This window comes from Cricetulus griseus, chromosome 2, assembly GCF_003668045.3.
Source record: "Cricetulus griseus strain 17A/GY chromosome 2, alternate assembly CriGri-PICRH-1.0, whole genome shotgun sequence".
In the NCBI taxonomy this organism is placed as follows: domain Eukaryota; kingdom Metazoa; phylum Chordata; class Mammalia; order Rodentia; family Cricetidae; genus Cricetulus; species Cricetulus griseus.
In genome coordinates this window covers 242369676-242513854 of record NC_048595.1, presented here as the reverse complement: position 1 = coordinate 242513854, position 144179 = coordinate 242369676, and the positions used below count along the sequence as shown (strand labels likewise).

At 38.4% G+C, this 144179-nt stretch overlaps 1 protein-coding gene across 2 annotated transcripts; it reads left to right on the top strand.

Moving 5' to 3' along the window:
* The first annotated feature begins 34467 nt into the window (after positions 1-34467).
* On the top strand, positions 34468-99119 carry Eya4 (EYA transcriptional coactivator and phosphatase 4). 2 transcript variants are annotated; one of them, XM_035439078.1, is made up of 16 exons: positions 34468-34588; positions 44368-44445; positions 48836-48902; positions 50324-50466; positions 50613-50756; positions 51764-51843; positions 55756-55939; positions 67967-68100; positions 69819-69902; positions 82929-83018; positions 89302-89360; positions 89468-89628; positions 92072-92186; positions 93837-93958; positions 95770-95870; positions 99039-99119. In XM_035439078.1, the coding sequence occupies exons 1-16, from the start codon at positions 34468-34470 to the stop codon at positions 99117-99119; spliced, it is 1764 nt and encodes a 587-aa protein (XP_035294969.1). The 2 variants fall into 2 exon arrangements, with proteins under 2 accessions (XP_035294969.1, XP_035294968.1); XM_035439077.1 differs by having other exon boundaries at positions 50300-50466; positions 50634-50756.
* The last annotated feature ends 45060 nt before the right edge of the window (positions 99120-144179 follow it).

The window sequence follows — 144179 nt, the reverse complement described above, 5'->3', positions numbered from 1 at the left end:
AAATACTGTGAGGGAGCAGTTAGAGGCTGACACCAGCATTTCTACTAGGTTTTACTTCTACACGGTGCAGGCACTCACACCAAACCGGTATTTCTGCTCATTAATTGAACAAGCAGATGTTCAACACACAGCATGGCCCCAAGTTCTGTCTTAGCTATTGAAGGTACTTTAAAACCCTTTAGACATAGCTTTTGCCTCAAAGAGGTTTCAGAGTAATAGGAAATGTAACACACATACACAAGAAGTAACAGATAATGGAACAAAAGAAAAATGACTACTAGCTGACCGAGAATGACACTGGGACTTCCTGGAAGAAGTGGCATCTGTAGAGGTAGTCAGTGTAAACAAAACCATCTGTGATGATAAAGGTGTGAGAAAAGCTGTAATCCTATGTCTGTGAAAACAGGATTGGCCAGTAAGACTAGGTTAGAATGTCTTAGTCAAGGTTAGAAAAAGTTTGAATGAGTACAACACAAATTCTGAGATTCTATTCACCAAAAATGTTCCAAGACATATCACACATTTGGTGTCACAGTCCCCAAATGCCTTTTGCTTTCAGCTAAATGGTAATATACATCAATGAGATTGCATAGCATATATAGGTATTCAAATGTACAGGGTTAACTGGCTATATATCTTAACTAAACCTATGATTCACAGGTCTCCGAACAACTGTTGATAAGTTGATGGAGGCTGGGGGAAGGACAGTCACTTTCTTTAATGGTGTAGTCACTGGTATAATGCCCACCCATGCTGCCATAAATAACGCAATACCCATGTTGATACAAACAATCCTAATTAAACTCATTGAGCTGTAAAACCCAAAAGACATGAAAACAGGTGGAGAGTGAGCTGGGATGAGGAATGGCTCAGCACGAGTAGGAATGTGCTATGAGACTGCAACAGGGCTGACCATGACCACAAATGCATTATTTACACACATAAAATTATCAAAATGTTAACTTTTATTAAAAATTGAAATTATTAAACTATTTCTTAATTCTTGATATTGTCCATAAAAATAAAATATATGAAATTATCATTTCAATACTAGTGTTTTTCTGAGTACAATAAAGAACACAGTACAGAAATGGGAAATTAAGATGTAGTTAGGAGAAATACTAGAGAAATACTGTGATCATTTAACTTGCAGTAGGCCCATTTCTCTTGAGTAGAATTTATACACAGATGTCGTTATGTTATGTGTATATACGACAGTGGGAGATAGTTGAATTTAGAAAGAAAACGGATGTAATAATCCTGTTGATAATCAGGAGATGGATTAATTCTACCTCTGATATTGAACTACCTAAATTCATCATTGAAATACAAATTCAGTTTTCTCAACCATGTTATCGAATGTTTTTTGTTTTGTTTTTTATTTGAACTTTTATTTAGATGACATTTTTTATGTATTTCACATACCAACCAGTTTCTCCTCCCTTCTGTCCTCCTCCCTCCTCTTTCCCATTTACCCCGTCCCCATCCACTCCGACTCTACCTCCATTCAGAAAGGGACAGGTGTCACATGGGTTTGCCCAAAGCATGGCACATCAAATTGCGGCATGAATACAAGGTTTCTCTGTGAAATAGTCCTGGCTGTCCTGGAATTTGCTCTGTACACCAGGCTGGTCTCAAACTCACAGAAATGTGCTTGTCTCTGCCTCCTGAGTGCTGGGATTAAAGACCACCTGGCTGTTAACACATTTTAATGAGGCTGCAGTGCTAAGTGATCTGGGCAGACAGTGTAGGCATCTTGTCTGTGAACCTATAACGGTGGCCACACCCCTTTGGGCTTAGCTTCTGTTTTCACACTCTTTCTGGTGGGCCAGCCTGTCCAATAGGAAGGGCAGAGAAACACTACCAAGGTTCTTCGTATTTTTTCTGTATAACTGTTCCCCAATAAACACCCACTTATCATTTATCTTGGGTCTAGTGAAGTCATTACATCCTTGCCTTCAGAACTTATTATAGATTCAGAAAATCTAGCGTTTGGATTTTGGTGTTTGTTTTTTTTTTTTTTTCCCCAGAAAAAAAAAGGTGATCCAGGCAGTGGTGGCACACACCTTAAATCCTAGCACTCAGGAGGTGGAGACAGACACATCTCTGTGGGTTTGAGACAAACCTGGTCTAAAAAGAGTTAGTTCCAGAACGGGCTCAAAAGCTACACAGGGAAACCCTGTCTCCAAAAGCAAAACAAAGCAAACAAATAAAAGGGTGGAAATTTAGCTGATGTCTTCCTTCCTTCCTTCCTTCCTTCCTTCCTTCCTTCCTTCCTTCCTCCTTCCTCCCTCCCTCCCTCCCTCCCTCCCTCCTTCCCTCTCTTCCTTGCTTCCTTCCTTCTTTCTTGTTTGCTTATTTTGTTTTTTGTTTTTTTCTTTTGTTTCCAGCTTCCCTGAGAAGGTATTTCTGATTGAAATCAAACTCATGTTTCTTACATTCCTAGACCACTGTCTGTAGTGCAGTTCAAGTCTGCGTTCCATAGGGTAGAGTGCCAGATGATCAAAAGCTGCTTGCTTTGGTTGCCCGGTTTTCTCTCACATTCTTTGGAGGATTTGAAGCACAGGTAGACATAGGAAGTAGCTGACCTATGTGAAGAACTAAACATGAAAAAGATATTAAGACAAGCTTTTACTTACTAGTGACACAAATCTCCCAGCATTAGCATTTATAGCTTTCTAGCGTAACTTTCAATGGTTTTGGTAGTTTGGATCATGCTAATGAGCATTTATGACACAAACTAGGAATTTACTACTAAATAACACAATATGCTAGCAATTGGTCTCTGTGTAGAGGTTAGATTACCCCTGACTTTTGTGAGAAAATGTCCTCCTGGACACTTCAGTCGTAAAGTAGGGGAGACAACTTCTCCTCCCAGGGTGACTTCTTGGCAGATCCCATAGACACTTTAGATGATGGGTTGGATTTGTTGGGAATTCCTTCATGTGGTTACATGGCAGGCTGGACTATCTTTACAGTCTTAGCCTCCTGCATGATTTGTGTGAGGGTTACAAAGCACTTCTGTGTGGTTTTTAGAATCTATACATAAGACTGAATCTTAGCAGGATTTTAGTTACAGACAAAGTAGGAAAAGTTGCAGTAACAGAGCCACGCAATAACAAAGGCTGGGAATCAAAGTGATCAAGTTGGAGCATGGATTTTCCACACAGGCTAGACTCTTGAGAAAGATACTTCACTTTTTGAACATTTATAGCCCATTCTGAAATGATGAGAAATCAACATTATAAGTCTCCTTTGTTCCAAGGAGGTTTCTATCACTTTACATAACCAAAACCTTTGTTACAGAGCCTAGCACCTACTAATCCCTTATGTTAGTCATGACAGGACAATTAGTCACAGCCTTCATCAGAGCAGAGCTCATATTCTGAAAGTGTGTGTGTGTGTGTGTGTGTGTGTGTGTGTGTGTGTGTGACTTAGGGTTGATTTGGGTTCAGCTGGCAAGCAATTTAATGCTGGTTTTGATCCTGTGCTTGGAGGTTTGTGTTTTTATCAGTAAAGAGCAACTTTAATTTCTTGGTAAGTAGTTAAAAAAAAGAAAAGTTCACCTTCACCAGCTTGACTTTGATCTTGTGAAATCCCCTTCCAATCTGGGTTTAATTGTAAGTGAAATAGAATTGGTGGCTCCATGGTTCTTAGATCTCTCTGTGTTGCTGTCAGGTTATATATAAGGAACTTAGCTCCTGCTGGCACAGAAGACAGTGGAGGCTGGATCACTCTCCAAGGGATGAAATCAGCACTGTGTGGAGGAATCTGCAGTCCCCCATTCACTGAGGCATTATCCACAACTGCCAAGATGGTGAAATAACCAAATTAGCCGTTAATGGATAAATGAAGAAATCATTGTACATAAATTATCATCATTTAATATAGTATGTTGTTATAATTAGCTTCAGTTGTCACCTTTACACACCTGGGAAGAAAGAACCTCAATTGAGTAATTGTCTCCATGAGATTAGTCTGTGCACATGTTGGGCATCTTTTGATTCTTAATTGGTCTAGGAGGGGGCCTGGCCCCCTGAGGTCAGCTGGCTACCTAGGCAGGTGAGCAAACCAAGAGGAGCAAGCCAATGAAGCAGTATTCCTGTTGTCTTAGCTTCAGACCCTGCCTCCAGATTCATGCCTTGAGCTTCCTTCTGTGGGCCATGCACTGGAACTTGAAGGAACTTGAAGGCTGAAATAAACCTCTGGAGTTGCTCTTGGTCACAGTAACAGAAGACACACCTGGGGCTGGAGAGGAGGCACACCAGGTACTGGCTGCACACTTGTAAGCCGCAGCCTCAGGGGGCAGTGGCAGAAGCAGAGCACAACCCCAAGCTCCAGGCCTGCCTGGTCTACACAGTGAGCTCAAGGTCATCCAAGCCTACCAATACTGCGTATTGGTACATGTTTCATATAGAAGAATTTACTTCTATTTTAATGTGACTAGCATCCTAAAATATTAGAACAGTATTAAGGAAATGAAATAAACACTAATAGCACATACTAGAACATTGCATTTTAGAGATGTGTTGTTTATTTTACTTGAACCATATTCAATGGGAAGCTCTTAGAGGTACAGATTTATTGAATACTTAGTCAAGCATTACTGTGTACTGCTATGATCTCAGTGAATTGGTTATTGAAATTGAATCAACAGAGGTGAGTAGCACTGAAGACATTTGGGTGATGTCTAATGTCACACCACTATGCCACTATTCTTTCCCAGAGCTAGTTTTTTTCAGCATGGTTCTGGAATTGAGTTCAAAGCCTTGTAAATCCTCCACAAGAATTCTACCACTGAGACATCTATAGCCTCCTCATTTTCAAATATTAGCAATATCCTAAGTCACAGTTGTGTTTGAAGTGTTTCACAAACCTAAGCTCCCTGCATCTTTTATTAGCTATTCAAATGACCAAGAAGGAAACAGAACTATTATATATATTATACAAGAATATGTTCAATATTCTTGTATAATATATAAAAATATATTATATTCTTGTATACATATTAAACATGATGTGATTTTTAAATGTACATAGAAAATGATATGCTATACTTGAGGCAACTAATATGTTCTTCATTTTGTTTAAGTGCCTTTTTGTTGTTTGGCTTGGTTGGTGGATTGACCACTTAGAATTTATGATCTTAGCAATTCTTAGTATGATACAGTATTATTAACTATAGTGTTCATGGTGTACATTAGATCTTTGGAGTTATTGATCCTTTATAGCTGCAACTTTATCCTTTGACCCATGTCACCTCATCTGTTTCCTGCTCATCATCTCTGGTTGCCATCTTTCTATTCTATTTCCAGTTAACATTTTAAACATGTTAGGGAGGTTATATAGTCATTTTTCTTTCTGCATCCATTTCATTTAGCATCATGCCTTCTGCATTCATGAACATTGTTTTAAATGGCAGGATCTCCTTATATTTTAAGGTTCAATAACATTTTAATATGTATTAGAATCATATATAGTATCAAAATAAATATTAAAACGTTCTTCAACCTTAAAAAACATCATATTCTAATATTTGAATCTTCTGTTATATAAAGCTTGTAGTAGTCTTCTGCCTCTGCCTCCTGAGGACTGGGATTACAGGTGGAAACCACTGTTCCCAGATAGATGTTTCTTAAACATAAATTGCACCCAGTGTTTATGCAATTTGGTTTAAACTTTAGAAGGAGTTCCATTGCATCAAGGGGATAAGGAGAAAACACACTATTTTAACAAAGTGTTACTGAAGGCATATAGATTTACCTAATCAAAGAACCTTAGCTAATTCTCAATAAGCAAGTTTTAAAGAGAATGTCACTTTACATGAATATTAACAATATTTTCCAAAGGAAAAGGCCCAGCTGGACTCTGAAGGCATACCCCCTGCATTTCCCCACCAAAGTATGAAGATGTTAATTCATTCTATCCATCATGTGAATCCCCACACCTATAAAGGCTCCCTACATTGCCAGTGTGGCCACAGCCCTCTGCTGGCTAGGCTCCTTTCCTCAATGTGCTCCCCTGCAGTCCACTTCAAAGTGGACCTTAGTTCCCCAATAAGGTGCTTAGATTATTATGCCGGGTAGTGATTCCCCTTTCTCCTTGTTGGAGCTTACCTCCTTCAGCTTTAAATCCTGAGGGAAAGAAAAGGCTGTTGGAAGAAGATCAAAGTATGAGGGCTGGAGTTGGAGTCTTAGACACAGAGCTGAGCCCCAAACCCTGTCTTCTGCCTCTCTCCCTTCACCTGGTCCCCCAACCCCCACTCTCTGACCTTCTGCCCTCCTCAGCCAACTAGAAGACAGAGTGGGTCCTGTGGTTAGGCCATATGCTGTGCAGTTAGACATGCTTTATTTTTACTTTTATATACAAGCAGCCAAATACTGTTTGATGTTGGTTTCATTTTTATAGCGTAATTATAGAAGACAGATGATTTTTGGTGCAGTACTTTTGAACACCTACTTTTGTTCTGTGGAAGGCATTGTGGGTGAATATTCTGAAGACTGAGAGGCTCCTTATCCCGAGGCAGCAGGTCTCCTGTAGAGGACACAGCTGTTATTTGTGGAAGAAATAATGTAAAACTTCATAAAATACAGCAAAAATGCAACAGCAGGATGCATTTTTGAATCAGTTGTCAATAAAGTATTTCATTCTTTCTAGAAAATATGCACTTGGTTAAACTAAAGCAGAATCACTCTGCCCAAAGATAAACATACTTTGGCCCATTACTTTGAAATAATACGGAATATATTGGAATTTTGATATGTCTGCAATTTCAGGTTACTGAATATTAACTTTCTATCCAGAGTTTTTATACTTTACACTATGCTACAAATAATTTACTATAAAATTGATAGTTACTTGCATAATATCATATTACATGGCACTTACTAGTTTATGTAATTATTTCCTCCTTTAGGGGCATTTCTGTTCCTTTCAGGGTCTCCCATGAAAAAAAATAGTCCATTAAACATATATGTGCATATATCTGCTACTATTCCTTATGTTTGTAGAGTGAACTTCTAGAAATGTAACTCAGGTCCATGTTTTTGCCCTCTTGAAAGCAGGAAGCTTTTTGCCCACTTTGCATTCTTTTAAAATCAAGACAAAACACAGAAGTTCTTGTTTCATGTGCCTCAGCATTGAAATTTACCTCTTGAATATACTTTTTATTCTTTGATAATTTCATACAGAGGCAACACTAGGTATGTTTGAAAAGCCATGTTTTTACTTAAAAAACATAACAAACTCTTGTTTGGGAATATAAACATATTAGGTCATTGAAGTGTAATAATACACAGTAAAGTGTACGTATCGTAAGTGTGAAGCTTTATGACTTATCAAAAAATCTGCACACACCCATTTAATGACTTCAAACAAGACCAGTTCCAGGATTTGCCCTTCATGCTTCTTTCTCAGTCTCAAAGAATCCTGAATTTTAAAAGAAGGACGCAGCCTTCTCAGTTTGGATAAAGGGCGTTTTGTGTAGTGTTAATGGTGTTTGTGTCTGGAATCTTTGGCATGCATTTGTACACATTACTATGCAGGTTGTGTGTTTGTCCTCATCTCCACTGACTTCTGCTCACTAGCTCTGCCGCTGAAGGAAGCCTCACTGAGGTGTTGTAGCAGCATATTGTCTCTAAAGATCTTCCCAGCCCCCTGTCAGCTTATATCTGATGACTCCCTTTACAACCTCTGGTTTGATGATAGTCTTAACTCCTGCCTGTTTTTTTTTTTTGTTTGTTTGTTTGTTTTGTTTGTTTTTTCATCATGCTAGTTAGGTGCAACTGAGCTCCTTGCTTGACATATGTTTTAGGGCCCAAGAGGTGGTCCTGTGTCTCCCAATACCAGAAGCTGGAGTAAGATGATGATGGGAAGGACAACTTAAGTGCACATAGCACCCAGCAGCTTACTGTCCTGGGCTTTGTCATCAGTTCACATGTCTCTGACCCTCTTTTCTGAAAAGTCACCTGAGACTTTCCAGAAGAATTATGGACACCTCCTGGATTTTCTCTTTAGCTCTCAGGCACCATTTGCCCTACACTGCCTGATAGTCAGTGTTTTGAGAACTACTATTATCTATTCTACTCGATTAGCTCTTATTAGTTGTTTGGGGTAAAAATATCACCATGTGTGTAGCTATTAGAGACAGTGGGTATTGTACATCAGTTTTAGTGGGTGTTTCTTAATTTATAAAGCACCTCAGAAATGAAGGGAAACCTACATTTCTTGATCATTTTCATTTTCATTTTCTCTATATAAGAACTTATTTCATTCTGTTTGAAAGATCTTATTTACTAATGTTCAGATGGACAAACAAGCTCAGAAAAGCGATGTACCTGATGAAAGGCCACAAAGCTAATAACATCCTATTTCAAGCTAAAGCTTGTGTGCTCTGAAAGCTACTTCCTCACTAGCAACCCTGGGTTAGTAAATGTCAGACTTCTGTCATATGGATACTAATTCCATGACTATGTTGATAGTAGAACTCCAGAGTAAATCAGTGTCTTAGTCATATCTTTCCTATCTATTTCCTGTTTGAAAGCTGAAGATGAAAGTTTCTGCTGACCTGGTCCCACAGCTGCTTTGCCCCAAATAAACACACATAGATGATATATTAATTATAAAACTCTTGGCCGATAGCTAGGGCTTCTTATTGTCTAGCTCTGTCTTAATTATTAACCCATAACTACTAATCTATGTATTTCTACCTGGCCTTATCTTACCAGAAAACACCTATCTTCCCACCTATCTACATGGCGTCTCCTCGAGGTCTCTCTCTGCCTCTCTCCCCAGCATTCTTCTCGTCTCCTAGCCCCACCTGTCTTACTGCCTCTACTGGCCAATCAATGTTTTATTCATTAACCATTAAGAGAAATGTATTTACAGAAGGGCATCCCCCATCAGAAAGCTGTGTAGTAGGTCTTTATATCTCCAAGAGTAAATGCCTAACAGCTTACAATAGTTTGAATGCAAGGCCCTAGATGGGCCTCACCATGTCTTGGACCCTTTTCTCACTCTTCTTACTATTGGTCTTTTCAAGTTCTTTGGCCTCCTGACTTTTTCTTGAACTTGCCACATGTATACACTTCTTTTCAAGGCCTCCTCATAGGTTATGCTTTCTTAATAGAATTCTTTCCCCTCTGATCTTCTCATAGTCCTATACCAGACTGAAGGTCAAGGTCCATGAGAAATATGAGATATGTGTTGAATAGGCAATGTTAATCTTGGATGCAGTTCTTTTTTCCATAAAAATTTGCCATTCTGACAAAATAAATAATTCCCTAATCTGTTACATACATATGCCTCTGAAGGATGGCATGTTCTCCTTTTTGTATACTGCTATCTCCCTTTAACTCAGAATGGTGACTGGGACATTGTAGTTGATCAATTAATATTTCTCATTGGTTAACTAATTAACATTCCAGGCCCTAAGAAATATAAGGCATCTCCAGAAACATATAATCAAAGAAGAAGGTGCAGACTTTCACATAAGATGGTTTGGCCAGGCAACAGTAGTGCCTATAGAGGAAGTCAACACCCTTTCCTAACTTCTCAAGTTGACTCTCGAAATGCTCCATTTAGTAAAAGGTTGTGTTGTCTCATCACACAGAAAAAGAGAAAGCCTTGTGTGTACCTTAGAGTGATGACAGAAAAGAAAAACTACACATCTATGAAAATGTATGTCTATGTTTTTTCATTGCTAATAGTTATACCAAACCTTATTATTATAATTTTCAGTACAAACACACTTAAGATGGAACTGCATGTTTTAAAAATATCCCTCTACTTTTCAAAAAAAAAATTGGCATGCACATAAATGGGGGGATATGGTAAAATGCCATCTCATTCTGGGGTTCAAATGGAACTTCCTGGAGTTTATGAATGGAGATGTCTGAGGCCAGCTGTGCACTGTAGTTATGTCACTGTGGGTGTAAGGATGGATTTGGGCACATGCTTGACAGCTGTTCATGTGGAAAACTGTAGAGCAATGTGCTAATAATGCAGTCTGTTGTCATTGTTCCTGCTCTGATCCTTATATCATTTGTGATTATTGTCTTCAGTTGACTTTTGCAGTGTCACTTGAACATTAAATATAAAAACCAGTACATGTTTATTAACATGCTATGAGTTATGTACACATAGACAATGTTAGTGTGCGTATATTCTTATGTATTTTATATACAGCAACTGATTGCTGTATGGATTGCACAATATTTGAGGGCATTGCAAAGATCCAAGACCATACTTCAACTCCTTGTTTCACACTTGGGTTGTTGGGTTCTTTTTTTCACTTGAGCTCTCTCTCCCTCTCCCTCCTTCCCCCTCTCTCCCCCTCCCCCTCTCTCTGAGCTATGTGATACCTAAAGAGAGGAAAGAAAGCCATGTTTCACAGTGAGTCAATTTGCAGCTCAATAATCAAATGATCAAAAGCAAGGCTCAGAGACATTAGCTATTTGCCTAAAATCACAAACAAGTACGAAGAGCTAAGCTAGGACATGAAAATAAGCTTCATACATTAAATTGGGATCTTTTCACAGAGTGGCTTTTTAATCTTACTGCACATTTATATATGGGGCTTTTCCAAGTTCTGTGCTCTAAACTGTGAGACTTAATACATCCATCTATATTGTAGGATGATACTCTCATCAAAAAAAAGTACCCCTTATAGTCCTCTGTTGGTTTCCAGGTTAAGTTGGATGATATCTACTGCTTCTGCTTCCCTGTACTTTGTATTTGCCAGTTAACATGGTGGTGCTGTAGCACATCCTGGCATTAGTGTTGCTTGTGAGCTTTCCTTAGCTTTTCATCCTTAGCAGCTGGTGTGGGTTATTGTACATTCTGAACCTACACACTACCTATCAGAATTCTGCCAAGCCAAGCCTCCCTTCCATGGCAGACTGGAATGCATGGTGGGGGTGTGTTACAAAGAGCCTGTCCTTACAGTGTGGGTCTGAGCGCCAGCTCACATTTTTTTTTTTTTTTTTTTAACCAGGGGAATGCGACAGCTGTGGCTGATCCTTCAGCTTTGTTATGCACATGCTTAGACTGTTAGACGTCACACAAATCTCTTGTCCCCACAGTGCCCACCACAGTACCACACATACACTAATTGCTCAAAACTATGCATGCTTAATGGAAGTTATTTTTGGCATTACACTGTGGTATTTTTTTCCTATAACATTCAACATATGTTACACTGGCAAAAATGAACAGGAGCTAACACATTTTCTGCAACTACCCTTTTGTAGTTTTTAATCTTGATCTCATCTTTACTCGGATGTTTATCAACATGCTATGAGTTATGTACACATAGACAATGTTAGTGTGCGCATATTCTTATGTATTTTATATACAGCAACTGAAGGTCCAGTATACCTATAAATTATTTGAAACCTAAAACATAAACATGAAGATTTTCAGCATGAGCACTTTCTATTTTGGATAGATCACCCAGGGAAATAGTGCTACAGAAACCAAACACAGTTGTATAAACAAAGGAACCAAATAGATATAATGAGGAATTAAAAGATAAATTATGGAGGGCAGAGCAGATGGCTCAGTCAATAAAGTGTTTGCAGCATAAGAATGAAGATCTGAGTTCAAATCCCCAGCACACAATTAAAAATTTGCCAGTGTGGCAAATTGTACAAGCGTACAATTTGCTTGTACGCTCATCTTTGGGTGAGTAGGGACAGCAAGGGAAGTGGAGCTGGCTGGGCAGCTCGTCCTCTTGAACCGATGAGCTCCAGGGTCACTGAAATAACCTCTCATAAAACAAGATGGAGAGCAAGAGAGGGAGGTGCCCAAAGTCAGTGTGAACCTCCCCTTCACGTGCACACCCACACATGCACCCCTACAGTAAACACACAAAACATGTACACATTCACACACCCCACATACAGACCAGGAAAGAAAGACAAAGTATGATATGTGGATGTATCCCAGTGGTGGAAAGTTACGAAGTTTATAATTTTGCCATTCACTGGTTAGAATAATATACATATATATTTGAAATATACTTCAAAATGGCTAAAACAGTTCATCGGAGAGCAATAATTTCTGTAGAAAGGAGAATTTGCTGGCATGACTTTCTAATCATTTTGTTCATGGTGAATAGAGCAGTAGGACACTGGCTTGACCTTCTTGTCTCTGGGCTGTTCACTGTTACTGTCTGCTTATAGCCACAAAGAGAATATTCTTTTTCTCTTTAAAAGAGTACAATTATACACAAGTGTTCTAATTTTTCTTTCATTAATTTCTTAAATTGTGAAATTCTGGGTGTGGTTCCAGAAATCCCAGCCTCTACAGACTCACAGTAACTGAGAAGAAGGGTGAAGTCCGTTGGTGCCATTTCACCTGTGTGTAATCCATTTTTGCCCTCTGTGACAGGGAGGCACATAGCCCCCAAAAAGTTCTCCTTTGAAAAAGAAACTTACTTTCCATGTTGATAATCTCCCACTGCAGTGTATCTGTAATTTTGCTTCACACTCTCCTTTGTCATTCCTCCTTCTCCTCATGATTTTATTGATGATTTTATCTCTTAGTGTCCACAGGACGCATCTTGTCTGCTCATCTCTACTCAGCCTCTATGATACGGGGTCCAGTGTCACCTTTCATTTGTGATGATTTGATTGATCTTCCTAGTCAAACTGTGAACTCTCTTGTTAGGACGGATTCTTGCTTCTAAAAGTTGATACTCCTCAGTGTGCACTTTCAACTTTTGTGAAAATCATAAAATGTAAGACAATTTGAAGAAAAAACGTAACAACTGTCATCTCTTCATGTACTCCTCTTCGGGATAGAGGAGAATTGACTGAAAACATTGTAGACTCTCCAAACCAAGAGGACCTTTGTCTTTTAGAAAGCAAGGAAGGGTAGCCCAGGAATATAGGCAGCCATGGCAACATAGGTAGTTTCAATGTCGTATATGACACACATATAGAGTTCTTCATTTTATATCTCTGGCACTTAACCTGGCATAGAGAGGGCGGTAATGAATGAATGATGCCCTTCATTGAAAACTCGGAACATAGTTTTTTATTGCATTCTGGATTAGGGACACATTCTGTTGCCTTTTGGAAGTGCAAAAAGATGAGAACAGTGTCCCTATGCACTATGAAGATTGTGTTTTCAAGGTGATTTGTTGCATCGCAGAAGCTGCAAGGATGTAGCCGGGCAAATAACTCTACATTATAAATCACTAAACAGGGCTTTAGAACATCGTCAAAAGAAAAAAATTCAAAACTTTTACTTCCCAGGCATAATTGCAGGAACATGTAATCTGAGCACCTGGAAGACAGAAGCAGGTGGAGCTCTGTGAGGCCAAAGCCAGCTTGTTCTACATTGCAAGTTGAGGTCAGCCAGGGCTACCTAGTAAGAACCTGTCAAGAAAAAAAAAACATAATTTATCAGGCAATATCTTTCCATAATTTAAGACGTGTTCTCATCCACTCATCTCCATGGGAAGGAGAGTAAACATCCATTCACCATCGTTGCAGAAAGAGTTGATCAAGCACATGAAAAAGCAACCGAGTGAAGACTGAAAGCTGTAGAAGACGGACTGCCTTCTAGAGAGAATGTTTTCGGATAAGATTATTGCTTTTGCCCTTATCAAAAATATTATAAGTAGCAATATTTTGCATTCACCTTACACTTTAGTACTGTCTTCCTAAATATACATCTGTCTTCATTCTATCTTCCCTGTTAGGCAACACAAGAACTATTTTCTTGGTTTTATATACAGAAGAGAGTTGAAGTGCAGAGGAGGCCAAGTCATGTATCCATTTAAGAAAGTGTTTAGCTGAGGAGCAGCACCAGATCCTCCAGACATGCTGCTTTTTCTGCACGCCCAGGGAGACTTTAAAAACGTATTCAATTTTTCACTGGGTGTGTGTGTACAGACTTAAATGTCTGTACACATGTAAGCAGGTGTCTGGAAAGGCCAGAAGAGGGTGTGAGATTCATCAGAGCTCAAATTATAGGTAGTTGTGAGTTACCTGACATGGGTGTTAGGAACCAGACTCTGGTCCACCCAAAGGGCAGCAGACACTCCTAACTGATGCCTTACCAGCCATCTCTCCAGCCTCAAGACTAGACTCTGATAGTAGATTCTTGAATTTTCTTTTTACTTTAATAGTTTTAAAAGAAGAGATGATATGGGTGGCCTTGAACAACTTGAGCACTTATGTAAACTCCCTGTCTCCAGCCCAGTCAATATTCTAAACTAGTGGTAGTCTTGAAGATGACTGAAGCTAAAAAGGTTTCTCTAGGGTTTGGCTGCCTTGGGATGACACACAGACCATTAGAGGTACTATTAGTCCTGGAAGGAGTCTCAGGGACTATGACTTTCTCATTACACTCAGTTTAGTAAAGAAGCATGGGTTCTGCCACAGTTTGAAAGCTGAACTTGGTCCACAGAGTCAGCCACAATTTAACAGCTTTATCTGGCTCACATACTATCATTACAGCTTGCCCTCCATGTCAGGTTTCCTGAATGAAGAAGATGGACAAACACTTCTTTCTTCTGTTTGGTTTGTCCTTAGACTGTGCATCTTTCCAGAGAAGACAAGTGAAAACATGACATCATACCAGAATAAACCAATAGGTTAGGGTGACACCTCTTGCCTTTTCTCCCTGCTTGCCTGGGGATGTGCTAAGTGGCAGTGCCATGTAAAAGGATTATTGATGTTCCCTCCACACACCGGTTATAATTGCACCTGGAATCATTTATCCAGTAGAAACATCATTCAAACTGGCTTAGCTCTTCTATCCAAAGATTACATAGGATTCAGGAAGAGGTGATGAGATGGCCAGCATGTTAATCCAAACATGCCAGGGAATCTAAATAAATCAAGCAATATCACATTCAGGATAAGGTTTAATACACAGAGCTTGTGGCAAGCCACAATGTTTTGAATTTGTTCCATTTGCCTAAAATTGGGTTACAGCATGTTTTATTTAACATGGATTCTCAAAAGCAGACATGCTATTCATCATTTTAGTATCCTCATATTTGGGTGACCCTTCCTAGTTTCTAAGTGACATTGAAAGTAAAGGAATTGGAGAATTCAGACTTTTCTGAAATGTGGGAATCATATTATGGGATGGGATGGAGCCATGTTTATTGATTCTTTTGCTAAGAGCTAACTGTGAACGAGAAAAGATCAGCTTTAAAAGATGTGTGGCCTGGGGGGAGGCAGCAAAGAGCTGAACTGTGGCTATGATAGCTTAAACAGGATAAAGCTATGAACAGCCACATGACCTCCCAGTGTTCAAAGCATCACAGATGAGGAATTAAATTAGGATGGGAAATACAGCCAGCCTGTGTTACCTATGTGACAAATGAGCAGCTCCCTAGTTTTCAGTATAGTGAAGTTTAAAACTACTGTGTGTCTGCAGGACTAACATTTTCTTATCTTTGTTTTTGCATGAAAATATCAAGTCATTTCAGTAATAATGACTTTTGCTTTGTACAGGGTAATATCTGTGTTTCTAAACTATACCCATTTCTTTTTCTTTATGTCATCTCAGATAAGTACTATCCATTTTCTACATACACGTCATGTTTTCTATGTTCCGTTCAGATCTTAACTGTAACTAAGATAGAGTCTGTGTATCCTGAGATATCTATGCCCCTTCTCTTTTGGAAAAATATTATCTTGAACTTAGAAGTTAACATAAATTAGCTTATTTTATCATTAACTTAGTTTATTATTGTTAACATATTTTAGGGTATATTTATTAACTTATTCTATTTAACTTATTAAATAGAATAGGGTATATTCTATTAACTTAAAATACAACTTATATTGTATTCTTATCAAATATACTTCTGATGATTTTCAAATCCACAGATTTATAAAATGGTATGTATAATTCTGCTTTCTGTTTGCTCTAACACTACTTTCTTCACTTTTATTTGTATGAAGTCATGTAAACCTCCCCAATTGTTAGAGCCATAGTATAAGATTCCATTGTGTTTATGAATTCTTTTCTAGGTGAATATTTAATTTTTCTAAATTTCTACTTTTACAAATAAACAATGTTAATAGACTAATTTTTCTGTTTAAACAGAAGAGAGACATCTGAGCATTTAGTGCATGGAATCTATTCAACGTTTATTGTGTAACACTAGATTTAGTAAGCATTTTAAGTACCAGAACATGTGTGTTTAATAAAAAGTATTTTATGAACTAAATATTCCAAACATTGAAATGACACAACAACAATGAATAGAAAGTATACACTTATAAAATATTCATCTGAGATGAGCAAGTGTTCTCTTCTCCTGGTCTTTTGGTCCCTCTGTCCAGAAGGCCTTGAAATTCCCTGTTTTCTGTCTGACTTGCCTGGCCCTTGGCCTTCAAATCTTCCACAGTGATTATGTTGCTGGAGTGGAGTTTGCAAGTTTGCCACCTCTCTATGCCCACTATCAGACTGCTCCTGATTCCAGAGGCGACCTGGATCAACAGAAAGACAAATCTTAGCCTTTTTATGGGAGCAGGTGGGTAGAAAAGGACTAAGAAAGACAAAGAGACACAATGGGGCTTCATGAGTGACTATATAAAATGATTAGAGGTCTTGCAACAGTAAGGAGAAGAAATGAGCAGAAACCTAGGATGGTGGAGCAATCCATTGAAGTCTGAAACCTCAGTATTATCCAAATATATAACTGTGTGCCTATATTTTTAAATGTACTAACGGAAAATTGAAAACTGCTATTGTAATCGTTAGTAATATAAACACATTTTCAACTTTACTGGGTACCGCATCATTGCCTTCCAAATGGGCTGCACTGTTTTACATTCTCAACACATGTGTGAGAACTACCTCCTTCACCACACTCCAGCTCACACTGACCACTTAGTTTTGAGTGGTTTGAAAGCTTAATAGACTTGATCCAATGTCTCATCCTTTTTCAGAGACACTGACCTAGAATAGTGTCTGCCAATTATGTTGATATTTTAATTGATTTTTTATATTTATAATGTTTAGTTATCAAAATAAATTTTTTGCATACATAATATAGTTTTATAGTATCACTGAAAAAACAAATGCACTAAAGGAGACAAAATTAATAACTCATTACAGAAGTAAGTTTAATGTTTAATTTTAAACACAACTTTATTGAGGTTCAGTAAACACATATAAAGAACCTAACACGACACATATTAAATCAGTGTAGTCATCAAAACAATCAGCTTACACCTCAGCTTCAGAGGTTTGCCTCTGCCTTTTAGTAGTTTATTCTTGTTTCCCTAACCACACATCTCTTTACATCATTCTCAGACTACTCCCTGTTGTAGACATGTGCCAATGGGTCATTCTTTTGTAGTTGCTATTATATCAGGTAACAGTACACACAGTTTCTCTATACATCCCACAAGTTAATGAACATTAATATATTATTTCCAGCTGTCTAATTAATTGGGCTCTTAATGTCTCTTAGAGGAAAATGCAATTATCTCCACACTTCTAAGCAAAACATTAAAGAGAGGTTAGTTGATTAATCTCTCCTTAATTAATTACTCAACACCCAGCATAGTGTCTGACATGCAAAGAGATCTAGTAACTGTGTGCTCAAGAATGCAAGTGTGTATTGTCGAAGATCTGAAAATCTAATTAGAAGCAGAGAGCAAGCACACTCAAGATGCCAAAGAGCACGAAGCAGTGAACAGAAGTGAAATCATTCATGCCCTTTCCCAAAGCCCCCAACTACCCACTGAGTCTCCCTTCCAAGAAACCCCCCCAGACCAAATCATTCTTCATTCACTGAAAAAGCTCTCTTCTTTTGTTTAATTCTTTCCTGTCTGCAATGTGAATTATTTCTGAATTGTCTTTGTTCATGTCTAATGAGTTTCCAAGTTCTGGCTGAACTGCTTCCTACATAGCTCCCAGTCCTCTGTCTCTGCCTCCAATTTCTTGTAGATTTTTGACCTTGTCTTCTGCAACACCCCAGAAAGCTCTTCTCTTGCTTCTTGACTCCTGTTTGCCCATGTTTATCCTACATGTGCTCAGCACATATTTTTCTTATATGCCATTTTGATCATTGTTCTTGCCTGCAGGCAGCTCTCTTTTGTTCCACTTTAAATTGTTTAAATAATTCTTTTTTTTCTTTTCTCCATTTTTAAATTTGAATTAGAAACAAGATTGTTTTACATGTCAATCCCAGGTCCCACTCCCTTCCCTCCTCCTCTGCCCCCCCCCCAACTAAAACCCTTCCTATCCCCATACCCTTTCTGCTCCCCAGAGAGGGTGAGGCCTTCCATAGGGGGTCTTCAGTCTGTCATATCCTTTTGGATAAGGCCTAGGCCCACCCCTGTGTGTCTGGCTCAGGGAGTCCTCTATGTGGAATGGGCTCCCAAAGTCCATTCCTATGCTAGGGATAGGTACTGATCTACTTCAAGAGGTCCCATAGATTTCTGAGGTCTCCTCACTGACACCCATGTTCATGGGGGCAGGATTAGTCCCATGCTGGTTTCCCAGTTGTCAGTCTGGAGACCAAGAACTCCCCCTTGTTCAGGTCAGCTGTTTCTGTGGGTTTCACCAGCCTGATCTGGACCCCTTTGCTCATCAGTCCTCTTTTTCTGCAACTGGATTCCGGTTCAGTTCAGTGTTTAGCTGTGGGTGTCTGCTTCTACTTCCACCAGCTAATTCTTACTGAGGTGTATTTAACACAGGCGCTGAAGACGCCAAGTTGATACATGTATATGCCTGTCAGCTTACACCGAGCTGAACTCATTGATTTTGTCACTAAACAAAATGAGTGCTCAAATTCTGTGATTCAGAAATACTTAGACTTGCAGGAACATTAATGAGTTATGCTTTTGCACACATCCTTGCCTTTGAAGATACCTGTATCTCCATCTCCTAAAATATCTCTGGCCACAAAACCAAAATAAATAAACAAAAAAACTAAACAAAACCTCAGAACTGTTTGGACTCTCTGTTACTAGCACACCTATGTTGACTCAAATCCCAATCAACTGCTTTTTCTCTCTGCTACAGTGACCACTCACTACCCTGGCTCTGTGGCATTCTGAATACCTTCTTTGATGTCCATGGCCACAGTAAGCATGGAGGGCAGGGCTCTTACTCTTGAATCTAGTGACAAATAATATATCAGTTTCTTACTAGGTACGTAATAAGCTTTATGTGCCCAATAAGTTCATATAACTCAAAGCAATGTGCTCAGTGAATATGAATAAGTTATGGGTGGTTTAAAGACTGGTCCTCTAGTCACAATATGGCTAATGCCTTCCATGTATTTTTACGTCTGTCATCACATTGTTCAAAAATCACTTAACTTCCTGCTTGAATTGTTGCACCAGTTTCCTACATCTTATGTCAGTGTTGTCTCCATTTTCAAAACAGCACTAGAATAGATTATCTAGATTAGTCTCCTACAAAGACTTACATTCATTACATTTCTCCCCTATCATATTTCATGGCCTGGCTTTCAAAACCTGTAGCTACACAATGTGCCATTGTTAATTATATTTACCCCACTGGGTCATGGAACTCCTCCACAGCTTACTCCTCTTTATCAAACAGCATTGCATCTGTTGATTGGTCTCCCCTCCCCCACCACTCTCCTCCATCTTCACTCTCCACTGTTATACTTTGGACTTCCATGACATCAGTCTTTAGACTCTACTGTAAGTAATGCCAACTTTACTCAGTTGACCATTACTTAACATGTATGCAAATTGCTAAATCACATTGTACTTTATAAATATGTGCTAATCAAAATGCTTTGTAAGCATTTGTTAAAGCTGTAACTGCTCTAGTAATCATTTTTTTTGTATTCTCAAACATGCATTTGAAATTCAAGTTAGCCTATTATTCCCATTTCTCTTCAAAGAACTACCATCACTCCAGCTAGTACTGTAGGGCTCACTTAACCTGTCATCTGAATACCAGCTCCTCTCTCCTTCTGTCTGAATTCTACTAATTATGCCTTGCTGAAGCTCTATGCACACCAAAAAGCCACATCTCCCATGAAATATTTGGGGAGGATTTCAATAGCACTCAGGTTAGATGTTTAATACAGAATAGCCCTTTAAGACTGGGGAGGAGAGAGATCTAGGGAGAAAGTGACATAGTTTGTGGGCGAATTTTAGGAAAGGAATTCCTAAGATAATCTGTGGGATGAGGTACAGAGAAGATAAAGGAAAAAACAGTAAGTGGTTTGTGCTTCCTGGAAATATGTTGACAGAGCAGCCATTGCAGGGTACATGGGCTTAGGGAAAAGTGACTAGTTAAAATTCTGTGTGATAGCGTATTCTCCTAAAATGGCTTATTAGTACAAATGTATGTTTACCGTGATTACGACAAAAGGTTTGGATACTTTGGAATTTATTTAGGCAGAGTCAGTAGTTGTGTAAATTAACTGAATAAAGATTGAGGGCTGAGGGGATCTTGACCCTTTTCCCATCTCCAGGGGACCAACTGGGATTGTCATGTAAAACAATCTTGTTTCTAATTCAAATAAAAAATGATTTAAAAAAAAGATTGAGGGCTGGAAGAAACACACAGGATTTTGATTTACTTATTCAATCTAATCATGCAATTAAATGTGGGGGGCAGTTAATGAGCTAAGGTGTAAATGTATGAAATTAGAAGAACCGGAAAAATCCCTGTGGATGACCAATATAAAATTGGAGGTATGCAAGGTATGGATTGGTGTTCAGAAAAGATAGATTTGAAATTGGTTAGGAAACAAACAAAAAGAACAAGAACAAGAACAACAAAAAACAGTTTATGAAAAACATAAATACATGTATAGTTTCCCTCAAAGGGTGTTGACTTTGAATGATATAAAATGAATGGCTTAGTCTGCAAGATAAGGACATAAAAAAGTTAAGAGAACTAGAATGTCTCTAAAGAAGACTGGAAATTGATGGCCAAACTTGACGTCAAGAAACCAAGAACAGTTAGTTGTATCACTTAAAATGTTTTCAAATGCAAGTAATGGAGAAACTGGCTCATCTAGCTTTGAACAATGAGTGATTGTTACATATTGCTCACATACCCAGAATTCCAGACATGAAGTGGCCTCCAATAGCTGACCCAGGAGCTCAGTGATCTCATCGTCTCCTTTTTCTGCATCTACCCTGCCCTCTACAGTTTCCATCTACCTTGTGCCTCTTGTTCCTTTCATGGGAGAATGGCTGGCTGACTGGAAGTAGAAATCTGGGCTATGTGCTCCTCATTCCCATATAGCCCAGGGATGGTTTGATATGGAAAGCTCTTTCAGAAGAATGAAGATGAACCCATCCCAGTATCCAGTGTACCCCTTAAGTTCCATTGACACAGACTAAGTTACTTGAAGATGTTTTCTGAAATAACCACTGGCTTTGAAGAAGAATTAGGTTTCCTTTTCCTAGAACCACCTTGGATCAATTTCACAGAAGCATTGATCTTTAGTCGTGAGAGATGAGTGCCTATCCAAACTCAAGCTTCTCCAGGTAAAAACAAATGGGAACTGGACAAGGGCATAACCAGTCAATAAAGCTCACTATCTAAAGATGACCTTCGGAGGGTACAGTCTGAGAAGTCACTGGCAAATGACAAAGTGAAGTTGGAGAAAGAATGGAAGGAACAAGACAAAATCAAATGAAATCCCATGTCAGATCAGTAATTAGGACGTAGCTACCCTGGAGTCCCTTTATGGTTTTTTTTGTTGTTGTTGTTGTTGTTTTGTTGTTTGTTTTTCAAAACAGGGTTTCTCTGTAGCCTATCCTGGCACTCGCTCTGGAGACCAGGCTGGCCTCAAACTCACAGAGATCTGCCTGCCTCTGCCTCCCAAATGCTGGGATTAAAGGTGTGCGCCACCAATGCCCGATCCCCTTAATGGGTTCTAATTGCAGTGTTTTTAATTGGGCTGTGATGGAGACTATACCAATGACCATTTGCATGAAATCTGTGAGCTTTTGAAACCCTAAGTTCCTAACAATTGGAGGGAGATACTTTTTATCTCCAAAAATCAATAGATTTTGTGTATGTGTGTGTGTGTGTGTTCCTGTGTGTGTGTGTGTTCCTGTGTGTGTGTGTGTGTGTGTGTTCCTGTGTGTGTGTTCCTGTGTGTGTGTGTGTGTGTGTGTGTCCTGTGTCCTGTGTGTGTGTGTGTTGTGTGTCCTGTGTGTGTGTTCCTGTGTGTGTGTGTGTGTGTGTGTGTGTGTGTTCCTGTGTGTGTGTTCCTATGTGTGTGTGTGTGTGTTCCTGTGTGTGTGTTCCTGTGTGTGTGTGTGTGTGTGTGTGTGTATGAGTTCATGTGTGTAAATGCCTGAGTAGTACAGATAGCAATAGAGGCCAGATGAAGTGGTGAGATCCTCTGGAGCTAGAGTTACAGCAGTTGTGAAGCACCAGATGTGGGTGCTGGGAATAGAACTTGGGTCTTCTAAAGAACATCAGCATTCTTAGCCACTGAACTATCTTTCCAGCCCTACAGAAAAAGTTTTAATATTGGGCGCGAAGAAATGGCTCAGCAGTTAAGAACACTTGATGTTGCTCTTGCAGAAAATCCAGACAAGGTCCCCAGCACATATAAGAAGCTTACAACCTTGTGTAACTCCAGTTCCAGGAGACCCATCCCTCTTGTCTCCTTCTGATGTACTTATTATAGGTGGTGAAAATATATACAAATATATAACAAAACACTAATACACATAAAAGTAAATCTTTTATAAAAACCTTGTAATATGGAGCAGTGTGATAAGATGAAATAAGTCTAGCTAAGTAGGTCCAATGTTGGTTCTGGAAATTTTGTTTGTTCATCCAGCAAATGTTAATTCAGCTCCAGCCCAATTCAATATTTTGGAAATAGAGCAATGAACAAGACCTCCCTGTCCTCATGGAGTACACATTCCAGAGAGAAGGATGTGGGGAGGGAAAGGGGAGACAGAATTAATAAATATAAAATACATCAGCGTGATATTTGCCATAAAGAAAATAAAAAAGAGTAAGGGGATGTTTGACATCTATTATGTGATACAATTATATATAATTGCTATTTTAAATAAAGATGTCAGAGAAGGAAATCTCTGGACAGGGTATCTGAGCATAAGAGAGGAAACCTGGGAAACCCATGTTTGAGGGAAAAGAAAGCATATTTCTGGTTTAATCTAGGGGTGCATTGGGTAGGTTTGGAGAAGTGCATGGATTTTGGGGAGAGTTGGAGAGGACTTGGAATTCTGGGAGTAGGAAAATCACTTAGATGAAGTCAAAGTACTAGAGCAACAGGTGTAATGTCATGAGTGAGGAAAAGGAATTTGTGAATGGCTCTAAGGGAGATGGAAAGAAGAGAGAACTTGTTTAGTTGAATTGTCCAGTGCTATAATTACCACAGTAAAACTGGTTCTTCTAAGAGAATGTGACTCTGGGAAATAAACTTAAGACATTGTAGTTTGTTCCTGTCTTGAGTAAACTAAAGCTAGATGGAAACAAGGCAGGAAATGGAAAGTTTGGAAGAAAAGCTTTACAATTTGAAAATAGATGGTCCCAATTTATAATGGTTTTACTAGAGATGATTATTTGGCTTTCTAATGGTGTAAAAGCATGCCACCTGTATAGCCACTGTTTCACTTTCAGCATAATAATAAATTAATTACTGGAGATATTCAACAGTTAAGATAAGCTTTGTGTCACCTGACTACCTATAGGCTCTAAAAGTATTCTCAGCACATTTAAGGTAATTTAATTCAATCTAGGATATTCATTAATTGTATGTATTCAATGCAGTTTTTACTTAAAGTATTTTAAAATATGCAATAAATTACTAGAATATAAACCTAGTTTGCAATAACACCTCCAAGTCAATTTTAATAAGACATAATTCTGGTTTGAAATTAGCACTGCTATTTGTGTGGCGATATTCTACCTCACTTTCTTTGACCATTCTTCACTCTTCTAGTTAGATAATTCCACTTTGTAGTTGATGAAATACAAGAACATTCTCCACTCTTGTCATTGACAAGTTGCCACAGATTGAGCTCCATGTCCTTAAAATGAATGGCAAGGTGGTCTTTTATTGTAAATAAAGATTCATGTGATACTTGTCTTGCTGTCAAGCTTTCAGACTATTAGAAGATTTAAACATAAAACACCATGTGTTCTCCTTAGATACTCATGCTTAGGACACATCTGAATGTCTACACTGTTCAAATGCTTTCTGGGGGCATAGGTGCATGAGACCATCATCCATAGTTTCTCTCGTCCTACATTTGGTGTGCTTATTTCAGATTTTGGAAGCTGCTATTTGTATTTTCCATGGAGAAGTTTCAGAGCCGTCTTGTTTTGGAAAATAATTAAAAATTAAAGCTTGAGTGGTAGGAGACCAGAAGTTCAAGGCTGTCCTCATGCACTTTGTGAGGTCAGGGCTCAACTCCTAAAGCGTGGGCTGCAAGATTTCTCACAAATCTAACAAATTGTTTATTTGCTTTGTTTGCTGTTACTATTTTTATTGCCAAGTCCTGCATCATGAGAACAGAGCCCAGCATCTTATTCCACACCCAGTGTTTGCAAACTGCCAATCATTTCCTAAGGGATCTTAACAAATGGAAGCGTTGAATACTCTACAGGCTAAGGTGCTTCCCACTTGGAAAGAGCCCACCCTGGAATGGAATCTTAGCACATGTGTTGTCTTCCCTTCTGCCCACCCCTACAATCACACAGCAAATTAAAAGGTCTCCCAGGCTCAGCCTACTTTCCAGCTGCCAGCCCCTGGTAGACATGAGGGAGCCAGAAGGGACCAGGTGAAGCCGTGTTGAGTTGCACTAAGCACACAGTACAAGCAGATTGGCCATAACTTCCCAATTGAATATTTATATCAGCCCCGTTTCTCATCTTGCTCTTTGGCACTGACCGCAGTGCTGAGCTACTGCGATTTCAAGGGCGCTGCATTGTGTTGGAGCTGCTCCCCGAACTATTACGCCAGATGAGAAATGGGCCACAGGGTCCTATTGCTGAGATGGCTTGCTGACCCTTTTTCCCCCATGGAGACTATCCTGTTACAGTGTCCTAAGGAAGGGCAATGGGGGTGGGGACATTTCCTGACATCATCAGGACTGCAGCTCTGTGAATTGTATACAATCCCCATCACTGCTTTTAGCAGGCTGGGACTTACCTGCAGTTACGTTAAAGACTACACAGCACACTGCGTTGGATATTGATGCATTTCCATCATTTACTCAGAGGTTTTATTTTTGTTTGCTAAGTTCAGACACTTATCACAGGGCTCTCTCATCACATTTCACATTCTGATTCCCTGTGGCAGGTGCTAACTTCCTAGCGCTCAAAATGAATGGGTTGAGTAACCTCATAAAGATACAAAATGTCTTGGCAGAGAGAGGGAGGGAGTAGAGAATGCCTGTCTCAGGGAGAGGCTGAGTGTTATTTAGTAAGCCTTGTAAACCTGAGAAGTTATTTCGAAAACCATCTACACACACCCATTAACTTTTTCAAGGTAGTGTCCATGAACTTTAACTTACGTTTCACTTTCCCAGTTAGTAGTTGGATGCCTTCCTAGTGTGTCTTTGACTTAAGAATAACTCATTATTGTTTTTTGATTTTCTAAAATTTAGGGTTTGAGAATTTTATATGCAAGTACATATAAAATACTATATTCACATCCTTCCATCCTTCATTGTCCCCAACTGCCGCTGTGCTCCCCTGTCTGAAATTCAAGACCTCGTCACTATTATTAGTACTATTGGTGCGTGTGTGTGTGTGTGTGTGTGTGTGTGTGTGTAGAACATAGGGATGTTCGTATATACATGTGTTTAGAGTGGACCATTTGGGATTGTAAACACTATCAAGGGAGCTTTCTTATAGAAAACTGATTCTCCCCCCTCTCAGCAGCCATTGGTTGCCTGTAGCTCTTCATCTAGAAATAGGGCTGTGTGAAATTCCTCCCATCTACATTGTCATTTTTGTTTCTCCACCATCGTATTTCTTGTGAATTGTTGACTCTGAAATTTAAATTCTTAAATGGTTTACCGTAAATCAACAGAGGGCAATTCTCATGAGACTGCCACCCAATTTCCCTAAACAGAGAGCATCATGGGATAGCTCACTAGTCTTTCATGATGGCTGTATCAAAAAGAAGGAGTAAAGGCAAGAATTCTAATACAGAATGTAACACTGTATGTGTTAATTCCACACTGTATGTGCGGAAGATTTTTGGTCTATTTAGGAGAAAACTCTAAGACACACAGACCAGATGTCAGAACTTGTGTTACTTTAGTGCCTTCTCTCCAGAGGAGAGAAATCTGGTGGTAAACATCTCATACTGCCTTCAAGAGGCATTCTGATGTTGGATTGCTCATTCCCTTTATATTGGGAGGGCATTGGTGTCACACTAAGCAAGATATGATGGTGTAGCACTGAACATAAGAACACTGAAGTAAAAAATTGGGATTCAGCAGGACAGAATGAAACACTGGGTTCAGTCCATGCCATAGCTTTTTTGAAGAAGACATTAAAGCTACCCTTTTAGGATGGGTAAGCCACAGAGCTCTGCAGCATCTGCCTGGACAGTGTGGGGACTTCCTGGGCTCTGTTACAGCAGAAGTTAAGACTGTCAGGTAGAAGAACCACTCAAGTAGATTCCAGATGACAGTCCAAAGGGAGAGCCACCAAAACTTTGTGATTTGGGGAATGTAATTGTACATCTATGTAAATTGTATATCCACAAATTACTAAGAATCCTGATACTTTCCTGTAAGATGACTTACAATGACCTAAGAATGAAGAAGTGCCCAGTCAGATAGGGAAAGGCACTTGATCATGACTTCTTGATAATAAAAGAGCTGTTTTAGGAAGGGAGATTTAGTTTGACTTGTATCAAAGGGAATATTTTCTTCCTTCCTTCCTTCCTTCCTTCCTTCCTTCTTTCCTTTATTTCTTTTTTGGTTTTGGTTTTTCAAGATGGGGCTTCTCTATGTAATAGCCCTGGCTGTCCTGAACTAACTTTGTAGACCAGGCTGGCCTCGGAATCACAGAGATCTGTCTGCCTCTGCCTCCTGAGTGCTGGGAATAAAGGTATGTGCCACCACCACCAGGCAAAGGGGATATTTTCTTATAGGCCTGAAATCCCAAGGAAAATATGGAAACAACACTTTCTAGTACTGTACTTTATCTGAAAATGAAATGGGCTTCTTATTAAATGAATGGCTTTCTTAAGTATAAGTTTTGAGAGAGAGCAGGTGTGTGCTGTCAACACTGAAGACTTGACTAAGAGAAAACACTTATTAAATAAGTACTCCACTAAACTAATTGTACCTTATGAGGGCAAGCTTTATCTCCAGTGGGTATTTAACCTCCACATTAAATTATATTTGATCGACTTATCAACTTCAGTTTGAGCCTAAGATCTCATGACTGGTAAATAGCAAAGGTGAGGTTCAACTCTCAGGTTGGAGTTGACAGTAACCAATCTTAATTCTACACTTAGCCTCAAGCAAAACCGATTGTCCCCTTAGAAAGAGAAATTCAATAATTTTAATAAGTAATCATCTTCATTTTGTGCATTACATTAATGCCTTATTTCTTGTTGGTTCAACACTCCAGTACTGAAAATGTTTATCCTATATAATGTTTGCTCCTCCCGGCAGACAGTCTCCTTAGAAAAAGAGTTGATGTATTTCTTGGTGGTAATTGATGACATTCAATGTTTTGATTGTGGCCTATGGCTTTACCCTACTACTTACTAGAGGAAAACAATTTCCTGCTTCATTAACCATGGTTTGTAACTGATCTTAAAGAAATTTGACTCCTGGGCCATTCAAATAACACTTGAAGGATCTGGGGAGTTTCATTCTTTTCTTTGTTTTCCAATGAAGGGAATCTTCTGAAAACCAAGATTTAGACATGCTCCTATTACTTTGAAGTATTTGCTCACAGTTATCAGAAGTGGAGGTGGAGAACTCATATTTTATTTGAATAATTTGTTAGAGTCAAAGATAAGGAAGAGGCAAGAAACAGGGGGGAGAGAGGAGAGAGAGAGAGAGAGAGAGAGAGAGAGAGAGAGAGAGAGAGAGAGAGAGAGAGAGAGAGAGAGAGAGAGAGAGAGAGAGAGGAGGGAGAGAGAGAGAGAGAGAGAGAGCTCCAGGCTTCAAGCAGAGAGTTGTGAGCACTGAAAAAATGGGGGCTGTAAAAGTATCCAGAGAAGAGTATGTTCCTTCCTTTATTTGCTTTGGCTACAGGGAGTGAGATCACTCTAACAAATGAGTCCCACATTGTATGTGTTCTTGTTGGCCTTGGGGACAGTTGTGAAGGTGCTGGAGAAAAGCACAACTCTACACAGTTTGCACAGCCCATTTCTCTGTTCCTTCTCACTAAAGAGCAGGAGGTCTCCCTCCCGGGGTTCTATGACAGCACAGCTCTCTCAGTTCTGACCATGTTTGGAGAGATGAGTAGGTGAAGGCCTCCTCCCAAGGCTGCCTGTCCACCAGTGCAGCAGCACAGGCACCAAGTGGTACAGAGGTGTCACATCAGCAAGCAGAGAACCTATCCCAGGGCCACAGCAGAGGCAAGAACTTCTAGATCCTATTCAGAAATATGTTGGCTTAGGGTGACCTGGTGGTTTTACTGATGTTTTCTTAGGCCTGTGCTTTTTTCAGAAAATGAGAGCCAATACTCAATGTGATGTGCTCCACTGTTTTCCCAGACATCAGGTGACCAAGTTGCTTTATTAGTTTGTTTTCATTTGCAATTTATTTTGTATCCATGTAGAAGCATTCTCTTCCCCCCTCCCTCCTTCCTTGTCTTCCTTCCTCTCCCTGCCCACCTTTTTCTCTCTAAAACGCACATATACACATACATGTTTGGGGAAATCTCAGAGTTTATAAGCACAAGGGCATGTGCGCACACACGTTTGTGTGTGTGTGTGTGTGTGTGTGTGTGTGTGTGTGTGTATTTGATCTACTTATCAACTTCAGTTTAATAATTACACACATACACACATATGTGTACACAAGAAAATTCAACACACATTCACAGCATAGAACTAATACCATCCATGTATTGGCAGCCTTAGAGCTCTTTGCTTTCTGAGAACTGCGCCGAGAGCAGAGATATTCAAGCAGATACTCAAGTTTGCTAAACTACACTGAATCTGACTTCAAGTAGCACCAGTCCCTTGATCTATTTGTTCTTTTCTATTGCTATGCTATTCTCAACACATTGCCATGGCTAGAGACTCTGTGTCATCATCACAGGTGTGGAGTGGGACAGAGCACAGAACAGAAAGCCTTGCACTACAGTTAGATGAGAAGAGTCTATTATGTTACTTATGTTTTTCAGCGAGGGAGAATAGAAGATTATGGTGTATAGTAAGTGACATGAGCAAACCAAATACCAAACCCATCTCGTCATATGCATTCATTTAGTGGTCAAAGTGCAGGTTTTTCTAGATAGACACTGAGAATTTTCCATCTTGAGCCTTGTCTCTATAATGTCCTTTTCATACAAATAGAGACAGCTGTTGTGACAGTGTTGTAGAGAGTTTAGGACACTTCTGCATTTCTTGGGTCCTGAACAGCTGATGGAGGAACTCTATAAATAAACAGGGCCCTGACTCATCACCAGGCTCTGCAAAGAGTGAATCACTGTGTCTGAGTTGGAAGAGAGTCCACAGTACACAAACTTAAGGCTTGCCCTTCCTTGGGTTTGAAGAGGACATATACTTCAGACCACTCAAATCAAATTCTGTCTGTGCTGCAAACAAAACCTGTAGGAAAGAATCAAGAAACTAATTCCTAGATCTTAGAATTGCCTCATTTCTTCCTTTTTAAATGACCACTTCAGGCTAACATTAAGTTCAGTTATTTAAACTGAATGGCAAGCTTCTAATGTTTAAAAGCCTGATGATGTAATGTTCATCAAAAGCGGATTGAAACAGGCATCCTAAGAGGAAGAGTGTCACCTTCAAATGTGTACCGAGCAGGGTTAGATGGGGCAAATAGATGTTTGCATTGACTTTGGTAACTTTTGAAAAAATATTCCATTACTATTGAACTTTCAAAGCATCTGGTTTGATGGTTAAATGCCTTACCAAAGAGACTACAGGAAGATACTTCTAAATCATGGTAATAATGTTACATATTTGTTTGTTAAAAGAGCCTTTTATTTGTAGGAAGTTTTAGTCCACTAAAGCAACATGGCCAAGTAACTACACTGTCAAGTACCAGATAGCTGCGTTTTCATTTCCTGTGGACTGGACAGCCACTCACCAGGGCTGTGTATATTTCAAGGGCTAATTTTCTGTTGTTTTGCAGAAGCACTATGTTTTGCTTCCTCTCTGCTTCTTTATGAGATGTATGATCCATTCTTTCATTCCTGACTGCTTTTCTGGGCTTACACATCTTGTACACAGTCCAACTTGGCGAGAAGCCCCCACATTGCTTTGAGCCTTTAGCAATACCACTGACTAGAAGCCTCCCTCGGGTTCCTTTATTTGAACCAATCAAAATCCAACTACCAATTTCAGAAAAAAAAACTTCCCTGACTCTTTAGGTTTGCATTACTGACTGTCCTGTCAGTAGATAGTTACTATTCTAAACTTTAAATTCCAAGGCAGAGTCTCTGCTTTCTCACAGAGAGAAGCATTTGCTTGTGCTGAGAACCAGTTAAAGCATCTAGTAGGAACTTGAGCAGGTGATGGTTGGGCTATAACTGGCATGATCCCGGTCTCCAGCCTCAGGCTCAGTGATTAGCTGAAGGACTCACGTCATCTGGATACGCTGACTGATTGATAGCTGTAGTTTATTACTGTGGAAGGAAACAAGCGAAAATCAGAAGATGATAAGAAGGCCCTATAAATACAGCATCTGTTTGCCTGATAGAGAAATGAGCTTCCGTTGCCCCTAAGATGTCTATTCCAAGCCTCCTTTAAGGTACCTCATGCAATTAGCCACGTATACACAAGCATTTGTCTGGGTAGTGTACATCCCTGCTTGGGGCAGAGCCCAAGAATTAATTTCTATTTATTTTCTGTCAGTAGAGTTGTACAGAAGGTGACAACATGAAACAAACAATATTGCCCTGGATGGACACCCCTTCTCTCCACCAGGGGACAGGCTTTCTGGATTCCTCATTGGATTCTGAACATTGCATAAAGAAGCTCAATGAACTCTACAGCATAGTGTTGGTTTTCCTTTGTTAATGTTTCCCCAGCCCTTTCTGTTCTATGGTGGCTAAGGCAAGGATTTGATCATTCAGAACCTTCTAGGGACAAGCTGAACACAGGCTGTTGTTACATGTGCAGCTCAACTTCCGGCTCCCTTGACAACCACCATCTTGACAGTTCAGTGTCTGAACCATGAACTGATTGATGATGCAGACAACTTCTGCTTTTACTTACTTCCAGCCAAGTTCTTGTACCTTTAGCTTTGGGAAATTTGCCCAGTAGATTTCAAAAATTTCCACAAAACAAACACAATATTGAGGCAGATATGAATTTTAAAGAAGATTGCCCCTTAAACTTCTGAACATCATTTAACTTTATTTTTTATTTCATTTTCCATTCCAACCACACTTCTCCCTCCCACCCCACCTTCCACTTCCCTCCTCACTCCCACTCACCTCCCCTTCCAGCCCACCCCCAGTCTACTCCTCCTCACGGGTAAGGGCTCCCATGAGGAGTCAACATAGTCTGACATGATTGGTTGGGCCAGGGCCAGGCCCCTCTCCCATGCATTAAGACTAAGTGTGGCATCCTGTCATGGGGAGTGTGCTCCAGCAAGCTAGCTCATGTACCTGGATTGCATCATGGTCCTACTGCCATTGAGCATGGTGTTCCACCCTAAGAAATGGACTCCAACAAGCTAGCTCATATACCAGGTTTGTATTGTTGTCCTGCCGCCAGGGATCCCTCCGATAGTCCAAGATTCTTAACTGTCTCCCACACATGGAGGGCCTAGTTCAGTCCCCTGGAGTCTCTACAGTTGTAGGTCTAGAGTTCATGAGTTTCCACAAGCTTGGTTCAGCTGTCTCTGTAGATTTCTCCATCATGATCTTGACCTCCCTTGCTCATATTTCTTCCTCCCTCTCTCAGACTGGATTCTCGGAGCTTGGCCTAGTTCTTGGTTGTGGATCTCAGCGTTTGGTTCCATCAATTACTGGATGAGGGCTCTATGATAATATTAACTTTCTATCTTTATTTCTTACTAGTACTTTATTTTCTGTTGCATGACTGTGACAGAGTGGAAAGCACACTCTAATTTTTTGCACTTAAAGAATTAAGTATTTCCTCATCAAGTGTGATGTAAGCTGCAAAGCTTTTCAGGAATGATTTTATTCAGATGAAGGAAAACTCCTTTATCTAGATTACCAAGAATGTATGCCATGAACAGATGGTGAATATTATCCAGTACATCTTTGCAACCATGGACATAGTGTTTGTTAATATATTGCATTCTCTGATCTCCAGATGTTAAGCCTACCTTGCATTTCCAGGATAAACCACATTGGTCCCAATATACTTCCATTTCCTTTCTTGTTTCTGTTGATAGTAGCCTAACTTCTTGGCTGTGTTGGTAATAAGTATGAATCCATGATGTTTTTCTTGAAATTACCTTTGTCTGGTTCTGGGTGGTTAATGACACTCTCCTACAACAGGAAAACAAGAATTCCCTCCTATTCTAAGCTGACAGAATCTGTATAATCTTATTTTCCCTCAGATGTTTGCTAGCATCCCTTAGTGGAATATCTCCAGAGTTTTCTTTTTGTTTCAACTTGTAAAACACACTTTTGTGTGTGTGACATGTGTCTGTGTGGTGTGTTTATATGTTCATATGGGAGGGTGTGTTCATGGGCACGGAGGGGGTCTGTTTATGTGAGTACATACACCCTGAATTTCAGAGGACGACTCTGGGTGCTTTGGGGATGATTCTTAACTTCATTTCCTGAAGCAGACACTCTTCCTGAACCTTGAGCTCCCTAATTTAGTTGCTGACCAGTGCCTTCAGGGATCACATATCTCCACTCCCAGTCTTTGGCATCGCAGCCATGGCCTTCCTAAATCAGCTTTTACATAGGTGCTGAGGATTTGAACACAGTTCCTTTTGCTTGCAGAGCAAGCATTTTCCTGTGTAAACCTTTTTTCAGCATCATCCCTAGAATTTTCTTCAATTGATAATTATTTTGGAGATTTTCTACATTTTTACTGGGTCATGTTTGACCTCTTTCAAGAAATTCTCCAGTTTTAGTCATCCTTGATTTCTTTTGACACAGTGTTGATGTTCTCCCATCTTTTGAAAACCAACATTTCTCTAGTGATATTCTGGAGTCGAAAATTATTTGATGTGATCACATAATTTTCTATTTCAATAATTTCTCCTCTTTAATGTTTCCTCCTACAGGTTTTTGCTTATTTTCCTGTTTTTAATGTCTTAGATGGAAATGTAGATCATAGATTGTTAAGCCCCTCCCTTTATCTCTCACTAAACACCACTATATTTGCATACCACATGTTTTGAATTGATGTATTTTCACTATTGATTTGTCCTATACATAGTTTTTGCATTTATTTTTGAATTTTCTCTGACTGACATTAGGAGATTACTTAGAAGCATAACATTTAATTTGCAAAGGTTAGGGTTTTAAATATCATACTATCAGTGTTTTCTGAATGACCTCATTATGGTTGGATATATCATATTCTGTAAGATTTGCATTTAAAGTCCTATTAGTATTTATCCTGTAGACCAGCATAGTCCTTTTAGCAGTCTTCCATGTATAACTGAAGACAACTTATTTCTATAGTTATCATTAGGTCCTTTAAGTCAAGTCACATTAGTGATAATATTTTTAAGGTGTTTATTTATTTGGGGGTCTTTTTAAAAATGTTAACCATTGTGAAATCACATCTAGGAGTTCTAACCATGTTCATGGAGTTACCTCTTTCTTCCTTTAATTTTGTCAGAAAATGTGCATCCTTTCAAAATCTCAGATTTATTGAGTTATATCAATTCTTGTATATTCTCAGTAGCAAAAATATGTCAAAGTCTCCACTTTCTGAATGGGTATTAGAAGTGTTACAAGTCTGGTTGTCAGCCTCAGGTTTGTTTTTAAGCCACTGAATCAAGAAGGTCACTAGAATTTTCTCTATGTTTGAGTTCAGTTTATTTATGGCTACTGGTTACTTCGTTGATGACAGGAGCTGCCAAGTTATGGGAGTAAAACATTTCCCTGTTCCTCTGTGTTGGTACCAGAGGTGATTATTTCAGGAAGGCATCCATGTCAGCATAGACTGTCATGATCAGAGTCTGCTCTTTTCTTTGCACCATTACATGGAAAATGCATGTAGGATTGCACAGCAGAACAAACCATGCAGTCTCACTGTGGAACCAAGTCCTATTTTCAGTGTATTGTCACTGACACACATGAACAATCAAAGCATTCAAGAAAAAAATGATTTGCTGAAATTTCAGTATAATCTCTGCTGCCTCCTATTCTCACAGGTCTATGGAAATGCAAGACCTAGCGAGTCCCCATGCCTTGGTTGGAGGCAGTGATACACCTGGGGGCTCCAAGCTGGATAAATCTAATCTCAACAGTACTTCAGTCACAACAAATGGTACAGGAGGTAAGTGCCACCCCAAAAATGCCCAGACTCACATCTAAGGTCTGCTTTAAGATTATATGTCAGAGGTTGTTAATAAATAGCTATCCTACTATTGATACCATAATCAGAATTATATCCAAGGAATATCCACCTTGTGTATTATTGTGTTGTACTTATCTTGAAAGTTGAATCCTTTATATCTGTGAGCGTTCATAAAGACTAGATAGTCCTGAGAAACATTTTGAGAAACTTTCAAAAGGTTACCTTCTTTGTATTTGTCTTCATGATTATTCCACAGAAGTTAAAAATTGTGGATAAAAGATATCACATATATGTGTACATAAATTTGCATATTAAATATTTTTGTTTTAGTTTAAATTTTAAATAAAAATGTTACCCTAACATTTTTCACTAAAATGGTGTTTCTTGAAATTGATTTAAAATGCAATAAAATACTTATATCTTCTTAAAAGAATAATAGTATGTTTAGCACTTACATGAAAGAGAAATTGATAATTCCAGATAATTTTCTTATTTTATCAAGTCATAATTATGCTACAACCTATGGCAACAGTAAGTAATTATTTCAAATAGTCTCTATTATTAATTTTAAGAAATGCATTCAGCTTGTCAGAACATATGATATAACTGTATAAAAATAGTGTATTTGGAGATTCTACAGCATATATACACACACAAGCAATATGAAATTTTTATTGTAAGTTGTTCACTATTATGTTGAATTTTATGTAGATTTAGCCTAGGTACCAAAGTCAAATTTCTGCACCATCAATTTTGCTTAGAAAACTACTCATATGGACAGATATCAGCATTTGCCACATCATATTTTCTTTTAAATTGTAAATAAATCTGTGAGATTGATACACCCTTCCCAATTAATCTGGAGTCCACTGTTTTCTTTGTCAAGTCGTGTGCATTGCAACCTACCCTGCATTTAATAATGTGTTACACCAGACCCTTTGTAGATTAACACTTCCCTTGTTTATTTGTCTCTAAACATGCATCTATAATTTCAGCTAATTAATGGACATGGGACTGCAAGTATATAGGGAAATTTAGTCATAACCACTGGAGCAAGAGCATTTACATTTAAAGTCAAAGCTGAGCACAGATAATAAGACTGAAAAATTCAAGCACTCTGAAGGAGGACTTGAGAGCTCATGACTCATACATTTATCCCAGTGCACCAATGCAGGCCTGATACACTAAAACAATGAAGAAGGCACACAGTGCAGTTATTCTTGCTAAAAGATCAGGAGGTGGTGCCAGCATTGCAGATTGCTCAAGTACACTCAGCAGACCTTCAGACAATGAACTCTTATACTGTTCCTGTTCTCAGGGGACAACATGACTGTTTTAAATACAGCAGACTGGCTGCTGAGTTGCAACACCCCCTCTTCCGCAACAAGTATGAGAGCCGATGGTACACTGCATGTGTTTGGGTGTGTGGATTTGACCTCTGGTTTGCTATCTGCTACTGCCTCTATGTTTGCCACTCTTTTCTACATTTTATATTTAGAAGCAAAAATGAAAAGTAAACAAGCCTTGTGGTTGTTCGTGGTTAACAGTTGGCTGCAGTTTCCTTGTCATTTATTAATCTTATATGCTTATATCAGTAGGGTTTTTCTTCTATCTTTCATAATTCTGCATCAATGGGGATTATATTGACTCATAGCTAATTACCAGTTTCTTATATAGTTCATTCGTTGTAATAAAATCATGTTACTCAAAGCAGTCAAAGCCAATGAGCATTCATAGAAACCTAATTACCTAATGACCCATTTATTTCCACATTTTAAGTTCTTAATACTGCAACAAGACTTCTTCTATTTTATATTCTTTGATAAATATTCCAATGAATCTAAAATAAAATTATTATTTACTATCCTACCATTTAGAAGTTACCAATAATAAAATCTGTGTAAATAGATTTTAAATGTTCTTAACATGTTCCAAACAATTGATATCAATGGCATTTATGCCTACTTGTAAGAATTCTCCTAGAACAGTGATTCTCAACACATGGGTCGTGACCCCTTTGGGGTCAAATCTCAGACATTCTGTGTATCAGATATTTACATTATAATTCATACAGTTGCACAATTACAGTTATGAAGTTGTAACAAAATACATTAGGAAAGTTGACAAATACTAATATGTAATCAAAAGTTCAAAGTTAAAACCATCACACTTCTGCGGAGCTTGACATCGTAGGATTTCAATGTGTAGAATTAGAATAGACATAATTTGGCTGCACATTGCTCTATTTCAGATTAAATTGAAATATATGACAAATAAATAATGAACACTATTATTTTGTTATTTATATTTTCATAGTTTGAATCACAAGTATTTTCGATTTTCATGCTAGAAATATGCTTTTCATGCTTAAAAAAATTGTCGCCAGATTGTAGTTATTCTTGGTTGTTTTTGGTAAAGAGCCAAATAGTAAATGCTATTCCATGATGGTAGGTCAGTCATTCATTTCATTCCAGAAACTCATCTCCTCAGTTTAGAAGCAATGGGCTGTATGAAAATGAACATGGTCCAGTTCCAACAAAACTGTATTTATAGACCATGAAGTTTAAATTTCACTTGCTTTCCTTGTATTACAAACATTTTGTGTTACAAAGTATTCTGATTTTTCTGTTTTTTTTAAAGCAGTACAATGTAAAATTCATGCATGGCCCACTGATACTTGCACTAAAATGATTATAATGTAATCACATGTTATGCACTGTTGGCAATGGTGAACCCCTGAAGTGAATGTTTCAGCATGTGCTCATCTTCTCATCCAGAAACATCTTTGTCAATGTAAAGCACCTTCCTGGTTCCTAATGATATGCTCAGGTGGCATCTGTAAGGACAAGATGTGTGTTAAGAACACATTGATACCATTGTTGAGTGCTATTAGCAATGACTAATGATATAAACTTGGTGGCATACTGATAGGTAAACTTTAACAAATTTTACTGACTTCTCAGCATTTCTTTATTCCCTGTTGTGATGTCTCTTGTTGAGGGTAAAATACTTTGTAAAGATTTGTCTTCATTATTATTTTTAGTTCTGCACACTTCTGTGTGTGCGCGCACGAGAGTGCCTGTGCATTTGCCCTTGGAGCAGGATTTACATGTGTTTGTGAGCCCCTAGATATGGGTGCTGGGAACTGAACTCCGGTCTCTGCATTGATCATTGGTTAGCCTTCCCTCTGGCCCCACATACTTTATTTTAATAATGGTTTTACTATTAGATTTAGCTCATTTGCGAAATTTATTATAACAAAAAAGAGAAGCTAAAATCCAATGACTTTCCCGTTTTCCCTTAACACTAAAACACGTTTTTAATTGTAGAATGTTATGTAAGCTGAAGTATCACCTTAAGACTCTGTCACCTTGTTAGTGTCACTTAAGTGTGTCACATGTTTCTTACAGTGATTTAAGAAGTTATGTGGCTTTAGTTCCTATTATATCAATCTATGCGGAGATTTATGTTGAAATTCACATTTTTGTCTCAAATTTTCATCATTTGTAAAAATCAATGAAATGTAAACTATAGGAGTCAGGTGTGGTACTGTGTGCCTATGATACTAACAACACTCAGGATACTAAGGAGGAGAGACAGGGGGAGGGGTGAGGATGAGCTTAGCAAAGAAATCAATGGTAAAGCATTGTGGTCTGTATGGACATGGGATTCTTTCAGCTCCACTGTTAGTACACAGATGTAGCCAAGAAAAATAACTAAATAATCGAACTTGACTGTGTTCAAATAAAGTTCACTTCAAAATGCTGCGATACAGATTTCACATAAAAAATATTCTTCCATAGCTTTATAATTATTCTCAGCCCATAAAAAAACAATCTGTGGGGGCAGATTTGGCACAAAGACTCATACAAGTCTATTGATATATTGTAGACTAAAAAAAATTTGTAGGCATCTGAGAACCTTCTCCCTGATTGAATTTTAGAAATAGTGCCAGGAGCCTTGACTCACTGCATGTCATATACTGAATTACTTAGAAATGTTGGGAGTGCTTAAGACAATGTCAAACACAGTGAATTTTTATCTCCTCACTTAATTGAATCATATCAAGGTTCAATTATAATCCTTGCTTGGTACTAGAAAATGAGAACCCAGTGCTCTAAACAATGTGCTACTGACCATTCAAGCACCAAAAAAACAAAAAACAAAACAAGGGGAAACAGACATGAAAATGACAAAGAATGGCATGGTGTATACAACCTGAGTGTGCAACCAGAGTTGTTGAAGATTTAATTCATCATGATGAAGCTTAAGAATTCTTGAAAGAAGAGGTTTGGAGAATCAAAAACAAGGCATTACTATTTGCTGTATTTTTTTTAATTTGCAATTGATATGTCCAGGAATCTTTGAGAGCTTTCTACATGTAGACAGCTAACTCACACAGAGTAAATTTGTTTCTGGATGTCATTTATTTGGGAAGGAGTCCCCTACTACTAATCTTTACTCTTTTCATGTTCTACAACTATACCCTTTTTATATATTCTTGTAGAATGTTAGTCTTAAATTGCTTCATTGAATTCTTACACAAAATTTACTATTAATTGTACAATTAGGAGGAGAGAGCACTAACAAGCCCTCGTAAGTTTTTGAGTGGATACATTGATCCAGACAAACATAGATGATGTGCTATTGTAGTTATTTAAAAAAAAAAAAAACATGGAAAGTGATGCCTGCTTCATCATGGTAGTGTTATAAATTGCATCATTCTTAATAGATCTCTTCTTCCTCCTCCTCCTCCTCCTCCTCCTCCTCCTCCTCCTCCTCCTCCTCCTCTTCTTCTTCTTCTTCTTCTTCTTCTTCTGTGAGCCTGGCCTTTAATGGCTGATCCATCTCTCCAGCCCTAGAGCACTTCTTGAGAAAGTTTGCAGAATCTGTCAAAAGTCAAGGAAAGAGAGAAAGAACATGAAGTCTGGAGGGAATGAAGGTGGTGGGGATGGGGAGGAGTTGGGAGAGGAGAAGAAAAGCATGATCAAGATGTTCTGTATGAAAAAGTCACCATGTGATTGCTGTGGTTGAGAAGGAAGTGTGTGGAGTTTCATACATACTAGTTTAAGCACCAATTTCTGAAAATGAAATGCAAACTGCACTTATTGGCCTATCTCCCAAGGATGTAAGTGGCAGTATGGCCAATGGGTATCAGCTTTGCGTTTTGATAACAAAATGAATTTCTTCCCAAAACAATACCACCTATTGTTGTTAAGTGTAAATTCTAAAGATAATCTAAGGGGACAAGATAAATCTTGCTTTAAAACATCAGATGGGAACAGCGATGAAGATAGAGGAGTGACATGAGAATTTAGAAGCTATAAATGATTGCTGACCCTAGTCACACATGATCTGGATATAGTCTGTAGATAGCAATTACTTTATAAAGCTAAAGTATTGAAAAGCTAGACAATATATATGTGTGTGTGTGTGTGTGTGTGTGTGTGTGTGTGTGTGTGTGTATGCAGAGAGATATATAGTTTTGTAAAAAAAACTAGTTGTATATATATGTACATATATGTAATTTTTTGATATATATGATACATATATTACTATTTATCTATTTGCTAAACACCCAGCTGTAGGTAGAAGAAATCTAGTGGCTAGACTGGTGTTACAGGTGTTCTTTAGCAAAATGATTCTGAATGTGGTGAGTTTTTATCCTATTTTTAGAGAAATGGGTTGCAGCTTTTTTATTTTGAGCATGAAGAAGAAGGAGCCGCAAAACTTTTCACACCAGGGCATTTGCACATGACTGTTGATTTTAATCCAAGGTATTCATTTCAGGTATTTGATTTTTTTCTACTATACAAGGTTTTTTATTTCCATTATGCATATGTAAATGATTTTGAATGTTATCCTGAAAATAAATGACAATCCAAATATATTTAGTTTACAAAATTAACACATGAATTATAATATATTTGAGCATTTCCATGAGTATGTACTAAATCTGGGTTTTTATAAGTTTTGGAAAAATAGTAAAAGGGCGAGATTTGTTAATGAGCATTTTGCTAATAGCACAGTGAACAGAATGTTAAAGAACAGTTTGTGCCTTGACTGCTTATGTTGTATCTCATTAAAAATGCAGAAACAAAAATAAGACGGACCAAACGTCAATATAACTCAAGCATATTTGAAAGCCCAGTGGACCTGACATCCATTTTCACAGAGTTTTTAAAATATAATTTTGGCGTAATGTATAGTTCATGCTACTTAACCTATTCTATAGTATCGAAAATATTCTAATATCTCTTTCTAGTGTTTTTGTAACAATTTTATTGATATAGAAAGTATTGATTTACCTGTTTGAGTTTTCTGTAATTGAGAAAAATCAGATTCATTCTTATTAACAAATAGTCTTTTCTTCGAGGAATAACAGCAAATAACAGCACCTTCCTAGGAACTCAACAATTTTCCAATGCCCATATAATGTAAAAACAAATTTATCTGCTGGGAAAAGATAATAGATTTTGTCCCCTTTTTTTCTATCCAAGAATTTACCAGGTTCAGCCCAGCTTAGTTGCCATGATTAGATAGATTTCATGTCACTGTGGTCATAGACATGCCCCTTTCTATTTTATATTACACTTTCCTTCAAAGGAAAAGCGATTGGAAAATAACGTCCATATTTTTCCTCCAAATATTAGTATCAATTTTGTTGACTTGTTACTTCAGCATCCATTCATTTTAAAGCACTGAACACCTATCGGTATTCCTGCATTCCTTCACGTTCTCTCCAGGGATGGCTTTTCTCAGTAAAATAAACCACTTTGTTCTGAATACAGACTTTTAAAATTAATGCGAGATGTTACCAGTGTTATAAATGAGGCCAAAGCTCCCTTTCTCATCTCCTTTCTCCTTTTGACTGACTGAAGCTTTCAAATTCAAGAAGTTATAATCAAAACCAATGCTGCGTAATGTTTAAATCAACTCTCAAAGTTAGCATCCAAGGTAACAAAACCAATGACCATCAACATGCCTGGTTTCTAGGCCAGTTTTTTCAGACTCAGCTCGCCTTCTGCCCCTCTCGTCTCACAAGTGAGACATCTCATAGAGGTATAATAAATCTCTTTTACAATATTGTTTATAGATATGGACATGTTTAAACACGAACATAGCCATATTAGAATGTGGAAACTCTAAGAGGCTGTCTCTCATCTTAATGTTGCAAAAGGCTTTGAATATGCTTTTTATCATAGGTGTCAGAATTAAAATGGGGACCTTGAATCATACAGAGTAGCCTTCACACCCGTATAGATCATTTCCTGGATTATCTTTATGCAGATGGAAGAAAGTCTCAATTATCTGGCAGTGCTTGAAGGCAGTACAATGTAAAGAGTGGATCCTGTGAGTTCACCAGCTAACTCAAGCTCTTACTAGCAATGTGATCAGAGCGAGTTATTTATTGTTTTGTGTCTCTGTCGTTTGAATAATAAAGATGGTGACAGTGTTCACTAACTACTGTGGGAGGAAATGAGTTCATCATTTATATGATTCACTCCCATTCATCTAGAGTGCCTAGAATGTGTTAGAGGTGCGTTTTCAGTATGTACTGTTGAATCTACTTTCAATCATGCTACTTCACATTGTTTTAAAATAGGCTGAGAGAGTATCCCTCTATGTGGAATGGACTCCCAAAGTCCATTTGTACACTAGGGATAAATACTGATCCACTACCAGAGGCTCCATAGGCTGCGCAGTCCTCCTGAAAAACACCCATGTTCAGGGGTCTGGGTTGGTCCAATGCTAGTTTGTAGTGGGTTTTAAAACTTACCAACAATGATTTCAATTCATTCTGTTAATAAAATGTGAAAACATAAAAAAGCAGTCCATGAGGAAAACATGCACAACATAGCCTGGTAGTCTAGCCCAGTATTTTACAGAATTTCATTGTAGTAACCTTTTTTTTGTTTGTTTTTTTTTTGTTTTTTTTTTTGTTTTTTCGAGACAGGGTTTCTCTGTGTATCTTTGGAGCCTATCCTGGCACTCACTCTGGAGACCAGGCTGGCCTCAAACTCACAGAGATCTGCCTGCATCTGCCTCCCAAGTGCTGGAATTAAAGGCGTGCGCCACCAACGCTGGCTGTAGTAAATTTTTTAATTACTCTAAAAGGAAATCAAATTTTTAATCATATTCTGAGCCACTGTCTAGATATGACAATTTCACATTGCCTATTGGTACACAGACTGTAAATATTAAGCATGAAGAGCCTTTGAAGTACCAGTCAAGCTTTGCTGAACATACACATTCTAAAACATAGTCAACTTTGAGTGCATAATAAATAATTTTGTAATAGTAGTTTTGCAGTGGTAAGTGTAGGTCAGCTATATTGTGAATGAAACTTACTGAATGTAGTAGCTACAGATTGATTTATTATTATTATACAAATAGCTAGACTAGACAGATTATTGTTACTGTTGAAAAAGAGCTAACCCCAAAATAAAGAATTCTTGTGTGTGTGTGTGTGTGTGTGTGTGTGTGTGTGTGTGTGTGTGTGTGTTTCACTTCCTGCATTCAACCTTTACAATTCTCTGAATGTCCTATCAATTCTCATTATTATTCCTTTGTGGGTGCTAAACCCAGACCTCAGTGAAGGTCTGACAAACGCTGCTGCAGAAGGGTGTAATGTCACTGCGTGCTTCCTATCAATCAGTTGCTTCTCTAACAGGGTCACATTGCTGGCTTGCTTGCTTGGTTGGTGCTATATGAATGTACTAGTCTTTTCTAGCATACTGACTCATGGTTGGCTAGTGTTCAACATTCATCTCTAGTATTCTGCTTGCTTCTGAGTTACTTAACTATACCAGACCACTTACAACCAGGATACATGTGAGGTGTTAAGTAGAAAATAACTTAGTTTATTCCCCGACTGCTGTGCTATACACATGTGGAAAGGTTTTGCCGACAAAGGGAAAATATGGTGTGACCAAATGAGTAGAGGCTTTGTCACTGCCACCCTCCACTGCATGTGATCAGATGACAGTGTGTGCCAGCCTGCTTCAGTGCCAAGAGAGGATTTTGCCAAAATTACATATGGCGAGCATTTTGTGAAAATACTTGTAATGCTGTAGACGTCAACTCTCATTCAATGCTTATCTTAATAACCTCAAAAACGGTATGCTGTTAAATAAAATTTTAAAAGCCCAACATTTTAAGAAACCTTCTTTTGGTGTTTTGCTTCAATCATTTGTTTGTTTGTCAGAATATTTATTGAATACATTGTTTTCACCCACCATGGGAATAGGCTTGGGTTTCATGGATTTGTGTATGCTTCCATTGGACTCGAATGCAATTTTCTCTTTAAGTAATTTCTTGGAAAGAATAAAAACAAAGGCTGTCAATATCTTTGTTACAACTTGGATTAGATGTGATGAGGACACTGATGGTTTCTCTTCTGTCCGTTGACCGTGTGAAAGTGTGCTTAAGAGTTTCTTTGTTTTTTTTTTTCCAAAAATGCAAATACAAGAGCTGCTGTTTTACTTTCAAAGGCTCACTGCCTTTAAAAGCCAGACTCTGAGAACCAGCCCAGGCAGAGGATTTTAGAATAAATCCTCTATAAATGCATGCCCATTTAGAAGCTAAATTAACAAAACTTTCCTCCTCCACTTCTCAAGTTTTCTCTTGCATGCCCGTGAGAGCTAGAAAGTATCTATACATATGTATCACTGGCAGTAAGGGTCGTGGAATTACCTATGGAATTAGAAGTAAAACTCACATGTATTTATTCTTCCACATAGTGTCTCTCCTTGCAGTCAAAACAGAGCCCTTGAACAGCAACGAAACCTCTACCACGACTGGAGATGGAGCGCTTGACACTTTTACTGGGTCAGGTAAAGCCTTTAGCTCGTGTTGCTGTGTCCACGTTGGGGTCCTTAAACATCCTCCTTCTTGAGAACAACACAGGATCAAAGCTGTAAGAGCTTTCACTTTTATAAAGTCAGCCAGAAACCCACTTTCCCGAAGAACAATTTAATTGTCTTAAGATGATGTGTTTTTACAAAAGGTGGTTGGAATCCTTTTGCCAAATTTTCAGCCTGCACTGGAGAAATCCCATGACTTTCTCATTAGCAGAGCCAACCTTCTTCATTATTTTACATACTGCTTGATCAATTTAATAATTAGGTCCATAATAGCTAACTTTGTTCCTTCAACTTGCCCGTTTAAATTACATTAAAACCTGCCTTCTGCCCAACCTTCTAGATGTAAAGCTATCCATTTGATCCCTTCTAAATAGCCTTGTTTCCTCTCTGGGTTTAAGAAAGTCCTCCTGTGTAGGCAGCTGAGTGACAAGTATTAAAGGTTAATGGGTTTCTGGAGAACACATGCTGGTTACATTAGAACCCAGCCTGGAAGACAAGTCCTGTGCTTCAAAGAGAACAATAGTACGTCTTTAGCCATCAACCCTTTTTAAATATAAATACCTGATAACTCCCATCTGGCCACAAAGGGTACAAACTGAATTGACTTAAAGACATTTTTATTTTACTATTTTGTATGGCTTATTATCTAATGAATAAAATTCTAGAAACCTGAGAAGGAATACATATATCACAAAGATAAACAAGAAACCCAGAAGAGTATTATGATAGTTAAATCTCAGTTCTGTAATTCTGGTTTTTTTTTATGTTTATCTGTGTTCCCATGTGCGTGGATTTTATGTGGGTGTGCTGTATGTGGAAAGAGTTGAGATACGCTTTTGAGTCTAAGGCAGTGGTACGGAATATATTTTATTTTTTATTGAGACACATGATCTGGTTCACACTAATTGGAATAGCTGTCATATGTGCACATAAATATTAGTACTCCAAATGGAAATAAATACTAGTGTACCAACTTGGTATAAAGACTCACCTGTCCTGATCTGCATTCTTTTCAGTAACCCCCTGCCTCACAGGAGAGGAAAAGGCACCATCGTAGTGCATTGCACTGTAGTGCTTGCTAACCATGACTACTATCAATTTTCTACAAAATAAGTGCATATGAGTCATCTGGGGGAAAAAGTATGGGATTATTAGGTAATTGCTATTGTGCTTCAAGAAGACACGAGTTCATTGAAAGATGAGTGGAAAAATCTATAGATTATAAGCTCCAGGTGTTCAGTTCTGTAATGTTAACTATACTACTCCATTGATTACTCATCTTTCGAAACTGAAAATCTATCACATGCAATAAGATATATATATATAATATATATATATATATATATATGTATATATATGCACCAAGTGTAATTTCAGAACTCTGCAATTCATTTTACAAATAAGAATACTAAAGTCCACAGAGGCATCTAGAGTGATTTGGCCACATATTCGAGCACAAATGAGTCTAGAACCATGAGCTGATAATAGGGCCCTAATTATGGTATTGTGGTGGGAAATATGAGGACAGCAAAAGAATTAAGTCTAAGCAATGATCTTATTTGTTAGTCACGCATACCTTCTCTAAATACACTTTGCTAATTTTCTGATAAGAACCCTTGAGGACTTCATGATCTAAGTAAAGTAGCCACTTCCAATATGTGATTATTTAATTTCAATAAATTAAAATTTAGTGAAATAAAGAGAAGTTGTTTCTGGTTAAACTAGCTACATTTCAATTATGTCGTTACTTCCCATGGTTGCTGGATACCTGAGTTAAATCAGATACATCACACACCACACACTATGAAAGCTTTACTGGACAGCAATGATCCAGAGTGAGCCTTCTCCACAACAACTGTTGATTCTTAGGTAGTTGCAGGCTGTGCTGTGAGATACGTAGCAGCAGCATTCTGCATCTAGTCCAAATATCAGTAGCACCCCAACTGTGATGCGTCAGAATTTCCCCTATCAGGCTAAATACCCCCACTCTGCTTCTCTTCCTTCTTAAAGGCTCTAAGTTATATATATATATATATATATATATATTATATATATATATATATAGTCATACATATGTGTATACATATATGATTTTTATACACACACATATATATTATATATATTATAATGATAACTGATCAAAAGCCTTAAAATTTTTATCCCATCTTCTGAGAAACTGGTAATAGGCATTACAAGCTCTAAAATCAATTCTCAAGATATTCCAAAGGTTCTGCTTCTTTATGTTTGTAGACATGATAAAATATAATGAGCCCAGTGCTTTGAAGACAATGTATGAGTCATTACATAGCAATGAGGCATGACACAAAGGCTTCCAGATTTTCACAGAGCATTCTGCAAATCTTTCCTGAGAGACAGCGTCTACAGTGATAAAAATAATCACAGCTCATTCTAACCAATTGTTTTGTTGCTTACATTTTCTAGAAATTTATCAATTTGAATGAAAATTATAACTTTTAATAAAGAAGTTTTATCCCTTTCATAATCACCTTAGTTTTCTGAGCTCAAGGTTTAGTCTTCTACATATTTTATACACATTAGTATAAAGTGTCAAAGGTCAATCAAGCCTTTGTAGTGTTTGGGGTCCATCATTCTCATAAGGTCTAGGCTCATTCATTGAAAGGAAAATATATTCTATATGTTCAGAATGGTGTTCATGTATATGGAATTTTTCTGAAATATAGAATTCTACTTTGTTTAATTTAATAAAAGATGTTATAAGTTACTATTTCTTGTTATTTTGTCTTATTTGAAAACCCTTCAGTTCTTCAATCTTGAGGCTAGCCTAAGAGTATGGACAGCTTGAGTTTTGATTGTACTGACATGGAGTCGCAGGAAAAGCAGAAAAAGCAACCTGGAATTAAGTCTTTCTTAACCCAATTTCTGTTATAATATTCAATATTGTGGAATTTTGAATAACATACATTTAGTGTCCATGAAATATAATACAAGAATCTCTTCTCATTAATCTGATTTCATGTTTTAAAAAACTCTCTTTAGTTTTGAAGAAATTAAGTGAAAAATAATGTTTTATTTCCAACTGTATATAGGAAATTCACTTAAACTCAGTTCCTACATTTAGAACTTAACACCTTTAAAGTTGTACTTGATGACATTCAAAACTGATTCATAGCACTGGAGAACACATACTACACTATTGCCATGAAAATTAAAATTTGATTTCCGTATTTGACACTTACCAATTAAACAGCATTTAAAGCACATTGCGTTCATGTCTGTGAAGCTCACATGAGTACTTGATAGCAGTTGGATGTAGGAATATATCATATTGCATGAACCAGTCAGCAACATAAGCCTATTTGTCACTTTTTGCCATTCTTAAAGTTTAGCTCCAACATTCATAGGAACAACTCAGAAAGGGTGTAGTTCTTTGAAGTTTAACTATGATTGATTAGGCAAAACTCATGCCAGCGCTGGGCTGTGTACTACTTTAATCTTTTTGAAATGTGAATGAGCAGCAGATGGTCTAATAAAGACACTCTGTGTGCTTGCCCAGTACGGACTGGCTCTGAGGGAACTGGCTCAACATATTAGAAACCATATACGTGCAGTACATCTGTCATAGTCAAGGCAGATGGCTAAAGGGGAGAAAGAGCTCCAAACTTTTGGATACATACCACTGTGGCACGAGTATTTAAATGAAATATTAAAATAACCTGACTTTCCCTCTTAAGGTCTTCTTAATGATGGTTCAAAGCAGGCTTGAAAATACAATGGCACAACATTTCCCACTGCTTAAAATGCAGTGGGTTATCTTCCATGCTCTTTATGCACATTCTTATTACTAGAACATTCTTGACCATGCATTTCTAAGTACCCGTTTGATTGATAGGACAGAAGGAAATTGGAAACAGTAGCATTTGACAATTGGGGTATGACAGTTTGAACCTCAAACATTTTAACGTCTATTTTAATTAGAACAAATATGGAGCCAGTATATCAGGATCATAGGTATTTGGAGCTAAAATGTCAAGTTTGCACATTTGAAACATTGACTTTGGTACCAGGAAAGTTTACTGTGTAACCAAATGATTCACCAACAAGCTATCAGTATAGAAAGAATAGCACAAACTGACCTGAGAAAATGGAAGAGTAACAGAGTGTTTATGGGAGGCATGGCACTGAATGCTCTTATAAGAAAACTTGAAACACTTTCAAACGAAGGTGGTGTCTAACCAATTGCTTCTTTGTGCAATGAATTTGAGAAAGTGAAAGAATTGCTATTTAGCCGGCAGTTTCCTTAAGTAGGTGATGTGCTCTCTAGTGAAGATGGGTTCATGAAGCCATGTTTTGTGCACTGTTGTTGTTTTGTGTCTTACAGTAATAACAAGCAGCGGCTACAGTCCCAGATCAGCGCATCAGTATTCCCCACAACTGTATCCTTCGAAGTAAGTGCCCAGTACATTTGGTTTGCTAGAGATATTTCAGAAATTACATGTGTTAATTTATATTTACATAATATGGCAACTTTAAATTGGAAACATTTATTCATATAACTATTGAAGCTGACATTGAAGTTAGACACGAAAGAATTTATCTTGCCTGAGTGAGAAATAGAAATATCCTATTTATCTGGATATTTCCTTTCATCTCTATGTTTTCATGCTCTGAGAAAAACAAGAAACATGTAGACAAAGCCTCAAAATTCTTCAAATCAGGACACTCGGATATTATTATCGTTTTAAATTTTGAAGCATTTGGTGCACAAGTTTGAATTTTGCTTAGGAATCTGGGGTTTTCCAATATACAAGGTTTTTGCTTCAAGTGTTTAGTGTGTAATGATCTTTGTATGCTATCTTGAAAATAAGTAACTATCCATGTTTGATGCTAATTGAAAGGATAATAGATATAACTTGAAATGCATTTGAGTTCTTAAATAAATATGCACTGAATCTGGGTTTTAAAATAAGTTTATACTCATTTTTAAGGAAAATTTAGCACAACAGCAATTAGCAATGTAAGAAAATGCATAGAAATCATATTTTACCCAAACATTAATATTTCACTGAAATATTTTCTTGGATTTCAAGTTACAATAAAAACACTTTTGAGAGTGTTATGTTGTTTTTATAACTGGTATAGTTGTCTGTTTTGAGGACAGGACAAATGGTCCAAAATTTCAAGTTGAGCTTCATTGGATACACAAATATGTGAATTCACTTGTTTATCAGTTATGCCAAAATTCCAGCTTTCCTAGGCATGCACATTAAAACACACTGTTATGTTACTCCACATCCAGGATGCCTTAAGTATAGGCCAAGGACTGGAGTTGGCAGAGGAAATGGCATTCCATTTCTTAACAGGAAGACAAGCCCTCTTTTCAAATTTCCAACTTTGAGTAGTGGATTCTTGGGAAACTTGTTAAATAGACTTCTATAATTAACATACAGAACTGGGCCTCTTGTGGCGAGTGTGACTATGCTATGGGTGCATTCATCAGCTGGCTTATGGTCATTCTTCCCAAAGGTGTACTGAATGGAGTCAGTGCTGGTGGCTAGTGCAGTCGTGAGTAAGAAGTGCACATCTAGAGGACACTAAATATGCCATCTAAACACAGTTGTTATTTTAGAGATGTGATCTAGTTCAAGTCTTTACTCCCTTTCTCGGGTCATGAAGGTTGGCTTGCATCAAAGCCTGGGCTCCTTTTTAAATTTTCATTCACTTTCTTTCAACTTTATTCATTTCTGACAAGTTGGGGATAAGGAAGGGGATTTACTTCCTGGGTGTTATGGGATTTCACTTAATCGAAGCTGTCTGATTTGATATGCAGTCTTTGTTGCCACAGTAATGCTATTTTTCTGATATTTAGGCCCTATCCACACATTCTTTCTACACCAGCAGCTCAAACAATGTCGGCCTATGCAAGCCAGACTCAGTATTCGGGAATGCAGCAGTCAGCCGTCTACACAGCCTACTCACAGACAGGACAACCCTACAGCCTGCCTGCTTATGGTAGGTAACATCTACTGTCTTCTCCTTTGGTAGTGACCGGGTAATCACTGTTGACTGGTAGGTAGCTGTACATACTAGTGGAAGTCCCAGCTCAGAAGGAGATTCTCTTACTAAACATGTGGTTTGCCTGTGTGTTTTCTGAACAGATCTTGGTGTGATGTTGCCAGCCATCAAGACAGAAGGTGGGCTTTCCCAAACTCAGTCTACATTACAGAGTGGCTGCCTCAGTTACAGCCCTGGGTTTTCTACCCCACAGCCCGGCCAGACACCTTATTCTTACCAAATGCCAGGTAAGTTGCCAGGCATAAAACATGTTCCTGGCAAGAAAAAAAAAAATGAAGTCCTTAAATGTGGCTCTGTGACTTCAGTCTTAGGAACAGTGAGTCACAGAGACAGTTCCCAGCCTCGCCAAGGCTCACACAATTTCCTAAGAAAAGACAGCTGGGCAGAACCCTGATGAAAATGGCTGGATCCAGGTGCAGGGACAGGAATCAACACAAACACTTCAGGTTAAGCTTGGGCAGGAAATGAAGGCCAAGCAAAGCCACCTGAGAGCTACTGGGCCAGGCAGCCAGAAGCCTTGCTGTCTTTCTAAGCGGATGTTGTGGAGTGATTCAGGGTGCCAGGCAGGGGAGGCAGCTCCTCAGGTTCCCTCAGTGACTTTGCCACCTGTCCGGAGGGGGCTGGAATTGAGTGCATCTTCTTTCAGATTTCTCAATTTCGAATCTCAGTAAAATCACAACAAGCTTGAGGAATGTATCTCTCACTAAATTCTACAAAGTGACATATTTTTAATTGTTTCACAAAATATTATTAAATAGATCATGTTCTAATTTACACTTAGAAATTGTACCTATTTTTTGAATAATGGGGTTATTTGACATATATTTTAATATAGTATATAATGTAGGGTGCGTGTGTGTGTGTTTTCAAACTTTCATAACTGATTTATGTTGAGGACATTCAAAATCCATTCTTGCTACCTATGTTACTCTCAGCCATTGTGCAATTGAACTTACTTGAGTTAGCTGGCAGACACTGACTGCCATCTCTATCTTACACCCTCTTCATGTAGACTGTGCTCACCATTATTGTTCTCTCAGCTTATCTGAGATCAGTTTACTTGATTCTACATAGTGAAGATTTATGAGTTATGTGTCTTTCTGTGCTTAGCTTACTTTACTTAGCACAGTATCCTCTGGTTCCATCCACACTGCCACAAGTGACTGAATTTCATTTCCTTTTACAGCTGAAGGAATATGGAAAGTGATGAAATGCATTTTATTTTTCCCTCTAGGCTCCAGTTTTGCATCATCATCTACTATTTATGCAAATAATTCCGTTACCAATTCAACAAATTTCAGTGGCTCACAACAGGTACTGTAGTTTTTGCATTTATACTTTTTGAAATTTCCATTGGTTGTTAGAATATTTTCTTTATTTATAATTTATAATTGTTTATAATTCCATCTCTGCCTTTCTAGAGTTCTTGGGAAGGGTCTTATTTTCATTAAAAAATTTAAATTTATAACTACTTCCCTTTTTATTTCTAGCCCCTCCCATAATGCCCCTTCTGTTGCCTCTCAAATTCATGGTCTCTTTTTCCTTAATTTTAGATATATAGCCCTACATATATAAATGCAACCTTCTCGGTGTGTATAATGTTATTATTTATTTCAAGGTTGACCACTTGGTATTGGATGCACAGTTAGAGAACTCTTCCCTGGGGAAGACTAAGGGAAGAGATTCTTTAAATACAATTTTGTTAATTCTTTTTTTTTTCAAGACAGGGTTTCTCTTTTAAAATAGTCCTGACTGTCCTGGAACTCACTCTGTAGACCAGGCTAGCCTTGAACTCACAGAGATCCACCTGCCTCTGCCTCCAAGTGCTGGGATAAAGTCATTCTCCACTAAAGTGAATTCTTTAAGAATGTCACATATGTAATTTGAACTCAAATAGTTAATTTAGGTTGCCTTGGAATTGTACATGATTTAAAAATTGGGTTCTTTACTTTAAACTAAGATGACTATTCAGTAGAGTAAAATAAATACCTATTCAGAATTTGGGGGGTATTTTTTATTCTCATTGACTTCGAATCACTGAATGTTAAAGGATTGTTCTTTCAACACTTGAACTATAGTCATTTTGATCATGTGTCATGTTGTCATGGAATGTCTGCATGTCTTTATCTCAAAGCTATAGCAAACAATTTTATCTCCCTTGATAGAAATTGCTTACTTGATGTAACATTATTTAATAAATTGCACTAGAATCAATTATTAGATTGTGGCATACATTCTAATACAGGATCCTTTCAAAACAGCAGCAGTGACTAAATAAAAAGCCTGCAAAAATACAGCTGGATTTTAGTTTTGTATTAATTAGATCTGTGTTTCTTTTAGTAAATGTTTGATTTCTCTGCCTTCCTAAGATCTTTATTTTGCTCTTTGATCACTGAGCATGCCTCTAGTAGGCCTGAACTCTTTTCCTCATTTTGTTTGTTAATGTTTTCATGAGTTTTGAAAACAAGGATGGTAGAATTACACACAGTCTGAGAGTAAATGTTCTTACATGAGCATCCTTGAACACAGAGGAATAGCAATTATACTGACACTTTGGGATTGTGCCCTTGTTTCCTGGTTCTCAACATTGTTCAGAATGACTGAGACTGAGAGGAAGCTGATTCCTAGACAGACAATATGTTCTCACTGCAAAATAATTTCTTTGCTTTATACATTTTAAAAATAAGTAATCTCACTGATGCTTTCTCTTCAGATTTCATAAAAAGAATTCTATTTTTGCCTTCTTGAAGTTTTAGTAGCATAACAAAAGGCTCAAAGGAAATTTTGTTAAAATGCTATGCATTAAACTATTAGATAGATATAACCAGTATAATTTGTCATTAATTTAAAAGTACCCTGTGGGGGGAACCCTGATGACTTCTGTTAGCAAAAATTTACTTGTTTATTGAAACTTCGGGCATTTATTGAGCACTTGACACAGATCATATTTTTGACTAGGCACTTAAAGTTCAAAAATCATTAAATCTTTGTTTTCTGTTCTCTCAAAGTGTGATAGTCCCTCTGAAGAAATAGATAAGATGCAACACAGAGAGAAGGTAGACTAGATGGCTGAGCCCTGAGATGCACACTTGACAAAAGGCATCATAAAGGAAACACTACTATCAGTGGGAAGACACAAGCACAAGGCACAAAGGAGAGAAAACTTTACAAACTTTCTCACAACAGATCCAATTTGTTTAAATACAAATATATAATTTTTAAAAATGCTGAGTATCTTATAAACATAGGAAAGCATGTACACTTAAGGACCAGGGGACTTTGGTGTGACTGGATAGGCTTCATTCCTGCCTCATGGAACTTTCAGTCTCCAGAGCAAAGTAGACAGCAAACTAGTTGTGAGCCGAAAGACCTTGCTAAAATGTTCATAGAAATCTAACATTGCACAGGAGAGTATTGTTCAAGACTTACCTATGGGAGCTGTGATTAGGTCAGGACTCATCAGAATGAAGTAACAAACAAGGACAAGAAATCACAGGGAGACAAGGCAGCAAGGGTCAATGTGTCTTTGAACTGGAGGAAACCTGGAGCTCATGTCACCCATGAGGGGAGTGGAGAGAAACACCACAGAAAATGGCAGACTAAGTCCAATTACATAAGGTCCTGTAAGCTTCATCATCCAGGGAGTAGACTACCGGTCACATCGGGCCTTGTAGTCTCTAGTAAGAGTTCTGATTGGAGTCAAGGAACACTGGGAAGATATTAGTTATTTTTAATATGAGAGTATCATATAATATGTGCTTTGGAGCAACCACTCTGAAGGAAGTAGAAATGGAAATGAGACAAATTAGAAAATGAGTGTAATAGCTTAAACAGGAAATGAAGAATGCTAGGATAAGTAGAAATAAGTAAGGGGGGAAATTTTGGAGATATATCTGAATGGAAAAAGAAATCACCTTCAAAGGCCACTGCCAGATTTCATGGTGTGTACCTCCCTTTTCTGGTGAAGACACACAGGTGCTGGAGCTGACTTCCCAGGCTCTAACTCCAGCCTAGAAACTCATGAGCTATGTGACCAGGATGAACGTCACTTCAGTTCTGTGCTTTAGGAGTTTTTGACGTAAAATGGCAATAATGATACCACAGACACAGGTTCTGATTGGTAAAGGGGCAAACCCTAAAAACAACGCCATGACCCAAAGCCAGCATTCATTGTTTGTCATCACTGTTTCACTCTGAGAAAGAAGTGTTGCTAAAAACTGTGTTCAAATATTGGCGTTTTCTACTTGTCTCACAGGATGGGATGAAGAGGCTAACAAAATTTCAGTTTTCTGCCATATTACTTAATGCTTCCTGGTAATACACGTGTTTATTATACAGAGAATTTTTCTTTTTTGGAAATGACATCAAATATGGATCTTTGTTCCCTTCAGAACTTATCATAACAGGAGATCTTCATCCTGACCAAGGATTTGTCATCACTGATAACATTTTTGGCTAAACCATGTTAGATATATTAAACACCATTTATCACAAGTCTTTGCTCATCATCTTAATATGTAAAAGGCTATTGGAGGATCATTTTTCATTACTTGAAGGTTCTTTCCTTAATGGAAAACAGGTCAGGGGACGTTGTTTCAATGCTTTCCTTTTTATGTGCAGCAAAGGAGAAAACTGAATGTTTTAAAAAAACTTCACTGAAGACTTTAAGTTAAGCCTCAGGTAGTAGGTTGCTTGTGGTGGCTAGGAAATGTGTTTATTTACTTTAGAATGCCTGCCAAGACCAAATCAAAAGCAATACCTAGAAGAGAAATAAAAGTTAAAAAAAATAACATATTGAGATCTGTGTAGAAGCCAGGACTGTATGCAACTCCTGCTGGCCGATGGTGTTAGACAATTTGTAAAAGTGGACTGAATGAATAGGAACTGACTACATTCCCTCTCCCCTTTCAGTGCACAATATTAACAGTATAAACCTCATATTAGTAATTATAGAGGGTGAAATGAAGCATAAGCAACAAGTCAGAGGCACATTCATGTATTAGACCTTGTTTGTAAACCTAATAGAGAAATTCATTACTGCTGCATTTGTGAGATACCCAGAAGACAGGCTCCACTCATTAGCATCAACTCCAAGCCAGGGACTGGGAAGTAAATGGAGCTGGACACTAATCATTTAGTTACCATAGTGATGCTGTTTTGCTGTCTTGGTCTGTACTAGATGGTAATTGCTCTTCTATACCCACATGCCTTGTTTGTTTGTTTCAGGAGTACACATCCTACACAGCCTTTGGCCAAAACCAATATGCTCAGTATTACCCAGCATCCACCTACGGGGCATATATGACATCAAGCAACACAGTTGATGGCACATCATCATCAACCTCAACTTACCAGCTGCAGGAATCTCTCCCAGGACTGACTAGCCAACCAGGTACAGATCTTCACCCAGGTGAAACATCTCAAAATGTCCTGTGCTCTCTAATAACATGGAAGAAAGTGAACATTGCAGAGACATGCCTGGAAACTGCCAGACAGTCAGGCTGATGATGAATGAGTTTTAGCTCACTGCATAAAATGAGGCTCCTAGCCATTTCAGAAATTCCCTTCTGAGATGTGAGACAGACAGGAGATTTTAACCTCAAAATGATTGCGGGTGTAAGAATATCAGTATGGGTATATGGATCTTTTGCCAGACCCATTCTTTATTCTATGCAAACCTGACAACAAAGAGCAGCTGCAATATTATCTCTCTGGGGTGTAGTTGGGGAGTGTTTCCTTTTTGCAGGAGGGACTCTATAACTCCTTTACCTCGTGAGTCATCAGTAACTCTAGCCAGTCAACAGTCCTACATTCCTAGGATTTGGAGGATCAGTGGTAGGAAGTTTAATATCTTTGCCTGATCAGTGAATAGTTAAAGTCTATTGCGTGTTTTTTTTTTAAATCTGAAGCCTGCTCTCCTCTTGTTAGAATTATATTTGCTACCCAGACTTTAAAGCTTTAAAGCCAGCTAAATCAGCATTCAGCATCTTCCCCATGAAAACTCTTAATTGAGTATCCTAGAGGAATTACCAAGATGTCTCTGAAATTATAAGAAAAAGTAAAAAATACTGTATATTCCACTCCCTTTACTAGGTTGGAAGAATGTCATGGCCTGATCGTAAGACTTGCTAAATGCAATAATCAATGCTCTACAGTGATAACCAAAGCACACATGCACAGAGCAGAAGAGAAAAGAGAATCCAGGAACAGACTCTCTCTCTCTCTCTCTCTCTCTCTCTCTCTCTCTCTCTCTCTCTCTCTCTCTCTCTCTCTTTCTCTCTCTCTCACACACACACACACACACACACACACATTGAGAAATGATTGGTGAAAGTTGTGTGGAGAATTTCTAGTGTTTTTCAACACATGATAAATGAAAAACTGAAGATCTATGTACACAAGAAGAATCACAATTTCTATTTTTATACAAAAATCAAAGTAAATATTAACCCTTTGGGTAAAAATCTCCTAGAAGAATTATATGTAGGATATCTTTGTGAGCCTGGGGAGACAAATATTTTCTTAGGTATTATAAACAATTCTTAAAATTATAACTAAATTTCCTAAAATTTAAACTAAACAATCCTAAAAATTATAAAATAAGGATAATAAAAACCCCTTAAAAGCAAAGGAATAATAAATTGTATTTAATAAAACTGTTTCTCTTTGAAAGACACTGTTAACATTACCAAAAGACGTGCTACAGTTGCAATTTTTTTGTAAAACACATGTCTGGTACAGGACTTATAGTATATATAAATGATTTTCAAAAATCAAAACATGAGACTGATTTTTTTTTTTAAGTTTTATTTTATGTGTGTGGCTGTTTTCCAAGTAATTATGTCTGTGTGCCGCATGCATGCAATACCTACAGAGACCAGAAGAGGGCATTTGGTTCCCTGGGACCTTTGTGAGCAGCCTTGTGGGTGCTGGGAATTGAACACAGATCCTCTGGATGAGGAGCTAATGCTCTTAAGTACAGAGCCATCGCTCCAGTCCCAGAATCTATTCTATTTTATAAATACTAGTGAGTTCAAAGTATATTTTTCTGACTTCAGGCTTTTATTTTTATTTTTATTTTCTGGTTTTTCGAGACAGGGTTTCTCTGTGCAGCTTTGGAGCCTATCCTGGCACTCGCTCTGGAGACCAGGCTGGCCTCGAACCCACAGTGATTCGCCTCCCAAGTGCTGGGATTAAAGGTGTTCGCCACCAACGCCTGGCCTATTTTTATTTTTTAATCAACTTCTTTTCTGTTGTCTTTTTTTATTCTGTTTGGGAGTGAAAACACAGAGATTGTGACCAAAATACTGTAGATTATTTCTAGATAGAACAGTAAGACGAAGACAATCCAATATCATCAATCAAGTAGTTAGAAATCAATCAAGTGCTAGAAAATGGTATTTCATCAGGGACTAAGGTCTCTGTGTAAAAATAGCTTGGGTTTGAATAAGAATGCATGTAAGCAATCAGCAATGAGTATGAGAAGGAGAAATCTTAGATACTTTGCAAGAGAGGTAAAACATTTTGGATATAATGAAGCAAGAATGAAGCACCCATCCTTCCAAGTAACAGTCAAGATACACTTATATCATGAATTGTGAGATGGCCACATTAATTTTACTTCTGTGTTTGAGATACTGTAGTAGTCTACCATCCATCACTGTTTTTTGCATCTCAGGTAAACATATTCAAGTAAAGTCCAAAAATATTAAATAGAAAAGTAACAAAAATTAAAAAGTTTTTAACATCTTTTAGTACAGACTATTAAATATTTTCCCTTTTATTTTTATTGATATCTCTCATTGTGCTTAATTTATAAATTAAATTTTTTTCATAGGTATGTATGTGTAGAAAAAACATAATATTATGGTGTTTGACATGTTTAATGTCTTCCAGAGTTTGTGTAGCATCATGGAAATGTATTCTCTGTGGCTGAAGGGAAATACTACATCATCTCTTTTTAAATTTTAATCATTAGAATTATTTCTATGTGTGTTTATGTGTGCAGGTATGCATGCAAGCACATGCAAATAGCCAGGCTCATGCACACAAGCACAGCATGCATGTTGAACTGGGAAGACAGTTTTATAGGAGTCAGTTCTCTCTTTCCACTGCACAGATTCAGAAAATCAAACTCAGGTCATCAGATTTGGTGAGAAGCCCCTTTGCCCACTGAGCTGTCTCACTGGTCCCCATTTATCATTTCTATCTTTAGACTCAGCAAAAGTATTATAGACAGTGCAGTTTCTCTTTGGTGACCCTAAATTACGGTTTACATCTTCTTTTTCCTCTTGCATTTTCCGTTTTATGAATACACAACTCATCTTGATTTCCTGGCCCATTTCTCTTTGATCTTCTGTTCAGGCTTTTCTCCATCCTCTGCCTCTCTGAGCACTGTACCAAAGGCAGAGCCAGTTCCAAGCAGAGGCCAGTGACGCAGCTGGGGTCCCAGATTAAGCAAATGTTCAACCTCAAGATATTTCAACTTTCTGCCCTGGGAGCCTCACTCCTTAGTCCCAGCCTTAGTCCCAGGTTTCAAATCTGCCTTTATCTTCTTTCATTTTAGCAACAATCTGGCCTTAACTGAAGGACCTATCAGAATCCATGTTTAGTAAGTAGGCAAAATAATGCTTGTGTCATCCTTCTTCAGCATCAAAGAGATTTCCCCACTGAGAATGCATGGGGACAAAATCTCAGAAGTGTTTCCCATCTGGGTTCAGAGACAGGAACAGACAGGATGAGGTGGGTGTGTCTGAACTGACCAGACTACAGCTATCAAGAATGAAAACCCTTTGCCCACTCAGTATGCTAAGTGAGGTGCGCACACTAGTTCACATTTGATTTCATTCACATTTCTATCTAATCACAACAAAGTTCCTCCCCCAGGGAGAATTTCCATTCCCAATACTAAGAATATCTCTTTTGTTAATAATGTTAAGAAAATACTGAATGCAGGCAAGTGCTGATGCTGTGTGGCAGGCTGTGAGGGGGACATATTCCGATGCAATATTGCTATATGCACTGTCAGAATGCATTTCTTCCTCTTCTATTGGTTGGTATTGTCAACAAATACAATTTGGCATCCTTTTCAAGTCCCGTTAGACTTTGTGCTGAATTTACAGAGAACTTATTTCCTCTAGTGACTATTATTCTCACACATGTTTGTTGAGGAATTCTATGATCTTCTTGGATCATCTCTCAAAGTGGTCTGATTTTAGCCTTTTCAGATCTGGTATGCATCTGAAAAGCAAATAAATCCATAACTATAAGCTTTTTCTTTATTGATGGTGAAACCTGATGAATTTAGTTTCAAGGCAGGAAAAGAATTCCCCATTAAATGATTGTGCATTTTGGGGATTAGAGACCAGACCTGACAATTAGGTCCACAATTTTTTATAGAACATTCACTGGTGACTTCCATGTCTAAAATAGAAACATACTTCCTCCTTATGTTCAATAAGCGACAGCTGCTTGCTCTGATTTACAGATAAACCTAATGAAATAAAGTTGGAGCTAAATATCCAAAATTTACAAAGGGCAGTTCTTCATTACTATACTGATTAAAGGATAATTATTCAATCGCCTAGAAAAGCCCAAGGCAGCTGGTAATGACTGATATTATTTAGAAATCGCAAATAGCATTTAGTTATTTATTTTACCTTATTAGGTAGTTTGACAATGGATTTAAAGACACACTACCATGCTGATTAAAAGCAGACATTCCTAGTTCATTATCCTTATGAAGATCTTTCTCTGCCTTTTACATAAAGTTTATCGAAGGTAAATTTATGGTTTTGATTTGCATTCTGAAAGTTGGCATTGAAGATGAAAGATAGTTTTACAGTTCCTCCTTACAAATATTTTAAGTATTTAAAAATTATGTGTGGTTAATAATGTGTAGCAATATTTTCCTTGTCTACGAGACCTTGACAAACACCTTAGGGCATTAGCTAACTAAGCTTAACAAGTGCTCAGGTTGAATGAAGGAGCTGGAAAAGCCCTTTGCTGTCAGAAAGGAAGGTAACTTCTTGGGAATGACTTAGCCTTTAAATGACTTCATGAAGCCGGGTGCAACATCTTCTCCATGACGGCGGCAAGTGGGTATACATGGAGAGGACCACTTGAACTACATTTACCACATATGTCCTGTTATTTTGCCTTGTGAAATTGGCAGAGACACCAGAATCAGCATTTCTAATCCAGTATCAACAATTGTTCAATGACCCTTATGTTCTTAGTCCTGGTTTCCCTCTTTAATGGGAGAGAGGACAATACCTTCAATACTTGTGAATGAATGTCCACTATCAGGGCCAAGGCCCTACCCAGGAAGGGCTGTTTCACTTATCCAAAGTGTTTTCAATGAATTTTTAGGGCTCTTCTCGCACATACAACAGTTAAAACCTGTGTGACTCCTTTGGAAGTTTTTAAATTGGAAATTAAATGTCTGTCCATATTTATCATGCGTGACATATTGTTTGGAAATTAGCATACATAGTTAAATGAAATAACTACATGTAGATAACTTGTATATGTAATACTTTGTGTGCTTTGCTTTTGTGGTGATAATAGATCACCTGAGCTAAAATTTGTTAGCTCAGAAATGTTCAAAGCTTAATACACTGTAATTAGTGGACTTCCGACTGTACAATAAATGTCTTCAACTTAGCCTACAAATATGGCATCCATTTTCTAACATTTCCCCCTTTCCCAGCCCATTACCACTCACTCTGGTAACTACCATTCTACACTCTATTTCTTTTTTGCTTTTTTGAAACAAGGTTTCAAAAAACAGAACATCCTTGGCTGTTTTGGAACTCGCTCTGTAGATCAGGATGGCCTCAAACTCTTGATCCTGGATTAAATGCATGTGCCACCACCACCCAGCCTACACTCTATTTCTATGGGAGAAATCTTTCATAGTCCATATATGAATGAGATCTTGTAATATTTGTCTTTATGTTCCTAACTTTTTTCACTTAATATAATGGCCTTTGGTGCCATGTGTGTTGTCACAAAAGGGAAAGATTTCTCTAATCTTTGAGGTTTAATACAGTGTGTGTGTGTGTGTGTGTGTGTGTGTGTGTGTGTGTATGTGTGTTTGTGTCTGTGTCTGTCTGCATCTCTCCCTCTCCCTCTCTCTCTCTCTCTCTCTCTCTCTCTCTCTCTCTCTCTCTCTCTCTCTGTGTGTGTGTGTCTCTGTGTGTGTGTGTGTCTGTCTGTCTGTCTTTCTGTCTGTCGTGTTTGTGTCACTTTCTTGATCCACACATCTTATGTCTTGATACTTATGTTGACTCCATTTCTTGAGGCAGGAGAATTCACTTCTCTCTGAGATGAGCTGCCTTATTGATCCCAACATAGAGAGGTCAGCTCTGACACTATCCGCACACACACAACAAAAATGGACCCAGAAAGCTGTATTTATATACTTTTGCATACATATACATGCATATATATATATATGTAGCAAAAATAAGAGAAAAAAGCTATCAATTTGAGAGTGGGCATGGGAAAAGATAGAGGGGGAGTGGGGGGAAGAAAGGAAAATAGGAATGTGATGTAATTCTCTTTTAATTAAAATGTATTTAAAATTATTTTTCAATAAACTTGGAGAGACAGATATGTCTTAGCAGAATAGCTAGGTCATTCAAACAATCTTTTTAATTTTTGAGGCACTCCTATGCTGTCCTCTTAATGCCACAATCACAGGTTTCTTTTTGTCTACATCAACTCCAACTCTATCTTTTCTCCTCTTTGATGATAGACACCCTAATAAGTGTGTATTTAAATATATAGTTTGAATTTGTATTTCTCTAATTGTTTATTTTTTCATATGTTGACTGGCCTTCTATATATCTACTTTTGAGAAATGTATACTCAGGGCACTTGTTTCTTATTTCAGTCAGGTTATTTTGTGGTCTTAGCACTGGGTGGTTTGGGTCCCTTATATGTTTTAGGTATGTCATGTGCATGGATTCCCAATACTTTCTTTCATTCTGTTGGGTTGTTAGAGGACTCTCTGGATCAGTAGAAACTGGTGCTATATGGAGGAGTAAGTATGAGCCTAGCAGTTAAAGCAAAACTTTGGAATCACATCAACACCACCAATTATCAGCAGCTGGCTAATTAAGTACAACATGCCACCCCCTTTTCCATAATTATAAGACAATAATGAGGACGTAAGTTCTGTGCTAGGTAAGGTTTAATTCTCTCTACCTGTCTCTCTGTATCTGTCTTTCTTTGTCTCAGTTTCTGTGTCTCTTTCTCTCACACTTACATGTATACACACATGACACACGTATGTTCACAATGACCAAATCAGTAAGAAAATAGCAGGTTTTAAATAATCGAAAACATTCCTAATTATTACTCATCAGTAAAATTCTATTTAAAATAATAACTTACTACTATGCATCCTCAAATTTTGAAATAAAGACTAAAAACACCAGGGGTTATCGAGGAAGAATGGGCTGCTGATGCTGGTGGGGCAGTGAGTTGTGAATTCCACTCTGAAGATCTGTGTCTACCCAAGATGAATGTATGTTTCCCCTGACCAAGCAATGCCAGTGCTGGGTGTAGATAGATACCCAATAGGGGAGAGAGTGCTCTTGCTCACAGACAGCATGTTCTATCAGCTTTACTTATAACCACCTAACAGTGTTGCTGACCTAAATGACAATCAGAAAAAAGGATAAAGTATGACATACATACTTGAGGGAATTCTAGACAAATTAAGGAAAGAACAATCACTCTGAGTTCTCGCCAACATAATGAGCTGGGCATGAAGCCAAACACATGTTTTTATACTTCTTTTTGAAAGGCAATGCATGCTTAGACCAAGTGTTTAATTAAAATGGGGTTATCCTTCAGTTTTTCTCCTGAAGGTCTGCCTTACTCTTGTGGAAGCACTATTTTGCCCATATTTCCTCTGTATTCCTCAAGTAATTTTAAGATTCTAACCTAACTGGCCAAGCATCAATGGAAATAGATTCTCCTGTGTCTAAAAACCCACACACTTCCTGTGACCCCATTTTTCCCTTCAACACTGTGACAGTTACTGAATATCAGGTTTAAATAGCTGACTTCTTCCTACTAAATTCCTTCAGTATGGACCCAGCCTGCCACCAGCTACCCTGCCTGCAACTTAAGACACTGACTGGAAGTTTGCAATTTTCTCTTCTTTCAATTCTTACACTGCTACCCAAAGTGAAAAAGCTACTTTTCTGTAGATAACACCTCAAAATTGATGCACAAAAAATTAGAAAGCCAAGGGTCATGTGTACACCTGTTATTCGAGCACTTGGGCAGAAAAAGCAAGAGGATCAGGGGTTCAGTGGTACCCTTAACTACACAGTGAGTTTAAGACCAGCATGAAATTATATCTCAAAAAACACAAAACATAAATTAACACAAATAAATAGATAGATAGACAGACAGACAGACAGACAGACAGACAGACAGATAGATAGATAGATAGATAGATAGATGGAACATGGAGGTGGGTAGGGAAAGAGAAAGGTTTTATAAATGCTATCCCAAAAGAGATTTGTTAAGCTACTTTAAATTAAGAGGTGGTATGGGACTGGAAAGATGGCTCAGTTAAGAGGACTTCCTGCTCCTGCAGAGGAACCAGTACCATGTCTGGTGGCTCACAAACAGCTGTTACTCACCCCAGGGCATCCTGGCTTTCATGGACACAAGTGTACATGTACACATACCCATACCCATATCCAGCCATACACATAAATAAAAATCAAATTTGGAAGTAAGAATTCATTTAAACCATGTTATTTAAAAGAGGGTATTTTGCTGCAAGATAAATCAATATTCATGCTTCAAAATTAAAATATTTCATTGTTGTTCTGTCTGCCCTGTCAGTGATGATAGTGGCAAAGGTACAGTGATCAATCAGTACTAGCAATATTTTAAGAGAAAAATGACCTTTATATTAAGATGTATATTTATGTTTTTAGTTTATTTCTTATTGAAAAGAGAATTTTTCTCATAAAATATATCCTGATTATGGTTTCCCTTCTCCCAACTCCTCCCAGATCCTCCTATCTCTCCACTCACCCAATTCCACAATGTTTCTTGTTCTCTCTCATTAGAAAACTAATAGCCACCCCCAAAATACTAAGAAACAAACCCAAATAGAACAAAGCAAACAGAAAAACAAAAACTCACCCCCCAAAAAACATAATAAACACATATAGATGTTGAGACACACAGTGGGTACACAAAAGTCTCCTAAAAACACATGACCATACTATATAAGCAAAAGAACTGTAGGATAAGACAAAAAAGAAAGAAAGAAAGAAAGAAAGAAAGAAGAAAGAGGGAGGGAGAGAGAGGGGGAAGGAGGGAGGGAGGAAGGGAGGGAGGAAGGGAGGGAGAAAGGGAGGGAGGGAGGGAGGGAGGGAGGGAGGGAGGAGGGAGGGAGGGAGGGAGGGAGGAAGGAAGGAAAGCCAAGACAAAACTTTATGAGAAAGAAAAAAAAACCTCTTCTAAAAGTACTATTCAGTTGGTTTTGTGCTGGCCATCTACTGCTGAGCATGGCATCTGCACTTATATGTGGTTTGTATACCTAATGAGACTCTGTTAGAGAAAACTAATTTTTCATTTTCGAGTAGTTTTCAATTGGAGATAGCTTATGTGTTGGAAGTGGGAGCTTGTGTCTACTTCCCGTCTCAGCTCTGGTTTCCATCAGGCCCAGACCTGTGCATGCTGCCACAATCTCTGTGAGGTCTAGAAAGCCTTGGGTTTTTTTGTTGGTTTGTTTTTGTTTTGTATCCTCTATCCCTTCTTGCCCTTTCACTCTTTCCACCTCCGCTTCAACAAGGGTCATGAGCCCTAATTGGAAGTATTTGATGGAGACATTCTGTTTTTGACTGGGTGTCCAAAGGTCTCCCACTCTCTGCACATTGTCCAGCTGTGGGTCTCTGTATTTATCCCTTCTACTGCAGGAGGAAGCTTCTCTGATGATGACTGAGAAAGATATTGATCTACGAGTATAGCAGAATGTTATTGGGAGTCATTTTTGTGCTAGGTTCCTTTAGTGTAACAGTAGTATTTGGTTGTCCCCTGGGTCCTTGACTATCTAGTCTCAGGTTCTTCACCACCCAGCAGTGTCAAGAATGGGTTCTGTGTCATGGACTGAGCCTTAAATCCAATCAGATATTGATTGGTTAGGCCCATAGGGATTGTGTCACTATTGCATTAGTGCATCTTGCATGAAGGTCCCCTTTGTAGATCAAAGAGTTTGTAGCTGGGTTGGTATTTACCTTTCTCCCTCAACAACATGTAGAATACCTTCCAGTATAATAAGCATTAGTCAGTAGGGGTGAAGGCTCTAGGTAGGTCTCAGCTCAGCTTCTCCATACTCAATGAATTGTGCAGATGTCTTCAGCACTGGGACCATCAATAGCCTCAGCCATAGCTTAAGTTGTTTTGGAGGGTTTCTATGGGCCCTCTTTGGCCAACAACTTGATTAGATGTACCCCACTCCTGGAACTAGAAGCTTCATTTGGTGATGAGAGATATCCATTTGGGGGTCTGTCTCCCCTGCTATTTTGACAACTTTATTAGATTATGTTTATATATGTATATATTTTAGGAAGTTTCTACTATATTAAGTTTTCATATGACCTCTCAAATGACCCTTAGTTTTAGCTGTCCCTCTTTGTAGTCCCTCTATCACTCCCCTCTTCCCCCATCTATTTATTGGGAAAGATAGCTAAGATATATTTTTGATGTTGTACCATACAGTATTTCTCAAATAAACTGTTGTTATCAAAAGAAATGGTAAGATGTTAACTTTATAATGATTACTGTTTCTCAGAAAAGCCATGTTCAATGTACATTTATCCAGAATTACTTAATGCCCTGTGATTTATTTTATTGAATTTTATTTTAAATTTAATGATAAATTAAGATCATCATATTTCTTTTGTTTATAAACACATCATTTAAATTTAATGTAGAGATTTTCTTAGAGACTTTCATTCTACACACATGGTTTAAATTAAATGCAAATCTGATTCATCTACAATAATTTTAAAAAGCTACTTATTCAGAATTCAATATATACTGAAACTGAGGTCCAGTGAAATTGAGTGAAATCCTCGAAGGACTATTATAAGTCTAGAAGAATCCATGGTCACTAACTGTACATGAGTCTGGATTTCAGGGACCTATAGACATACAGAAGCCAATCTACAACTTCAGATGCTGCCTGGAGGGTGGGAGTGATTGTTCTGGTCCTCATTAGCATATGAGATGCTTACACCATGCAGAATGTGTGAAGTAGGAAGACCAGAGCTACTTGATACCTGCCCTGAGCATAAGAGGACAAGAGTTTGTGACTAAGTAGAAAGGCATTTGAGAGAAAGGTTAGAACTCACAAGTCACAGGACATCAGCTGCCAAATCCTAACTCTGAGGGGCTGTGTTTAATAGGATCAAAGACATCACCTGCCTGGAAAGATAAGGACTGAGCCTGTATATTGAATTTGTCAATCTGATGTCAATCTGATGGGACTCTCTGTAAAATATGTGTATTCAAGTTTTGATGAACTGAAATTAGATTTTAGTAAGTTGGATAAAAGGCAGTAGAAGGAATTGTACCATACAGTTGTGTAACCTCTGTCCATTTATGGCTATCAAGCACTAACAACATAGATACTATACATTAAAATAACTATAATATGTGCAATATTTCAAAAAGTTGTTATAAAAATAATAAAGATAAAAGTTTTCTTGCTAATTTTATGTATTGATTACATGCTAAAATGATATTTCCTATATGTTGAATTAGCATATGTGTGTTCATTTTATATCTCTTTTTGCCTTTTGATGCAACTATTACAAACTTAAAAGTCTATGCTCAATTTTGGTGATTCAGTTTATTTCTGTTGAATAGCACTAGTGTGGATTTTTGTCTCAAGGAGTCTCATTTGAAAGAGGAGAGAGCAAGCAAAGAGTGGCTTGATAGAAATGCATGGCCAAGAAGAAGCTTTAAATTTGCCAGTGGCCCAGGGAAAGGGACGAGTAAGAAGGAAAGACCAGATGGCATGAAGTGATGAGGCACAGTCAAGTGCTGTGGGGCTGGGGAGTCAAGTTTTCAAGGGGAGCCTGGTGTTGATCAGTAGACATCTTGTTTTCTGAAGTGTGATGCCAATGGAGGTGAGGCTAGACCTAAACCCAGGGAAAAATGGAGAGGAAGTGCAGACAGGAAGCTGAAGGTATTTGGCATATAAAAGGCATTCAGGCTTCTGTGAGGAATTCATGTGACCCATAAAATGTTTTGACAGCTTTACATATCTGAAATACATTTTTCATAAAGAAGTCGTTAATTTATAGGCATTTGTGACATAATAATGAGGACTTGTAGTTGCTCTAAAACTAAACTGCTCTTCTTGTCACAATCATGTTGTTTATAGGAGAATTTGATACGGTGCAGAGCCCTTCCACACCCATCAAAGATCTTGATGACAGAACATGTAGAAGTTCTGGGTCAAAATCTCGAGGAAGAGGTCGGAAAAATAACCCCTCCCCACCGCCGGACAGTGACCTGGAGGTATGCCTGCTTATTATTTTTTTTATTTTTATTTATGTATTTTTTTTTTGGTTTTTCGAGGCAGGGTTTCTCTGTGGCTTTGGAGGCTGACCTAGAACTCACTGTGTAGACGAGGCGGGTCCCGAACTCACAGAGATCCTCTTGCCTCTGCCTCCCGAGTGCTGGGATTAAAGGCGTGCACCACCAATGCCCAGCTATGCCTGCTTATTATTAAGAAACAACAAATACTTGATTTTACTGGATGGCATAGTCCATAATTTACCAACTAGTAAATTTCCAAATTAAAATATATATCCTGAATTGAATGGACCTGCTTTGTTTTAGGTAATTTATCAGTTTGAATTTTGAGATTTTTGTTTATCATAATAGCAAAATTTAAAACAGTAACGTCAAAGGCAAGAGAACTTTGAATGTTGAAGACTAACATAATGTCATCTTTTGATCCAAACTGATTTAAAAAAAAATAAAAATAAAGAGGGATACTCACCTAGCCTAGACACAAGGGGGTGGGCCTAGGCCCTATCCCAAAGGAGATGACAGATTGTGAAGACCCCTTATGGAAGGCCTCATCCTCCCTGGGGAGCAGAAAGAGTGTGGGATAGGTAGGGTGTTAGTCGGAGATGGGCAGGGGAGGAGAGGAGGGAGGGGGACCTGGGATTGACATGTAAAACAATCTTATTTCTAATTTAAATTAAAAATGGAGAGAAAAAAATAACGCTACTATTTGTGGAATAATTCCCAAGAAAATAATCTTTTAAGAAGATAGGAGCAATCTTTGTGGAAAGGAAAATAGTAAAATCTTGTCGTTAAATATATATTGTATTTGTGGACTTTTATTCATTTTTCCATTTTTGAGCTCTTTTGAGACATAACGACATTAAGCAAGTTGTTTCTATTATAAGACACTGAATAGTTATAATGTGCTACACAATTACACAATCACATAACTGGAAAAAATTAATTTCAGTTGTACCTCAAATCAAGTAGCAGCCATTATGCCTCTTGCTAAGAAATTTGCATGACTATACTTCAGAGGTAAAATGCATTCTGGAGCCTGGTAGGTGACATGATGACTGAGAGCTAGAGAGCCCAATGGACGGGGGGGTGGGGCAGAGACATTGGCCCATGTCAGGGAACTCACCACCCTGTACTTTTGGAGTGTTATTCAGTGTGGTCCAAACTCCAGACTCTGTTGCAGAGTCAAAGCCCTGATGTTTGGGTGGAATCTCCTACATTTTCTGAGTCCTTTGAAATCTGTCATAAGTTCCTGCAGGCCAAACAACACATTTACAAACGTATGTGATACAAGGGTCAACATTTGACAAGTGCTATTTAGGGGCTACTTTAAACTGTTTTGAAAATATTTAATGTCTTCTATAAATTCTAAACCGTAATGGATCCATGAGGTCTAAAACTATAAAATATACCAACATTAGACTGCTTTTTATCATAAAGTCAGAATGTATCTTTTTCGTAGTCATTGTAATCAAATGTTGCCTGTATGCATTCAAGTCGGGATGCCTGATCACTATGCTCTTATATCACCCATATCACCAGCTTTTCCCAGAATCAGACTTGGCTAATGAAAAATGAATAAACAATGGAAGGGGGTGATTTTGCTCTAGGACAGTCAAGACTGCATATAACAAGACATTTCTAACTGTAAAGATCTGTGTTCTTAACCCATAACCATGTTGACACTGGCCATTTCTCCTCAGCGTGTGTTTGTCTGGGACTTGGACGAAACCATCATAGTCTTCCACTCTCTCCTCACTGGATCTTATGCACAGAAATATGGCAAGGTAAGGAATCCAGAGTTTATTCCAGGAAGCGTTCCGGATTTAACTGGTCAAAAAAAAAAAAAAAATCAAGGTCTGCTTTAAACTAGTTTGTTTTCACTGTAGTCTGTCAAGTCTTATGATAGTCATCCCTCTGTGGTACCTTACTGTGCCAGAATGTGTACTGGCAACTCGGCAGAGCTACTTAGGAGTTGGTTTACAGTCTTCTCAGGAATCTTGAGTTTTCTATCTCAAGACTGAAAATCTTACTGTCACATACTGGGGGACAACACTCCTTCACTTACAGAAAGGTTCATCACTCCTCTCTCTGCCTTTCGCTCTTGCTATTGCTTCTGTAATGAATTTCTTAGAACAAAATCATACCTGTGTGAGTTCTCTTCCCTGGACTGACACATTTTCAGAAGGCTGCTTTGATGGAAACATACGGGTGCCTAGGTCTTTAATGGCTTTGACTCTGTCAGTAAGATTTGACCTAAACAGAGTCAGGTGAGAACTTGTTGGCCCAATTTCCTCTACTGTATTAAAACACAGGTTTAGCTATGGTTCTTTTACATAGCACAATCACACCTACAGAAGTGCCTTGCTGTACCTTTACAGAATGACACATTAGTTAGTGGCTCTTTATGTCCTATCAATATGCTATTTTTAGCAACAGTTATATTTTTATCTCCTAGACAGTATATGATAGATTGCATTCAAGGGTGTCTTTTTTATTTCATTTTTTGTTTATATGTGTGTATTTGTATGTGCATTTGTACATGCATACTGGTGACCATGAAAGCCAGAAGAAGGTGTCAGATCCCAAAGCTAGGGTTACAGCTGTGATATGAGTGCTGGGAACCACACCCAGGTCCTCTGTGAGAGCAGGAAGTGCCCTTAACCACTGAGCCATCTCTCCAGCCCCAAGTGTGTCTTTGTGAATTTGTACTTTAGGTGAATCTATATTGTCATTTAATTTTACTCTCCAAGTAGATATAAAAGGTAGTTTTTTTAAATAAGAATTTACTAAAAAGTGTCAGCCCCATTATCAGTATAATCATCTGACATAGTTGTCTTGAAACTATACTTTCAGGGATTATTTCTGTAATTCTTAAAAGAGTTGTCTCAAAAGCAGGATATATACATAATCATGTTTGCTGGGATAAGGAAAGAATGTGTGGGATAACAAAACAAATATTTCCTGTTTCATGCTCCTCAGTATGATTTATAAATACATCAGTGAGCTCAGTCTCCTGTAGCAAAGCATCCACAGGCTGGGTGGTTTAAATATCTTTCTCAAAGTTCTCAAGTTTTTCTCCAAGAGCAAGGTACTAGTAGTTTAGATTCTGGCCATGGTGGTCCTCTTGCCATCCCAGACTGTGGGGAATACAGAGGAAGGCAGCAATTTCTTGTTGGAAGGTGACAGCTTTGTAACCTAAGTTTTCTCTTCCATGCTCCCGTATTGGAGGTTAGGATTTCAACATATAAATCTTTGAGATGTTCATTCAGTCCATAACATATCTGCATGAGATTGTAATTATAACATGACCACAATTTATGACTAAATTGTTGTCATAAATCTGGAGTGAAAAACCAAATTTCTGTTACTGGTGGGATATGTAATCTAATGCTTTTCAAATCATGATCTCAGGATTTTTGTGAAATAATTGACTTTTCAAAAACATTCCGGGAGCCCTGCTTAAATGTCGATGATAGCTTATACAGCTTCATTCCATGTTAAATAAAAGCTTAAAATAAACAGTCAGTCTTGATCATATATGGCCCTACTTAGAGGTCCCTCACCATTAGGGATTGTCCTGAGATGTGTCACTAGCTTGTGTCGGATCAGTGGTGGAACTCTCACCTTCTGGAGTTGCCTCTACACCTTTAACATGTTCCTTGACATCAGAGCTTCATCCCTTTCTAAGAATTCGGGTCTTTTAAATTATGGGGTCATAATTAAATTACAGAAACCCAAAATAGAATCTGAAGAATGTGGTAAACATGTCATTATGTGCATTTGTTGTCTTTTTGCTAAACCAGGGAAAGATGACAGCACTGTCTTCAGTGTGCTCACCCAGGGTGTGTGCCCTCAGTCTGTTCTGAGGAAATCCCCTACATGCAGGCTGAGGTTCTCTACAAAACTTCATGCCTGAAGCCTTTGCAATTGAACAGTAAAAGGCAGGAAATGTAGAAAATGAGGCAAAAGAGTAAAGGGAGTTTCAGAGAATCCCAAAAGCCTGAGGAGATGGGATTTGACTGTACCCACACAATGGGGAAAGAGAAAGTCCACAAAAGTTCCCCACAGGACATGCTCATTCTTTTCCACCCTGTGCTTTTCTACAAAAGCCATATTAGTATTGAACTTCTCTCTTATCCAAAAATGTTTAACCCCACAATTTAAAAAGGAAGGGGACAGTTCACATTTCTCCCACCAAATAAGGTGTCTGGATAAAGAGATCACAGTCTCATGAGTCCCGCCCCCTCCCAGTGAGTTCTGTGGTCATGGCTCCTTGTCTTCCCTTCTCACTTGTGCTTCTATTTTCTGCTGTGAGCTGAAACCACACAAGCACTCACCAGAGCATATTAATGCTAGCACCATCACCAGGCCTTGGACATGCAAAATCTCATAATCTTCAGTCAAAATTGACTTTTCTTCCTGAGTTACCCCATCTCTGTGTTCTGCTGCAGCAACAGAAAAAGCTATCACTCCGTTACCGTGTGGTGCAAACCAGTGATCCCCGGGGGCTCACATTCAGCATTCTTGTTCTCCCAGCTCCATTCTGATCAGCTATAGAAAGTTTAGGAGGAAGGGCATAACAATCAGAACTAGAACAGTAGGAGCAGGCCTTTGGGGGTTATAGCAAGCCTCTGGTTTCTCCTCTGTCCTTGGTGATAGGAAATGTCCCACCACAACACATTGTCCCACCACTGTTCTCATCCAGTGCAAGAAGCCAAGTGATTATGAACTGAAACCTTTGAAACTTTGAGCCAAAATACATCTTTCCTCTTTCCAGTGAAAATGCCAGGGAGCAGCAGGGAAGCTCAACTGACTTTCGTCAGGTGACTCACAAGCTGGCTAACTCTAAGAGCAAATCTAAAGCCAAGCTCTCAGGCCTCCTCGGAGGTTGCATCACTGAAAAATCTCTCCAGAGGCACTGGGAAATTTTCTAAATGTTTTGTCTTGGTAAAAAAAATAAATCTCATTCTTCACCCTGTTAATTAGTGGACTTTGGAAAGGGCCTGGTGAATCAATGTGAGGGATGCTTACATTTTCTGGTGATTCGGTGCAAGCTGTCATGTCAAAGTGGCTCTGAGAAAGTGTGGTGTAAACCATCTTCTCGTGAGAATGAATAATTAGCTGTCCAGTGACTTCGCAGGCTGATGGAAATGAAGCCATTCTAGCCATTACTTGACAAAATGTTTCACTGTGGTTGACAATAGTGACTAAGATGGGGCTGGAGAGGTGGCTCAGCTGTTGAAAACACTTAGTGCTCTTTCTGAGGACCTGGGTTCAGTTTCTAGTACCCGAGTGAAGGCTCACAACCATCTGTAACTCTAGTCCAAAGTATCTGATGCCTCTGCAAGCTGCTGCAGTACATAAACTCATGAGAGCACACGCATATCCGTATTTTTAAAGGTCACTGGTACCATTAGTTTCGGAGGGTGGGTGGAAGACCCACATCCTGTTAAGAGTTGTGTAGAGGTGAAACTGTTTGTGTGTATTCAGTCCGTTTCATGGCTTACATCACTCTTGTTTCTTCCATTCACATTAAAAACAATTTTATTTATTTATTTATTTACTTAAAAATAATTAATTTTTTACTTTGTGTGTCCATGTGTACATGTCCCATGGCACATATGTAGCAGTCAGAAGACTACTTTCACAAGTTCTCTCTCTCTTCCATGATCTGAGGCCCAGAGATCGATCAAACCCAGGCCATCAGGTTTTGCAGCAAGCTCCTTTACTCTTCACCATCTTTCGAGCCCCAGTGAGCATTTTCAATGCACAACTTGGTGTAATGGTGATGGTCCAGGTTTGCAATGGAGCATTCTTTATGCATGTGGTATATCTATCCTACAGAATGTCATTATACAAAAATACATAAGAATGTGTCTGCTCCAGCTGGAGGGAAGTGATGAGGATGGGAGAATCCTCGTGGTCCCCACAAAGCAAGGCCCCTCTCCTATTATCCTTCAGTTTGGTGCTGGACCTTTGCAAATAAAATACATAGTCTCCAATGTTCTAGGAGTGCTATTATCTCACAAATGCTTTCATGTAACAACTAATTTTATTTATTCACTTAAGAACACTTGTAGAAAACTCTATATCCACTTGTAAATAACACAAAATTTCTAAAGTTCTCCCTAATATGTTATCACTTTTTGGCTCTGCTCGACTGTCAACACTCCCTCTTCCCAAGCAGGACTATTTCTGGATCTTTCTGATGGTGGCAATTGCAGGCTCTGCTGCCGGGAGGCTGGTGATGGGTTCTGTGGCTGAGTACCAGTTGGCATGCACAGTTTCATCACTGCAAAAATCTAAAATAGAAGTTCACGAATTTGACAGGATGGCGCCCAGGCATCATCTACCACCTGGGAGTTTATGAAGACTGTTCTGATGCTCTGAGTAATTGTGTATATTATTTTGCCTAAATAACAGTAACTCCCTTTTTGGGTGATGGGATAAATATCAATAAATTTAGTTGTAGGAATTCAATTTATGTTGGAGCATTAATGACTTTTGTGCTTGGAAGCCATGGTTATCTAAAGCCATTATGCAGTAAGAAAACAAAAGAAATAAATAGCCCAAGCCAGAGGGGGAAAAAAAAAAACAAGGAAAGGTGAATAATTGCATGTCATTGTAACTCAAGCTCCCAAGGAGACTTGCCTATATGAAGCAGTGTAAATGGAAGAGCAGAGCTCATCAGAATAAACCATCCAATTGCTTTTGGGCATATCCATCTCCACACTCACATAAAACAAGACTTTGGGAGAAGCACTGACTGAATTTTCTATATAACTGTGAAGAAAGTAGACTTGCATGATTTTATGGGAAGTGGCTGGCATTGCTAAACAGTTAGAATTGTGTATCTGAAGTAGCACTTGAGACAGATAACACCATGGCCATTATCTCCTTTCTGAGTGTAAGGATTAAAGTTTGACTTTGGGGGGGAATATAGACCTGAGTTCAAATTCTATCCCTGCCTCTCAAGATCACGTGACCTTGGGATTTTTTTGTTGTTGTTGTTGTTATTGCTTTTGTTCTTTTTCTTTTTCTTTTCATGTGGTTCAAAGGGAATTTAAAATTTGGGCAACTGGATTCTTTCCAGGAAATGTGCTCCTTCCATTTGTATCTGTTCCTTTACCTTTCAGTATGAGACACTCAATTCAGTGATAAGAACTCAGCACTATTTATAGTCAGGGTGGCTAGAGTCAGGTTTGGGAGTACATAAAGTAAATGAAAACACAATTGAATTTCCAAGTGTCAAAAAGTGGACAGTATAAGTCATGTGTGGTCATGTAAACCTTAAACCAAGTACTCAGGAATCTAAGGCAGAATGATTCCTATGAGTTCAAGGCCAAATAAAATGGGTAGTATTTTTCATGGTTGCTCATAGAACCATGTCCCTGTACCTATGTGTGTAGTAATACACAAATAGAATGTACACACATAGAATAAAGCTGAATCCAGGTCAATGACATGTGTCAAAGTCTGCCTATGGGAGGTTGAGAGGCAATGGTAGCTACTACCTCCTTTTCAAAGCTTTATGTTCGATAAATATTTAGAGACTTTTCTGCTAGATTAAATAGTGCTAGGTGATGTTATAAAAATTCCAGGGCCAGTCAATTTAGGGCATCCTCCTCAACCACTCTCCAAGTTGTTTATTTTTTAATCAGCAAACTATTTTGAATATTAAATCAATTTTATTATTATTACTATTTTCAGTTTTTCGAGACAGGGTTTCTCTGTGTAGCTTTGGAGCCTATCCTGGCACTCGCTCTGGAGACCAGGCGGGCCTCGAACTCACAGAGACCTGTCTGCCTCTGCCTCCCGAGTGTGGGTATTAAAGGTGTGCACCACCAACTCCCGGCTTATTAAATCAATTTTAAATTGCCATATGTGGGTACAATATTTACATGACTTTTTCCTCCTTCCAACTCCTCCCAGGACCCCCAATACCTCTCAAATTCATTATTTCTTTTTTAACTACTATTGACATATATATATATATATATATATATATATATATATACGCATATATGCATAAATATGTAAGCACAACCTGCCGAGTCTGTTTATTTAGGGCTGACCACATGGTATTAGATAATCACTTAGGGGACTAATTCCTGGGGAAGAATAGTTCTTCTATCTGGAGTCATTAATTTCCTGTAGCCCTTTGTAAAGAGGTTGGGTCCTGTGAACCTTCCCCTATCCACAATGACAAATCAACTGGTGTTTTTATTGTTCAGGTCTTGTTTAGACAACTGTATAGCTGAAATTGCATGAGTTTAGCTTCCCAGTCATATGTAGAAGGGAAATTTCATAGGAGACATTTTGGCCTTCCCTTGTTCTTAGAGTGTTTCTGTCCCCTCTTCTGTGATATTCCTTGAGCCTCAGGTGCAGGAGTTGTGTTTTGCATGTATCAGTTACAGCTGAGCAACCCTGCAGTCTCTGCATGTGATCAGTTATGGCTATCTATAATGGTCTGATACAAAAGGAAGCTTCTTTTGATGAGGAGTGAAAGCTGCACTTACCTGTGGGTTAAAGGCCACAGATATCAATTTAGAATATAGTTAGAAATTGTACTGATTTAGGATAGTGGCAGTGGTAGGTACTCCTCTAAGATCTGTGGCCTTACTATCCACTGGCAGTTGGCTAGGTTTCCAGTATCAGGTGTGATTTCTGTCCTGTTGCTTGGTCCTTGGTTACAGCCAAGACTTAAGTGCCTCTACTGTACCTTTAGCAATATCTTTCTATGATCGTTATGGTGTGGTTCATAGGTATCACAGCTGGGTAGGATTACTGATTACTTTCCTCCTGTGGTAGTTTGCTTAGTGACTTCCAATATTATGAAAGCTAGTCTTCATCCAGGAGACTTTTAGGTCACACTCAGCTCCATTCCTCAGGGTTCAGTGTCTGATATATGTGGTGCCATCAGTAATAGGGACTTACCTTCAACCTCTGGAGACAACCAAGGGCAACAGCAATACTCCATGTTGTCTTTGGAGCCACTTGGCCTCCTTTGTCCAACAACAGAAAAGGAGTATTCTCATGCCTAGGAATAGGATTTTTATTAGGCAGTCTGTGGCTCTTGGGGAGAAGAGAACACCGTCACCTCAAATGGTACAACTTCATTTAAACTAAACTTCCATGCACATATACTTATATATTATATGTAATTTTCATTAAACATAATATGATTCCATATGGCTTTCCCAAGCATCCTTCTTCCTTAATGTTATTTATCTTTCCTTCCTCCCTTCCCTTCTGTGTGGACATCCCTGTGGTCTCCCAAATTCAAGCAATAGCCCCCTTTCCCCATTTCCGAGAGTCTCCTGAAAGCTGGAGCTCACTGACTCATCTACTGGCTGGCCAATGAACTCCTGGAGTCTTTTGGTCTCTGCCTCCCTAGCAATGAAATTATAATTGCAAGTCCAGCTTTTTATGTGGGTGCTGGGGATCTGAACTCAGGTTTCCCTGCTTCCTTAGCCAAGCGCTTTATCAACTGAGCCATCTCTCTGACCTTACTTTCATTTTGTTGGTTTTGTTTTACTACTCCCTTCCCAGAATTTGAGCATGTAGTGGGCACTCAAAACCATATGAACATATGAACGATAAGAAGGTGTTCCTAAAGACATTTTCTAATGTTTATAATGTTCCGAAAGACATTTCTTCTATGCCTTTTCCTCCTCCTCCACTTTCCTTTTTGGCAATACTAGCAATTGAACATAAGACCTCATGGATAATAAGCAAGCACTCAACCACTGACCCTTAGACCCAGGCTTCCCTTTAAGAACTCTGAAATTTACTGTCTATTCCTCAGATAAATAAGTCAAATACAGAGTTTCCCTTCTGGTTCATGACTGGGTTTCATTTCATCTTTTGTCTAATTAGAAGAGTCCTTGCATATAGGGAACCCAGGAACAAGTTCCACCTTGGCTCATGGAGCTCACTTATCTTCCTTTTAAGTGTTCAGGCATCTTCTGTCCCTTGTGTAAGAATCTACAAATGTGCTTTAGGTCCCATGGGAATAACTGATCCAAGATCCCAGGATCTTAAAAGAAAAACAGTCCTCCTCCAATTTTTTTTTTAAATACAAAATTGCTGCCTCTCCTGAGATATTTTTACAGTGTTTCCCTAGAGGAGGAATTGCAGCTGATGGCCCAATGCAGGGCAGAGACCCACAGACAGACAGTCTGGCTCCAATTTATGTTCTGTGCTAACATGGTTAATAGGCATTAGTATTTTGATTTAGAGAAGTGCTCCCCTTGCTCCTAACTTGGGTGTATACACTGGTAACATCTGGATTAGAGCACAGATTTCAGGGTCACGTGCTATTTATTTCATCTTCTTTTCCTTCCTCTTCCTCTCTCTCTCTTTCTCTCTCTCCCCTTTTTCCTTCCCTTTCACTCTTTCCAATGAAGTGTCTTGGGAATCATTTCAGTGTTTTGATAGAGCCGCGTTCAGCATAAATTGGCAGAAGTTCCAATTGCCCCATGTTGAACTCTGTTGGAGACACGCTCAAACTTTCAGAAGTCTTATATGTGTAATATGTATCAGAACTTTCCTACAACCCCATCTGTGTCTTTGTTTTTCTCTCCTTTTCACCCTGTCCAAGTTTTTGCCATCACTTTGTTTTCAATTCTAAACTCAACACTCATTACAGCTAAGTGGGAAAAAATGCAGCAGATCCAGATTCATAAGGAACCCTGTAAACATCTATGAAAATGAGTAAGCATTTTAATACAAAACTTGGGTTCGCTCCAGAAGTCTGTCTCACTCTCAAATGCTTGATAAAACAGTACAACTGCAACCGCCGTTGGCTCCTTCCCAGTCACGGGTGCCCACGATGGCCAGGCTCTGGGAAGGTTTTGCCCACCAGACGCACAGTCTTCCATTTTGGAATCTGCGATTTGTAAGTCATTCAATTGGAAAAATTGTGATGCTGTAACTGGTTTCTTTAAAATTTGCTGTCCCAGTGACTTACTTAGACTGAAGAGGGGGATAAAATTATATATTTGAGAAGAAGCTTTCCCCAGTTAAGATCACCACCTCTTAACTTGGTTTTCCTTGGCTTGTGGCATAGATGACCAAACAAACACTTCTCTTTCAATGGGCTTGTTCTCTGCAAACCTTTGTAAAAATTAACCAGTTCACACTCTGACAAAAGTCAAATCTAAACTTACCCAGTTAAGAAATGGGGATTTTTGTCAGAATGCTTATGGAGCGCTGACTGTGGTGGGGTATGTGATGTACAAAACACCACAGTTTGTAAAACAAGTGATTAGCCCTCCCAGAGCCATGGGGTTGCATTCCAATGGTGTACTCAAACACAGCTTTCATCTCACCATATGCTGTGCCTGCTTACTGGAAGAACCATGAGGGTTTGGTCTTTTTTTTTTTTTTTTTTTTTTGAGGGGGATTGTTTTGTTTTGTTTTGTTTTGTTGCATGTATTTGTTTGCATGCTTATCAGACGCACAGAAAATGCATTCTTTGTGGGGTTTTCTATCATTGTTGGATAGCACCAAGAGGGATGCAGTTTGAAAGCATGTTATCAATCAAAGTAACAATCTCGGGGCCACTGGGTTTTCTCCCTTCTTCCTTGCAATAGATCTGCAGATGCAAAGAATGTAAGGAATGAACATGAGATAGCCAGTAATTTTATTGGAAACTTGAAAAGGAAAAGAAATACCAGTTGGGATAAAAGTTTCACTAACCTAGCCCCCAACAGAAAAACCTTAAGAAGCAAGATATTTGTGTACCCCCATCTGAAATGGATATCTTTAGTGCAGAAATCATCAGAGCTCAGAGAGGCTCCCTTCTACTGTCTTGCATCACGGACATTCCTCAAAAGCAGGGAGCGTCACTAATGGAATTATATGTTTTCATGCTGTAATTACATTTGATTTTCCTGATATTTCTGTAGACTTTTTGTTCACGGGTCCATGACTTTGCAGAATATTTAGAAGTCTTCTATAACCTTGTCCCAATTAAGACCCCCCCCCTCTCTGTTCCTTCCAAAAGAGAGGATTAGCAAGAGAGGTTTATAACAGAAAAAGACAAAATGTGTACTTAAAAAATTATTCAAGCTTCAGAGAGTTCTCTCAATAACAATAAAGGATATGAACAACAAAAGGGTGTCTTATAATGGAAGGAAACACAGTCAGTCAGGGGTCCTTCTGAGTTCCAAAATACCCTGAGCTAAAATAAAATAAAATAAAATAAAAGCTTTGGATACACAACTATATTTTCTTTATTTTTGAATGAGTACTTGTTAGAGAAAACAATTTTATCTTTGCCTTGTGTTGAGTTCTATTGTAGACACATTGATCTTTCCAGAACCCGTATGTATAATGTATATCAGAGTATTCATACAACCCTGTCCATACCTTCATCATCCGTATTTTTTATTTGGGTATATTTGAATATATTGATCCAGGTAAGCTGTCACTGTTAGCAGATCAATGTGGCAGTAGAGTCCAAGTCTAAGTCACAAAAGGACATGACCCAGGATATGAGCGTCTACACAGGATTTTGTCAATAATGTTTAAAAGATCCATAAAAATGCCTGCTGAGAAAACAAAAATAATAAAGTATGGTGGAATCTCACACGATTCCTGTCTTAGCCTCATCTTCTCCCATATCAAGCCTTAAGTTCATTTTATATACCTCCAAATCCCATTAGCATTTGATGCATATTTATTAATCTGACCCTCCCATTCTCCACATTTCCAAGGCTACAGAATATGGGAGAAATACTTGAAGTATGTTTCCTTCACAAAGCACTATGGACTAGATGTAGGAAGAAAGCTGAGTGATGCCGTGGAGGAGCGTCTACTGGCAAATGGAGGCAGTTGGAGGGATGATTGAATGTCATTGGGCCTGCCCTGGATGGGAGGTTCTTATCGGCAATTGAAGTAAAGCTATCTATACCTCTCCCCAGGTTTAGTACATTTCTTAAAATGCCACTTATTAGAGTGTCGAGAACCAAATTTCAGATATCTTGTCTCTCAAATCCCTGCAGTCTGTTCATGGCCCAGCCACTCAACCCAAATCATACTCTGAGGACTTCAGGTAGCCAAAACCAAAATCATTGTCTTCGCTCTGAAATATCCAGCTAGCCTTCAATTCAAAGCAATCACCCCTTCCTGCTTTTCTACTTTCTGCATCTCATCATCACACCTGTAGAAGTTCTTTAGATTTGTTTCACCTTTGATCATTTCAAGACAAACATGTGAAGGATGGCTCACCAGTCCCTAAACTCTCCTTAAAGTCTCAAAATCTCCTGGTGCTGGGAGTTAAGCTGCAGGTGGTCATGGTAAAGTAACAACCCAGTTTCTGATTCCCAAGTCTTTGCTATTCACTATTTAAGGTATTGGTCACTGTAAGTAAGCATAGAATCACTTTGACTTCTCACCAATCTCTTCAATTCCCTACCCTTCTAACCTAGTGGTTCTCAACTTTCCTAATGCTGGACCCTTTGATATAGTTCCTCATGTTGTGGTAATCCCAACCATAAAATTATTTTGTTACTACTATAATTACTACTGTAATTTTGCTACTGTTATAAGTCGTAATGTAAATACATAATATGCATGATACCTGATATTTGGCCCTAAAAGGGGGTTGAAACCCAAGGTTGAGAACCACTACTCTAAATATTGCATTTTCTACACAGGTTATGTGTAGCAAATGAATATTCTTTTACTCTCCACTTCTTGCAACCTTGGTGAAATTAAGGTTAGAGCTCACTATACATTAAATAGGGTTAATATAAATAGAGTTAAATAGGGTTCCTGTTACCCTGTCAATCAAAATACAATCCATAATTAAGTGACAGTTGTACCATTCTCTGTCTGATTTTACTATCCTAACATAATGCAAGGGTCTCTGCTCAAGTCCTGTGATATTCACTTGACCTATTCTCCTCCATCTCTAATTTAGTTGTAGTCAGTCTTCTTTGTTTTTTCATTTTTAAGACTATCATATAATTACAGCCTTTCTCCCTTTCCTCTTTGCAAATCTTCCCATATACCTCTCCCACTTTTGTTCAATTCACTTCCTCTTTTTTCACTAATTGTTTTTGCATTCATATGTGTATCTACATATATTTCTAAATATAACCTATTTACTCTGTATAATATTAAATGAATTTTCTTTCAAATATTTAGTATGCTTTCTCTGTTCCTCAACATTCATCCAAATATGTTTACCAAAAGGTATACATAGCATATTTGTAGATGTTATCTGAACTTGTTGGCTTTCAAGCTTCAATTATGAATATACTGATTTCATAAATAAATTTCTATTGAAATATGTTCTTAGTCTATATATACATATAAGTTTCTGTAAATTACCAGTTATATCTTTTGATATTTGTGTTGTGGATAGTTTATAAGTTGTTTTATACACACAAATGTAATTATATAGATATTATAAATGCCATAATTGTATTTGGGTGTACACATAAATTTCAATACATGTATATACCATGTAATGATCAAGTTGATAATTAATACTTCTATTTCAAACATTTAGCCTTCTTAGGGGTGAGATCATTTGAAATGCTTAATTCTGGCCATCTGGAAGACTCCAATAAATATTGCTAACTGTAGTCACCCTACTTTATATTATCAGTCACTAGGACATTGTCATATTTTTAGATATTTCCCAATTCTTCACCTCCCCTCACCTCTGTACAATGTTTTAATCCTCACTATAAATCCACTTAATATTTTACCTTTCCCAACAATATGTACCTAAAATATTTTATTACTCATTGTGATTATTGAAATTTTGCCTCATTACATATGCATTTTTTCAGGATCCCCCAATGGCTGTGACCCTCGGGCTCCGAATGGAGGAAATGATCTTTAATCTTGCTGATACACATTTGTTTTTTAATGATTTAGAGGTAAGAATTTTAAAAGCTAAGAATAATTATTGCTAACACAAAAACTCTCAAATAGTGTCATGTATGCAGAAAACCTTAAGAAATTTGAAAAAAGGGATGCTCATCCCATGAGAATTGTGAAGTTCTCGTGAAGTGGAAAAATTGCATAAACTAGTTTGAACAGAAAACAAACCTGTGCTCTCTTGAATTATACACATTTACAGACACATACTAAGAACAAAACTGTCTTAGAAGAATAGATGTTTCCCTTTGTGGCTTGGGTCAGACAAACCCTAAATCTGCCCTTGGTTCATTGGTATCTCCCCTTTGCATTAGCAGCAGCATATCAGGTTACTAATCAGAATGATTTATGCTATTCACTAGACGATATTCACCAATCCTCTCCCCAGCAGAAGCATGGACCACTGAGAATTGCAGCGTCTCTGGACATACTTACATTCTCACTATCTGCCCTTCTACATTAAAGGATGCTGGAGCTATTTACGTAGCATAGCTGATGACTCTTAGTGAATTAAGTACTTTCTTCTCTTGGGACTTCCATTCCTAATGTCAATGCCAACACAGTGGTCTGACAAACAAAAGACAAAGAAAGTAAAACCCAACAAAATAAAAGAGCACAAGAAAATCTAGCCTCAGAGTAGCTACATACATACCATGATAAACAGTATAATCTCTGTGTTTGCAATCTGGGATACCAGACATGAAGAAAGTAGAATAAGCAATAATGAAGTAGTTTGGGCATGGGACCAAAAGTACCTCATGGACACATACAATTGAGCTAAAATAGAGATTTCTCAATTTGACATGCTTAATTTTTCATTTTAATTTTGTAATTTCACAATGAGGTAAAAGTTTTATCTATAGTGACATTATGAACAGAGATGGTGCTTATTATGATCTCTTATATGGTTATAGATATTTTTGTTGAACTTTTCATTAACCATCAGTGCTTCTAAATAATAAGTATATCATTTTACTTGTCAGAAAACAAACTATAGCTTCACCAGTGCAATATATACTATATATTATATATATGACATATATGTCATGAATGTGTATGTGTCCAGGGTTACCAGCTAGCTCCATTATAGATCTCTGATTTTAAAGCAGGTTTGAAACAAGAGTACAGACTTCTGTCCCCAAACCTTGATGAAATTATGGTGATAGAAAGAAAAGCCACATTTTAGTGAGTGAGTTAGATAAGATTTTAGGTCAGAGACAGGAGATGAAAAATGATTCCATGTGAACCATAAAATCATGTGCTGAAAGCTACAAGGTCAGAAGTGATTGGTTCTTTTCTCAGCTCCATCCATGTTTTCACTGATAAAATGTCTGTTCAAAGAAACTTTATTTGTTAATGAACAACTATAAAATGTCAGCTTTCGTCTAGTTTTCCATTTTTGTATAATAAGAAATGCTGACGACCCTTGCAAAACCCGACTTCAGCTAATTCCTCTGCTCCTTATTCTCGGACATACACGATGCTTTTATGATGATGCCTGCAAATGAACTTACAAGGAACTTGACATTTTCAGTTCACTAATAGCTATTTAGCTATTTGTTACTTTTCCTGTTCTTAGTATGGGTGAATCTCAGCTTGAAAATCGTAAGACGATTAATATTTTCAAAGTTACTAAGAGAAATTGTATATGGTTTTACCTAGTTTTATGATGTTTATTTCATTTGTCTTTTTTAAATAGAAACACATGGAATAAATGAACCTAGCAGTTTTTGGTGGCATATTAAAAATAAGATAGAATAGGGCAAATTAGGGTCATCGTGCCAATCAGATCTCACTGTGACAGAAGAGAATGGACTCCACAAAGTTGTCCTTTGAGCCCCACAAAGTCACTGTGGCACACACACACACACACACACACACACAACACACACACACACACACACACACACACACACACACACACACCAGAAGTGCATGCACACAGATATATGCAATAATAATAAATAGAATTTAAATAAAATCCTCACCTTTTAGCAGAACATTAAAATGAGAATGTGAGGGTATCTTAACACAAACATGTAAATACATTTACATGCTTAGAGTAAATATTGCAATCTGCATAAAAAGCTATGGCTACATATTATGCTTTTAGATTTTTCATCTTATGCAAGATTTTATGTTAAAGGTATTTTGTAAATACTGGCTGTGGTCATGAACAACAATATTAAACTGAGAAAATAGTGGTGTTGATGTTTCTCTTTTGGGTGTGTTTTAGAATTCCACAGAACCACTATTTGACTTAAACCCACAGTTCAACTATTGAAGTGTGCTCCACTTGCTCTGTAAAAGCTAGACCTGATCATGGTGTGTGCATGTTTTCAAAGGTAGATGAACCCAGGAAACACAAATGTGCATTGCCAAGTGACACAAACAAGCACTGGACTAATAAGTTACAGGCAGGAACTATATTGTGTGGCTAATTTTGAACATTACATTTATGTCAATAACCTTTTTGTCAGCAAACTTCTTACAAAGGCTCCATAACAGGAATTAAGCCAAACCTGCTTCTGCTGCTACACACAATTGCTCAAGACAGCTACACATTATCGTTACTTATCTTATTGTGAGAAATTTTCTTCTTGAAGATTCAATCTCTTAGGATCTTCTGTGGTATCCAAGCATCAGTTTGAAACAGTAAATGCTTCAATACGTGGTGCACCATGGGCAGTGACAGCTGTTCTTCTCAAACTCCCTTAAAAGATCCAAATCTGATTCTGACTACTCAACACTTCATTCCAATCTGCCCACTCCCAACCCCAGCAAGAGAATTCTCTCTGTTCAAAAAAATGTTATTTCAGTTAGAATAACTTCCAGAGGAGAAAGCACCAGGGAGTTGGGGTTCATGAAAGCAAGTGAGGAGTCCTGTGGCTTATAACTGGAACAGACCAGGAACAACTTTGTGGTTACCTTATAAGACAAATTTAAAGCATTTATGATTAACACCAGAATTATTTCAAACATTTGAGGTCTTTGCTAAGCTATGTTCACAACCAAAGCACTTGGATGTTTGGGGGAGTGTTGTAGGTTTGCGTTAAAATGACTCCTGCATGGCTCCTCACAGTGAAAACTAGTTGATGAAAAATTATTTATCTTTTCCCTTAAAAATCTAAGTAATTGAAATTCAAGTTTCTTTCACTGGACTGTAATCCTTGGGCAACTGTCCAGAGTCAACACAGAGAGTTACTAAGCATAAATTTAAAGAGAGTGAGATTTGGAAGACCCTCAAACCTAACTTCAAATACAGAATTCATGGTCCAATACGTTTGATATACTGTTGTCCTCAGGAGTAAAAAAAAAAAATGAATTTGGGGGCAAGTTATGCACAAATTAATCATGTAAGCATAATACTTGAAGCATCAAGGGAGCTTTTCAAAAAATTAGAACCAAAATGTACTGAAGAATGACTTCTGGTGGTTGGAGGAGCTCACAAAAATCTCCCTGCCCATTTGGGGGGATTTAAGTAAGTTTATTACATAAGAGAGACATGATATTATTTACTTGAAGAAAGATTTTGGCAGCTCACCGGAGTGAGGAGCTTCAGGTATTTATTTCAATCTAAAGTCCTCCCAAAAATGTCACAATGTCTGAGCTAGAGAGATGGCTAGTGGCTAAAAGCACTGGCTGCTCTTCCATCCAACCTGGACCTGACTCCCAGTACCTAGACAGTTGCTCACAACTATCTGTAACTCCACTCCCGCAGGATCTAACACCTATTGTGGACTCAACAGGTACCAGATACACATGTATTACCCAGATACATATGCAGGCAAGACACTCATACACATTAACATTTATTTAAAGAACTATTACCATGTCTGAAGAAGAAATACTTAGGTCATCTTGAGCTCCTTCGGTACCTCCATATTCTGGAGAGGAAACAGGTTTTCCAGCTGTCATGCTAACTATTTAGATAACTTTAAAGCTCAGTGCAGCAGCTTGCTATACTTGCATTTGAGGTTTTTATTTTTTTTTTTTGGAGGTGCAATGTTTCCTTTCATTACAGAGTAGCCTGCATCCTTGTCGTCGACTACTTCTTTGTCAAAAAAAAAGGGAAGTAGCCATAGCTCAGGCAACCTCAATTCCTTTTCTGTTCTTTTTCTTTTCCCTTGACTTATGTCATCCACATCTTCCCACAACCCTCACCATCTGGGGTATTAATTCATGTCAATATAACTTTTTGTCAGGAACTTAAAACGATTGTGGCACTCCTACCAATTACTGTCATTTGTCTAGATGTCTGCCATGTATTTAAGAAGCAATTATTTTGCTTTTTAACTAGGAGTTATTTTTATTGTTGACTACTCATTGCACATGAGTAGTTACATAAGGACATTTTCAAACAAGTATGTTATGTATCTTGAGCATATTTCCCATTCCATATCCCCCTTCCTTCCAATTTTTAAATTCCCCATTCAGTTTTTTTCACTCCCCAAATTCTGGATTGTTTTCTGCCTCCAGGATATGCCTCTAAAAATCAGTGTATCAAGATTACCTCACCCAGAAAAACCCTCAGATGATTTCTAGTTAGAATAACTCTAATAACTCTTACCTAGGAACACAGGTGGAGATTTATTAAAAAATTATGAATCTTATAATCTATATAAACTTTATAAACTATTAAAAATGTATACCTAAATTTTAAAAGGTATTCTTGTTTACACTTTCAGGGTATTTTGCATGCATGCATGTATGTGTGCCATGTGTATACACACAGCAGAAGAGGGTGTTGTCAGCTGTCCTGGGATTGCTGGGAACTAAACTGGGTTTTCTGGGAGAGCAGCAAATGCTTTTCAATGCTGAGCCATCTCTCCTTCTCAAATACATTTTGAAGCTGCATTTCAAAATTTTATTCACTGAGCTTGCCACTCAGCTTTGTGCTTGTTTTGTTGTTTATTTAGTTCATATCCATTTTCTTTACTTGGCAAATGAAGTTATCTATATCACACGCATGTGGGAGGCAGAGGACAACTTGAAGAATCAGTTCTCTCCTTCCATTTTGTGGGCTCCTGAGTTCAAACTCAGGTCCTCAGGCTCAGCTGCATGTTCTTTACCTGCTACATAACCATCCCAGTTCTGTAAGTGAAAAGAAATCTGAGTCAACTTAAATGGGATAAATATGTTCTTTGTGAAGGCTGAAGGCTGGACATTCAGTGTTTGGCTACAGATACTTCCAGGTCTATAACAAATTTGAAATGGAGAGTCTTTCTTGCATATTTTCAAGCTTGACTATTTTTTAATTGATTTTTGAATGGTAAGTGCTAACATGCAGCATCAAAATCTGTGGGTATAAGACAATCTAAAGGAAATATAAGAGGCACAAAAGCTGGGGATGTAACTCAGTAGTAAAACACTTGCATAACATTTGCAAGACTGTAGCTTCGATCTCGTGCAAAATACACACACATCACACATAAACACACTTATTGATTTATTGTGAATTGTAATCATTTGTAACTCTTAATCATGGATTTATTCCTCTTAGGGCTAGGCATTTTAAATCCTACCAGCAAATTTCACCTTAAGTCATGTAATGTTTCACTGGAACTTTGCAGATCATTTAAACACAGAACAGGACCTTTAGAACCTCAAAGAGCCCAGTTCTTATGTGGAAGCCACTGTTTGCTTTAAGCAAACTCTAAACTTGAAATCAGATCCAAAGTGGCATACTTACTAAGTTTATTTTCCTTAGTATTTGTAGTGCATTTGGTATGTAAATCTTCACTGTTTTACTTGTATTCATTGAAATTTAAAAATGCTTTTTAAGTCCGATGAAGAGAGGGTGTCAACTTCAACGGCTACTAACTTTGCTCTGTATCAGAAAACCATGACTTTCAGTAAAATAACACCCCCCCACTCTAGCAAAAAAAGCAGGAAGTCTTGGAAAGCTCACAGGACACCATGCTCTGAGGTCAAGACCCCTTTGCTGCCACTAGGCAAATAATAAGTAATAGTGACTACTTGATGGGTTCAGACCCAAGGCACAGTGTGTTTTCAGATTAGAGGTTACACTGATCTCAAAGATTCAAGAGCTCTTCATATAAGTGATTGTAAGATTAAACTTATTTTTCAAAGCATTCCAAGTTTTCAGACTGCTTTATGTGATCCTTCTGAATTTGGATCTGAAAAAGGAACTGGAACCATTTCTCCAACACAAGCATTAGATGAAGGGATGGCTGGGCCCATGCTGCCATCTTGTGGCCATAGTCCCTGGGTAAACTTGTTTGGGAAATTGGTAATATCTGCTCTCTCCTTTGCTCCTAGGAATGTGATCAAGTTCATATAGATGATGTTTCCTCAGATGACAACGGTCAGGACTTAAGGTAAGCTATACCTTACAGTCTTCCATTTCCTACAGAAATTCAGCTGTGGAATTTTGCACATGTAATTATTTCTTTTATTTCTTTTTAATGTATTTTGGGTGATGCAGTACCTACAGTTTTGCAACTGATGGCTTCCATGCAGCTGCAAGTAGTGCGAACCTTTGTTTGCCAACAGGTGTGAGAGGAGGAGTGGACTGGATGAGGAAGTTGGCTTTCCGTTACAGAAGAGTAAAGGAATTATATAACACCTACAAGAACAATGTCGGAGGTACGTGCGGCCGATTCCATCCTGTGTCAGCACCCTGGGTCTAGGTAGAATTCAAGCTGTAGTTTCATAGTGGACATTGGCCTACTGAAAAACAAATTAGCTAAAGGCTCTCATTGAAAAGTACTGAGGCCGAGTTTTTGCTTTCCTTGAATTACTTGGGGGAAATTGAATGCGCCCCTATGAAAAGACTCAGCGTTTCTGTGTGAAAGCTAGTGTTCTATCAAGATTCCAGCAGGATATTTACTTTGCTTCATTGCTAGTACTCTATTATTATCAATGAAAAATAGACAAAAGAGGTGGCCAAGAGGCCTTTGTAAAACCGAAAGCTGTGACAATCTCTGTCTGTCTGTCGGTCGTCGGTCAGTCTCTCTCTCTCTCTCTCTCTCTCTCTCTCTCTCTCTCTCTCTCTCTCTCTCTCTCTCTCTCTCTCTCTGTGTGTGTGTGTGTGTGTGTGTGTTTGTGTGTCTGTCTGTCTGTCTGTCTCTGTCTGTCTCTGACTCTCTCTCTCCCCTATCAGAATGTACAAACAATGGTTTGTGCAAGTTCAAAATGTGTTACAGATCTATTTGATCTCTTTAGAATGTGCACATCATCTGACAATGTACCTTGCCACACAGTGTAGTGCTGTTTATATTCAGTGTGGGATTTAAAAGTTCTAATACTCCGTAGGCAGTGTCTAAATCACATTATAGTTATCCATATAATTTGAGGCAGTATTTAAACCATTAACCTCAAACTACCACCCTGGCTATACTTCTCCATATGGGAAAATGGGTCCTCTTTTATTGTTAGAATCAATTTTATGTCAACAGATTCCCAAAATTAGTTTCAAGGTTGATCACATGTGATTCTTCCCACAAGCTGTTCGATTTTCTTTTAGAAGGAAATGTGGAGCAAAAACCAAAGTAGTCAGGAGAAAATGATTTTCCTAAACACATGTATGCATTCTGTATGTGTGTATGGTCACATGTATGCCATAGAACAAAATAAGTAAAATTTTTATCCACAGAAAATACATTGCACCCTCCAGTTTCACCTGGAGGATGGGGGCTGTGTGTTTGCTTCCAGTATTTTCTAGCACTGAATCACATTAAATGCTCTTTGAACATTCAGTAAGTGTAAGAAATAAGGCAGAACCGCAGACTATGTGAACATTTGAACCAACATAAATTTTGTACAGGGAAGAGTTTTATTTCCAAATAGATAACTGAGCCCTGCTCCAGCTCCAGGTTGTATTTCCTAAATCATTCTGATGCTTTGTACAAGACACTGTTGTAAAATAAAATCGATTTTGTAGGTAAAAATCAATTGTAAATAACACATTTAACTTCAAAAATAAAAACTAAACACTCATTTGAGAGGTCTGAAACATTTGTTATCTGTGTGTCTTTCCCCCATCTTACACAGAATTGTTAAAAATTACTTTAAAATTGAGAAGACTATTAATATATAGTCTTGTATCTTAGTTACTTTATGATGTAAGAGTTTATTTTCTGTCACTTATCAGCATCTTTTAAGTGAAATGTAGAAAATGAGACTTTCTAGAAAGTAAAAGTTTTAATTTTTAATAGCTTCTATTGTAAGTGCTGTGTATTTGCTCCCAGTATCTGAAATACAATTTGAGTGAGAAACCTTCCTATTGAATGGGTATTTATGTGATCTTGTTTTATCATGAAAGCATGGCTGCTTCGCTTTTCTTTCTATTTTTTCTCCTTCCCTTCCTCCCTCCCTCTCTTCCTTCTTCTTTTCCTTCTGTCAGTGTTGGGGCCTCTTACATGCTAATCATGTGATCTATCACTGGTGAAAATCCCAACATCTCTGTAAGCTAAAATTTAACATGCCTACTTTTTCTTCCCACCACTCCTTGTACTAGGATAGTATTCCTTGGGATTTTAAACATAGTTATTAATTTCTTTTTAAAACACAAAATATCATTAAGTGCAGACACTAGATTGCGAAGCATTGAAACAGCTACATACTGATTCTGGCAGTACTTTTCCAAAGTGAGACTGTAATTATGAAGAGACAATATTTTTAAACAGCACATTTGTGTTCCTGGACTGGAGGGACCCCACTGCTCATCCTGAACGGACATACGCCAGCCTCATCAACGGACTCAGGCCTAGAATTTGCTGAGCCTTCCAGCTATTGTGTTAGATTCCAGGCTCTGAGAGAGGGAAAAAACTGGGGTCTGCCTTTCCTGTGTCATATCTGAGTGTCCAGCCAAGTGTGTGACCCTTAGTGTTGTCTAGTAAGAATTCATTGAATGAATAGAGAATAGTAAGCTCTGAAAGAATGAATTCATGTTGATATAAGTCTGTACCTCTTTATTTATGACACAACCAAAATAAAAAATTGTTTACCGTAGAAGAAGAGATGCCAAATTCCATATTCCAGAGACAGTGTTCAACTCCTGACTGCACCTTGTGTTTTGCTATTTCAGGACTCCTTGGCCCAGCCAAGAGGGATGCGTGGCTGCAGTTAAGGGCAGAGATTGAAGGCCTAACAGATTCCTGGCTAACAAATGCACTTAAGTCTTTATCAATTATTAGTACTAGGTAAGTGGGATCATGGCCCTTCTACTTCAATTACATGAAAGACCTGGGTCCAACAGCACAGCAAAGCAAAACAGCTCCAATTCCTAGCATTTCACCACATCCAGTGATTCTTCAGTGTGTGTGTGTGTGTGTGTGTGTGTGTGTGTGTGTGTGTGTGTGTGTGTGTGTGTGTCATAACTACTGATAATCTCATGGGAAAATCATATAACTTGTCATGAGAAGGAATCAGTGCTGTGTTGGTAACAAAGTCCGAAGGATGATGACAAAATTAAAAGGGGACTTTTAGTAAAAAGACACATGGTTTAGATATAATAGATAATATGCACCACTTAAATTCATCAGGAAAGCACAGAAAAGCTCTTGACAACCTCTTGTTTTTGCAGTGCTTTTATAAACTTGTTAATAAAGGTAACAAAATTACAAAGATTTCAAGTTGTTTTTCAACTTTGTACTGTCAACAATAATTCAACAGTAATATAAATTTTGGAAATCATGGCTGATGGGTGAGATTAATATTTTTCTTTCTTATTCCATAGTTTTATTTCTGATATAGATGAACCAATAAATACACAGTTAACCAATGTGTGGGTACCAGGCAATAAAAAGAGATGTTATCCAGACAGATACCAGATACATAAAAAGTTTGCCTGAGTGAATGAAGAGCCGAAAATTTAGGAAATGAAAGTAAATTTATGCATCAAATGTGGCATGTGGTTCTTTCCTGGTGGCAAGATCAGAAAAGTCACCAACAACAGAAAGTCCTAGTGGTGGGGGCTTGCACTTAGCTTCCTGTGTTGATTTGGGCAGACACAAGAATTCTGTTCAGTTAGTGGTGTTACATTATTATGGAAATTTTGACAGACATGAAATCTTCAAGGTCCATTTTGGTAGTGCCTGGAATTTGGTGTGTAGAAACTGCACAAAAGAGAAAACTGCCATCTTTTGACAAAGACTCTTTTGACAAAAGAGTCAAGTGTGGAACAAAATTGTTCATTGCAAATGTGTTTGAAATGTTGGGTCCAAAATGGGTTAGATTTTTAGTCTCTAGAAAGGTGAGGATCAGAATCAATGTGTAGAAAGCTCAGGAAGGGCATTTAATTCTGCGTGCGAGAATTGTCTGACAGACAAAGCTGCTTGAGCATGCAACTTCCAGCATCATGATGCCTGTACCTGGGACACATCAGCCACAGGTCCTGCAGGAACTGTGGGACACAGAAAACTTTGAAATCGCATACAATCATGGGCATATCTCCAAGAATTTAACCAACAGTTCATTTATATGTTTTTTTATAAATTAACTTAAAGCCACCTCAAAAATACATGACCTTAAATGAATAAATAAATAGAAAAGAAAGGCCTGAGTAAAACAAGCCAACCACCAGTGACTAGGTAGCTATGATGAAGCTTGCTGAATTATCCATATATTTTAGCACTTACACATATTTGAAATATACACAAACCCCAAAAATGTAAGGAAAACTTCTTTGGTGAATTATGTGTCAGAATGTCTGTCGGCTGCTAACACTGGTGGTTAAGTCCTGAAAGAGGAGATTTCTTACAGAATTTAGAAACAGCAGTGGCAATTTTCACTCTTACTGACAGACGTTATTTACTACTGGAAAGCAAATCCATGCATTTCATCCCTAATAGGAGTAACTGTGTAAATGTCTTGGTAACGACAACGCAGCTGATCCCTGCTCTGGCGAAGATCCTGCTCTACAGCCTAGGAGGTGCTTTTCCCATTGAGAACATTTACAGTGCTACTAAAATAGGTAAGGAAACTGTTTGAAATTCTGTACGAAATGTAGTCTCATCTGTGTTTCACTGATGTAGTTATATTTCTGCATAATTCTCTTTTAATCAATTTTTCATTAACATATCCAGAAAATTTGGGAATGCTTCAAATAACAAAATCACATGTAATTCATGACAGATGTATATATTTTATGAGAACTCTTAGCTAGTAAAATGCTAAAGTTGGTGTTTAGGCAATCCTAACTCATTCTGCTCATTTTAAACAGGATTCTAGCATGTATTGTCTTAGTAATACATGCTACAGCCATAGTGTTTAATTGTTCAATTAATATGAAATGGAATTACATCTTTGTATATGCAATAATACTGATCTAAGGTTAAAATAAAAATACTATTTTGGCATCATTGGAAAGTCTCATCTTAATTCCACCATCAATCAAAAAATAATTTCAGCAAAAAGTGAAAATTATTCATAAAGTGGAATATGTAATTTTAGCATTCATTACATGAGTGTCTGGGATATGCACTTCTCCCCAGTACACAGAACTTCAAGTTCTGCCATCTTGAGAGAGTTAAAGGAAGACAGAATATATTTCCCACTATCTGTGGAGGAAACTCCTAAAAGAATAAATAGTTCATGCCATGTGCCCCAAAGGGCAACAACATTATCTTCTGGTGCTTTGATGAGTTCAAATATCCTAAAAATTTCCAACATAGCTAGCCCTAATTCTCATGAAGGTTGCAGCCATTTGAGGAGAACAGTTAGGGAGAGGCAAAGTTTCTTAAAGTATATGTCACATGTCACACTACAGTCCCATACTGTGTCTAGGAAGACACATATTTTATACTCATAGGATTGACAGATAGAATATGATTTTTCTTTTTGACAACACAAATGTTTTTAATCCAACTAAACCTTTCTTTTACTTAAAGGTTGATATACTTCCCATTTGTTCCTTAAATTTAATGTAAGAAAGTAATTATTATTTTCCCTTGTCACTAGTAATTTTTGTTTTAGCATGCTGAGCTAGAGATTAAGAAAGGAAAATGTCAAAAGTAGTGATGGCTGTACAAACATTCTTGATGGAATTCAGGAAAAGATGTCAATGTTATAAAGATAAAGCATGAACAAGATGTCCACAGCAATACCTCAGTGTGCAGTCAGCAAATCTGCTGCAATCACTGCTGCAGTCATTCTGACAGCATGCTTGATATAATTAATCTGACTCTATGTGCTCTCACAATCTTTTTGAAAGGAATCATTTATCAAGGTAAATATTTTAGTATTTCCTCTTTCCTTAGAGATGTGACTTCAATGTTCCCCAACTGACTTGCCTATCCAAAAGATAACATTGGTTCTTAGAATCAAACAAATGCTGTAGAAACTTCTCTTCTATTTGCCCAGAAAAGGTGTTTCACTGCTCTTTCAGTGGAGTTAGAAACACACTAACATGTTATCAAGGTCAAATTCTCAAGCCTACTGTCTTTCTTAGAATATCAAAGTGTTTGTTTAATAATCAACAATTAAAAGCAAACTTAATCAAGTGTTCATGTTGATTTGTAAATGCAGAGGTCCTAATGTCATACCCTCATTCCAGTACTGTTCAAGAGAAATTAATCTAACACTTTGTGAATCCCCAGGTTCATGGGTACCATGGCCAGAGGAATAAGCAATGCATTGTTTTTCAGGCAAGGAAAGCTGTTTTGAGCGTATAGTGTCCAGATTTGGCACTAACTTAACTTATGTTGTGATTGGAGATGGCCGAGATGAGGAGCATGCTGCCAAGCAGGTAATTTCGCTCTGAACTTTATCTCATTTATCTTCCAGGAAAAGAAAGTTGCTTTGAACGAATAATGCAAAGGTTTGGCAGAAAAGTAGTGTATGTTGTAATTGGGGATGGTGTAGAAGAAGAGCAGGCAGCAAAAAAGGTAACCTGTCTCAAGCAACGTTGCTGTGGCACTTCTAGTGCAAGCCTTTTTGTTTGCGTTCCTGTAGTTTGGCCCAATGGCAGCTTGACAAGTGATTGACGCTCATAGATGCCAATCAGTGAGAGCATGAGAGGTCAATGTTGACCTGCAAATAAACCATTTGGAGTCTAGCATTTTATTCCTGGATTTCGATAGGATATACAGGATAATTTATTGATATTTATTCAAATGTGAGCATTTAGAGCATATATTTAACACACACAGTGCACACAGAGATAGATTGGGGGGGGGGGAAACTCATGACATTTACCAGATGAAGAAATTTAACAAGCTTATAACACAGTCAGTGAGGGGGGATCGTGACTCAGATGCCACATGTTCTCCTGTGAGTGCCTGGAGACAGATGGGTTCCTTGATAGCTAAAGAACTTGTAAGAAGCCTTATTAAACAGCATGGTTGGAATGGATGTATTGTTCCTACTTTCTGTGCCAACTTGTCTTGGAGTCTTACTGGCAATGTTCCTCCCATCTAGAAGTTTCTCACATGTTTCAGTGAGTCACTGGCATTTGAGTGCCAAGAGATCTTATAGGCCCTACTGACTTAAATAAGTTTTTTATTGGATGCATATTTCCGATGAGGAACCAGGGTAGTTGTAATCACTAAGTGGTTGATTCAGCATCAGAAGAGGAATGGTAGACGTTTGTTCTCCACACCAAACAACATAAACCTGTGCCCTCTACTTCCTTTTCTGAAGGGCCACAAAATCAAAGAAACTATAAGTGATATTTTAGCTTATAAAAAGAATGTTATAATTCTCATCTATGGCAGTCTAAATCACTTTCTAATGAAGCCTCCACTAGACACATATATCACAGTGTAGACCCAATTTCTGATTTCTATAGAATAATCAGAATAAAAGGTTTCATAGAATTTATGAACATAACAGAAAGACAAATGATTAATGTATCCAGTCAACTCAAACCCAGCAAACTGAAGGAAGGGAAAGTGTTCTGCTTCAGAAGTTTTCAGGCACCATCAGCACCTGTCCATTAGATACCTTGTGCTTTCCCCATTCTGTTACAAGAGCTGGTGACATAGAACTCCCTGAGTGTTAATTAGCAGTGGCTGTGACTCAAGAAAGCACACTGGCCCCAAGGACATTCTGTATAAGGTCAGCTGTGCAGCCTCAAACAACCCCACCTGCCCTGCTGCCCGCTGTTTGAGGTGTTTAAGTTGTACACAGTTGCCATCTTCTCTGGAGTTTATGGATGTCTATCTTATGGGAGTTTATGGTTTTGATTTTCCATGTTGGCACCATAATCACACATAGCAAACAACAGACCTTTAGCCAAACACGAGTATGTCTTTAGCCTATGTGAAATTTATTTATCTCTGGGTCAGAACTAATAAAGCTCACATTTCCAAGCCAGTAACAATGTGTGCTTTTCAGAATTAAGATTTATCAAGTCCACTATAGTAATCCACACTGGGAATTGTAGATTATGAAGATACCCTCTGCTTTGCAGCTGCAGGGGCAAATAGCTTGACTCCAAATGGATCAAAACTTTGGATATAATGCTATTTTCAAATGGTTGTTTAAATAGGTACAGTTTGGGTGATGGTCAAAAGCTGTGATTCTATTTGGAAACACAGGTGGCTGGTTTCCCTAGTACCCAGAATGCATGCTTTTCTTTGAATGTAGAAGTAATCGCATGTACAAACATACTGAGTCCTGTTTTATAATTACAAATAGATCTGAGCTGAAATGAAAAACGTTACACTTCTCAAAATTCTTTGCTCTAGTTGAACTAAAACCTGTGTTTGTGAAATTTAAGTGGGGGGGGAAATGCCAAATCTTGGCAATAAGAATGATAACTGCACTCTCCTCTATACTACATGAGATATAATGTAATTTTAATTTTTCTAGAAGCCACATTCAAAAGAAAAAGAAACAAGTAGAGTCAGTTTTAATAATGTATGTTAATTGGCCCAAACTGTCACAAATATTATATATCAACCACCTAGTCTATATAAGAATTATTGACACGATGTCTATATTCTTGTGTTGGCCTTAGTCTCATTTTAAAATTCAGAATGTATTTTAAATTGACCTAAACACATTTCAAATACTCATAACCATGTGTGGTTGATGGCTACCATACTGAGCAGCAAAGCTATGTAAAAAATAGTGATTATAATAAAACTCCATACTAAAGTAACATATTTTTCATATATATAATATATATATTATATATATATATATATATATATATATTCACTGCCTACAAGACTACATTCCATTCACATTATGTCCTAGATGTTTTAAGTTCAAGCTAACAAATAATGCTATTATGTTGTAATTTACTATACTACATTTTTTCATTATCATTATTCCAATGAAGTCTCCTCCGATATTATTTCCAATCAGTCTCCTCTGTAAACACTAAATGACACATGTGTAGTAAATACATACATCCCTGGAGAGCCACAAACCAATATACCATCAAAGAGTTCTCTATCCACATGGGGATGATATGTCCTCATTAAAACTAAGTTTATGTCCTCTCCCTCTCAATCTCGTACTAGCGAAATAAACCAGGCCACCAAGTGGCTTAAGTTATTAGTTATCCTACACAAGTATCATTGAATATTATCAATTATAATATTTATTTAGTCCGGCCCCAAATTGTTTGCTGTGTAGGTGGGAGGTCACTCTTTGCCTCTCAAATTGTCAAAGGCCTATGGGTTTAGGAAGATCAGAGTCTAATTTTGTCTTATTTTTAATCAAGAAATCAACTTTCAAAAGTGGTGTGCTGATAGTCTTGTCCCTCATCCACACAGGATTTCTATGCCATCTTGCTTTCTCCAATGTTGACCTTGGTAATGCTAATTTACAGAGCATAGAGTAAACCATGCAGAAAACTCAGTATTGGCTGTTATATGCTAAAGTCCAGTTCAGATCTATTTCTTGGTTCCTTAGAAATTCCACATTGGTACTAGCAGACCTTCACCTGTGGCTACCCCTCTATTAAACCCCCTCCCTTGAATTTGGATGAGCACCACATCCTGGTGCATGCTGCTGTCTCCATGGGATGATGGTTATGAACTCTCTCCATTCTTCATTCCTACCCTCTCCCTCTCTCCTCTCTTCTTGTCTTGCCTACACAGCACAACATGCCCTTTTGGAGGATATCAAGCCACTCGGACCTCTTGGCTCTACATCAAGCACTGGAATTAGAGTATTTGTAACTGTATTCTCTAGCTGGGGATCCATTTTTTTATATTTCAAGTACACTGAATTTTTATGTGTGATCCAATGCCGCTGGCTTCTTCTACACACATAAATGGTCTTAAAGGATGAAATCAAACTTGGAATGAAAACTCCAGAGTGAAGAATTCAGGTTGCTGAATGGGATTAAACTTTAGTGCTACAGCAAGGAAACTCTATGGTCTTATTATCTTTACAATACTTTCATGGTTTAAAAAAAATCTGTGGAGGTTGCTGACATACACCAGATGATTCCTAACTGGAATTTTAGTAATGAACTCGAACCCTCCTGAACCACAGCACCTATTCTGCCTCTGACAAGGTGGTCGAAAACATTCCTCAAAATGGGAGCTCTTCTCAACCCTGAGGTTTGAATCTGACTTTTAGCCTACCTAGCCCAGAAATCTGAATCTGAATGCACTCAGACTGTATAACGACAGTCCTATCTAGACCTGTAATTTGTGTAAATTTTGATGGAAATAATTTACTGTGACTTTATTAGCAGCTGAATCTGAAAGTGGATGCAATTTTTCTTTTATTTGTCGGGGCGGGAAGTGGGCTGGGGAAGTGGGAATATAATATTGTCTCTTTTTTAAGTTTGGCAGAGAGAATGTTCATACTGATGTGTTGTGCCTTAAAGACAAGACAGCATTTGTGTGTTACAGTGTAACTTTGGTTAAAGTCTCTGTAGATAATGAAAGACAAAAGCAAACAAACAAAAAACAAACCTACAAACAAATCAAAAGCCTTTGTAATAATTCTTCGCATGACCAAATTTAAAATTTTTAAGCTATCAGTTTAATACTGAATCAAAAACAAACTGAGGATTTTTTAGAATGAGAAACAAACAATAATAATACAGCCATGGGTTCTGAATGATTCCAGTAATCAGTAAGAGTCAGCTATCTGAACATCCAATCATAAGCAAAAGGTTTGGGAAACAGTGGGTTCTTTGTTCAGAAAGTGAAATATATGTTGGAGTCTCAAGTATCCTTTCTTACAGTTTTCTGGAAGAAAACTAAGAGCCATATTCATGTCAATTTCCCCAATTTTAGTTTTAAGATTCTGGTTATATATAAATTGCTTAGATGAGGATATTATGGTGCAAATCTTTAGCAAATATTATTCAAGTCATTTTTAGAATATGCTGTGGATATAGTTTTAAATGCACACTGAGTAGACACAACGAAGTACATTTGTCTTACATGCCATTGCAAAAGCAAGTACCATCAGTGATAGAAGGCAGGTATACCAGATAGCTCCCAAGGGGAAATAAAACTGAGTCTATGAAATTTCTTTTATAGAATATTATCATAAATTAATTATCAAACAAGCTAGATCTTGACAACTTCACCAGATCTCAACAGTAAAAGGGATTAGCTCTCCTTGGAACACATTAGTCCAGGGTCTCCCCATTTATATTAGGGATATATTGGTTTCCTCTTAATATGATTGCTGAACAATGCCTGCACTCAATTGCCAGGAGAGCCTATCATCATTGTGTCTGCATGTCTTTTTGTTTTATTGGTGTGTAGCTCATGTTGGTAACATGATACAGATTCTCTCATTGGCTATGACATGGTTTGCCTTGTGGACATTTAAGACTTCAAGAAGTAAAGTATTCTAGTGGTGTGAACACCTGAAGTTCTACCTTCTGAATCTCATCAGATGGACCCTAGAGTCCAGCAGTTAGTCAGTGCCCTTCATCTGAGGATGGTTCATGATAGGTCACCACCTGAGACTTCTGCAGCTTAAGTAAGGCCAATGATTTGCTCAAACATCACAACAAATGCTCTAGAGGGCTGTGTTTCTTTAGAGAATGATAAGGCCCTGTTTAGGGTAGAACCGAAATAATTCTGCATAAGATAGAGACTCCTTACATGATCCTTAATTTTTACATATTGTGGCTTTTGGCTACCCTTTCCCCTAATGCTACAGTGGCAGATTATGATTGGAATATTTTAATTCTAATAATATTAATAATAAATTTTACACTTCTGCTGGTCTTCAGCTTGATATGGTTAAAAGTTAAAGACGACTTTTTTTTGTTACCAGTACTCATTTGTGCACTTAAACCTTAAATTTTTATTACTATGACTAAAACAAAGTTCATTGGGCACACATCCAGTTTCTTCATGGATAGACTTATGGCCCTGCATCAAAAGTTATTATTCATTTTGAAATCTGATGAACAAGGCTCCAAACACAGCTCCACTTGAGGGTCAGACAGACTCACCTTTTCCAAAGAATACAAGGGCTGCCTGCTGGTACCCTCCACGATACTTCTCATGCACCGCCCCCTCCCAAATATCTGTCTAGGGGAGACAGCTAGGATAACACCTACATGTGAGGTTAATGGAAAACAGATTGTCTACCCAACACAGCAATGGTGGCAGCCAGAAAGCCAGCCTGGTCATGTGACTTTGAGCAGGCTCAAACTACAACTCTTCCCTTCCCACCTTAGGGTAGAAAAATCCTCTTTCTTTTTGAAAACAAAACAAAACAAAACAAAACAAAACATCAACCAACTAGCAATAAAGAAAACCAGCCCCATAGGCAGTTCCTACATTCTGTTTTTATGTAGAATATTGTGACTTATTGTAAATGAGTTTGAAAACTGTTCTCCAACTCAGATGGGGTTTGAGCTATTACATATTCATATTAGAAAAAATAACTGCCTTATATTGCACCTTAAAAATATCAAGACCCTGTAACTTGAGTAATAAAATAGATGGCCTGACTACAATATTATAGCATACATCTAAGATGATAAAACCTTGAGGAAATGTGTCAATCCAATTCAGAGGTAAAAACTAAGATTTTAAGATTGTATGATCTGGGCACAAAAATAGGTACTAACTGTCTGGTGAGCTAAGATCAAAATAGCTTCAACTGCATGCCCTACTGTGAAGTTTTAATGAAGCCTACTTGTTTGTGACAAGCCTACATTCTCAGTGAATATGGTGTTTAGTATTTCTTTTCAACACAAACATAAGCATCATGAGCCAAAGTTGCATTTTGACTCCCAATTATGGTGGTGTTGTAGGGATCTCACAGTCAAAGTCAAGGGTTTCTGTTATGTATTAGTAAAGTTATAGATTATTGGAGCCTACATAATTTAAAGAAATGTAAATTAATATTAAAAGCTTGTAAAAATATGTACATCTTTACTATTTCTCAATAAATACCTTTGCAACTGTTTTCATTTTCTTCATGCTTCCATTTTGTAGAGTTTTTAATGTGCATATATTGATTGATTCTAAATCATGTGAAATTCATATTTAAGTCACAAAATGTAGGGTTTCTTTTTTCTGCTTATGCTGAAGAGTTTTCCTTTAAGACAGACTGAATTATAATAGAGTAAATGTCAGTAATGAGGACTGTAATGTGGCTTGTTTGGGAAAATGTGAGTTGCATGTAGGTATTTTCATTCAAGTATAATCATAATACAGCCACAATATTTAAGGATGTGGTAATGTCTATTAGAACTTTTATACATTTATTATACTAATTTGTTTATGTTTGTATGTCTGAATATGTGTGGGTGCACATGGCATGCCCCACATATGCATGTGAAGGTCAGACAACAACATGTGGGAGTCTGTTTCACGGTGTGAGTTTGAAATCAGGCTGCCAGGCTGTCCCTTAACCTACTTTGCCATTTGTCAGCCCATAATAGAATATTTCAAGATTTAGATGAACATGACCATAACTGTTATAATCTATGGCTCTTTGTTATCACTATCCCCCAAGAGAACAGAAATGTATTTTTCATGAAATGAATTTAACAGTTTTACCACATTATGGTATTATTTTCTTCACAAGGACATTGTTTACATAAAGATCAGAGGCAAATTTCAGAAACACTTTTTCCCATTTACAACTTTAAAAAAATCTTCAAATTAGTAAAATTTAGAGGAAATTATGTGGCCATAGTCTAGTAAGCCTTATACTGTGCCAAAGACCATTAAGGCCTACAGAATACAATAGGTGTACTTAGAATTAATCAGCTAGATGAATTTCTTCATGTTTTTTCACATCTAATTACCACTGAAAGGGGAATTTGGGGGATGTATTAAATTTCCCTTCCCCTACCCTCCAAACAAGAATGTCTCCTTTGTCCGTTAAGGATACCTGCCTGGATGAAAGAGCTCAATTGAATGCACCCAAGCCAGAGCATGAGCTTCTAACCCAGCCACACCACACCTCTCCACAATTACCACCCAGGCATGACCATCATCCTTTCCACTTGCATCCCAATTGGCTTCTAGTTGAGTATCCTACTTGGGCCTCAAACCCCTTCAGTACCTGTCATTACAGCAGCCAAGGCAACCCTTTGGATCAGAACCTGCTCCTCTGCTCCAAGAAGTGTCTACCAATTGCCTTTGCATCTCATTCAGCATAAGCACCATTGTGCTTAAAGACTTATAAAGCCTACATGAATGACACGGTGACATAAGTAGTTCATCTTTGTCTTCCATCCTCCTCTGGCTAATTTCTTATGGCTGAATATTTGTAATCTTGTCACACACTGGCAACCAACTTCTGCTGAGACTTGTCTCCAGTATTTTTCCTTCTTCAGTTCTTCACCCAGACATCTTCACTACTCATGCCTAATACTCCTTCGGCTCTTTCCCTAAAACTATCTTTTGACTAACAAGGTTCTGATCTCAAAAATTAGATGTGTCTCTACTTCTTTGTATTAAATAATATTAATCCTTTGCTTTATTTAACATATATATATATATATATATATTATTCACTTTTAATATGGTGTTGCTTGACCGTGACAAGGTGTACTCTGTAAAGTGACAGATTTTCCTTTATTTTACTCATTTCTGGAAAATAAACATCTATGAAGATTACTGGCACATAGTAGGAATTATGGTACATTGCAGAACTATGATCTATGGCACATAACAGGAATTTAAGAAGTGTGTGTGGGATGGACAGCTAAACCACAGAACATGTGTACAATCACCATCTAAAATTAACATGGTTTCCAATGATACACGATCTGAAGGGGGTGGAGAAATACATACAGTAAGTTGGATGAGACCATTGTAAGACTTTACAGCATATTGGAGTGCTTGGTAACCTAATGATATATAAAAATAACAAACAATAATAGATGTTTCAATAATATATTTGAAAAGTGATTGAGAATGCCCTGCTGTGTTAAAAACAACTTTCTAATGGTTCATGAATTCCTTCCTTGGTTTTCTTATTCGGGTTTTTTTTTTTTTTTTTTTTTTGGTTTGGGGTGCTTGTTCACTTGTTTGTGACAGGTGGGAGACCCTGTAACCCAGATTAGCTTACAACTCACTTTGTGTTTTCAGATTGGCCTCAAACTTGTGGCAATCCTCCAGCCTCAACCTTCTAAGTACTGGGATTATGAGTGGAAGCCACCACATTAACTTAAAATTGTATTAACTTTAAAATGGTACACAAAATCCTTGTGCTTTTTAACATATGCATAAAATCTATTTTGATTGTATCCACTTCATTCCAATTGCCTCATACTCCAGTTGCCCCAGAACCCCTGCAATATGCCCCCTACCAACTTCTTGTCCTCTTAGTGTGTGTGTGTGTGTGTGTGTGTGTGTGTGTGTGTGTGTGTGTGTGTGTGTGTGTGTGTGCGCGCGCGCATGTGTTCCTGAGCACTGAGTTCAATTAGTCATGCCCATATGAACACATCTACTGGAGCATGGGCAACCTTCCAGAGTCCACAACCCTGAAGAAAACTGACTCTCCCTTCCCCAGCAGCTATCAAGAGCAGATAGCTCCCAGTTAGGAGTGGGTCCTCCCTAGCACCTCCCCCTGCTGTACTGGAAATTTTACTGGACTGGATTTATGGAAGTCTGTACTCCTGTGAGTTTGTGATTACACTGGCCACACCATAAAGATTGTGGGACCTAAGAGGATAACACAGAACCCCCAAAGATTATTGATTCATGAATAAGATGATGGCCACAAATGTGGAAAGAAAGAAATGGATTCAAGGAAATTAATTAATTAAGGCCTGGCAACCATTGTTGCCTCTCCTATCCTCAGGCACAGATAACCTGACCTCTGGCTTTCTGCTTGGGCAATTTGGTAGATAGCAGTGCAGCTTCAAGAGATTAGAAATACAAAAAGGAAACAAGATTCTGGTTGAGGGTTTTTTTAGGGTTGAGTTCTTCCCTCTGCCTGGATATGTCCAGAGTTGAGACGTGTTCATCTGGAAAAAGCCAGTGAGTTGCAAAGCAGGGTTGTTCAGTAAGTTTGAAACTGCAACAATTTCCTAGTTGTTTTTTTTAAATGGTTTGCCAGATCACAGCTAAATCACTCTAAAAGCAGTAAGTAAAATCTGAAATAATTTAATGAAATCACATCAATTATTTGAAGAAACATGGTTTAGGGAGTACAGGCTGTGTCCAAAACCTGACAGCCTGAGTTTAATCCCCAGTACTCACATGTTAGGAGAGAAACGATTGTCACAAGTTGCCCTCGGACCTCTACAGTCTTACCATGGCCTAAGCATATAAACACACACACACACACACACACACACACACACACACACACACACAAACACACACACACACACACACAATTTTAAAACAGCTGCTATTTGTATAAATGTGGGTCATCATGGTAGAAAGTCTAGGAACTAGGAATGATGCCAACACTGTAGTGTGTGTGTGTGTGTGTGTGTGTGTGTGTGTGTGTGTATGTATGTATGTGTGTGTAGGAATGGTATCATGGGAAATTGGGGTCTCCAGTTGATTAAACATGTTTTTGTATCCTCTGCTAGACTTCAGTTTCCAAAAAGATAGAGTAGTGAGTAATATGGCTGGATTTATAGCCTGAAAGAATTCTCATGCTCTATGAGCCTTTACTTCGGGGACTTACACATATAAGGCTTCGCCAGCTTACTTCTGCCTGGAAACAACTATGACACTAATTTATTTGGCAAAGAAATAAAACATTAGCCAAAAGCTCCACAACAGAACGACAGATGATTTAGTCACTTAGACAGACTAATGTATTCAAAAATATGGTGACCATTAAAATAAAAGTTATGATGGAATAAATTATTTTATGAGAGTAGGCAGTAATCTCCGGTACATGAACAGAAAGTAAAATGAATGCCAAGCACACACCTGTAAAATCATCATGTTTAGGTCATTAAATTACTTCTCCATCAGTTATGGGAACAGTTAAGGAGTGGGATGGGAGACACCAGAGACAGTGCTATGGGAAAATGATAGAGTGATAACATTTAAATGTGGTTGAGAACTTTGCCAAGGGCAAATGAGAATCTACCTATTTTCCAAAAGAAACTGGCCCAAATTTGGCTGTGTATATCATTGCTACACTTGACTCAAGACTTGAGGTTTATTCTTCACAGGTTAATATACAAATAATGTGTTTCACCATGGCATCATCATTGGTTGTGTCATTACATTTTTGTCATTGTTTCCCACCCTTATTGCCTTCCTAAGGGTGCCTTACCCCACTCCAGCTGGCTCCCTTTCTTGCTTCAACTAGTCCCAATTTCTCCTTTCTTGTCACATGTAAAAAGAGGCGGTAAAATTATGTCTCTGTCGAGATGAGGCACAGAGGTTGACCTCTGTGTCTTGTCTATCCTTGGAGCCTTTGTTGCTTTTCTTGCTTTCCTTATCTGATGCCAACAGTATCTACTAGTTAGAGAACTGGTAGCACTGTAATAATTCCCTGAATAGGAGAATGTAGGGGTGGTCAGGCCATAATTGAGCTTGGAACCACATGTAAAATGAATATTCTAAAGAGAGAAAGATGGAAGATGCAAGCACAGGAAGAGACTACCAAATATTACCTAATTTCATTTCCCATCATTGAGAACTGATTTCATTCTGGGTTATTTTCACTGTATATTTGAAATGGCCTCCTACAGTCATTTGGTCTGAGGATGACACAGACAGAGATGATAGGTCAATCAGATGCACATTGTCTGGACGGCAGCATTAGACTCCTTGCCATGCATCTGCTTGGCTGTTTGCTACAACTGAGTTGTTTGAAACTTTTAGAGTTATGATCTGTAGAAAAGTACAATCAACAGCAGGTGACAGTTAAGCTACAGAGTTGACAGAACCCTTGTCATCCCATAGACAGAAATGTCTTCCAGAACACACTTGTGCTGCCAATGCGGTAGAAAGCTTACCTTTGCGGTGGGGATGATGACTTGGCCTGGGGATTTCAATGACCCATGCCCTATATGAAGACCCAGGAAATGACTGTCTCATTAAAGCTTCTGCAGTGATTTGCACTGAGGTTAGAACACATTTTCCAGATGGCTCTTTTCAAACCGCCTCTTCTTGCTAGAACACACATGGCAGCAACTCTTAGCACAACCAGTTCACGGGTGTTCTAGATTGAACTTCTGGGCCAGAGTAAGGAGCTATAATGGCTCTGAGTATAGAGGCATTCGGGAATCACCAAGTCTTCCAGGAGTATTTGGATGGAAGGTGCTCAGACATCCCTACAGAGTAAGATGTTTTCAGGAAAACAACAAAAACCCAAACTGATTTCATATTTGCTGAAATTCTATGATGTGCACATCTGTTTTAGTTTTGGTAAGACAAAGATAAAAAATCACACACACACACACACACACACACACACACACACACACACACATATATATATATATATATATATATATATTTGAATTACAAACAAGATTGAATTACATGACAATCCCAGTTCCCTTCTCCCTCCCTTACTCCTCTACCACCCCCACAACTAAAATCCTACCTGTCACATATCCTTTCTTCTAATCTACACCTGACTCAACCTTTCTGCTCCCTCATGACCTCTGCATCCTTCCTTTTCTTCCCTTCTCACTCTCGTAGATCCCTCTCCCCTCTCCCATGTTCTCAATTTGCTCAGGGGATGGTGACCCTTTCCCCTTCTCCAGGGGACAAAGTTTGTCTCTTCTAGGGTCTTCTTTGTTTACTAGTATCTCTGGCAGTGTGGATTGTAGGATGGTAATCCCTTACTCTTATGTCTAAAATCCACATATGAGTGAGTACATATCATGTTTGTCTTTTTGTGATTGGGTTACCTTGCTCAGAATGGTTTCTTCAAGTTCCATCCATTTTCCTGCAAATTTCAAGATTCCATTGTTTTTTTCTGCTGAGTAATACTCCATTGTGTAAATGTACCACTGTTATGATAAATCTTTCCGCCAAAAGCCTCCGAGCCCCACTGCCACATGTGCGTTTTATGCCAGCCACCCGCCAGAGTTAGGCCCAAATGAATACACAGAAACTTGTATTAGGTTCAAAGCTGCTTGGCCAATGACTAGGTTTCCTCATCTGTTAGCTCAGTCTTAATTATCATAAATCTATATATTTTATAAGACTTATCTTATCGGATGCCTTATTGGCGTCCTTTCTTGCCAGTGGATCACATTGTGCTACTGGAGGAGCAAGGGGAAAAAGGACCCTTCCTGTTTCTCCTTTGCTTAAATATGAGTCTCCTTGCTATGTCACTTCCTGCCTGTATCACCACTTCTCTACTACATTTCCCAGAATCCTCTTTGACTCCTAGTCCCATCTAACTTGCTGTCTCACTGGCCAAACAGTATTTTATTTAACAATCAACAAGATAAACATACACAGTACATTCCCCATAATACCACATTTTCTCTATCCATTCTTTGGTTGAGGGGCATCTAGGATGCTTCCAGTTTCTGGCTATTACAAATAATGCTGCTATGAACATGGTTGAACAGATGTCCTTTTATATGAATGTGCTTCTTTTGGGTATATGCTATGAGTGGAATTACTGGATCTTGTGGTAGACTCATTCCCATTTTCTTGAGGAGTCGCCATACTGATTTCCAAAGTGGCTGTACAAGTTGGCACTCCCACCAGCAGTGGAGGAAGTGTTCCTCTTTCTCCACATCCTCTCCAGCATAAACTGTCATTGGTGTTTTTGATTTTGGCCAGTCTGATAGGAGTAAGATGGTATCTCAGAGTTGTTTTGATTTGCATTTCCCTGATGGCTAAGGATGTTGAACAATTTCTTATGTGTCTTTCAGTCATTTTAGATTCCTCTATTGAGAATTGTCTATTTAGTTCTGTACCCCATTTTTTTAAAATTTATTTATTAGTTCTAGTTAGGGAACAAGCTTGTTTCACATGTAAGTCCCTTCTCCCTCTCCCTCCCCTCACCCCCATCCTTCCTCCCCCACCCCCAGCCTACCCCCACCCATCCACCCACCACTCCCCAGGCAGGGTAGGGCCCTCAACAGGGGCTCTGCAAAGTCCACCAAATCTTCCTGTGCTGGTCCTGGGCCCTTCCCCATGTGTCCAGGGCCAGAGTGTAACCTTTCACATGGGATGGGCTCTCAAAGTCCCTTCTTGCACCAGGGAAAAATACTAATCCACCACCAGAGACTCCCAGGAGTGCAGAGGCCTCCTTATTGACATCCATGTTCAGGGGTCTGGATCAGTCTTGTACTGGCCTCCCCGACAGCATCCGGGGTGTACCCCATTTTTTAATTGGGTTGTTTGGTGTTTTCAAGAATAGCTTCTTGAGTTCTTTGGAGATCAGCCCTCTGTCAGATGTGGGGTTGGTGAATATCTTTTCTCAGTCTGTGAGCTGTCATTTTGTCTTGCTGACCATGTCCTTTGCCTTACAGAAGCTTCTCAGTTTCAGGAGGTCCTATTTGTTAATTGTTGATCTCAGTGTCTGTGCTACTGGTGTTATGTTCAGGAAGCAGTCTGCTGTACCGATTAATTCAAGGGTATTTCCCACTTTATCTTCTAGTAGGTTCAGTGTGGCTGGGTTTATGTTGAGGTTTTGATCCATTTTGACTTAAGTTTTGTGCAGGGCAAAAGGCTTGGGTCTATCTGTAGTCTTCTACATGTTTGCATCCAGTTATGCCAGCACCATTTGTTGAAGATGTTCTCTTTGTTCCAGTGTATATATTTGGATTGTTTGTCAAAAATCAGGTGTTCATAGGTGTGTGGGTTAATATCAGGGTTTTCAACTCTATTCCATTGGTCTACCTGTCTATTTTTGTGCCAATACCAAGCTGTTTTCAGGACTATAGCTCTGTAATAGAGCTTTAAAAAAGTTAGGAATGGTGATGCTTCCAGAAGTTCCTTTATTGTACAGGGTTATTTTGGCTATCCTGGGTCTTTTGTTTTTCCATATAAAGTTGAGAATTGTTCTTTCAAGGTCAGTGAAGAATTTTGTTGGGATTTTGATGGGGATTACATTGAATCTGTAGATTGCTTTTGGCAAGATTGCCATTTTTACTATGTTGATCCTGCCTATCCAAGAGCATGGGAGATCTTTCCATTTTCGTTATCTGCTTTAATTTTTTTCTTCAGAGACTCAAAATTCTTATGGTACAGGTCTTTCACTTTTTTGGTTAGTGTTACTCCAAGGTATTTTATGTTGTTTGTGGCAATTGTAAAAGGTGATGCTTCTCTGATTTCTTTCTCCACCAATGTGTCATCTGTATATAGTAGGGCTACATTTTTTTTTGAGTTAGTCTTGTATCCTGCCACTTTGCTGAAGGTGCTTATCAGCTGTAGGAGTTGCCTGGTAGAGTTTTTCGGGTCACTTATGTAGACTATCATATCATCTGCAAATAGTGAGAGTTTGACTTCTTTGTTTCTGATTTGTATTCCTTTGATCTCCTTTTGTTGTCTTATTGCTCTAGCTAGAACTTCAAGGACAATATTGAAGAGGTCTGGAGAGAGTGGACAGCCTTGTCTTGTTCCTATTTTAGAGGAATTGCATTGAGTTTCTCTCCATTTAATTTGATGTTGGCTGTCGGTTTGCTGTATATTGCTTTTATTATGTCACTACCTCCTTTTTAATATATTTTGTTTTACTATATTAACCATTAAATGTATCACCCATGGCACTAAAGTACCTTCATCTGTGCCACTGCCATCACCATCCTGTTGCTCATGCAAAGCTAAAACTACCCACTGAGGGTCTGAACAGATGGCTCAGAGGTTAAGAGCGATTGCTGCTCTTCCAGGGGACCCAAATTAGGTCCCCAGCACCCACAAAGGTGGTTCATAACCATGTATAACTCTAGTTCCAATGGATCAATGTACCCTTCTAACCTCCAAGAACACCATATGTACACATGTACACATACATACATGCAGGCAAAACACTACACATATATCTAAATTATAAAGAACGCTTACCCACCAAATACTGAGCCTCCATGAACTCCCCTGCTGCTCTCAGACTGCTCCCTGTCCCTCAAGTGTGTATTGTCTTGTTTTTATTTCGTTCAACATACTGATCTTAAACCCTTAGACTGTGTCAGTTTCTTTGCATTAGAAGATTCAATCGTATTTCCTTGTGAGGACACAATTGTATTGTTTATCCATTTATCCATTGATGAGCTAGGGATTACTTCTACATTTTGTCCCTTACAGATAATGTATTATGAGCATAATTATACAAAAATCTTTTGAATTCATGATTTGAATTCTATTAGCTATAGATCTAGTAGTAGAGTGTGATGATCCTATTTTTAATTTTTTTAAAGACCTACTGTATCTCAACTGTGGGAACCAGACAACTTCACATTTCAACCAGTAGTTTACAAGAGTTTCAGTTTCTTTTCTCCACAACTTTTTCTTTTTTTCTTTCTTTTTTTTTGTTTTGGTTTTTTGAGATAGGGTTTCTCTGTGGCTTTTGGAGGCTGTCCTAGAACTAGCTCTTGTAGACCAGGCTGGTCTTGAACTCACAGAGATCCGCCAGCCTCTGCCTCCCGAGTGCTGGGATTAAAGGCGTGTGCCACCAACACCTGGGTAACTTTTTCATACTTGTTAATTTGTTGTGTTTTTAGAGAGTTTCCATCCTCTTAGGATGGTATTTTATTATGTGTTTTGCATTTCCTTAATCATGATCATTTATTGGCCATTTGTGTATCTGTGTAGAAATGTCTAAATGCTTTCATTTGTTTTGAAACTTGTATATCTGTAGCTTTTGAATAACAGACACAAGGTTTACAATGACTTTCTTCTACTCCCTCATTTATCTGTCTTCTCCACAGGAAGTGTAACTTCTTTTGTGAACTAAGTTTGGGATTTGGGGAAAATCACCACACCTCTGTATGTTTTAACCCTAGCCAGTCTGCAGATTTTAACCTGTCTACTACAAGAATTCATAGATCTAAGAATAGGTACAGGACCTATCCTGGGCCTGTGAAAATTCATTCCAGGACGTTTTACTGAAGCCACCATAGAAGCTGTCTTTCTAGGGTCAGAAGTCCTGGTGTCTAGGTCCATATATAATTCCAAGGCCATCCATCCTAACTCACTGAGAGAAAATTTGCATATTAAGCTAATAGAGAGGGAGTGCTGCCAATATGTCTAATTGGTGATGTTGCCAAAGCATATAGTTTTAGCATGTCAAGAAACAGAATTTCAATTCAATAACCATGGCTGGATCTTTGAAATCTCACCCAACAGAAGATTTTCTTTCCTCATTTGGAAATGTTGCTTCTTAGAGTCAACACCTCCAAAGAACACCCCCTAATCAATGATTGAGACAATATATTGGTCACTGTATTAAGGGTTCTCTTACAGTGGTGAAATGTCATGACCATAAGCAACTTGGGGATGAAAGGGTTTATTTCACCTGCACTTTCACATCATGATCCATCACTGAAGGAAACCAGGGCAGGAACTCAAACAGGCCAGGAATCTGCAGCCAAGAGGCCATAGATAAACACTGACTATTGGCTTCCTCCCAAAGCCTCTTCAGCATATTTTCTTATAGTGCTCAAGACCACCAGCCCAAAGGGGATGATGCCACCCACAGTGAGATGGACCTTTCTCTGTAAGTCATAAATCAAGAAAATGACCTACAGACTTACCTACAGGCCAATACTATGGAGGCATTTTCTTAATTAAGCTTAATGAACATAGTTTGTGTCAAGTTGACATAAAAATTAGCTAGCACAGCCACACAGTCATTAAAATGGTTCTTACTTTCTCCAGAGCTACAATCTTCCACAGGTCTTTGTGTGTTCCCAACAATAAATTAGCCAAGACATCTGAGTCTAGGAAAACCATGTGGTGAAGACTACTTGCTTTATAAATAAACTCAGGATATATTAAACATACTGTTTTACCATATCTAAATTATGGTGTTATTGATGAATCTTTGCATCTCATTTTATGTCACCCTGAAAATTTTATACCGCTGGTAAACATTAGAATCTCAGTACTCTATCCCCATACCTCCTCTTATCCTGGGACCACATTATTTAGTCATCTATGGAATGCAGTTGAGCCTAGATAAGTAGATGTCAGATTCTATGAGCACTCTCTTGCTTTTGTTTCATTGAAAGCAAGCTTACCTATAGCCCTAAGTCATTACAGTCCTACTTACAGGTAGGAAGCATGCTGGAGGAAAGGATACCGCTAAAAGAATGTGAAGTCTCCAACATCCTATATAACTAGAACCCACTTGGCAGTTAAAAGTTTGCTATAAATACCTTGGTTTCCTCTCAAAATTTCATGTGCTATCTAAGCCCATGCTTTAAAAGTAAAGGGAGATGATTGGTTGGAACTTTAAGAAGCAGAGCTTCCTGGGAGGGCATTGCATGTGGCACACCAGGGGATCATGCTTCTCATAGGAGTGGGTTGGGGCTCTGGGAACAAAACTGGTTACTTTGAGAGTTGAGTTTTTATAAAGCAAGTTTATCTTTTTTGGCTCATTCTATTCACCCTTTCATCATCATCATCATCATCATCATCATCATCATCATCATCATCATTCTCTCTCTCTCTCTCTCTCTCTCCTTTCTCTCTCACACACTCACATCATTTCTATCACTGTGAACCTTATTAGAAACCAATGCCAGTTCTTAGAATTTCAAAACTTTGAGGTAAATAAACCTCATTGCTTTCAAATAATGTACTCAGTGTAGAGTATTTTTGTTATGATAACACACAATATACTAAAATAAAGTTAACATGGTGTTACCTGAGAAAAGGCAGATAAACACATACTGAGAAATCAATTAGCATGTGTTCAGATCAACTGGAGTCAATTTTCAAGTAACTGGTAACAAGCCATAAAAGCTAACTTTTACAATACCTTTGTCATAGGAAATGCACGCAAATAAACAGTGAGCCACAAACCTGATAGCAATGAGGCTATTGCTGAGATATTTGTCTTCTTCCAGGGCTTGAAATTATTTATTAAATATTTTGTCAAGGAAAAAGTTGTCTTCATACCCTGAAATTATCTTCTTGTACATAATGAGTATATATTGCTTGTGCTTTGGTTTTAAATATGGTATATCAGCAATGCCTGGCAAACACTTTAATCATGTCTATTAAATATCAAACAAGGTATTTGCCAAATCTAACCATAAAAGATTGTATCCTGAGGCCACCTCTGTTTCTTGGAGGAAAAAATAAGTGAAATGTCTTCAGCATAATCAACCTCATCTTGGCAAAATCTTTCAGTTGCTTTTTCTCTGGTTTTCTTTTTAATTAAAGCAAACCAAATGTAATAAAGCAAAATGTAATAAAAACAAATCAGAACAAAATGATCTGTAACACTGGAGGTGAGTGGGACAAAGGGACATTTCTATTCAAAACAATGTCTTCACGAAAGTCTAGATTCATCAGCCTTTCCCTGCCTAATGCCGTGACATGTTGAAGGAAATCAGGTGCTTTCATGCCAAATGAAAATAAAATTTATGTACTGTTATGACCATACCCTTTGCCCGCTGTTTCTCACTCTATTCATCATTGAAAGCTGCTCAATAAATTCGGTGCAAACTACATGTGGGGGTGTCATGCAGTCATGACTCAGAATCAGCCACAAATAACCACTCATCAATGTCTTGCCAGGGGGTCAAGGACTTCAGCGGTGTTTGTTTCCTAATTGTTCAATGGTATCAGGGAGTCCTTCCTCTCTCTAGCTCCATATTTGATACACTAGTGCCAAAGCTGGGACACTGGAAACCCAACTGAAGGCAAGGTCATCACCATTGCCTGAAGAATCAAAGCTGTCAGAGGGGTAAATAATGTCCTTTTAGAGATCTAGACAGTTTTCAGATCAACCTTCTGGAAAGACTTATCTACAATGGTATTAGTTATCTAGTACTTCATAACAAATTATCCTGAAATGCAATGACTTAAAGCATCAAGGATCTGTTACTTCTTTGAGTTTCCAGATCACTGAGGTAAGAACAACTAGGTTGGGAGGCTCTAGATTACTATTAAGCTGCATGGCATATAAGGTAAGACCTAGAGCAGTTTGACCTCCATAAGAAGCAAGCAAACAAAATGCTCTTTTGCAGTCACTGTTAAAGTGGCAGTCACCAAAATGATGTTTTGTTCCCAGTGCTCTGAAGGAAACAAGAATTGTAAAAAGTTCCCAAAAGGTTCTTCAAAGATCTGAGACAGACATACAATGCTGGATTTACAACCATCAGAATGGATGATGAACAAACACTGGGAGAGTCAGATGATCAACAAAGTGGTTCAGGTTTATTGGGAGAGCGGTGTCATCCACATTGAGTAAGTGCGTGGAAAGTGTGTGGCACAACTGTCCACATGGGAATTCACCCCCAGAAAGGTGGTTTTCACAGGCTGAAACTGTAAAAAAAAATCACAGAAAGACCCTGGAATAGAAAGTCAAACCTCAGCAGATAGGAAGAAACACTTGATGCAGGAACAAAGTAAGCTGTCATCCAAGGGTTATGAAAAACTAATTAGATGAAAAAAAAAACTAAATATCTTTTTTCCACTTATTTTAACAGAAACCTTTAAAGGTGAAGCAAGTGAGTTGGAAATGATGACTGGCAATATGTCTTGCTGTTTGGGGGTTCTGAGTGATTGGAATTTGAAAACAAGCATAATAATATTGCTTTGGTTTCTGTTCACAAAATCCTTTGGCATTCATCATCAACATGACTGATTTATCTGTTCAATAAACACAGAGTGAATATCTATTTCATGCCACACATTCTGGCAGCCATCAGGACCAAGTGACAAAGGAAGTGGCCCCTGGGGATTTAGGTGCTTGGGAACCGATACTACCAGGTGTGGAAAAAACAATGCAACCCACTGTAACTGTGTGCAGGTAAACAATGGAGTAATGTAGTATCTGAAATTGAATGCTGCTTACAAGATGTTTGAGGTAGAATTCCTTTTGAGCCACGTTAGAAACAAAAATAGCTATTATATACACAGCATATTATAAATAAGAAATACACCCAAAATACACATCTTCTGTTAGCCCTTGGAGAAAGCACGTGTGCTTAGACATGTGTGTGTAGACCTCCACCTAGTCAACCTTCTGTCCATCTTCAGGGACCAGCATCACAGCTGAAGCACACACAGCCCCAGGCATAAGAAATCAAATGGTACCCTACCAAAAAGCATCAGAGAATGTAAGGTTTCTGAGCAGAGTGCCACACACAGCAAATCACTGACAAATAAAATCCCTTTAGCCCAGAGACATGACCCCTCAATCAATGAGGAATCGTATGGACTTCAGCTGCTCCTACAGAACTGAAATTTGAATCTTCATGTGGGGACAGGTAATAAAACACCAGCAAAGTTAGTAGAATACAAAGACGATGTTTTAGGTTGTTGCCAAAGGAAGACACATTATTTGATAAGATTACACAAATTCAAATATTTGAATTGCTTATTTTTCTATTGAAATTAAGAAAATTGAGAAGTTGATGGGCATAGTGGTGCACACCTTTTATCCTAGCACTTGGGAGACAGAGGCAGCCAGATCTCTACGAGTTTGAGACCAGTCAGATCTACATAGTGAATTCCAGGACAACCAGGGCTGTATAAAGAGACCCTGTCTCAAAATAACCAAGCAAGCAAGCAAAAAAAAAAAATAGGAAAAATAAATGAGAAGCTGGAAACAAGGAAATTTCTCTTCTCATCATTTTTATAGCAGTGACTTGATGAAATAAACCAATGAGCCATTACTGCACTGATCTCATGGCTATTGAGAATAAAGAAAAGCAATCGTCCCTGTGCTCCTAGGAAAAACATAGGAGTTTATAGCTTTGCCAACAAATAATGATCAGAAACTTATTTTAATCCTGTCTCATCAATCCATTTCCATCCAGGAACCATGGTAACAAAGGGATGCTAAGCTGATTTTAAAGTTCCCTGAGTCAATATGTTGACAGTTTGCTGCAGTGAATACAACTCTGAGAGCCAACCAATCAGAAAAACAGCTTGGCATTTGCAATCCTGGTGTAGGAGGGAGCACCCTCTCTCTCACACACACCCCACCTCTCCTCCCACTAACATTGTTTTACTAATGTTTTGGGGAATGTCATACAATGCATACAATGCACATGGATCACACTTGCTTCCCATTCTTCCCAGGTCCACCTTACGACCCTTGTGCCACCCCAAAAAGCAAAAAACAAACAAACAAACAAACAAAAAAACACCAAGTCCAATTTATGCTACTCATATACTCACTGGAACATGGTCAGACTTCCAATGGGCAGCCCCTTAAAAAAACCTGAGTCTTTCCCCACCCCACACCCCACACCCCACACCTGCCAGAAGCCATCAGTTGTGAAAAGCTGTACTTCAGCATCTTTATCACAAGTTTTAAGAGTTCTCTTCAATAGCTTCATGTCTGGACTGGTTCTTTTTGGGTAGGGGAGTGGAGGTTGGCCCAGAAGCCTTCAATGGCTCTCATTCTCCAATATGAGCATTATTCTAAGGCTACAGTTAAACACCACCACCCCTTCGGCCCAACAGTGTCATCAAAACTGGACATGCTCCCTAGGCTGCAGAAGCTTTCTTTTGCCTCCATTCCTCACACAACCCAAAATGTGTCAAGTCCTTTTTACACACTCTTTTGTGCCCTTAGGCCTCCTCCTCTAGCACTGTTGTCCCATGCTGAAATAGGCAATTTGGCTCTGTGTTCAGCCAGAGTGTGTGGACCGATTGCTTCTCCACTGAGATGCACATGAAGTTGGGAGATGGAAGTTCAATTTCATTGACTTTGTGAAAATTCATTACGTTAACTATTTTACTCGGGACACATTCTTCCTGAAAGATACATGCAAGTCCTACGAATTATCTATCTGCATTTTGTGCACTTAATATTCTGAAGTTTATCATCTTTTTTATGGGAAGCCTCCAACTGGCCTTTCTCTTCTCTTCAGTCTTGTTTGTGATGTGAACATTCGTCCAGTTCCCCCAGCTGCCAAGCTTGATTTTAGCTTTTCCCCTTCTTTCTCTCTTCCCTTTCCAGGCTTAAAAAATCTATGGAACATTCTGCCTTCTCTTCACACTTACGGTTCTATTCTAACCCCTTTTGTCAGGTCAGCGGAAGCCTTCTATTGTAGGTAGATACATTCCATCTCTAGTACATTCCCCCATGAGCCCACTGGAGAGATAAGAAAGTAGAACTGAGGTCTGGTGTATTATGTTTGCTTGACACCAGACTTGCCTACTTGACGACCACACATCGGTTGCTCCCTGTGCTTTACACCTCATTCATCAGTGAAGGATAGAATCTAGTCCTTTGCATCCACTATTGGAGGTTTCCATCTCTGTGGGGAATAGCTGAAGGCCAAACATGGAGTGTTTTCCCTCTGAGTTCAACTGGCCAAAACCAAGGTAATACACAATAAGATTTGGGTAAGTGTAGTTTTAAGATTCTGTTTGTATGTGGTTTGATGTCTACACATAGAGTTCAATGCAGTCATAGATTTATGGAATTTGCTCACTGATAATTCTTCCCGCTGTTAATCCCCTGGACCACAAGCCCTCTGCACTGAAAGCCTGGTGCATTTCTGTGAGCAGACATGAGCCTCTGGTTCCCTTTTCCTCTCTGCTGGGTTGGCACCGGGCTATTCTTACAAGAGAATGCCTAGGCATCCCACATTCCGCAATGGAGGTTTGCACGTGTTTCTGGGGGAATGTGCCTTGGACCTGGCTGTTTTCACTGACAGTTTAAAGAAACTACTCCTTCAATGGCAGCAGAGCGGCATGATTGCTTTGTTTGCCTTGGCAGTGCTCAGCCATGCTTTGGCAGCTAGCCTCTGACCTCCTAGTTTAGGAAGTAGAAATTTAAAGAAGCATTTATTGGACACTGGTTTTATGTCAGTTATCATCTTTTAAAGATATAACTATAACGACAAAGCATACATCCCTCCTTCAGAAAGTTGCATCCATGAAAGTCTGATGTGAGTGAGGATACTAAAGACAGAAAGGAGAACTGCTGTGCACATGGGCATGCAGAATGTTCTCTGTTACCTCAGGACACCGAGGAGGGCTTTCTGCCTTGGAGCTGTGTGTGTACCTCCATATGTGTGTGTGTGTCATGCAGTCACTTACACATTGCCCCAAGAACACACTCAGAGCAGAATCCTGGAGCCCTAAAAAACTGCTATATATTAACTACAGTTCTCACTTCAAAAAAGAACATGACTAAAGCAACTTTAGGGAGATGTTGATTTTGGCACTGGCTTGAGAGAGTCTAGTCCATGAGGGCAAGGAAGGAATGTTGGAGCTGATGGATGCAGTCTGAGATTGGCCAGGACTCTTCACGTCTTGAAGGACCAAGACACCCAAGCATCCTGTAATCTTTAAGATCTGGCTCAACTGTAGCCTTATATCTGCCAGCTAGGCTCAATGTCCAGAAGGTTTCATAGCCTTCCAAAGCTGCACTACCAGCTGAAGACCAAATGTTCAAACACGTGGATCTATGGAGACTTCAGACTCAAACCACAATGCTTTGCTGGGAGTAATAATTAAAGAGAAGGAGGCCATCAATTTTAGAGAGAAAGGAGGGGATATGGTAGAGTTGCAGGGAGGAAGGGAAAGGCAGAAGTGAGGCAACTATGTTTTAATTTTAAAATTCTAATTATAAAATGTTAAAGTAAGTTTCATTTATTTTAAATTTTTCTTCATGGGCCTTTCAAATGCACAGATTCATTGTTTGCTTTGTTCTGCAAGTCCCATACCTACAATGTACAATACTACTGTATTTTTAAAAAGTTAAATTATTCCTCAATGATTTTACACATGCATGCATATAACGCATTCTGGTCAAACACATTCCTCCACATTATCACCCCCACCAACCCCATTCTGCCCACTAACTCCAAATCCCACTTTCACATCCTTTTGTCTATTTATTTTTTGTTTGTTCATTTTTGTGAGCCATTGGGTTTAACCAGGACCTCCTACCAGGGCATAGATGTGGAAATGTCCACTGAAGTATTACTGACTGACAGTGGCAACATCACTGAATTCAGTGTTTCCTCCTCCCCAGTGAGATCTTAATTGCCATTAGCTACCTTAAGTGGCATGTGACCTCATGAGCCTCTCCTCCCTCTATGTTGAGGGCTTGTTTGTAAGTTCAGGCTTCTGCAGACAATCATAGCTGCTGTGAGCTCATGAATGCCATAGCTATGCCATGGCTATGTGGCAGCACTCCATGGCTCTCCTCACCAAGGCTTGGAGGGGTTGATGTAGGTATCTCATTTATGCTTAGGCACCCATAATCATTGCTCTGAGACCTTGACCAGCTACACAGTCTCTGCGTTAACCACCATTTATTGCAAACAGAAGGTTTTATGGTCAAGGCTGAGGTGAGGCCACCACTAGTCTATGGCTATAAACATAAATATTCAGAAGGCGCTTTGACATATGCATTTGATAAAACAGAAGTAGTAGGTTTGCCTCTAGCACCTATGACCCCAGTACTGAGTCTTTGATAAGGTTTGTAGTAGCAGGCATTATCTCCTTCCTGTGGAATAAGCCTCGGATACAATTAAAAATCAATTGGCTACCCCCATAACAACTGTGCCACTATTGCATGGGTAGGCACATCTTGCCTGAAGGCTTGATGCAAGATTTAAGAGTGGGAAAGATCAATTACCTTTCTCCTCCAGCTGCCTGCAGAACAACTTGTGGCACTGTGAAAACTACCTATCAGGGAGGAAGCTTCCAGCTCTGCTCCAGTACATTTTTCTTGTGTCTACATTGATGTCTCTTACTTCCAGGTGGGGAAAAGTTTGTGTAATAGGAGATGTCTGTCTACATAGAGAAGTGTCACAATCAGTCAACATTTTGAGGCCACAAAGACAGTCCCCACTGGTTGCATGCACTGAGAATGGGCCAGTAGCAACAAGGAGACTGAGAAAGTCACAAAGTAACACCGATATGTGTCACATTCTCTGGAGAAAGCAGTCCTTTGGAAGGCTTGTTGACAGTGCCACTGAGTCCATTTGACTACCATATGATCAGCTCTCCGAATCAGTGGAGGACTCGGATTTTTCCTGCTGAACTCTGATTATTAAACACTTGCTCTACATTTTGCAGTTTCAGTATCATAGCAGAGGAGCTGATGCCGGCTCGACGCCAGGCGCCCAGCAAAATGGGGATTAGTGAAACCTGTCTTGGTGTAGCCAAGGGCTCTCCAGCTGCTGCTTACAATTAGACTTGTCATCATTCTCTCAAGAAGCCCCTGTTGATGTTTAAATCCTAATTGGCAGGAGACACCTGTTTCCCACTGGGAAGGACTCAGTGTCTTGCAACAGCATAGGAGAGATGCTGAAGAAGCACACAGGACTCACGCCCCCTCCTCATCTCTCCCTCCTCTTTCTGTTTTTGACATATGTGTTTCTGCTTGCTTCCTTCCTTCCTTCCTTCCTTCCTTCCTTTCTTTCTTTCTTTCTTTCTTTCTTTCTTTCTTTCTTTCTTTCTTTTTTTTTTCTTCCTTTCTTTGTTCCTTCTCCCCAGTACAGAGTCTGGCTGCTCTTTGGAAACAAGTAAGCACTGGGCTCTGAATCTTGACTGGAGCAACAACTTTCCACTTGCCCCTCCCTGGGGCCTCCTCTACATCTTGCAGCAATCCTCTCTTGGCATCAGTAATCTTCCCTGGCTAATTTGTTTGCCAGCGACCTGGATGTCATTCATTCTGGTATTTGAGTATTCATTAATTGCCTGTAAGCTGCTTGAATGTGTATAGTTTACTTCCTCCTGGGGAGAACACTAAGTGTATTTTTAGTTCCTGTCTTCACAGAGTTTGCATTCTCCACACAGGGAGACATCAGAACTATATTCAATAACACATGTGAAACATCCTTGTTTGAAACAATGTCTGTATAGAAGAAGAAAACTGGTGAAAGGTTCTTCACAGTTATTTAAAAATTTGAGCATTTTGGCTTTCCTTAACCCTTAAAAACAGTGGTTCTCACCCTTTCTAATGCTGCAATCCTTTAATACAGTTGTTGTGGTGACCCCAACCATAAAATTATTTTCATTGCTAGTCATAACTGTAATTTTGCTACTGTGAATCATAATGTAAATAGCCAATATTCAGAATATCTGATATGTCACACACACACACACACACACACACACACACACACACACACACACACAGGGTTCATGAACCACAGGCTAAGAACAACTGATACAAAGCTTCAGACCTGCATGCCAGATTTTGAATTCGCAGCTTATGTTGTCATCTACAGAGTTCACACATGACAAGCATACAGCAGAGTAACAAGAAGAACTCTCATGGCATTTTAAGTAAGTTTATTGTATGTTGACCCACACTCAGAGAAATCCAAGGCAAGTTACAATTTTCACTGAGAAATTCAGGAATGTTTGAAGGATTTGCCTGGACTCTTCCCTTAGTACTATTGGGTGTTGGAGAATCCATCACCATTATTCATTACACACTTATAACTGAGGCAACTATGTAGCGTAGTAAGACTAAAATAGCCACATATGCCCGGGAAGGCTATGAATCAGCACATACCATGGAGCAACAGATTCTCAATTCTCATGTTCAGCCAACTAGCATTTCGGATGTCAGATTCTACTTTAGCCCGCTGGCTTACTCCAGGCTTCAGCTTGCTTGGTGAGAATGTTGTCTTAACAGAATCTTGCCAGTTGCCAGAAAGCTTCCCAGTCAACCTTGCCACACCCTTGTGGGCTTGAGTGAAATCAGATAATCAGGCAACACTTACCCTAATTCCCACACCTGCTGAATACCAGTGTCTTGCCACTCAAATGCAATCCGGTAAATCCTGATACCATTCTCTGCCATTGCACTTACTGTTTGTATGTTTTATGAGATTTTGTGGTGAGTTTACTGACAGTGGCCACAGCTATAAAGAAATTCCAAGACCAGTTCTGCCTTCTTGATGAGTCACTATCCCCAGGGGATTGGTTACAGTACGTCTTCTCCCAGGATACCAGAACCCAAAGACACTATGGTCCTCCCACAAATGGTAGAGCATTGTCATATAACTTTCACGATCCCATCTGAGAACTTTAAAATCACCTGTAGATTACTGTTAATGCCTAACACAATACACATGCCATGTCAGCATTATCACACAAGATTATTTAGGGAATAATGGCAAGAAAAAAAGATCTGTCCATGTTGAGGACAAATGTAATTTATTTTGAGTGCACTGTTTTCCATGTGCAATTAGTTGAATCTGTGGACTCAAAAGACCTATGGATAAGGAAGGAAAAAGAACTTTGGTCTTAACATCGGTGAGATATATTCAGTCCCTGCCTTTGTGTATCGGTTACATATACACATTACTCTTCATCTTAACCACTGACAGTGCCTTTGATTTCCAGACTTCTATCAAAGATGAGGCCTCAACCTCCATGGTTCAGAGAGCTAAGTCATAACCATATCAGGAAGGAAACGTACTAAAGCCCATTTGGGACATCTGGAAAAAAGACTGAGGCTTTGTAGCTTCCCCCTGTTTATGGGGTAAGCAACACTGAGTGGCACAGAGAGCTAAGAGGATACTTGGTGATTCATTCAGGAAGAAATAGCTTGCACCTGTGGGAGCACAAGGAGGCGCCACTTGGCATTCTTGGGGTGCTGCATCAGCCGGAAAGCAGGCCCTGTCCCCAAGTGAACTAACAGCTTCTGGCTCTTGAATGGCACTGGGCCTCTCACTTTGGATTTTGCTTTTGGAGTGAAAGCAAACCTGTGATTGTCATGGGAGCCAGAAGAAGGTGTGTGTATAACAGCACTCAGGCTTGGCAATAGGAAGCCCCTGTGTGGGTTGCAATCTGATAAGCACATGTTCATACAGAGTGCCCCTCGGCCAGGCTGCTTTATCTTCAGTAATCCCAATCTATGTCCCAGAATAACGTTATTTGGCCATGGATCAAACTCCTTGTATTTTTGGCTTGGGGGATAATGAAACATGATCTCAAGACAAGAAGGGATCAGGCACAGACAGCAGCTCCCGTGGCCCTCAGCAGCGCAACGCTAAAGCCAATGTCACATCAGGAGAATATATTTAACAGCTGGGTAGAGAAGATGAATGCTGTGTTCCAGCTGTGGAATACTGCCCTGGCAGTTTATGATCTCGGACAGGAACAAATTGGTGTGATAGATAAAGAAGCCCAGAAAGCAAAGCTTCAGTGACTGTCTGTCACTGGCAGCCATCCTGGCCTATTATGCATGTCACTCAGAAGACCATTTATCAGGAAAAGCCCTTTAGGGGACAGTAAGAAAAGAAACAATACTTGGTGCTTAAAGAGTATGCTGAGAAGCGGGGGAGGGGTTGACAGGAGCTCAGGAAGGTCTTGCTGATGCTCCTCTGAGCAAACGCAGGATGGAACCATGATCTTGCTGACCTGGAGAAGGTCATGGAGAGGGGAGCCTACAGAACTGTTCCAGACAGACCAGGAATGTACCCTGTGGCCTCTGGTGAGCAGAAAGTGGCAAAGGCCAGCTGGGTGTGGTAGTATCTACCTGTGATCCCAGCACTGGGGAGGTGAATGCCATGAATGGCTATGAGATCAAGGCTGGTCAAGACTTCAGTGCAAGGCCACAGTTTAAATAAAAAAGCAGAAAGCAACACAAAAGGAAGTGATAGGCTCTAGATTCTCTACTTGGGTGGGAAATGGTCTGCTGTATAGAAAGTCTGAATCTCCTATTGGGAATCCACACACATGTCCATGCCACATAATCATTTAAGAACATAAAAGGTCCTTCCCAAGTCCTTCCTTTTGGCTGTATGTAAGGCTGGTTACACTGCAAGGAACTTTTTCCAAATATAAACCATCCTATGATCAGTATTCATAACAAAGACATATGTATAAATTACACAGGAAACCTAGAAGGTAAACTTGTACAGATTGGCTGGAGGTTGGGGTTTGATGAAGATTCTTCTGACTTTCTCACAGTAAGAAAGGTATTAAATGCCTTCCAAAGTTTATATGTGATATAAATATATATATATACATATATATATATATGATTTTTAAATTAAATTTTAAGTCTGCCTCTTCAGCGAATTCTTTAGAAAGAAAGGTAATAATACAATTTAGTTTTCACTAAGTGGCCAGTAACTCAGATGTTTCTTCAGTCAATAATTGAATTTGCTCAAGGACAAATGAGACGGGGAGACAGACACAGTCGCATGCTGCCATCTGCTGTTGAGCCTCTGCATAATTTTAAAGTCTGGGTTTTAGTGGGGCTCTGTCACAGGGCCAAGAGATCAGTGGCTCTCAAATGTCAACCAGTACCAGAATCACATGGAAAGGCATGAAAGTTCAGAATGGTTGGCATTGCCTCCAGGGGTTCTGATTCCCATGCACTAGGGCAGCACTCCAGAATTTACATTTCTGACAGCTTACAAGGGATGTGCCTGTTGCTGGTCCAGCCACACATCTATTTATAAATGCACAGCATGCCTTGACTTCTAGGCTGACAAAATAGCTCAGTTTAGGTGGCTTCAGATGGATTTAGCTCTGCATTGCTTATTTTAACCGATGCTGGAACCCACATAGGAAGGAAAGCAATATAAAAGCCATGTACAAAGACAATCATCGGAGAGCCCTTCAGTTAAGAGTGTGGCTGCTTTGCTCTGCAGGAGGAACGTGGGATGGATTGGATGAGAGAAAGCTGTTTATGTAAAGAAATAGCTTGGTGTGGAATGTCAAGAGCCTGCCTGTTCTGAGAACTGCTTTCAAGCTGAATGGACAGTGCTAGTCTTTGAAGGGCTGGGCAGAATACCAATTCCCCTGCTTTTCTTTCACATGCCACATGTTAATCCATCTTTGAGACCCATTTACTCTGTAAAGCAGATGGCTGGAAGTGTGAGCGCTTGGTGGTATTAGGTCCCATCATTTTATCATCATCAGCGTTTTCAGTGAAACTGGAGTCATCATTGACTAAACAGCTTGCAGCACAATAGCTGGGCTTTGGATCTTTGGAGAAAGGGTGTGCTTCAGAGCACACGTGTGTGTGTGTGTGTGTGTGTGTTTGGCAAAAGTCATGAAGTTTTAAACTCACCATACTAACCTCTTTTAATGTGTAGTTTAGTGGCATCAAATGCATTCACAGCATTTTTCACCTTACAAAACAGAAGTTCTATATAGACTAAATAGCGCTTCTCTTGTCTCCATACCATGGCCCTTGACAACCACCCTTCTAAGTAATGTTTCTATGATTTGAATAATTTAGCTACTCTATGTGAATGAAATAACACAGTATATGTTTTTTTATTCACTTAGTGTAAGATTCTTGAGGTTCACACAATGAGGTGATTTCCTTCTTTGTTAGAGAGTATATTATCCCATTGTGTATAAACACATTTTTGAATGGTTTTGTAAGTCTGTGTGTGTGTGTGTGTGTGTGTGTGTGTGTGTGTGTGTGTGTGTGTGTGTTTGTACATGATGTGCATGCTTGCATGGAGGCCAGGAACCTGTGGAGGCCAGAGGTAGACTTTGGATTACTTCCTCAGTTGCTCTCCACCTTATTTTGCTTCTAAAGGGGCTCACACTGGAGTTCAATGGTTCAGGTGGCTCAACAGCAAGTCCTGGAATCCTCTGTCCTTGCCTCTCCAGCAGTGTCTTTGCCTTTGGGTACAACTGCCTGACAATGTTTTGCTTGTGTCCTGGGGATTAGAACTCAGATCTTCATGCATGCAAAGAAAATAAATTAGTGACTGAGTCATATCTTCAGCCACTAACAACACATTTTTCTATTGATAGATACTAGGGTTACTTCCACTGACTCACTTCTCCTATAGCCACAATTAACAAGAGTGTGCAAACATTTTAGTGCCCTGCCTTGGATTTGTTTGACCATATATTCCAAAATGTGGTTGTTGATCATCATATGGTAGTTGTATTTGTAATTCTTTGTGGAACCACCCTGCTGGTTCCCATACACAACAGTTGTGCTATTCCACAGTCCATGGTGGTACAGCACAAACACTGCAGTTTCTCTGCGTCTGTGTATACATTTGTCAGTTTCTGGTTTATACTTGGGATGCTTTTGAACAGTAATTTTCTAATAGGATGTTAAGCAACTTTTCACTTACACCTGTGGCCATTTGTCTTCTTTGAGAACTAGCTTCTCAAATTCTTTATTCACATTTAATTGGGTTACCTTTACTATTGATACCATTGAATTCTATTACAGATACTTTTCATCATTCTTGATAACTATCCTTTATCAGGAATAAAATATGTAAATAGTTTCTACAATTATGAAACGATGCTTTCATACACACTCATTTCTTTTTTAAACTTCTTTATTGAATATTTGGGGGTTTCACATCATGTACCCCAATTCACTTCCCTGTCCCCCCATATTCCCTTTTCATCCCTGTTGCCTCCCCCATGAAAGAAAACAAAACAAAGTCAGCAAGCAAACAAATGCAAGAACAAAAAAATCAATAAACCAAAACAGAACAAAACCAAAACACCCAAAACAGAAAAATCTCTGCCTCTTCTCTCCTGCCTCTCCATCACCTCTTCATCTATCCTGATGGCACTGGAGGCTTCAGTGTGTCCCATCAGCTTGACTGGCAAATGTTTACTGCAATGAGTCATTGGTCTAGTTCAAGGCCTCTGGTTTAGTACACCATCCTCACTGGATCTTCACTGGAACTCTTCTGGGGTATCCTGTGTCTGGAGATCTTGAGGGTATCATTCCACAGAATTGGTCCCTTCATGAGCTCTAATAGGTCCCAGATGGGGTAGGTGCTAGGGTGGGTCAACCCAAGGCCCAGTTGTGGGCCTGAGCGTTAGCCAGACACACCTCCTCATTTCTTTGGATACACAGTTTTAAGTTTTTGAAATTTCATTTTGCTTTTATACACATACATATATGCACCTGCATTCATACATCTGCAAACACATAACACATATGCATGTATACACACAACACACACATGTACCTGAACACAAGTATGTACACACACATGTGCTCCTGAATGTATCTATGCACACACACACCAGAAGACGACAGATAATATATTTGATTGGATTTTTCATAGATAGCAATTATTACTTGTTCCCAGGCAGAAACATGTACTAGGGTCTGTGTATTTTAGGGCAGCTTATTTTTTCAAGTAAGCAAAGGAAAATATCTTCTCAAAAACATAAAATAGAATTTATTTTCACTTTACTTACCAAATAACCCACCGGCAGCAATTGATTAGCCTTCTCAGTGCTATGTTTTCTGTGAAATCAATTGTACTTCAGGCTATGAACAAACTTTAAAAGTATGGGTTTTTGATTCATGGAGCCCTCTTCTGAATTCCGTTTTGCTTACTACCTAATAATATAAAGAACTTTTTGGGTTTGTTTCTTATTTTTCATTTATTCAAGCCCCTGACAGTCCATGTCAAACAGGAGCTTACAGTCACCTGACTAGCTTAGGGGGGTGTGACCTCAGTTTATCTAGGATCCATTTATTAAAATCTGTTTCTATTGTTCCTTAATTCACCCTTCAGTAAATTGCATTTTGAAACACATCTGACTTTAAGTGCTAAGAACACATGAAGAGTAAGTCTCTCTTCTCACAGAGATCTAAGACCAGTCTGAACTGTTGTGGAATATTAGTTTAATATGTGTTGCATTCATTTAAGCTGTGGAATATTTATTTAATGATGCAAAGATGTGTTGTATTCTTTTATGTTGAATTTGTGTAACTCTGTAAAGCTGTGTTACTTTGCCTATCCAAAACACCTGATTGGTCTAATAAAGACCTGGAACAGCCAATAGCTAAGCAGGAAAGAGAAATAGGTGGGGGTGATGGACAGAGAGAATAATCAGGAGGAGAAATCTAGGCTCATGAGAAGAGCAATGAAGGATGGAGAAAAGGAGATGGAAAGGAGGATCCACAACTCAAACAGACAGACAACCACAGAGTAAGGAAAGAAAAATATATAAAATAAAGGAAGGTAAAAAGCCCAGGGACAAAACATAGTTAAAGAGAAACGGGATAATTTAAGTTAGAAAAGCTGTGTAGAAACAAGCCAAGCTAAGACTGGACATTCATAAGAATAAGTCTCCATGTATTTATTTGGGAGCTGGGTGGTGGGCCCCCAAAGGAAAAATAAAACTACAGGGAACACACAAGATGAACATAGCTAACAAAGCTCTCTCAAGGAAATGCCACAGTGGAAGTACAAACAGAGGTGTTTCTGAAAATATGGAGATGTTCCTAACCCTTTCTCATCTCAGAGTCATTAAAACAATACCACAGTTCTTGGTGGTACACAATTGCTTATCTATCTATAGGATACAAAGAGGAAGAGGGCATCACATGGAGAGACCAGCTTTGTTTTCATAATACAACCTCATCCTTCATCCCAGAGCTCTGGGATCTTGGAGCTTTCAGCCGATTGCATCTGAAGACCTGATTGTTGTTTGCAGCATGTCAGTTGCCATACTGTGGCATGCTGCACAGAAGAAACAGCAAAGGGACTAACAGAAAATGGCATGTGGACTGCTGGCTCTGGCTTCCTTCTAGAAATGCATTCATTAAGATATTTCTGTGCAAGCCCTGTTTCAAATTTGGACCTCCCCACTCCCTCCCTTTATTAATTTTTTAAACTGCAGGTTTTATTAATGAAGTGCTAGATTCTCCATCAATTTTAGCTTTTAAAACTCTAACTCCTTCTAGGACTATTCACCCCAACCACACCATAGTGCTAAGCCCAGACCCCAGGTGTCACAAGGCACTCATGGCTTGGGGCAACACTGGGGAAATGCTCTCTGTGTCAGAGAGCTGATCTGTGTGCATGGAGTGTGCCTGTGGTATTATGATACATTTCCCCAATGTGTCTACCCATATCTGCGACATTTTCCCTTTCCTACTGCAAGTATCCAGTACCCATCTCATGCTTATTGGCTGCTTGATTGATGCACATAATAATTCTCCCCAACGACAGCTTCTGATATGATCCCCATATAAATGAATACCACAAGCTCCGAGGGATTTAATGCTGCCAGGTGAGATTAGCCAATCTGTAAGTCACTGAACAAATGGAAACACAAATGTTTAAAGCACTAGTGGGTTGACTCCTAATGCTAAGAGCTACCCTTTAACCAGCAGTGTGCAGTACACATGACACTGAAGGGCATGTTTGCCATTGGACGTGACTGTAGATACACATGCAGACCATACTTCTGGAAGGGACACTACATGGGAATAGCTCAGAGAATAATTCTCAAATACATCCAAGACGACTTGGAGAATGTTCAGAACCTGGGAGAATTTAGATGTCTCTGGAATTGCCTAAGACAGAAACACATTCTGTTTACCACTAGCTTGCTGTTCGTGGAAAATGAATTCAGAAATTCCTCAGCAAAACAGAGAAGGTTCCAGGACAGGTAACAAAAGTTAAATGCCCCTCCCCATTTCCTTTAGCGTTTAATACAATCCCTGACACATCACATAAATGCAAGAAATATTTTTTGATTAGTAGCCACTGCTCTAATAAAAGGTAAAACCTTGGCTCAAGATTGAAAAAAAAAAAAAAAAAACAAACAAAAAAAAAACGGATGCAAATAATGTCACCCAAACCTAAGACGTGTGACAATAAAGACGTATTTTACTTGGGTTCACGGGAAGACCTCGCACTGCTTCCTAGAAGCAAACCGATCAATGAGAAAATTGATTAAGCCGATGACTTCATTATTCCTTCACCTTTCCTTGCCCATCATGAATACTCAGGCAATACTTCAGAAGAACACAAGAGGGCGAGGGCGTTCTGTCTTAACGGTTCTTAAAATAACCTCAGAAAAGGTATGCCTTGTGGAACAACCGCCACGTGCTTTATTATAGGTCTATGGGAGGTCTTATTTCGGAGAATCTATGCAAACCGTGCGAGCACTGAGTTATTCCAAATCTAAACCAAGTAGCAAATAGAAATCAGAGTGTCCAGTAGAAGAAACGATTTAACCTTCAGAAATGGCTGTTTGCTTTTTACCGTGGCAACTTCCCTGCTACGAACAGAGCTGTTTATTGCCTTCATCTGTCACATAAGCAAGATGTTGCTTCCAAGATCTAGAACAAACAATATTTCTCAAGAAAGCATTACAGACATTTTCTGTTTCCTTATTAAAAGAAGTGTGTCAACTTGTGTGTGCATATAAATGTGGATTGTGTGCGCGCGCGCACTTGCGCGCCCACACGTGTGCTCGTGCAAATTAGGACTGCCTCCAAAATCTGTGAGCATTTCTCAGATGTTCACATTATGAATAATGTTATCATTTGTCCACCCGTGTATAATTGTTTCACTGAGGTGTGAGGGAGCCTAGAAGCTTTGTTCCGGAGAGCTGCCCCCGCAGAGTACATCATGCTTGATCATGGGGTGGGGCGTGTGCCACCAGGGAAGGTTTTCTCTAGATCAGCTTCCACTGAAGTTCAATTCTCCCTTGAGCCAAGCTTGGATGCGCTTACATCCAGTAGCATAGAATTAAATAGGATTCACGATAAGTGAAACTCAAAGAGCAACAGAAGTGAGCAAGTAAGCCTTACCAAACAGCTCCGGGCTTGGGGACTTGAATCAGTGCTAGAAGGTTTCACCAGTTTCACAAGGGCCTGGGTTGAACCCCAGATACTGAGACAGTGAAAACATGCGATATATAAGACTTTAGTGAAAGTCTAACTTTCTCTGATACCCCAGCACTGATAAAGAAAGCTGGATCTCTGTATTACTGACTTTATTTTTATTCTAATCTTCCTGAAACCTTATCAGAAAAATAATGGACCCTTGTGTCCATAAAACCACCCTGAAAGACAAGCTAAAATCAGTCATTCTGATTTTATATAACATGTTCTATAAAGCTAATGCAATATCCAGAAATTATTCTATGTATTGCAAAACACAATTGACTCAAAACATACAAGTGGTTAGGGGGATTTTGTAGAGACTTCTCAAGTCTCAAAAGATTTAAAGTAATATTAGAACATTTGAAAATTTTGGAAAATAATTTATTGAATTGAAATGCTTGTTACTGGTTGTCACTAGCATTAGCAAAATTTGGAGAATCAAATACGTCAAATCTGTAGGAAAAAAAAAACCCTGTGATTTGAAAATAACACAATCATAAATCCTATAGACAAAGCCATAAATGTTATACTCAGGAAATCTCACACCAATATATAATACCCTGCAAGCTAAGTTAATCAGAATTACTACTTCAGAAGATAACTGCGTTTAGGATGGTATGGTAGAAACTAGATTTTAATTTTCAGAGGACTAGAGGGTTGCTTAACTTCTATTAAAGTACACTTTTCTTGATTATCATCCAACTTTCCTGAATTTCATTTTCCTCATCTGAACCAACAATTTTTAAGAAGGGCAAAGATTATTAGGTAATAGATATTACAATGTATTCACCCTCATTACCAAAACAGTGTAAGTATAACACATAAGGAAACTGAAATTACTTAGACACCAATGAACTATCTAATTTTAATGAGGACATCATGAAACTAGAATGATTGTGTACTGGTCATTTTGAAAAATATTGGAATCATTTTTCAAACAGTTTACAGAGGAATTTAATAGATTATACTTCATTCATCAAAGATTAAAATTTTAAAAAAGGAATTAGCATCTCCAGTTAAAGAATTCCTGGGCTAGAATTACAAAGGCTAGCCGGTAGTGACAAACCACCTGGCCCTCTCACTGCTTGCACTCAGACACTATTTTTAATTGAAAACAAACAGATACATATGTGTACGTGCATGACTATATATGTGCACTTCCTGAACACCAAAATGAAAGGCAACAATAAAACTTTAATTCAATATTCTACAAAACTACATAAAGCAACTGTTTTTTTTTTTTTTTTTAAAAAAGTGTGTGAAACAGTTTTGGGGGAAATAAAAAGAAATAGGTAGTGTGTCATGCCCTCAAGAAGGCTATGTATAGGGAATGAAAGAATAAAATTGACTTAGTATTTTATGTCATGATTTCCATTATTTTTCACAGAGTTCATATAATAATTTGAAATCTTTAATAAGTGGGAAAATATCTTTTTCCTAACAAGTTGTGTAAGGTTTTCTGGGCCTTCCCCACACAATTCTGAAAAACCCTGCATAGTTAATTCAAAATATGCAAACAGTTGGAGAAATTCCAATTTGGAAATAAAGACCTCTTGAGTCTCAAAATAATTTAAAATAGTTGTTTCCCAAATTAGGTTTCATAAACATTCTGAATGACTTTTTAAACTGAAATTTAATTATTTGGGGACATTTTTTAGCATTAAATCTCTTTTGCTATTCACTAAGCACATTACACATTCTTTTGGTTTCATATTTTCCTATTGTATCTCTAATTCATATTACCAATATCTGGAGTCTCGGGGTTGGAAATGTCAAGAAAACAGATGTAGGACTACATTGGAACTGGTAAAAATGGCTTGTAAATAAAAGGCGTTGTTACTCTCCTCAATGGTTCTTGGAATCATCTCTTTTCCCCTTATTTATACTAGGATTAGTTTAATAAGATATTTCACTTGGAGGAAAAAAATTCTTCCGTTTCTTCTCTCTGTGAACCAAAAAGATTGACTTCCCTGAAGAATGTGAAGACACAGTTAGTTTATTGTGTTTAAAAGAGACTTAGGGAGGAGCTGATAAAGCGGCCTTACATCATGAGAACAGTGTTGAAATCCAGAATGATCCACCCCGGCTACACAAAGAGACAGACAGTTCTCCGGCCCGACAGAGTATCTGCCATTAGAAGGAAGGAGTGAGCAAGGTGGGGGCCACAGCGGCCCCGACATTCTGGGTTTGAGAAAGGAAAATGGATTTCGGTTCAGAGCCGATCCCAGTTCTGCTTTCTGTCTTTTCTACCTCGTGTACTTGTTTTGCTCCTATGAGAACAGCAATAGAGAGTCCCCTTTCATAACAAACAGCAATAAACCTTGGTCCAGGTTACCAAGGAAATGAGAGCTGCGATGCTGTGTCCTACTTGGCTGTGGAGTCTGGGAAAGAGCCCACAGGGCTGACTGGAGACAGGAGCAGCCTGGGACTGTCTAGAGTTAGGACAGTCTCTCTTCTGCTTCAGCCCTGTGTGCTTATGGCAGTCAGGTCCAATGTGAGATGAAACATGCCAACTCTGTCTTTTCTCTCAGTGTCTCAGCCCATGTTTTATTATTTTTTCACATTAAAATACACAAAGCTAGCTTATATATTTATCAGTAAAAGGCACAGACCCCAAATTCAAGTATTATTCTCTTAACTGTTTAATTTCTTAAACTTGTTCTGTTTTCTGTAGTAAAAGAATTTAAGTTTGCACTTATTGTCCTGGAGTGTGACTTTCTCTAACTCGCCCCCTTTTAGTAAACAGTAGAAGGAAAAGTATTTGAAAGAGTGGGTAGTGTCAGTGAACAATGAAGGGTGCTTTCTGCATCTGAGATTGGTATTTATATTTCACTTTTTAAGTATGTTGACATTAAAACTGTTTCTTTCCTATATATGAGTGGACACCATCCAATTTAAATAAGAAAAATTTACTGTTAGAATTAAAGACTTCATTACATACCTGTACTTCATCAAACCTTTTCTTTTTCCAAAGATACTCACTCTCTCTCCCTCTGTGGTCTATCATTATCAACTCTTTTTATGCACTGTCGCTGATTAGAAACATTTGTACCCTTATGATTCACACAGTAAGGGGGAAAAAAAATCAAAGAACCGAGTGGTATTATCTAATTGGAAGGCAGAGAAAGAAGCCTAAGGATCAACATCAAGGCCTCTCTGGGTTACAGGGTTAAGTTCAAGCTTCATGGCACCTTAGTAAGTCCATTTAAAAAAAAAAAAAGCAAAACCAAAAACATTAAGTAATAAGAGGGCTGGACATGTAAGGTGTAGAGTATTTATTTGCCTAGCTTGTGTGAGGCCCTGAGTTTAGTCCTTCATTCGGGTGGGGTGGGGAGATAAGGAAAATCAATGAAATAAAAGTTTCTTCAAAAGATCGATAAAATTGGCAAACTTTTCCCAGTGTCACAAAGAAAAAGGACAATACTTTCCAAAAAATTAAGAATCAAATTCTGCAATACTCATGAATCACTGCCTTGTTCAGCCATCTTCAGACAAGCTTCCTCCTACAGCAGATGGGAACAAGTACAGAGATAGACAGTCAGACATTAAACAAAGAATGAGAGACCTTGAAACACTCAGCCCTAAATGGGATGTCTCCATCAAATCCCTCCCCTCAGAGCTCAGGGAACCTCACAGAAGAGGAGGCAGAGAGAGGCACTGGAAGACACCAAGAAAGCAAGGCCCTCTAAATCAACATAAACAAGAAAAAAAATAACAAACTCTCAGAGACTGTGGTAGCATGCATGGGACCTGCACATATTTGTTCTCTGCATATATATTATGACTTCCAATTTAGTGTTTTTATGATATTCCTGAATGTGGAAATGGTAGGTTTCTGATTCTTGTCTCTTCTCCTGGGGCTCTTCTCCTTCTGTTGGTTTGTCCTTTCCAACTTTGATAGGATAGTTTTTGGTTTATCTTATAAGAGAAAGAAAGAAAAAAAAGGATCAAATATGTTCTCCCTACAAAGCTTGCACATGAAGAGCATGGGCAGGGAAGGAAGGGCATGCATAGTGCTGTGAGCACAGATGCAACACTTTAGAAGGGAATGACTCTTTAGAACTTGAAAACAACACATAGATTACCTAAGTCAAATGGGTTCCATAACTTTTAAGTTCATTCAACTCATAATTTTAACTGTTAAAAAAGAAATCTTCCCATCTCTGTAATATTACCCAGGGATTCTACAAAACGTTGGGGAAAAACACCCCAGTTCCACACAGTCTTTGCCAAGTGAAGAAGAAACACACACTCACAAAAATTAAGATAGACAAATGATGAAGCACTTGGAAAGCACAAAACTCAGGCTAGTGTTTACTCAGCTACAGCAAAAAAAAAATGCCTCCCCTATGAGTCATTTCTTTTTATTATAGTTAAATATGAATTAGTTGGTGTTTTTTCATTCAGGAACTTTATTGCTTTATGTTAGTCATAATACTTTGCTATGTATTTTTAGATTCAGGGTAACTTGTAAAGTATTAACTCACAAGTGCTTACAAATTGGTAGCTTGGTGTGGATGGAGGGCTATCAGGCTGGAGGCTTCTGTAAAAACTCAAAGGATGAAGAACTTCTACTCCAGAAGGTGAGGTAAGTGTGATTCTCTCTATTTCCCCTCCAACATTAGAATAATGTTAATATTCTGGAAATGGAAGACAGATGAGCAACAGATTTTAGGGAGCCAGTGGGGAAGTATTGGGCATGCTTACAAAAGGACAGCCTGACAAACTCCCATGGTGACTGATTTTTTGTAATAGTTCTATCTATATCTTCATTTCTCCCTCATTTCTGAAGGACAGTTTGGCTGGATATAGAATAGTGGTTGGCAGGTGTATTTCTTCCATTTTCTGAACTTTAGCACATTATACATAGGTATATAGACCTCCTGCTTCATGGTCCCCAAAGACTCTAATGGAAGCTCTGCTCAGGATGTGCTGTGTCTGTGACATGTTCCTTCTGTCTTCCTATTTCCAGAGATCCTCTGTCTTTGTGTCGTGAAAGTTTGATTTCAAGGTGTCCACTTCATCCTCTTTTCTCTTACATTCCTTGAGGTTTGATAAACTTTGTGGGTTGTATTCATGCTTTTCATCAAAATTTGAAAACTCAACCATAACTCAGATAGATTCTCTAGCCACCCATTCTTTCTTCTCTGGGCCTCCTCCCGTAGGAACTGGATTCATGGGACACTCTTCCACTGGTCCCTGAGATTCTGTTCACTTTTCTTTAGTCGTTCATGTTTTCTGTTCCCTGGTCACAGTAATTTCCATTGAGTTATCCTCAATTCACCAATGTCTTTTCTATCTGCTCATACTTTTCCTTGAATCACTTTTTGGGGTAAAGACCCTTCTACAGTGACCATCGTAGGCTGACATAGTATTATCTTTCCTTCCCAAACCACTGTTAAGTCTTTAGTATCTTGATTTTGCAGTTTCATTATGTTTACACATATATAGGTAGTCAGGGGTCTGAAAAAAAGTTTCTTTATAGGAAAAATCATTCTAAGGAAAGAATAGAATTAAGCTGGATAATGAAGGCTGGTATTCATATTTGTTGACTCGCATTCTTTTCTCAACCCTAGACTTCTAAAAAAGGTCTTGAGCCAGAAGATCCAAAGAGTTTTTCAATCCTGGTCTTAACATCTCTTTAAGCCACAGGCTTCACCATCTAGGAATCTGTGTTTTTAAAGTATCAGGAACCATAATATAACAGATCCACATCTCTAGAATAAACTCTGCTTGTTCACTATGCATTATCCTTTTGGATATTTGAATATTATCGCACTTAGTTTATAGCATTTTGTACATTTAACTTTTTTATTATGTTTATAATTGTATTTAAGTGATCTCCTATTTCATGATGCCTAATATCATAATGAAAAAAATCTTTTCGACCTCTCTTCATTTTAAGATATTTGTGAGCCATAATCATCTCCAAAACATTGTTTTCTGCAATGCAAAGCAAGGGAAAGAAGTTTGCTGGAACCTGGTGAAGCCTAGAAATAGACCCAGATCCACCAACATCTAGAGGCATAGGTACAGAAGGCATCAGATGACAGCTTGGGTGGTGGGTATCACCTATCAGTCAGACATACAGAATGAGAAAATGAAAACATTGAGAGAGTTAAAATGAAAGATCAGAGCTTCAAAATATTAAATATAATCCTCATGTTGACACAAGGAAAATAGCTATAAAAATGAACAAAAGGAAATTAAAGGGAATTAATATATTTCAATAAAAATCAACTAAACAAATTAAGATAACAATGCAGGAAATAAGGAATAAAGGTCTGTACAGCAATAAAAAATAATACCAGAATAAATACCTCCATAGCAATAACTACTTAAAATGGATGAAACTTCGCAATAAGAAGAAAGTAACAGGTACAATGGATAAAACCATATAACTCTACAATGCTGTAAGAAATCACACTCTATATTCAAAGACACAAAAAGAATAAAAAATGTAAAGACAGGGAAAGACATGCATGTAAACAGGAACAGAGGAGAACATGGATAGCTGCACTGATATCAGATCATGGAGTCCTATCTAAAAAAATGGCTACAAGAGAAAGAAGGACATGAAGGACATTGTACAAGTTAATAAAGTATTCAACATAGCAAGGAGATAAAGCCTTAAACATCCACACACTAAATTATGGTGCACAAAGTCAGAAGGAAAAAGTATTGGACTTGAAAGGAGAAATGGACAGTTTGACAATAGTAGCCAGAGACCAAAATGCCCAACTCTCCATAACAAAGAACTATATATCAGCATGAAAAAAATAGTGAAGTTGAGCACACAATGAACCAAGCAGTTTAACAAACATATGTGAACACTGTTCAAAACAACTGCACACATGCACAAGGTTCATATGCAAGATTTTTTAGGATACAAAACATGGAGACTATAACTTATGACTCAATAAACATAAAAAACAGATAGCATGCAAAAAACATACCTTCTTTGATCACCAGGATAAAGTAAGAAATAAATAACTAAAAAAAAAAATGGAAAGTTCACGAAGCTGTGAAAATTAAATGACATGCTCTTAAACAACCAAGGGATCAACAACCTATCAAAGGAAAAGTAGAGAATCAAGATAAACAAAACAGCACAGAAGCTGTTACAGGACACAGTGTGCAGAGCACCAGCACAGAAACTTATGACTACAAAATTTACATTAACTCTAAGAAAGATATCAAAACAACAATCTCATTTTATGACTGGAGCTAGGATAAAAGAAAAAAATTAAACCCCAAACTAAACAAAGAAAACAAATAATAAAGAGAAGAGATAAATGAAAGAAAATGGAAACACAATAGAAAAAAATGCAATAAAAGCAAAACCTGGTTTCTTGGAAAGATTTTAAAAATTAGTAAAACATGGATGAAGAAAAATAGAAAGACTCAAAAGACTGACATCAGAAATGAAAATGAGGACATTACTATAATTTTACAGAATTATAAAAGGTTATTTTTTTTAAAAAAATCACTATGATATTTGTAGGCTGATGATTCAGATACCTTAGACTCATAGGAGTGTAAAATCTAGCAAGACTAAGTCATGAAGATTAGAATTTAGAGCTAGCAAGAAATGTGAATGAATAATCAAAGGCCTCCGATCATTGAAAGATCCACTGACACCCCTTGTGACTTCTACCAAACATTTAAAAATAAGATCACCTTTATTATCTCCAAACTCGTTGATAAGATGACTTCCTGGTTCATTCTGTGAGTCTAGTGTCACCCTGCAACCACTCCAGACAAAGCCAGAATAACATATGAATCAATATGAGTCAAGAGATTGGCATTTCAGTTGACTTTGATACACAAACCAACAAGATTCTGGGGAACTATGTTCAACAACCATTCCCATGGCTATGTTTTTTTTTTTTTTTTAAGTGTTATTGGGGATATAGAGAAACTACACCCCTGTGCACTGTTAGTAGGAATCTATAGTAGGAATCAATAGTAGAGCTGAGTAGAAAACAAGATGGAAATTTCTTCCAAAATTAAACACAGTATTAGCATATGACCACACTATTCCACACCTGTTTGTATGCCTAGAATTGAAGACAGTCTTGGGATTTTAGCATCCAAGTTTGTAACAGCATTATTATAATTAAACCATTAAAGCAATATATACATAAATATGCACACACTGAAATACATGCACATTCACACACCAACAGACACTCATGTATGTAATATGTACACTTATACACACAAACACACATGAACTCATGCATATAAACATAGGCATGCGCAAATAGATACGCACACATTTACATATTTACACACAAAATAACAACATACACATGAGTATACACACATACACACAGACAAAAACACATACATGCACACACATACATATGGGAATATATTTGCACACACACAGATACATTCATATGCAGACATACACATGGGTAGACACACACATACACACACAATGCACACACACATACAACAAAAAAATAAAGACAAACATATGCATACACTTAGATAAATATACACATATACTCATGCATATGCATGCATACACATACACACAAACATGTACACATAACGTGAGCACACACTCATATACATACACATGCATACACAAATATTCATTAACTTATATAAGCACATATGAAAATACACAGAAAATTACATAGAATACATTTAAAAGAACATGCATTCACACATACACAAAAATACAAACTCATACAATGCACACAGTTAGGTGTGATGCACATACATGCCTACAAATATACACATGTATAGAAACATGTATATATAAACACGAAATACTCATATAACACACATAACCACATTGTTTGTCTTAGTTATGGTGTCTATTGCTGTGATAAAACACCATAACCAAAAAGCAAGTTGGGGAAGAAAGAGTTTATGTGACCTACACTGCCACATTGCTGTTCACTACTGAAGGAAGCTAGGACAGGAACTCAAACAGAGTAGAATCCTGCAGGCAATATCTGATACAAAGATCATGGAGGGGAGCTGCTTACTGACTTGTTCCCCATGACTTGCTCAACCTGCTTTTCTATAGAACCCAGGACCAATCACCAGCCCAGCAATGACACCACCCACCATGGGCTGGGCTCTCCACATTAATCACTAATTAAGAAAATGCCTTATAACTGAATCTCATGGTGAGAACTCCTCAATTGAGTCTCCTTCCTCTCTGATGACTCTTGCTTGTGTCAAGTTGACACACAAAACCAGCCAATATAGTGTTATTCACACAAGGACACAAGTACACACACATAAAAAAGTATACAAGCATACATGCTCACATATATTCATACATGTACATGTGCACACACATATGAATGCATACATATGCTTACACACTCATGTACATACATACACTAGTATACACTAATAACACCCTGTTTGACATAAATATACTCTGACAATACACATGCACATACAATTATACATACACACATGCAGATACACAAGCACACACAAAAATCACATCACACTTGTGCAAACACAGACATACACTCACACATTACTCACATGCAAATAAATACATACACACCTATATAAACATCCAGGTATAGAGACATGCACTCACATACACAAAGATTATACACACAAACACATACCCAACAATTTCCCTTATATAGATAGAAACACAAACACACACATACCCATGTACAAATGCAGAGACGTATACATACATATGCATACATGCAGCCATACTAACATATATATGTACATTCACAAATACAAACATGCCCCCACATACACACATATTCACACACAAACACACATACACGTACACATTATATGTATATACAGACATACCGAAACCTATACATTTAAACACACCATGCATACTAGACCACACATACACCTACATATGTATGCCCACACAGAAATACATAAGCACAGGCATATTCCCACACAGATATACTCACATATCCATATACACATGTGCACACATGCATACAGAAGCACATACATATACAAATACATATTGACACACATAAATTCACACATACACAGTAGATGGATACATATTACACATATGCACACAATCACATATACACATGTACACAGATGAACATACATACACTGACATCTACATGTGGGTAAACACACATTGCACACAGGTATACATACACATATACACATGCACACACAAATACACACAAAAAGATGTGTATACATATACATACATGCATATTACTGCCCTTGTTTGGTTTCTATTGCTGTGATAAAGACAATTACCAAAAGCAACTCAAGGAGGAAAGGGTTATTTGCTTACATATCCCAGGTCATAATTCAATGAAGACAGCCAAGACAGGAATTCAGGGCAAGAACTGGAAGGCAGGAACAGGGAGGTAGGAACTAAAGCAGGAGCCAGAAGGGATGCTGCTTACTGGCCCCCTCCTATGACTTGCTCAGCCTGCTTTTTCATACAACCAGGACCAACTAACTACTCAGGGATGGCACAACACACAGTAGGCTAGGGCCTCACATATCAATCACTAATTGGAAAAAAGTTTCACAGGCTTGCCTGCCGGCCAATCTGATAGAAACATTTTTTTGATGCGCAAAACATTTATTTATTGACTGGTATTTCAGATTTTACCAAAAACCACTATCTTTTATTTTTAGGGAGAATCTATTTTAAATGACTGTAGAAGGACAGGTAAGTCTGTATTACTTTAATTGAATATGCAATATCATAAAAGTCTGTAAATCCAACTAAGCTGACCCTTCCATTCCTTTAGTTAATTAATTAATTTGACATCCCTCCCCTCTCCTCCCCTCCACCTTCCTCCAATCTTCCCCTCCTCTGTAATCACTCAAAAAGGGCAGGCCTCTCATAGCCTTCATCAAAGCATGCATATCAAGCTGCCATAAGACTAAGCTCCCCCTGTATTCAGGCTGGACGAGACAATCTAGCATGGTGAATAGGTTCCCAAGTGTCAGTCAAAGCACCAGAGACATCCCTGCACCCTTTGCCAGGAGTCCCACACTGACCAAGCTACACAACTGTCACATATATGCAGAGGGCCTAGGTCCATCCCAAGCAGGCTCCCTGGTTGTTGGTTCAGACCCTGTGAATTCCCATGAGTCAGGCTAGTGGTTTCTGTGGGTTTTCCTGAGATGTTTCTGACACACACACCCGCCCTCCCCCCCCCCCCGTTTCCTACAATCCCTTCTCCTTCTCCTCACCAGGACTCCTGAAACTCTAAAAGTCCAAAGAGTCTGGAGAGAAGGGAAGCATTTTCTTAACTGAAGTTCCCTCTTCATAGATGACCCACATTTGTGTCAAGTTGACATAGGAACTAATCAGGACGTTTTCAGACACAAATGGAGGGGCAGTCTGATAAGTGAAATATGGATGAACCTTGAGAACAAACATGATACCACTGTATTAGTAAAAATAAAAACACAAAGAAAGGGAAAAAAGTGGCCTTTGGGAGAAGCAGGGGAGTGGGGAAGAGAGAGCTCCTTTCATATTTAGAACCCATTTCACAAGATGAGAGGAGTTATAAAAAGTGCATGGTGATGCTGTTTTCACACATCCTGAAATCCATTGATGCCACAGAACTGTATAAAAACATTAAAGACAGTCAGTCTCATGTTGAAAATATAGATGGCAGGGCAGAGGCATCAGCTAAGAAAGATATAGGCTAGCTAGTTAGGATAAACTTCAAATGGACAAGACATCTTGGAACTCTCCACCTGAGGAGAGTCTGGAATTTATGTTTTTATAATTCTGAATATTTAGAACTAAACCTCAGGAGTCATTGAACAGGGGTTCTGTTCACATTTGCAGCAATACCAGCCCATAGTCTTGCCATTTACTGGATAATGGTGTATTTTCTTGCTCCTCAGATTGGCCATAGTTCTGGTCTGCATAAGACACAGCAAGTATGTTCTATAAATCTGGGAGCCTCTGTCTGGGAAAGCAAATAGCAGCTAAATCAGGGGCTCTTTGGAAGCAATATGTAAATGATTTCAGTGAAGGGTCAATGAGGTCGGTGCTAAATGGACTTCACTTCTAGTCATTGTGAAATGATCTGTGGGCTGAAGTCCAGCATGAGAAGAAATGAGTTGGTTTTAAAAAAGAAAAAAAAAACATGATAATCTAAACAAGTTAATAGCCAAAACACAAGCAAAGT

Excerpts from the sequence above, each read along its gene's own strand:
- Eya4 (XM_035439077.1), top strand. The coding sequence starts at position 34,468 with ATGGAAATGCAAGACCTAGCGAGTCCCCATGCCTTGGTTGGAGGCAGT. Across the intron at positions 34,589-44,367 it reads CACAACAAATGGTACAGGAG|TCAAAACAGAGCCCTTGAAC; the intron begins GTAAGTGCCACC and ends CTCTCCTTGCAG. Across the intron at positions 51,844-55,755 it reads ATTTCAGTGGCTCACAACAG|GAGTACACATCCTACACAGC; the intron begins GTACTGTAGTTT and ends TGTTTGTTTCAG.